Source organism: Podarcis gaigeae (genome assembly GCF_964106915.1).
Source record: "Podarcis gaigeae genome assembly, chromosome: 3".
NCBI classification, from domain to species: Eukaryota; Metazoa; Chordata; class Lepidosauria; order Squamata; family Lacertidae; genus Podarcis; species Podarcis gaigeae.
This window is the reverse complement of record NC_139680.1, coordinates 101,757,871-101,879,766: the sequence shown is the minus strand read 5'-3', so window position 1 is coordinate 101,879,766 and position 121,896 is coordinate 101,757,871. Positions and strand designations below refer to the sequence as shown.

General features: G+C 43.1%; 2 long non-coding RNA genes and 1 pseudogene across 5 annotated transcripts; 2 read left to right on the top strand and 1 right to left on the bottom strand.

The window, feature by feature from the left end:
* Positions 1-3,294: 3,294 nt before the first annotated feature.
* LOC310842260 (cytochrome c oxidase subunit 5B, mitochondrial pseudogene) lies at positions 3,295-3,830 on the bottom strand (annotated as a pseudogene). Its single transcript has one exon. The product of its transcript is annotated as a cytochrome c oxidase subunit 5B, mitochondrial pseudogene (transcript).
* An 18,344-nt stretch (positions 3,831-22,174) lies between these two features.
* On the top strand, positions 22,175-39,123 carry LOC310842147. Its single transcript, XR_014562929.1, has 3 exons — positions 22,175-22,516; positions 37,667-37,788; positions 38,757-39,123. It is a non-coding gene; the product is annotated as an uncharacterized lncRNA (long non-coding RNA).
* Positions 39,124-40,633: 1,510 nt separating this feature from the next.
* Positions 40,634-97,013, top strand: LOC310842249. 3 transcript variants are annotated; one of them, XR_014563038.1, is made up of 2 exons: positions 40,634-40,710; positions 96,949-97,013. It is a non-coding gene; the product is annotated as an uncharacterized lncRNA (long non-coding RNA). The 3 variants fall into 3 exon arrangements; XR_014563039.1 differs by lacking the exon at positions 40,634-40,710 and adding an exon at positions 89,769-89,811; XR_014563040.1 differs by lacking the exon at positions 40,634-40,710 and adding an exon at positions 90,770-91,678.
* The last annotated feature ends 24,883 nt before the right edge of the window (positions 97,014-121,896 follow it).

Genomic DNA, 121,896 nt, shown 5'->3' with positions numbered 1-121,896 from the left:
GCCACCTCATGAGAAGAGAAGACTCCCTGGAAAAGACCCAGATGCTAGGAAAGATTGAGAGCACAAGGAGAAGGGGATGACAGAGGACAAGATGCGGGATGCAGTGGAAGACAGGAGTGCCTGGCGTGCTCTGGTCCATGGGGTCACAAAGAGCCGGACATGACTAAACGACTAAACAACAACAACACCAGGAGGACCTTGGGCTCCCCACACCTGTCTTAATAGATGTGAAAATTCATATTGGAGAAGACAGTCCTTTAGATAGCCTGGTCCTAAGCCACTGCAGACCTTAAAGTTCCTAAAGAAGTTTGGGCTGGTCTTGGAAATGAAACAGTGAGCCAATGTAACTGCATACTTTCAATGGGAGAGCATATGTTCATCCTTCATCCTGAAATGAATGGGGTAACATACCAACATGCCACCATCTCATTTTCAGCTATTTATTTATTTACTGCATTTATATATCACCTTTTTCTTCAAGGAGCTCAAGGTGGCATACATGGTTGGCCAAGTCTATGGCACGTTAACCATCCACAGAAAGCTATATTTTTCAGTTAATTAAGCAAACATTGGCATGGCATAGGATCACCATATATTTTTATGTTCAGATATTTAAAATTGGGCAAAAACCTTCTGGTCAGCTCAATGAAGTCCAGTGAATGTTTTCGCTCTGTATATTTTTAGGTGCACATTTTAAAAAAGAAAGACAATAGGTTGCAATACGACAGCTGGCGAAATGGGGAGTTATTCCTTTTAATTCCCTGCTTCCTTTAAAAAAAAAAAACAACATTTGGGGCTTTAAGCTGTGTAGGAAACTGGCAAACCTGCCAATAAGATCAGTCTTAAAAAAATAAAAGATTGCAAGCCAGTATAGTAGAGGCATTTCAGAGCAACTTGCTTGTTTAGGCATTAAGGCAAAAGACTTTGAAGTCACAGAGTGCCAATAAAAATGCAGCTGGCATTCAGAAATTTAACAACTCCAGCATTTAGCTTTTACATGTCTGTTCCTAAATCCGAAGCTGGCAAATCTTAGAATGCCCCCCCTCCCCGCCCTGCATTCCTGCAGCAGGAGGCGTGTGTACTTATATGGTGGAAGGCCTCTCCTGGCACATTTTCTTCTGGAATCTTAGGATAGATACCAGAGTCCTTTTAACCTGATGACTATAGGAAACTGCCTTATGCCAAGACTTGGTCTATCCAAGGTTGTCCCATGACATTTGAATGAAAAGCAAGGACTCCCCACCCCACCCTTCCATGTACAGAAGTTGACCAGTTGGGCTGTTGAATCTTAAGAACGTAAGAAGATCCTGCTGGATCAAGTCAATGGCCTATCTAGTCCAGCATCCTATTGTCACAGTGGCCAACCAGATACAGTGGTACCTCGGGTTAAGAACTTAATTCGTTCTGGAGGTCCGTTCTTAACCTGAAACTGTTCTTAACCTGAGGTACCACTTTAGCTGATAGGGCCTCCCGCTGCTGCCGCGCAATTTCTGTTCTCATCCTGAGGTAAAGTTCTTAACCCGAGGTACTGTTTCTGGGTTAGCAGAGTCTGTAACATGAAGCATCTGTAACCTGAAGCGTCTGTAACCCGAGGTACCACTGTACCTGTGGAAAACCCAAAAGCAGGACCTAAGAAAGGGTTGCCATATTTCAAAACGTAAAAACCAGGACACCCCGAGAGTTATTGAGCTTCTTTTTAGGAAGACCCCAAAAACGCCCCCCCCCAAAACCCTTGATTTTTCAATTGACTTGGCTAAGATCCAGAACAAAGCTCCACCTTTTGGCAATTCCCCCCTTTGAAATTCTGGTAATGTCCGGGAAAATCCAGGTGTATGGGAGCCCTATATAAGAGAGAACTCTCCCTTCCTGTTTCCCGCAACTGGCATTAAGAAATATTGCTGTCTCTGATTTCCCTCTTTTCTGCTTTGTTTGTGGCTTTCAAACATTCTTTGAGGGCAGCCTAACAAAAGTGAGATAGTGGTAGCCAAGGCATAAGTAAGAGTGGATTTGGCTTGGATTGCTGCCTAAGGCAGAGAATAAGAATAATAAATTATACTGATATACTGAATTTCTTCCACCTTGGAACTTAAAACCACATACATGATATTTTCAGGAGGTTACATATCTGATCACAGATCAGATCCAGGCCTATATGCCCACTCATAAATCCATTCCATCCCAATTCTGCACCAATCTACATGTTGTTGTTTTAAATCTGCATGACACTTCATATATATACATATATGATTGCATATGCATTTTCTCTAGACATTTTATGCAGTCCCTCCATATTTATTTCTCTCTCCTCACCCCCTGCTGCAATGTTCCAGTTTCTGTGGCTTATTTTATTGATTGTTTTATACTTTTTTATATTTTTCTGTAAGGTTGGACAAGCAGCTGCATATTTATCCTGCATTGTATAATATACCAGTAGAGGGGGGCCATCTATCTGGGAAGGTAACCCATCTAGGAAAAGGAAAACTCTGATCCTAAACCTCCACTGGACCATAAAGAAGGCTGATCGCTGAAGAATTGATGCTTTTGAATTATGGTGCTGGAGGAGACTCTTGGAGAGTTCCATGGACTGCAAGAAGATCAAACCTATCCATTCTCAAGGAAATCAGCCCTGAGTGCTCACTTGAAGGACAGATCCTGAAGCTGAGGCTCCAATACTTTGGCCACCTCATGAGAAGAGAAAACTCCCTGGAAAAGACCCTGATGTTGGGAAAAATTGAGGGCACAAGGAGACAGGGACGGGAGAGGATGAGATGGTTGGACAGTGTTCTCGAAGCTACCAGCATGGGTCTGACCAAACTGCAGGAGTCAGTGGAAGACAGAAGTGCCTGGCATGCTCTGATCCATGGGGTCACGAAGAGTCGGACACGACTAAACGACTAAACAACAACAACAAACCTCTACTGTGTTGTGGAATATCTCTGGGGGCAGGGGAGGAGAAAAAGTCAAAGAGTAAACCCTACACAAATCCAGAGTGGAGTCCCTAAGATGTTTGGATGGTTCCTTGTACGCAATTCCTTCAAGCAATTACTGCAATCAAGCTTGTGCCAAATGTATTGCTCTACTTTCCTTTGGACCACATCAGAAAGGTTGAGAGGGAGATTCTTGCCATCTTGGCAGCCCAGGACCTCCAAACACACTGTCCAGGCCTTTGCCCTGGGGATGTCACTTCAGTTTGACTTCTCCCCTGGAAGCGCACTACATTGTCTCCTGAGACAGACAGATGCCGCCGCCAACAAGAACAACTGGTAGTGAAAAGTAGTTTTGTTTTGCTTTTTTTTATGAGTTAAAGACTTTATTAGGTTTCAAGGAATGTGATACATCATGACATAAACAGCTACGTAGCTCAGCCCTGTATCCAGAAATCATAAATGGAAAGCTCAGCAAAGCTTTGAAGCCAAATCAGGGCAATTGGTAGCCAACCAACTTGTAATGGGCTCCACAGGAGGGGCTGCGCTGGGGATTTCCCTTGTGTAGCCAGAACCAGATCACAGTGCTGTTGTCCTCTTCACAGATGCAGCCCACAAGCCTCTTGTCTGTAATTGAAGGGACTATGTTGGGGCCTTCCTTTGTTCCAGCATATCGTTTGGGTGATAGCATGTTGTAAGGATCCAGCCCCTTCTCTAAAGTTTTCATGGTTTTCCTCTCCATTCCTATAGCCTGTTCTTCATCACTGGGAATACCTCCGGTGCCCATGGAGCGGGCAGCCCCCGGCAGGTGCAGCGGCCCCCGGCCCAGGGGACTCCGGCCCGCGCTGAGGCCTCGCAGGGCCCCGCACACCTGCAGTAACCTTGACGCCATGGCAACCCTCAGAGCAGAGCAGAGGAAGAGATCCTGTGGGGAGGCCGCCTCTCTGCACCCCTCTCTCGCTCTGTGAAAAGTAGTTTTGAAATGAAAGCATGTCTATTGGCCAGATGCATCAAAGGACCGTCTTTCCCCACGTGAGCCTGCCTGGCCCCTAAGATCATAATCTGAGGCCTCCCATGACGAAGATCTGGAGAGCAGCAGCAAGATAACAGGGCCTTTTCTGTAGCAGTTCCCTATGCTCTCCCCAGGGCGGTGCAGCTGACAGAAACTTTGTCATCATTTTGGTGCTATGCAAAGATGTCCGCTTCCCTCCCTCCAGCATTTGGACACCACCAATGATTGAATATTTGTACCTTTTAATATATGTATTTTTATTGCTATACAGTGGTACCTCTGGATGCGAACGGGATCTGTTCTGGAGCCCCCTTCGCATCCTGAGTAGAGCGTAACCCGCGACTGCATGTCTGTGCGTGGGATGCGATTCGCCGCTTCAACGCATGCATGTGACACCATTTTGAACATCTGTGTGAGTGGCGAAACCCGGAAGTAACGCGTTCTGTTACTTCCGGGTCGCCATGGAGTGCAACCTGAAAATACTTAACCTGAAGCTACTTCAACCCAAGGTATGACTGTATTTTATTCTTCTTGTGAGGCATTTTGGGATTTTTTTGGGGGGGAGGTGGGAATTCCTAAATTCAGCAAACTGACCTAGCTAACTAAACCTGTCAGGAACTGGCCGCACAGTGCTGGTCAAAATAAATGCATCAACCATTCATTGGATTAAGAGTGTAGAAAAGGCAATGTGTTCAAATCTTAAGCACGTCATAATTTTAAGCATCCCAAAGTGTTTAAAAAGTGTTACTAGGAATGAGCACATACATCCATTTGCTAGTTAAACAACATAACCTGTTTCATTTTTAAATGCACAGGCCGGGGACCAGAGCACATTAAAAATGTTAAACACACTGACATGTTTACAACGTGTTGCAAGAAAGTGTTTAACTTCTTGTGCTCCAAAGCTAAACACTTTCGAATTAGAGGGTTTGCTACCTCTCTATTTATTCAGCGCAGCTATCACTTACGCATGCTTATTGGTTTAAGTTTAAATTGATTTGGAGCAGGCAGTAAGTCATACAAACAAGGAGATAATTTTGATTTCAGAACCATATGGGCAAAATTGTGTTCGCGGCTTCCAGTGAAATACGTCTCGCCGCGCGTATTTAATAAAGAGAATGGCCCAAAATTTATGAACTGCGCTGATCCTAATTCATGTTACGTATTAACAAAGGTTATTGTATCAAATTAGAGTTCAGGTTCATATTCATTTCGAGGGGAGATTAAAAACACATAAAACCAATTCTCCGTGTATTTGCAAAACATTTATAAGCAACGCAGCCCAATCCTGCAGGTTGGTTTAAGAAGCAGGAATCAAAGCAAGAAACTGCAGTGAGAATGTGAGAAGGGTTGTGCTGGATTAGACCAAGGTTTTCTCTTGGAGAAAAGTGTAGCAAGCGTTTCTCGTCACATTAAATCTTGTGGACACCCAATGAGGCTGAATGTTGGAAGATTCTGGACCAGGGTGGATGGCCATCTCACACGGATGCTTTGGTCAAGTTTCCTGCATTGCAAGTGGTAGGACTAGATGACCCTACAATAATAATAATAATAATAATAATAATAATAATAATAATAATAATATTTTTATTTATACCCCGCCCTCCCCAGCCAAGACTGGGCTCAGGGCGGCTAACAACCAATAATAAAAACAAGCTGATTGAAATACAACTTAAAAAACAAGATTGAAATACAACATTAGAACATTAAAATGCAGCCTCTTCTCAGGAGGAGAAAGGAAAAAAGAAAGAAGGGGAGGGAATCAAATTGATTCCAAGCCAAAGGCCAGGCAGAACAACTCTGTCTTACAGGCCCTGCGGAAAGAAATCAGATCCTGCAGGGCCCTGGTCTCATGAGACCAGGCTGGAGCCAGTGTTGAGAAGGCCCTGGCTCTGGTTGAGGCTAATCTAAATTCCTTAGGGCCCGGAAGCTCTAGGGTGTTGCTATTTATGGACCTTAAGGTATGCTGTGGGGCATACCGGGAGAGGCGGTCCCGTAGGTACGAGGGTCCTAGGCCATGAAGGGCCTTAAAGGTCAAAACCAGCACCTTAAATCTGACCCTGTACTCCATATGATTCTATGAGATCACGGAAAGTACTTCTTCATGCAGCACACAGTGGCACTTGCTCCCACAAGAAGCAGTGGTGGCCACCAACTCTGATAGCTTTAAAAGAGTATTATAGACAAATTCATGGTGGATAAGGCTATCAAAGACCACAAGGCATGATGGCTCTGTTCTGCCTCAGTACAAATGGCAGTTGCTAGAAATCACCAGTGGGCGATGCATTGTTGCCGTCAAGATTCTCATAGGCATATGGCTGGCCAATGTAAGAACAGGATGCTGAAATAGATGGGCATTTGGCCTGATCCAACCTAAGGCGTTCCATAGGTTATCAAGTTCTTATTTTTGCTTTCTGCTGCCTAGCCTTTTTTAAAAATAAAAGACGTTTTACTTGTCAGGTTGACATTTTTAGTGGCTGCTGAACCCCCTTAAAGGTAAAGGGACCCCTGACCATTAGGTCCAGTCATGACCGACTCTGGGGTTGCGCGCTCATCTCACTTTATTGGCCAAGGTAGCCGGCGTACAGCTTCCGGGTCATGTGGCCAGCATGACTAAGCCGCTTCTGGCGAACCAGAGCAACGCATGGAAACGCCGTTTACCTTCCCACCGGAGTGGTACCTATTTATCTACTTGCACTTTGATGTGCTTTCGAACAGCTAGGTTGGCAGGAGCAGGAACCGAGCAACGGGAGCTCACCCTGTCGTAGGGATTCAAACCGCCAACCTTCTGATCGGCAAATCCTAGGCTCTGTGGTTTAACCAACAGCGCCACCCGCATCCTTTAACCCCCTTAAGGTTATTTTATTTGTTGCATCTGTGTCTCTGTCTCTTGTTATTCATGCATACATTCACCTCTTCCATCATTGTAAACCATCCTGACGACTGTGTTTTTGGTGTAAATCCAGGTCATACATTTCCCGAAATAAAAATAAAATAAACGCTGCACGTCTGATCTTCTCCAACTCCGTATGTGCTAAATGGTGTTCCAACCACGCATTCTGCTTCCAAGGAGCCTCAAGTGAATTTGCCTCCTTAATGACCATTTTTACAGTTGCAATATGATACACGACTGATTGTGCATTCATTTTTCTAATGAATACAAATGTATTTCTAATGGATTTCCCCAGGGGGAGTTGCATAAGGGAGGGTATGCTGGATAAGAATTCATCACCTTTGATTATCCTATTACACTTCTTTTAAGTCTTTGATTTCAGCCCCTCATTTTTTTTTAAAAAACCCCCCAGAATGTTAACATTCTACTTCTCTTAAATTTTAAATACACACCAAACTCCCTGCAAAATACTGTATTGCATGTTATGTGTGTATTTAATTAAAGCAGTTCTAGACAGCACTGTTCACCTGACTGATGAGACAATGTGTTGTTTTTGTTATTATCATCTACTGTTTAATTGCCAATGTGACTTCTAAGCAGTTTACCTGTATGAGGAGCCACCTGCACTATATATTTAAAGCATTATCATATCACTTTAAACAGTCTTGGCTTCCCCCAAAGAATTCTGGGAACTGTCATTCTGCTCATAGAGTCACAATTTACAGAGTTCCCCAGGAAGTGAGATTGGCTGCTAAACCATTCTTGGAATTGTAGCTCTGTGCGGGAGGGGAAAATAACAAAAACACCTCCTGGTAAGTAAAGGTAAAGGTACCCCTGCCCGTACGGGCCAGTCTTGCCAGACTCTGGGGTTGTGCACCCATCTCACTCAAGAGGCCAGGGGCCAGCGCTGTCCGAAGACACTTCCGGGTCACATGGCCAGCGTGACATCGCTGCTCTGGCGAGCCAGAGCTGCACATGGAAACGCCGTTTACCTTCCTGCTAGAAAGCGGTCCCTATTTATCTACTTGCACCCGAGGGTGCTTTCGAACTGCTAGGTTGGCAGGCGCTGGGACCGAGCAACGGGAGCGCACCCCGCCGCAGGGATTCGAACCGCCGACCTTTCGATCGGCAAGCCCTAGGCGCTGAGGCTTTTACCCACAGCGCCACCCGCGTCCCAAAAACACCTCCTGGTATAATAATAATAATAATAATAATAATAATAATAATAATAATAATAAATAATATACCAGAACTACGTAGTCAAGTATGAAAGTGTGTACATTAGTGAGAACAACACTTAAATAATGTATCAAATGAAGGGACCCTGTTTTGCAAATGTTTGTAGATGAGGCAAAATTGCACATCAGGAGAAATTTCCACTAAAATGCTGAGGAGTTTTCATGAGGAATTTTAGAAGAAGATGGAGAAGAAGACTATCCCGGGGTGGTGCATGCTCTAGTTATCTCCCGCTTGGACTACTGCAATGCGCTCTATGTGGGGCTACCTTTGAAGGTGACCCGGAAACTACAGCTAATCCAGAATGCGGCAGCTAGACTGGTGACTGGGAGCGGCTGCCAAGACCATATAACACCAGTCTTGAAACACATACATTGGCTCCCAGTACGTTTCCAAGCACAATTCAAAGTGTTGGTGCTGACCTTGAAAGCCCTAAACGGCCTCGATCCAGTATACCTGAAGGAGTGTCTCCACCTCCATCGTTCTGCCTGGACACTGAGATCCAGCGCCGAGGGCATTCTGGCGGTCCCCTCGCTGCGAAATGCCAAGTTACAGGGAACCAGGCAGAGAGCCTTCTCAGTAGTGGCACCCACCCTGTGGAACGCCCTCCCACCAGATGCCAAAGAGAAAAACAACTACCAAACTTTTAGAGGACATCTGTAGGCAGCCCTCTTTAAGGAAGCTTTTAATGTTTAATAGGTTATTGTATGGACTGAAAGAAGATCCAACCTATCCATTCTCAAGGAAATCAGCCCTGAGTGCTCACTGGAAGGCCAGATCCTGAAGCTGAGGCTCCAATACTTTGGCCACCTCATGAGAAGAGAAGACTCCCTGGAAAAGACCCTGATGTTGGGAAAGATGGAGGGCACAAGGAGAAGGGGATGACAGAGGACGAGATGGTTGGACAGTGTTCTTGAAGCTTCCAGCATGAGTTTTAACAAACTGCGGGAGGCAGTGGAAGACAGGAGTGCCTGGCATGCTCTGGTCCACGGGGTCACAAAGAGTAGGACATGACTAAACGACTAAACAACAACAACAAGAACAAGGTTATTGTATTTTAGTGTTCTGTTGGAAGCTACCCAGAGTGGGCAGGGTATAAATAAATTGTTATTGTTATTGTTATTGTTATTGTTATTGTTATTGTTATTGTTATTGTTATTGTTATTGTTATTGTTATCTGCTGCGGAAATGTGGAGAACTGAACTTAAGGCTGGGGGAAAAGGAGAATGTGAGAGGAAATGAAATGGACCGACTTGCCCATCACAGTGCAGAGGGCTCTTTCCATGGGTGCAACCGGGGTTTCACATCCCTGTGTAGGTGCCCCCTACACACATCAGTTGTGTGTGGAGGGGGAGGCAGGGTTGGCACACATGGGGGCATCTCAGGGCAAAGCTAGCTGGGGACATTGCACAGAGCCCCTTCCCACATTCGATACCCATGGATGTACCAAATGACCAAACAGGTTTCCCACGGCTCTGTGTGTGTGTGCGCGCTTTCTTTTTCTGTTTCTTTTCTCCGATTCAAAGCCATCATCTCCTAAAGGGAAAGCAATGAATTTGCTGATAAGCAGAGGCATAAGAAGCCTGGGAAGGGGAAAATGAGTGGGCACTTTTCCCTGCTTGTTTTCCAAACCTGGATATTTCCAAAACAGTTCTTGGCCGGTTGCCTATTCCAAGGGAAGAATGTGGGCCAGTGTTCATGCTTCAGGTCAGATTGAAAAGATATAGTATGTAAAGGAGGAAGCATGCCTGCAATTGAAGGATTTTCCATAGCTGAGTCAGGCATGCAGAGCAAAGCTATTCCCCCTACAGCGCTACAAATTCAGCTGTTGGAGACAACTTGAAACCAAGGGCTCTGGTCATGCAAATTGGCTAAATCATGTTTTTTTGTTTTTCAACAATGCAGAGTATGTGGTCACATAGGAAAGATTGTCAGATTTGTGTAATGTAAATTCATTATATTAGCAGTTTTTCTTCTCCTCTCCCACACCCTCAGGCTGGTGAATGGGTCTTTTTCAAGATGGCAGTGTACAAAGCACCCCTTCTAAGTATTGCTCTCTGGAACTCCCTGCTTATTGATTCTAGGCGGTTGCTTTTGTTGTAGTGATTGTTACGGTAATTTCTTTGGCTGCTACGTACAGTTACATTTCTTTGTTCAGGCTTTGTTCATTTACTATGTCTAATAGTTTTTATGTTTGATTTTATTGGTATTTTCTTATCAACCTGTTATATTCATAATACAAAAAAGATTTTTTAAAATTAAGTGCTATATAAACCTTGCTAATAAAAATAAATACTAAATAATATTTAGCACCAAGTAATAGCACCACTCCATTCTGCCTTGGTCAGATCACATCTGGAATACTGTGTTCACGTCTCAGTGGCACAATTTAAGAATGATATTGACAAGCTGGAACATGTGCAGAGGAGGGCAACCAAGATGTTCAAGGGTCTGGAAACCAAGCTGCATGGGGAACGGTGGAAGGAGCTGCGTATGTTTAGCAAGGAAAAGAGGAGACTGAGAGGAGATTTGTTGTTGTTTAGTTGTTTAGTCGTGTCCGACTCTTCGTGACTCCATGGACCAGAGCACGCCAGGCACTCCTGTCTTCCACTGCCTCCCGCAGTTCGGTCAAACTCATGCTGGTAGCTTCGAGAACACTGTCCAACCATCTCGTCCTCTGTCGTCCCCTTCTCCTTGTGCCCTCCATCTTTCCCAACATCAGGGTCTTTTCCAGGGTGTCTTCTCTTCTCATGAGCTGGCCAAAGTATTGAAGCCTCAGCTTCAGGATCTGTTCTTCCAGTGAGCACTCAGGGCTGATTTCCTTAAGAATGGATACGTTTGATCTTCTTGCAGTCCATGGGACTCTCAAGAGTCTCCTCCAACACCATAATTCAAAAGCATCAATTCTTTGGTGATCAGCCTTCTTTATGGTCCAGCTCTCACTTCCATACATCACTACTGGGAAAACCATAGCTTTAACTATATGGGCCTTTGTTGGCAAGGTGATGTCTCTGCTTTTTAAGATTGTCTAGGTTTGTCATTGATAAAGTAGCCATTTTCAAATACATGAAGGGCTGTCACATGGAAGATGGAGCAAGCTTGTTTCTTCTGCTCAAGAGGGTAGGACATGAACCAATGGCTTCATGTTACAAGAAAGGAGATTCCAACTAAACATCAGGAAGATCTTTCTGAGAGTAAGAGCTGTTTGGCAGTGGAACAGTCTCCCTCAAGAGGTTGTGGACTCTCCTTCCTTGCAAGTTTTTTTAGGCTGCAGTTGGATGGCCATCTGTCATGGATGCTTTAGTTGGGATTCCTGCCTTGCAGAGGGCTGGACCAATGACCTTTTGGGTCCCTTCCAGCTCTACAATTCTATGATTTTATGCAAATATAGGTCCTCTGTTAGTGATGCTGGTGAAGGATGTGGCCCAGGGGAATTTTCAAGAGGTGGACAGATAGGCCTGGAGGGCCGTATTAATCCCCCAGATCTGAGGCTCCCCACTCCTGATATTGATAAAACAGAGGGCTGACATGCCAATGGGCCAGCATGCTGTAGTGGTTAAGAGTGGTGGACTCGTAATCTGGTGAACTGGGTTCGATTCCCTGCTCCTCCACATGCAGCTGCTGGGTAACCTTGGGCTACTCACACTTCTCTGAAGTCTCTCAGCCTCACTCACCTCACAGAGTGTTTGTTGTGGGGGAGGAAGGGAAAAGGAGATTGTTAGCCGCTCTGAGACTCCTTAGGGTAGTGATAAAGGAGGATATCAAATCCAAACTCCTCCTCCTCCTCCTCCTCCTCCTCCTCCTCCTCCTCCTCCTCTTCTTCTTCTGGTCTTTTCAGAAATTTTGATAAGCGGCTAAAATGTCTGGGAAACCCAGGTGTATCAACTCAACTTTTGTGTCCGGATTTTCACTTTTTGAAATATGGCAACCCTATTCTAACCACACTGCTACCATTCCCAGGGTGAAGAAAGGAAAGGAAAATCGACTCTTATTTGGGGTGTTTCCAGGGCAAGTCAGGAGATGAGAACCAGCCCATAGTCTGGACCAAAGAGCAAATGACGACTCAAAGACAAGCCAACAGATGAAGCTGTGGAGCAAGCCGGAAGCCGGAACCAAAGATAGAGTCAAGACCAAGGGGTAAACCAGGACGAAGGGTTGGATCAACATGGGAATGAAGAATAACCACGGATGCGGCAAACATGTTGCTCAAAGTGGAATATGAAGATCTTCAAGTTCTTCTTCAAGTTCCAGGAGCATTCAGTAGCCAAGCTACCTGTGTGGACAGAGTCAGTCCTTGGCTGAAGATACTGAGAAGTTGCAGTTCAGTGGGTCACCACAGGGAGCAGTTCATTGACAGCTGGGCCATTGTCCTGCAACACCACAGCCTGTGCCATGGACGAGCCTATTCTCTGTGGCAGCTGAGACTTTGCGGCTCAACATCGCACCAGATCCATCATTTCCAGCTTTGCTTAGAACTTGTGCACGGGTATGCAGAAAGGAGATCCTGTGCAATTTACTAGGAATCTGGACCCCAAAACACAAATGTTTGGAATGTATTCCAGCAATAAAATTAGTAGCGTTCTTAGCTCCTCAGCAACCAGGGAGCACATAAATCAATAGCTCAGCTCATTTTGTTCAAAGCCGCTCAGAGATTTAAGAGAAGCTATGTTGCATATCAGCACAGTTGGCTGCAGATCCAGTTTTCCCCCCTACCCATTTTATACCTGCGGGTCTTTCTTTGCTTTAGTCTTCTGTTGTTTCATATGTTTCTGGTCTACAGACAACCTTTCATAGGTTCGTTAAGTGTAGCATGCCATTTAATAGGAAGCCATGGGAAACACCTGCCTTCTCAGTGTTGCCAGATTTTTAATGTACTCTTCATTGCTTTGTGCTTATCTCATTTGTAATTATATAAAAAAAGATTTTTTTGGCAGCTGTCATCAAATAATAACAGAGCCACAGCTAATACCTTTTAAGTCTGCATTCTCGGTGTCTTGGTAATTTCATACTGTGCTTTTATATACATGTGATGCTTTTGATTACTTTCCCCCCTCCCCCAAAAAACTTTGATTTTGAAAAGAAGAGAAAAAGAATTTTAACTGGATGATAAACACAATCTACAACTCCAATGAACCCAAGCTCTTTGGTTTAAGCTCATCTACGTCTCAGCACAAACCATGTGAGCTTAATAATAAATTATATAGAAATAATTTGGGATGCTTTGGGATTTTCACATTATGGACTTTGTTCGGTTTCTGTTAAATGCTGCAGTCCTATACCTGGTAAAAACACACATGCATTAAGTCTCTGCCGCTGCCAATGGAACTTAAGTGCATACAAGTGGCCTCAAAGTCACAGTAACATATGCACTGATTTGAGTGGAATGGTCCTATCAAAAGGTTGTATTCAAAGTAGCACTCTGTGTACATTCCGTCAGCGCAAGGATTTCTGCTTGAACAGCAGAATGCTCTCTCACTCTCCTCCCCCAAACATGTCCTAAATCTATTCTAGGGGTTCTCCAAATCTCTGGAGTAGATTTGATGAGGGTGCTGGGTGCATGCAGAAAGACAAGAGCAGGGAAGTGGTTTGACTTCCAAAGTGGTTTAATGATCAATTCTGCTTCTCAGGGAATTCTGGGAATCTTAGCAGAAATAGAGGTCTCCTAAAACCACTCATCCCTTCATGGATCACTGCCTTGTTGTGGCGAAGGGGCTTGAAGAACTCCAAGAGGCTATGAACTATGTCGTGCAGGGCCACTCAAGACAGATTGGCCATAGCCAAGAGTTTAGACTAAATGTGATCCACCTGGAGAAGGAACTGGCAACCCATTCCAGTATTTTGCCATGAAAACTCCGTGGACATCAAAAAGGAGAAGCTTTGAGAAGAAAGTGAGAGTTTTCAAGGCATGCTCTGGTTCATGGGGTCACGGAGAGTCAAATACGACTAAAACGACTAAATTACAAAACCACTCAAGACCCTGAACAAACTACAGCTCTCAAAATTATTTAGGGGGACTCTTGACATACCCTCCAACATTTCCCTGATAAAAATAAGGACGTCCTAGTCAATAACAACAACAACAACAATAATTTTATTATTTATACCCCGCTCATCTGACTGGGTTGCCCCAGCCACTCTGGATGACTTCCAACATATATAAAAAGATTAAACATTAAAAAACTTCCCTATACAGGGCTGCCTTCAGACGTCTTCTAAAGGTTGTACAATTACTTATCTCCTTGGTTCGGGGGTTGCATTACTCCATAGCTGCCAACATTTCTTCAGTGAAATTAGGCACTTCCTGAGGAAAATCGGAACATTCTGGGATCAAATCAGAAACCGGGATGGCTTCTGTAAATCTGGGACTGTCCTTAGAAAATAAGGACACTTGGAGGGTCTGCCATGAGTGTTTAAAGTGCCACCATAAATTGCTTTAAATGTATCATGTGACTATGGCCCTAATCTAGTATAAAGCCAGCTGAACGAGCTTCAGATATGGGTATCTTGCCTCATGACAGAGGAGGAGAGTAGTTAGGCCTTTCTGTTCAAGAAGCATTTTCCCCTCCAAAGTTTCTTCCGAAGGACTAAATATGTCACACACAGATATGGTGTTACTGAGATAAAGATGAGTGAGACTGTGAAAATGTAGGTGTCAACGGCTGATGGAGAATAAAACACCAAGTTGTCAACCCTGGTGCTGTAATTTGCGAGGAAGCTGATGTTTAATAGTGAAGCGTGAAAAGAATGTTACACCACCCTTAAGGCTAAAGACTAGGAGGTAGGCTTGGAAGCTAGGAACTGTCAACAGCAACAGTTAATGTTAAAAAAAAAAAAGTCTACCCAAATGTGTGGTTTTTCCATAGCAGGTTGAGGGGCTGCATTTTAGAGGAGCTGTAATCTCGACACTTTTACAAAAAATATTTGCAGTTGTTAGCATTCCCCAAAGGGGAAAACAAGACAGATATCAGATCAGTTACATTGCTGAACATCACTTTCCTTCATGTAAAACACAGGAGTGATTGCAACAAGCCTGAAGCCTATTGGTGTCCGACAAAATGTTTGTGTTAAAAAGGGTTGTGGGTGCAAAAAGGATCTTGTGTGAGGCCTTCAAAAGGGTTGCAGCCCACCTCAGTCAGCAACTTGGACCAACTTTGCAAGAGTTCTCCTATTTGGGGACTTCCCTGGCTTTTTTCTGGCCCACGTAGGACCAGTCTGGATAGTTGGCCTTGGTGAAGATTTGACATTTTCATCCCCAAAAGTTTTTGATTTGAGTTTCTACTGAAATGAGGCTGCATTTTAATGTTGTATTTTAATTTTGTTTTTAAGTTGTATTTTAATCAATTGTTTTTATACCTGGTGTTAGCCGCACTGAGCCCAGTCTTGGCTGGGGAGGGCGGGATATAAATAAATTTATTATTATTATTATTATTATTATTATTATTATTAGGCAGGTTAGGCAGATGAATGAAGGACTGGCCTTATCTGTGGCTATTAGTCATCATCATCATCATCATCATCAATTAAATTTGTATACCACCCTTCATCCGTAAATCTCAGGGCGGTTCACAACATAAAAATGTAAGATAAAAACACAAAAAACATAATAAAAACAAGAACAACACCCCCCCACAAACCCCCTTCCTACTCCTAGCCCCTCCACCAACAAATTGATCCAAACTGATTGATTATTTGTTTTAAATGCTTTAATTTTTTTGTTGTAAATATTTAAACAATCCCAAAGTTTGAGAGTCAGCAGCACAGGTGTTGTAAAGGTTGTTGTTGCAAACAGCCCAATAGTAGAAGGGAACAGTGCTTGCCCAGACCTCATTGCTGGTTGTGAAGGGGCCCCCATGATAATTCCAAGCTTCAGGACCCCCAAACTGTAGGTCCACCACTGCTACTGAAAATCATAACCTGGCTTAGTAATGATACACTTTAGCACCACTGCTGCCACATTGAATTTGAGGGCAAGATTAATATTATGGTGATGTTTACAACTCAAAATATGAGTTCTCTTTCCTCTACCTTAAGTCTTCTGCTCTAGGGCAGTTGTCCTATTTGTAAAATGGTAGAACCAGTCCTGCTGTCCTTAATACGCACCCTTTCCCTTTAACGGCTGACATTTTCTTTTAATGAGCAATAAATGTGATTAGTTGATGAACAGACTGCCAAATTTGGGCTGAGGGCAGGTTCAGATCTGTAGCAAGACCCAAACGTAGGTGGCCTTGGGCCAGTCACCATCTCACATTTTACTTCACAGGTTTGTTGTAAGGATAAAACAAGGTGAAGGAAACCACATATGCCAGAAGAATGGGCTGGGGGAGAGAGAGAGAAGCAATGAATTAAAGAGATTTCCTTTCGTAAAACAATTTCAACATTGTCCATTGATTGAAATTGAATTAGGATTAATTAAATAATTTGTTCTGGCTGCGGAGGCATTTCTCTGTTCCTGTCCAAGAGCTGGTTATTTACAGAAGTAATAGAGCCATTAACTATTTCCAGCGACAAGAATGGAAGTAGCAGCAGACCCTCCAAGTATCCTTATTTTCCAGGGACAGTCCCAGATTTACAGAAATCTGATCCCGCTTTTCCTCAGGACGTCCCCAATTTCATCAGAGAAATGTTGGAGGGTATGGAGTTATATGACCTCCGAGCCAAGGAAATAAGGAACCATACAACCTATAGAAGACATCTGAAGGCAGCCTTGTATCAGGAAGTTTTTTTAAAAAATGTTTAATGTTTTATTATGTTTTTATATATGTCGGAAGCCTCCCATAGTAGCTGGGGCAACCCTGTCAGATGAGTGGGGTATAAATTAAATTTTCATTATTATCATTATTAATGTGTGACTGGAAAGTTAATGTGTGACCGGAAAGTTCGGTGAATGGTCACATAAATTGGACAGTGAGAAATAAACAATCGGCATCAGAAACCCACAAAATGCTCATAATTGTGTACAGAGATGAAGCTGTAACTCGAAAGACAGTGTATGAGTCGTTTAAGCATTTTCATGAAGGGGAGCAAATGTCGACAGAGTTCAAGAGTTATTGATGCGGGATCGACGTTTGTCTGTCCGAATGATGGTGGAAGAATTGCATATTCTGTGTGAAATCGTTACTGAGGTTACTGAGTTGTCCCACCCTCCACATTCATCCGATCTGGCCCCAACAGATTTCTTTCTTTTTCCAAAACTGAAATCTGAACTGAAAGGGCACAGATTTCCCAACATTTCACATGTCCAAGCTGCTGTGACGAAGGCACTGAAAGCAGTATGCAAAGAGGACTTCTCCAGAAATTTCCAACAGTTCTATGAATGTTGTCAACGGTGCGTTGTATCAGAGGGGGCCTACTTTGAAGGCCTGCAAGGTATGTATGTTCAAATATTTCTCACTGTCCGGTTTCTGTGACAGTCACCAAGCTTTCTGGTCACACCTTGTATTATTATGGAATAAGACATCCCTATTTTCATAGTGGGACGCGGGTGGTGCTGTGGGTTAAGCCACAGAGCCTAGGACTTGCTGATCAGAAGGTCGGAAATTTGAATCCCCGCGACGGGGTGAGCTCCCGTTGCTCGGTCCCTGCTCCTGCCAACCTAGCAGTTCGAAAGCACGTCAAAGTGCAAGTAGATAAATAGGTACCGCTCCAGCGGGAAGGTAAACGGCGTTTCTGTGTGCTGCTCTGGTTCGCCAGAAGCGGCTTAGTCATGCTGGCCACATGACCTGGAAGCTGTACGCCGGCTCCCTTGGCCAATAAAACGAGATGAGCGCCGCAACCCCAGAGTCGGCCATGACTGGACCTAATGGTCAGGGGTCCCTTTACCTTTATTTTCATTGGAGAAGTGTTAGAGGGTATGTAGCAGCAGCATCTTCTTCAGAGAAGGAAAATAGTTGGTGGTGTGGATATTGTTACCCTCCAGGCTTAAAAACACAATTACTGCCCTGTTCCCACAGGAAGGACAGTAGGTCAGGAGTGGATCACATGCTTGACATGCAAAAGACATGCATCTCCAGGTAGCACTGGGAAAGAGTCTTGCCTATGACCCTGGAGAGCTACTGCCAGTCCGTGTAGGCAACACTGTATTAGATGGACCAGTGGCCTGACTTGCTCTAAAGCAGCTTGCCGTCCTCCTCTTAATATACAAAGAAAACAATTCTTTGCAAATGTTATATAACCAGCAAGGGGCAACATCCCCAGCTGAAGAGGCCTGACTCTTTTCGCAAAAGCATTTCTTTGAAGAGATGTTTTATGTGGAGATTGATGAGGTCAGAGGAGCTTGAGCAGGGAGAGATTTGGAGCAATAAAACAGGGAGAGATCTCAAACAGAAAAACCAACTCTTTCTCCAGTTAAGAGTTCCACCCCCCCAACCCCCATTCTGATTAATTGCTTGGCACCAGAAGTCGGACATTAATGGGGCAAAGTCCGTTGCGGAAATGAACTCACTGGGAATCATTGAGGCAAAGCAAAAAGATTTAAGGTGTGAGCCAGAGGAGGCAGCCTTGCTTTAGTGCTTGTGAGGCGGGGGAAGGAAGGGTGAATTAACCATAATGAGAGCCATGGAACTGACACCTTACCGGGATGGAGCATTCGACTCCAAGCACAATGCACGGAGTAATAAGGAAAGGGTTAAGTACTGTGCCAATTTTTCCCCTTTAATGAAAAAATATGAGATCTGGATTCTAGTCATTGGGAGAATCTTGGAGGTGGGGTGGGGGCACAACAAACTTTTTGGCAACATGACATCACAGAAGGGGGCCCAGAGGAGTAGCCAACTTTAATATTATTTTTAAAACCTTGTTCAAAAAAAGTAAAATGGGGGAAATATTGGGGCCACAAAAATTCTTGCAGCCTGTGGATTCGCCACCTCTGGTCTTTTCTGAAGGCTGTTAGGTGTGAACAGGGGCAGACTTTGGTATTTCAGTTTTCAGAGGTGCCCAGTGTGAGGTCAAAATATGGTGCCCCTTCCTTTGGCTTCCCATTTTGTGTATGCACTACTACATCACACTTGCGACACCCTGCAATGCTCCCCTTGGCTCAGCACACAGTGCCCTAAATCCATCTCTGGTTTGAACCCTGTAAGAATGTGGATCTACCCTTGATCTGCACAAGGGGTGGGTGAACATGTCAGTGTCAGTTTCTCCTCTTTCTCATTTCCCCAGTGTTTACTTCTCTAGATTCCCATGCAATTTAAAAGTCCTCGTAAGAATTCACCAGCATTTTAGTGCAAATTTCCCCAAATATACACATTTCTGTATGCAATTTTTCCTCTTACACATATTTGGGTGTTTTTGTTGTTGTTGTTTTTTTGCAAAACCTCTCATGCATTATTTTCAGTAATATGTGCATTTCTGCACAATTTGCCACAAGGGATGCATTTTTGTACATATTATTAGGGTGTGTTACATGGTGACAGGTTCTATGAACCACAGGTGAGAGGTGGGGACCAAAAGTGGGGAAAGTGGGGAAACTACCCCACCAGAGGTCCTACCCACCCCCTACCACTCCATACATCAACATGCTGGGAGTGACTTCAACTTGCCAGCTAAACCAGGTGGGGTTAGCTGATGGGTCTGAAAGCCTTGGTGAGTTAGTGACTTCCCTTGCATGTGAAGACAGGCTCCAGTACACTGAGTGGGTGAGACCAATCATGGGTTCAGTGATCAAGATGGAGGTTTCATCACATTCTGTAGAGGGAAATGAGAGGCAGATGGGACTCATCAACCTGGGAAAGCAGCACATCTGGGAGATGGAAAACTCTTATCCTAACTTCCAGTGCCTTGTGGAATATCTCCAGGAGAGAGAAAAAGGCTAAGGAGTAAACCCTACATGAATCCAAACCTAATATGGTTGGACGGCACCTTGTATACCTCTTTCTGGCCACTCCTGCAGCCAAGCTGGTGCCAAATATATTATGCTTTCCTTTGGATCACATCAGCGAGGCTGAGATGGGGGCCTTGTCAACTGGGCAGCCCAGGACTTCCATATACACTGCCCGGGCTTGCACCCCAGGGAGGTCCCTTTGATGCTGTTTACACACTATAAATAAGTCAGATTGTTTTAACAAAGGAAAAAAATCTATATGGAAAACCAGGTTTTAAAATTTCCTGCTCTCTGGTACCATCTGGTGTTGCATGTTTATAGGACATTCAAATCACCGTTTCTTTACTAATGTAGTTGAGTTCTGTTTCAGTTTCCATGTTCTTTTGGAAAGGGTGTATCTTGTAAATTCACCCCCCCCCCCAATCATCCCAAATCTATATAAATCAAATTGGAAGTGATTTGCATTTTTGTAGGTATCAAAATTTGGTAGGATGGGCAGGGTATAAATTCAATAAATAATAAATATTGTAGATCCATTTTTTAAAAGCATCTAATTAATACTTAGAGGCTAGACCTCTTCATTAAAACCTATAAGCAACATGGTCTTGAAAGAGCCACTCTACACACGTTCCGTGAAAAGCAGAAATGCTACCAAACTTGCTAACTTCCCCGCAATAAAGCTGGTTCAAGCTCTACTAATCTAAGTGAAACCATTTCCTAGTTCCATAGTTAGGATTGCAGCCAAAGAAAGATGCAATCTTCTTATTTAATGCATATTTTTAGGAGTGTGTATGCATGTGCATAAATATATTAAAAACCACTTCAACAATTAATCTCCCGTGAGACAACTGACAGCCACATATTGATAAAAAATGAGCAAGTTCCAGTTGAATTAACCTGCCATATATTTCATCCCAACCTTGTTAAGTGCTTAATTCTAAGCTTAGGAAAGGCAATTTAAAATGTTTGTAAAGTCAACGGCAGTTAAGATCCTTCATGCCAAAATGCCTCCACTAATTAGGTTGATAACTGTGGACTGCGGTCTTGGAAAAACGTGAAGACTTGGAGCCTTAGAGCTTACTCATGTGATAACCATTTTTCAATCTGAAGATTACTTTTGTGTAGTCACCTGGTTGTAGTGATCCATTTGAAATATCCATGCAAGGTAGAATTCGTAAGTAAAACTAGATTAATATACAAAGTGGGAAGTGAGTGGGAAGCAAACAATAAAATACCATCCACTAAAACAGGCTAGGGTGATATCTCCCCACCTCTGTGGGGCCAGCCGTAATTTGTTTTAAACAGTTTTTAATGTTGGGTTCCAAATTATTGCGATCTGCTCTGAGACCTTCTGGTGAAGAGCAGATGATGATAACAACAACAACAGCTATAATAAGTCTCTGAGAAGGCTTTAATGATACTGGCATGTCAGAGACAGAGCAGAGAGCTGAAACAATTCCTTCTTTCCGCCTTCAAGCCTGTTGCATCAGAAGCAAGGCATCCAGGCAAGGAATTCTCTTGAAAGGGGTCCCCTATGACAGAGGTTCCCATATCCCCCACCACCACCACTTGAAAATTGCTGAGGATCTTGTGTTTTTATTGCTTCTTTTAGTCCTTATATTGTATTTTATTGCATTACAATGTGAACTCCCCAGTATACAAAATAAAATACAATAATAACAGACCCATCAACTGCCCCTGGGGAAAAAAAGGGACATCCTGTTTTTTCTCAGAAGAGGACAGCAGCCAAAATGGCAGCCACAATCTCACACAATTTCGGGCTGCATTTTATTTGGGCATGGAGCCCAAATAAATGCATGTTTTGGGGCCACACAAGAGAACTTCCCTCTCCAAAAGTGTGTTCCTGAAGAATATTGTGTGATGCCCCAAAATGCATGCTTTGGGGCGCTATGCTTGGGAAAGTGCTTTTTTTTGGGGGGGGGTGCAATCTCACATAGATCATGTGGGAGTGCAGACCCAGAAGGTGGCATCCCGGATTTGTGCCACACCATGTTGCAAGGTGTGTAATAAATAAACATATTGAAATAAACATATAAGCAATAGCAGAAGCAATAGAATTGCGACTTAAATCCACAGCCATTCTTCACAGAGACACCGTGGACCACCTTGAGTGAAGCTTGCGGACCCCAGCTTGGAAGCCCCTTCCCCACGATATTCTGTTTGGGCAACTGGGCATATGGAAGATGAAAGGGTACCAAGTCTTTCATCAAATAGGAGGCAGTAGGTAAGGGAGAGGAAGAGGGTGGGGAAGAGAGAGGTTAGAATATGCCCTTTGGCTGCTCTTTACTGTGTGGTGAAATTTCACAATATCTCACCTCATATACTATATGGGCCCTGAAAGCAGCTGGAAAGATTTAGAGACGAATGCCTCTTTTTGGTATGAGATTGCCTCTCTGCATGTTGCGAGGGCTGAGAAATTGGCTCAAATGAAAAGCCCAGAATAAGGAAAGGAGCTCGAGGCGATACGGCAGCCTAATCGGTGCCCTCTGTTAAAAGAATCAGCCACTTGACTGCTCATTAAGTAACAGCGAAACACAGGCCGGAGCCCAGGAGTGCAGATGTCTCCAAGTGATTACTTTGTGCTTTAATGAGATCATCGGCAGTGTCATGAGGTAAAATACACTCCAGCCCTCTTCTCTGGGAAGTATCAAAGCTCACAGGCTTTTAAGGAATGTCATACGTTTGAGTCATCTTTTCCGAGAGGATAAAAAAGGTGTGGTTGTATGAGGAACATGACAGTGGCTGCGCATGTATTCCATTTACTCACATTTGGCACTCCTGAGATTTTTATTTATTCGTTCAAATGCTTATGTCTTCGCCCTTCAGGGGTGTAGTGGGGAAGCTCCACCCAGCAACGTTTACAATTACAATTTCATGAAACGCAACAATATGAAAGAATGCAACCAAACAACGGCAATTAAAGCATGGGTAGGCAAACTAAGGCCCGGGGGCCGGATCCGGCCCAATAGCCTTCTAAATCCGGCCCACGGACGGTCCAGGAATCAGCGTGTTTTTACATGAGTAGGATGTGTCCTTTTATTTAAAATGCATCTCTGGGTTATTTGTGGGGCATAGGAATTCATTCATATTTTTTTTAAAAAATATAGTCCGGCCCCCCACAAGGTCTGAGGGACAGTGGACCGGCCCCTTGCTGAAAAAGTTTGCTGACCCCTGAATTAAAGCATCAAAACATCATTTGCCATAGGCAACAAAAAACCTGCTGGAATAAAACAATAGCTAATAATTAAAGAAAAATTGTGAGGTTAGGGGCAAGGTGTTCCCCAACTTAAGTTGGGGTAGGGAACATTTTTACCTGGAGGGCCCTGGTTCCTGGGCCTGGGGTTCGCTGCTCCTGATCTAGGTGCAACGACTGAGGAGATCTGCCCTCTTTTGTCCCACTCAAATGTGTTTCCATCCTAGGTAGAGCAAACGAAAGGGCTTCTTCTCATTTTGCAGAGCAAGTGGGGTGATATTAGCTAGTTACTGGTTAGTAATTGCTTTGATTGTCCTAATCATCTTAGTATTTATTTATTTTCTAAATGTTTGGTGCATGTAACAGAATATAATGTGGCTCTTTTCATTTGACTGGCATGTGGGGAATACAAACCACTACTGTAAGAACAGCTGATAAACCTGCAAGCAATTTTTGATGGATTAAAATCTCTGTCATGGAACTAATGTCCCCTATTTGACTCCAAATTGCTCCAGACCTATCCCATCTGATCAGTTCCATTCCAATTATTGTTCAGAGCTTTCCCTCCAGAGCAACCTTTTCCATAGCATTCAACCCATGATCTATCAAATCCAGATTTAATTCACTAACAGAATTTCCAGCAAAGCCAGGTTTACTTTTGCTTACTAATAAGCATAATACTCTGTAGCACACTGATTTATGTGCATGATTTACCCTAAGAGTTGCGTTTCTGCAAACATTATTTAGCCAAGGAACTGCATCTCAAAATCTGGAGAAGTGTGAATTTTGAAAGATGTCATCTCACTGGCCGAGGTGCCCTTTCAAGTGATGTGCAGGACCCCTATTATTCCTAGGCAGGCATCAGAAACAGGAAACATGTTGATCATCTGAAAGCCTAGTGGCTGTATACAGGACTGCAATAAGTTTGGTAGGGCCAGCTCTAGAGATAAATATCCTGATTCCTGAATTAGAAACAAATTCAGCTCTACATTTTGGAGTTGCCCCATAGGTGGGTTGTAAAAGTACAGAGGTACTTTGGGTTAAGTACTTAATTCGTTCTGGAAGTCCATTCTTAACCTGAAATTGTTCTTAACCTGAAGCACCACTTTAGCTAAAGGGGGCTCCCATTGCCACTGCACCACCGGAGCACAATTTCTGTTCTCATCCTGAAGCAAAGTTCTTAACCCAAGGTACTAGTTCTGGGTTAGCGGAGTCTGTAACCTGAAGTGTATGTAACCCGAGGTACCACTGTATCACATTTTTCATGGTGTAGAAATGAGCCCATCTTTGATGAAAGTGTTGACTTGTGTTTTCCTTATGGAAATTGCCAGTGAGTTATACTGGGGGGGGGGGGCGTTAATGTTGGACCCATATAATTCAAATAAAGGTGGCCGTAAAGCCCGACTATGTTTGCCAGGTGTCAGGATCTGATCCTTTTTGTTTAAGCTCATACCATTTTCCTCAATATGAAAACAATCAATGAGAAACTGTTGGCAGAGTTTAGCTTTAATGACATCTGGAAAAAAACTTGTGCCACAATAAATATGTTAGTCTTTAAGGTGCCAGGAGAGCTTGTTTTTTCAGCCACTAATGTTAATCCCATGAATGCAGTAACAGCAAGAAGGAAAAGTTTTTAGAGTTTACAGGTAATCTTTTTAGGAATCATCAAAGAGCAAAACAAATTATGAATTAGAAGGAAATTATATGGCAGATGATTCACACAGATAATTTCAGCCAAGCAAAGCACAAGTCTACATCCAGGAACAAAAGCAAAAGGCATCTCTCTGGAGCAGAAAAGATGCTTATTGTGGAAAGGCTTTAGGAGAAGCAAAAGAGGAAAGCCCAAAGGCAGTGATTACAGTCATGAATGGCTTTGAACAAAATAAATAAAATGACCGTGGTATGAGAGACCAGCTATTATACCCCTCCTTTTCCGAGGAGACACCTGTATATGTGCTTTTGTTGAGGGATGTCTGGTATGAGACTAAGCCATTGACATCAAAGTAACCTAAACAGTATAATAAGTGATGTAAAGTGATGAGCAAAGATGACATAAATCATCTGATATCCAGGGGAGAGAATGGAAACATACCTCCATAATAGGTAGTTGGCTGGGCCGTTGGCTTACAGCACCGGTAAAGTTCAAGGTGAAAGTGACAATGTCATGCCCCTTTAGGGGTTTGTGTCAAATGAAACAGGGAAATTTTACTTTTCCTGCAAGAAACTAATTGGGCATTCAAACCGGGAACATTTAAAGACGCATTTTGTAATAAGCTGCTTTAAGCATCACAAAGAAGGGGAAGTGTGGGGAACTTGTGCTTCTGCTTCACATGCTTCCGGGTTTTTCTTCTTGCTATCAGAACCACAGAACTTTAGAGTGGGAAGAGATTTCCTAGGGTGCCTAGCCTGAAATTTGCTCGATGCAGGATCTGCGGTGCAGGATGCAAGTACAACACCCCCAACATATAGCTATCCAACCCTTGGCTTAAATACCCCCAGCGGAGGATAGAACCCCACATCCTAGAGATCTGTTGATTGAATCTTGTCATTAGGAAGGTTCTCCTAACGTCTAGGAACAAAGTGCTGCCTTGACATTTTCTCCCGATTGGTTCTAGTGCTGCCCCTTGGAGCAAAATGCCCTATCTTCTGTGACTGGTGTGGAAAACCTTTGGCTCTCCAGATGAAGCTGAACTACAACTCCCATCAGCCCTAGCAAGCATGTCAATGGTTAGGGGTTATTGGAACTGTAGTTCAGCAACATCTGGAGGGCCATAGGTTCCCCACACTTACGTCTATGTAACAGCCCTGTCTGAAGATGGATGTCCTGTCTCCTTTATTCCAGTGGTGGCTCCATGTTTTGTGTGTCCTTTGGTAAGAAGCCCTCAGTTGAGCCCTCTCTGAGTGGCTCCACTTCCTCATTGCCACTGTGTGCATGGGGCAGCACCACCCACATAAGTGAATAGTGTACCTGAGTGAGTGAAAAGTGAACAGCTTTTCTGTTGCTTCTGATGTCTGTCACAGTGCAGGGAAGAAGACCATTCTCCCTTGTCTGGGGGGAATGCACAATTTGTGGGAATGTTCAGGGTGACAGGAGAGGATATATTGTCTATTAATATCCTTCCTAACTTGTGCTAGCAAGTTCCTTTACTTAGCAGAGTTACATTCCCCTTTTTACATGCACAGCAGATAGCTGGTTGCAGGCTCGTGTAAGCCTCTCACTATTATACAATTCAGTGTGTCTAAGACTGAATTGTACGTTCCTGGTAGGTTCCCTTGAGTCTCTCTTAAAAGAATAAAGACACCACAATCTTATTCAAAGTCAGTAAAAGAAGTTTACTCACATCAGTTCACAGTTGGATTCCTGAAGGCAGACTTAGTTAAAAATATGTACATGTGGATCTACCCCACATGGGGGAATAATCCCAGTGCTTCTGCTAGCTGAGAGCTAGCAGAGCAGTCCTAGCTAAAACGAAGAAGGAAGTCAAAAAGAGGAAGGGTGCTGTGTCACTCATCCTTTTGATACCTGGACAGGTTAGGTCATGGCCACCTTCTATCACATGCAAAAGGAAAGATGCTCCAGCCAGGAAGAATAGGAAGTTTCGACTGGCTGGACCAAACATTCCCTCGCATGTCTTCTCTGGCATTACAAGGAATGTTGTACTTGACTGCCTCTCATGGATCACATCCCACACAATCCCCATACAAGGGCTGCATATATAGAGGGAGGAGTAGTGCATATATGCAGCCCACAATAGACCATGTAATGCAAAATGGGCTGACGTCCACAGATGTTCTTCCTTAAGGGAAAGGGAGCCTTCATAGCTGCCAAAGGGTGCAAGTATAGAACTGTCTCTCCACTGCAGCCATTGGAAAAGCACACTTGGCGTAGGATGTCCTGGCCCACATTGGAGCCCCTTCTCTGGGTCTCTGACTATGAGGGTAATTGTGCGATTGAAATCAATATGGGGAGAAATAAATATACACAGAGGATAATAAAAAACCTCTCTCTGTGGGCTTTCGGCTGAGTGCCTCGGATCATCAGCATCTCCTGCATGGCATGGAAATGGTTTGTCATCAGGAGTTCAGCGTGTGGCATGTGCCGAAGAGATAAGATCTCTATTTCCCCCCTTACCTCCCAAATTAACATGCTAATACATTGTCCCCAAAGAAACGAGGAACATAATCAAGCCCTAAGTACATAATTATTCCTATTTCCAATTTAACATTATCTAGCTGGGGCGGCTTGAACTCAGGCGGGAAGCCAGTTTCGTCTTCCTTTTATATGTTCTCCGTGCCAGTTGCCTCGGGTGCCTCCCTGCCTGCATTATATGAGCATAAACTAGGCACATGGTCTCCACCGGTATCATATATTTGGAATTTATTTTCTCAGATGCTGTGCGACCGAATATAATCCTTTGGCAGGGAAGTTGGTGGGCGGGGGCAGTGGGTGGAGGGAGAGTAGGCGCTCGTTGATGGCATGAAGTCTCCTGTTTGGAGCCATTTACTTTAACACAAAGCACACATGATGCCGTAGCTCAGAGCTGCACTCCTGAGCTGTCATCTCTAAATTGTGGAGGTCACCGCAGGGATTGCCGGCATGTTAATTATGTCAAACAAAGGAGACAGTGACTGATTTCATATTGTCAAAGGAGATAAAGTTGTATGCTCGTGAGGCTGTGGCAAATATGAAGGGTAACTCTGCAGAAAATGCCTTTGACCGATTCCCACTAAATGCCCGGAATTGTGTAAAAATAGGATCACACGAAACAAGTTGGTGTTTGTGTGTGTCTCATGCTCTGTAGCAATCTCATCATATTTAGTTTATATGCAAATAGTTGTTAAAAACGAGGGGTTTGTACGTGCCTCAAGGTTTTCCTTTCATCTGTATCTGTGCTTAGGAAAACAACACTGATTTGCTTCTGAGTCACTCCATCCACTTTGATTTGCAATTTGGCTCCTAAGATGATGTTTAGAAAATGAAGTTCTGTGATCCTCATTCTCTCTTACGGAGAATCTAAATACAGCTATGATCTTCCTGCCACTTTTAGCCAAACCAAGTTAAATTTGTAGGTCCAGGGAGGCTCTCCAGAATGGATTAAGCTGGCCACACCGTAGATAAACAAGTCTATGGGCTCTTATTTATTTCATACCTATTGCCTATTGGGATCAAGCAGGAACCTTCACTTTACTCTTTTCAGTGCCTGCTAAAAACATTCCTGTTTAGGCAAACCGACCCAGATGCTTAGAAACCTGAGGTAATTTTAATCTGTTTTGGTATTTTAACTGTTGTATTTTTCAAAGTAGAGTTGTAATGTTTCTTGATTTTACTGTTTAATCTTTTTGCAAACCGCTTTGTTGGTTGCACCCATCAGTTCCTCACAGGTGCATGCAGCCAAAGCAGAAGGATTTAACCTCTCACTCATCAGCCAGTGAGTGATGGTTAAATCCTGCTCAAAACGCTGCAGGAGTGAACTCACCATTCATCTGCTGAAGAGCAGAGTCCAGTCCTTCTTGGAGTTGCTGCGCCAATGCGTTCTTTGCAGACAGTAGGATAGGACTCTCTCTCACCCCACTGGTCAACTCTGAGGGATAGGCAGGCCTGCCCACCTATCAGTGCTTGATGTTATTATGATGTCAGATGATTGACATGTAGGTGTCTCCATCTGGCTGTCAAAGTTTGCCCACAGGGTGAAGGTGTGGGGAGAAAAAAATACACTTGGAAAGAGGGCACAGAGGAGTGTGACTGTGGGTAGAAATCTCCTATTTTAGCAGAGCTGGGATATATTCTCTGTACTAAAGTTAAGAGCGCTATATTTTGCTCTGCTTATTTCTGCCCATGGTTTCTCTCTGGCCACACCCACTTTTCACCTCTGACCACTGGGATACAGCCAGTGTTGCCTATTATGGGATGGAACCCTCAGGCTGAAAATGATGTCTCACCCCGATATAGAGTATACTGAGAACCCATTGCTATTGTTAAATGCAGTAACTTACAAATCTCAGACAGATTTCAATCACCTGGAAGCCTGAAGCAGACCATGTTGTCTTATGTCAATAACATTTTGCACAAGCCCCTCAGGTGAAGATAGACTGGAGGGGTGTCCTGTAGCTGCCTGAAACCCAATACTTCCTTCCTTGCAGGATTAGAGTCATATTGTCAATATCATGTCAATGTGAAATGGAAACAGCAGTGTTTACAAAATTAACAAATGGACTTCAAGTTAAACACTGGGCAATTTGTGAGACAGCCTTGACCAGTCTCAAGGGATTGCTTGCAGGTGAACGTTCTGTTTTTCTTTCTGGATTGACTTACATTAACATCATGTCATTTTAAATTGCTTTTCTTGGGAAAATAGGCTGGCGGCATCATTTTAATACCCCGAGTGCTCTTTCTATTAACTTTCCTTTCTACTTTGCTTTTACTATGAAAAATCTAGGGACTGGGAGAAATTTGATGTTTGTTTGCTTTTTAATGAGCAAATACATAAGTTTCACTTCTTGAACTGACACACGAACCGAAGCACAGCTATCCTTTGAAATTTGCAGTTCTCTGAATTTTGTGATGCAGTTTGCCAGCAAAACACTGTGCAGAAAAATGCACGTATTAGGCAAAAGTGTCCATACATTAATGAAAACAGCATACAAAAAATGCATCACAGTAGGGAACGTTGTTTGCAAAAAAATATGTCTAGAGTCAAAACAGCTTGCAAATATGTGCATATTGGGAGAAATTTATTCTAAAATGCTGGTGAATTTTCATGAGGATTTAGAGAGAAAATTGGAAAGGTGGAGAACTGAATTTAAGACAGGGAAAATGAGAAACTGAGGAAAAATTGAATTGACAGATCCATGCAACACATTGGGTGTATTTTCACCCACACCTAGTTAATACAGAAAGAGAAGAAAACTATCGTGTTGCAGGCAGTATATACCACATTGCATAGTTACAGTTTTTTGGGGCAAGTACAAGTTCTGAATTGCTATGTGGGGAGGAATCTGTACACTGGTCAGTAGCCAGTTTTGTTGTGTGGGGCTGCTTTGAGAAAGGGGGAATGCAGCAGCAGGTCAGACGGATGGGAGTGGACTGCCTACTTGGCTTCCCAACATCACTGCTGGCTTCTGAGAGGGAGAGGGGAAGGGTAGGCACCAGGCAGCTGAGTGCGGTGTGAGCACAGTAACTGGTAGTTACTGGCAAGCCGGTAAGCAATGCAGCAAGCTCAGTCCACATGGCCTAGCCATCTTCTGCTGCCTAACTGCTTTCTCAAAACAGCTCACACAACAAAACTAGGATGGCTTCCCATCAAATTGTTCAATAAGTAGGTACAGTGTATCTCGGGTTAAGAACATGATTCATTCTGGAGATCCGTTCTTAACCTGAAACTGTTCTTAACCTGAGATACCACTTTAGCTAATGGGGCTTCCCGCTGCCGCAGCACAATTTCTGTTCTCATCCTGAAGCAAAGTTCTTAAGATGAGGTACTATTTCTGCGTTAGCGGGGTCTGTAACCTGAAGTGTCTGTAACCTGAAGTGTCTGTAACCTGAAGTGTCTGTAACCCAAGGTACTACTGTACTGATAATAGAAAACAGCTTATATATAAACAGTAGCCTGCTGCTGTACCTGGTGAGCAAACACCCATTTAATGCTGTAATCTGCCCTGGGGCCTTAGAGTGGGCAGTAAATCAATCAATCAATCAATCAATCAATCAATCAATCAATTATAGATTTGCCAACTTTTTTGAAGCCCCTGCGCATGTCCATTTAATAGCAACTTGATATCCAGATAAATGTAAAGGTAACCCTGACCATTGGGTCCAGTGGTGACCGACTCTGGGGTTGCAGCGCTCATCTCGCTTTATTGGCCGAGGGAGCCGGCGTACAGCTTCCAGGTCATGTGGCCAGCATGACTAAGCCACTTTTGGCGAACTAGAGCAGCACACGGAAATGCCATTTACCTTCCCACCAGAGTGGTACCTATTTATCTACTTGCACTTTGACATGCTTTCGAACTGCTAGGTTGGCAGGAGCAGGGACCGAGCAACGGGAGCTCACCCCGTTGTGGGGATTCGAACCGCCGACCTTCTGATTGGCAAGTCCTAGACTCTGTGGTTTAACCCACAGCGCCACCATATTCGATGGTGATTGTGCTTTTCTCAAAGCTGTGTTTGCTGACTTCTGCATATCACGCCATTGTCAAAGGCAGAGGAACATCCTGTACTATTTTTTCCTGGCCAGTTGGCAACCCTGCATTGTGCTGATTTAAACATGCTACTAAAACGAGGCGCAGCTAATGACCAGACCTGTGCCTACTATCCCTTCCCTGCTCCCCAGATTTCACCCAAATTATGCTGGAGGGATTAAAGTGACATCCTGAAACCGTATTAAAATGTACATGTCTTGTTTGTTTACTTTTGAGGTCTCCCTATGATCATAGCTTGCTTGGATCTAATCATGCGATTTGCTAGCTCTTGTCACTCGCCTCCCACCCTTTTATGTATATCCCGCAAGTTTTCAAAAGCCCATCTATCAGCATCTTGAGAGTTTCTTCAAAAGATCATGTAGTGTCTAGAAAACAGATCTGCCAGACAGGCTTGTCGTATACACACATATTTTGTTATTAAATGTGTTCAGGCATGAATTTTGGCAGGGTTTCTTCACAGCTCTCTTGAACTTTACTTGACACCTTTTGTGGCACGTAATATATCTGCGAAGCAGTACTAAGGAAGGGGGTTTAACTCTTTTCATTATGAGCCCACAGTTCCCTTCTGTAAATATTGTCTGGAGGACATCACTGACTAATCATTATACCAAATGGAGAGATCTGGGCTGCAGGAGTTCTGGACCAAATTGACTGCTTCTGCGGTTTTATTTAACTGCACGGTGTCGGGAGAAAGTTAGGAATGTGGGGCTCTGTCACCGCAACACTGTGACAAGAGAGAGAGAGAGAGGCGATGTTTCTGAAACAGGAAATACCTTGAGGTCCAGAATTGTTGGTAGGCTTGGCCAACAAGCCAGAAAAACAGTGGGGAAGCCAGTCATCCAAAACGACAAAGAGTGATATACTATTTTTCTCACACCCATATATAAAATAGACATAGATAAAGATATGGATTTATATCACTAGTGGGTAGCTCCCCCAAAAGGTAGTCAGCTGAATATTGTGGTCTGGACATACTCCGAGACATTGTGATAGCTATACATGTGTGAACACGAGACATATAAGAGTAAACATCACAGCACAAAGGGCAGCCTACACTCCAATGCTCAGCAAGCCAAGCCACATTCAAAAATTTGGGCTGGGTAAATTTGGGTTTGGCCTGAAATTAAGGAGCGGGGGAGGGATTTTTGCAGTGAGAGCCAGGAACATGATGCTCAGTTCAGACAGTCTTCTGAATGGAATTGTTTAGCCCATGGTTTAGAGACTCGTCCTCTTTCTTCTCCTTTCACACAGGCCTTTCCATCCGATGTTCCTACTTAGTGCCCCTTTGTTGTTGTTTAGTCGTTTAGTTGTGTCCGACTCTTCATGACCCCCTGGACCAGAGCACGCCAAGCACTCCTGTCTTCCACTGCCTCCTGCAGTTTGGTCAAACTCATGCTGGTAGCTTCAAGAACACCATCCAACCATCTCGTCCTCTGTCGTCCCCTTCTCCTTGCGCCCTCCATCTTTCCCAACATCAGGGTCTTTTCCAAGGAGTCTTCTCTTCTCATGAGGTGGCCAAAGTATTGGAGCCTCAGCTTCATGATCTGTCCTTCCAGTGAGCACTCAGGGCTGATTTAGTGCCCCTATCTATAGCTAATTTGGCAAGCTATGTTTCGTGCTCATCCCCAGCAAACCAGGATCAGAAAATGTGTGCATTGCAAAACAGGGGAATGAGTATACCGAGAGACTTGGGTTTTCTAGCACCTTAGACAGCAAATCAACCCCCTTTGCACCCTGCCCTGCCAGCCTCTGCTGCCTGCCTGCTACCTGTGGAGTCACAGTAGCATCGTTCCACAAGCATGGCACTCCCCTTCCTGCAGCAGCCAATGGGAAGCCATGAAACAGGAAGTCCAAGGGTAGGGAGGATCTGGGATCCCGAGTCAGCCCTGCTGCCATCACATGACAGCATCCAAGACCAATCACTGTGCCATCTCCAAACTGGCACAGCAATCCACCAATCCCTAACTTCCACTTCAGCCAAGTAGGAAAGGAACTTAGCGCCGCAGCCTTTCTATTCTAAAGAAGATCTCATTTAATTCTGCGTAGGTCTGATCCTGTAAAAATAAAAATAAAAATTGCCTTCTTGAGCATAAGTGAAAAAATTCAAGGTGCGCCTAGCATTTCTGAGTCATCTACTGTATGTAATATTAAAAAAAAGTGTTCAGGCAACTTGTAATTTAAAACAAATATACAACTCGCTGTAACAAATCAAAACTATGCAAACTTCACGATAGCTCATAGAATTCAACAACTAGCAGAATCCCCCCAGTGAACGCAGAGACACATGGAAACTCAGATCAATCAAGCAAACCACACTAAACAATATTAAAATGCTGGCTGGCAAGGCATGTAAAATTGCTATAAATGCTGAAAACTCTGTAAAAGCCTGGGAAAGCTTTTACAGAGAAGGAAAGCCTTCACCTAATTAATTCTGATGTACATGTGTGAGAGGGTTTCAGTGAGTTCCGGTGACTCCACTAGATCTTACATGAGAGTTCACCCTAAATGGTCTTGCCCCAAAACAGCACTGTGATTGGCCACCACTGGCAGAGTTGGGGGGACAGGGAGGAACGCCTGGGGTTCTTCTGCAACCCGAGGCAGCTGTGACAGCTCCAAGTCCAGAGTATATGTTTGGTATTAATTATGGTTCTTATTTTCAACCTGCAAATGATATGTACCATATTGGCCCGAATATACCATAAGCTGCACTTTTTTCCCAAATTCCGACCGTGAAATGTTAAAGTGCGGCTTAAATTCACGAACTTACAAAAATTGGCTTTTACGATATCGCTGCTGACATATGGTAAAACAGAACAAAAAAATGTTTTATTGCCAATTTGCGAGCTTGAGTGCCTGCAGAATTGTAGCAACTAAATAGCAATTTGCGATTTTAGTGATTGTACGGTATCTTTTGCGGACTTGCAAGATCAAAGGCTGAAGCTGGCTTGGAGTTACAATTCTACCAACTGCAACTTCATCTGAGTGGATGAAGTCCGGAAAATTACAGCAGCTTGCCTCTGTTTTGTTATTTATTTTATGTGCGTGCACACACCTAATGCTGCATTATTTATGAATCATTTCCCATGAGGCATCCCAAAGAGATTTACAAAATAATAATATATATAAAACAATTACAAATAAAAACATATTATCAATTAAAACAACTGCATATATAAAAACAAAAATGAATATAAAAACAGATCAAAGCAGCCACACATATATAAATTCAATTAATTTTTTTTTCAAATAAATTTTCTGAAATTTTCAATTATACACCTCAAAATCAACATTTTACATACTGTTAGATATCCAGCAACTTCCCTCCTTCTCCTTCCATGCTTCATTCTGTTTATCTTTCATTCCTGGATATTTGACTATAATCATAGAATCATAGAGTTGGAAGAGACCACAAGGGCCATCGAGTCCAACCCCCTGCCAAGCAGGAAACACCATCAGAGCACTCCTGACATATGGTTGTCAAGCCTCTGCTTAAAGACCTTCAAAGAAGGAGACTCCACCACACTCCTTGGCAGCAAATTCCACTGTCGAACAGCTCTTACTGTCAGGAAGTTCTTCCTAATGTTTAGGTGGAATCTTCTTTCTTGTAGTTTGGAACCATTGCTCCCTGTCCGTTTCTCAGGAGCAGCAGAAAACAACCTTTCTCCCTCTTCTATGTGACATCCTTTTATATATTTGAACATGGCTGTCATATCACCCCTTAACCTCCTCTTCTCCAGGCTAAACATGCCCAGCTCCCTTAGCCGTTCCTCATAAGGCATCGTTTCCAGGCCTTTGACCATTTTGGTTGCCCTCCTCTGGACACGTTCCAGTTTGTCAGTGTCCTTCTTGAACTGTGGTGCCCAGAACTGGACACAGTACTCCAGGTGAGGTCTGACCAGAGCAGAATACAGTGGCACTATTACTTCCCTTGATCTAGATGCTATACTCCTATTGATTCAGCCCAGAATTGCATTGGCTTTTTTAGCTGCCGCGTCACACTGTTGGCTCATGTCAAGTTTGTGGTCAACCAAGACTCCTAGATCCTTTTCACATGTACTGCTCTCAAGCCAGGTGTCACCCATCTTGTATTTGTGCCTCTCATTTTTTTTGCCCAAGTGCAATACTTTACATTTCACCCTGTTAAAATTCATCTTGTTTGTTTTGGCCCAGTTCTCTAATCTGTCAAGGTCGTTTTGAAGTGTGATCCTTGATGATTCTTTGCATCAAAATGAGTGAGGTGGAAAAACACATAATAACAGCCTAACTTGGGTAATTTATGTGATTTACGTAAGTTGCACAATCTTATAAAGTGATATAATCAGGTGAATTACATATGTTCACTATGGTGGACAGTGAATAACACACTTTGGGTGGAATAATAATAATAATAATAATAATAATAATTTTTATTTATATCCCGCCCTCCCCAGCCGAAGCCGGGCTCAGGGCGGCTAACAACAATCAAATAATCAAACAGTCAAATAATCCAACATTCTAAAAACATTTCATTATAAAAATTAATTAAAATCAAATTGATGGCAACCGTTAAGCAAAATTCTGTGCAGGTTGCCAGAGGAGGGAGTCAGGCTGCGCCCTGACCAAAGGCCTGGTGGAACAGCTCTGCCTTGCAGGCCCTGCGGAAAGATGTCAGGTCCTGCAGGGCCCTTGTCTCTTGTGACAGAGCGTTCCACCAGATTGGAGCCGCAGCCGAGAAGGCCCTGGCTCTAGTTGAGGCCAGCCTAACCTCTCTGAGGCCTGGGACCTTCAGGATGTTAATAATAATAATAATAATAATAATAATAATAATAATAATAATAATATCTTTATTGTCATTGCCCCCTCTCAGGGACAACGAAATTACTTGTTTTTATGTTTTTATTTGCAGACCGTAGGTTCCTCTGTGGGGCATACCAGGAGAGGCAGTCCCGTAGGTACGAGGGTCCTAGGCCGTGAAGGGCCTTAAAGAAGTAGAACTGCAGTGGAATGGAGTGGAATGGAGGACAGGGCTTCATGCAAAGAATTCATTGCAGAACACAAAATGATTCCATCCTTGGTCTGATCCAATAGGCCTCTTCTTTTTTTTCTTTCTTCTTTTATATTTGACTGAATCTCTCTCTCTCTCCCCCCCCCCCCATGGTAAATCTTTATTGGTTTAAAATACAGACGTAAATGATCATTTACAATGAAGGTAAGTATAGAAAAATTCAATACAGAAGAAAAAACATCACGGCGTAAGAATAAGAAAAAAGTTAAAAAGACAAAAAAGAAAAGAAAGAAAAGACGAAGGAAAAAGAAAAAACAAACCAAAAATTTATACAAAATCATGTCCAAGCAGAACTTGAATGATACTTCTGAACAAAAATGAATGAAACAAATAGTGGAATACATTAAAAAAGGTTATAACGCAAAGCTGTGCGACAAAACCATGATAATAGAAATAGTATAATGAGAAGGATTAGAAGTTTTAAGCAGAAATTTTTATACAATAGGCCTCTTCTTATGCTGGGAAAGAGGATAAGTGGCTGTCGGTGGGTGGGTGGGTGTTTTGGGCTTTTTCAGCAACAAGTCAGCTTTTTTTTTTTTAAAAAAAAGTTTATTTCTGCCTTCAGCCTGTCCTAGCAAAGTTATCAGGGAGAAGAGCAAGAGGGCTGTCAGCTAACTACCCAAATACGGAGGTGGGTTGGATGTTTATCTTCTGGGTTTTCTTGTTATTTGGACATGCATTGCTGTTATGGTCACTGGCTGAAGCAGAAAAACGCTGCCTTACATACACACACACACACACACACACACACACACACATATATATATATATATATATATATATATATATATATATATATATATATGGCAACCAGAAGCATTTTTGTTAGGGATTGTAGGACAAGACCTGCCAAGGAAAATAAAGAACTTATTTATGTATGCTACAACAGCGGCAAGAGTCTTGTTAGCACAAGGATGGAAGAATGAGGAAATCCCAACGAAAGATCAGTGGCAGGAAAAATCGATGAGCTCTGCGGAATTGGCCAAATTGACATACAAACTGCGTGATAAGGACAATTGTGATTTCAAGGAAGAATGGGGACATTTTTTTACAAATCACCTAAAAAGACAACAAAATGATCTGGACTCCTTGGCACGTTTTGAAGAAACACCCACAAATTTATTAGTTGAACACATGATAGATAAGGCAAGGATATGTACAATTTTATATCATGGAGAACAATATGTGCAAAGAAACCAGAGAGGGGAGCTGAAGGAAGTCCTGGGTGAGTGAGAGAGGGAGGGATGGGGCTGGAGGGGGGGAAATGTAATTGATTATTTGGAGTGATAATTTGTTATGCTGAAATTGTTTAATATTTTTTTTAAGGCAACCCTGTCCAACCACGAACAGCTGGAGGGTATGTTGCCATCTTAGACACAGCTTCAGTATGTGCAGCACTATATAGGAAGATTGGCACAAAGGTCTATCAAAATGGATATAGCGGGAAGGTAGGCAAGTCTCCTTTGGTAATTCTTCACAGAACTCTAGCCGAATGTTGCCATCAGTTTGGTTTGAACTGATTGTAGAATGAATTGATTTTAGAAAGCTGTATTATTTTACTGTTGTTAGCCACTCTGAGCCCGGCTTCGGCTGGGGAGGGCGGGATATAAATAAAATAAATTATTATTATTATTATTATTATTATTATTATTATTATTATTATATTTGTTTCCTTAACCGGGAGAAGTGTGATTGCCCTCAGCGATGCAGTTACAATGGCCGTGTACATTCCTGTTAGTCTTCTGCCAAGCTGGACAAAGTTCACGCAAATGTTGTTTATAAAGCTAAAGCCATTTCTTCAAGAAAAGGAAAGTTCCCTCCCTCCCGTTCTTCCTTTCCTTTCCTTGTTTGCCTCCACACCCCTGCTCTGTCTGTCCGTCCCACCCCCCACCCCCCGAGTGTGGACAAATGGCAAGAGGTGATAAGAGACATGGTTCCCCTTCAGGCTGTGAAGCTGAGAAGCTTATTGATAGATTTATTATGCAGGACTTGGTGCACTCTTGGAAACTATATTTAAACTAAACTTCAGCTTTCTTTGTGAAACTGAAACGGAGAGGTCAGGGATTAATGACGGGACCTCCTCTCTCTGCAAGGCTAGAGATGGGCTAGCTCAAACTGACGGCTGGGTGCATGTCTCCTACAAAACAAGGGAAGGAAAGAAAAAGAGGAGGATACTGTCAGATGTTCATTTGTGATTGATTTGGCTTTGGAGCGGAAACAAATTTGCTTGCGGTTTATATAGATGGCACCATCCATGTGCATGGCGCTTTGTAGCAACTTTTGCCAGCTGTGGACCAAAACATCTGGTTATAAAGTACCAGCAGAAAGTACCCAGCGCTGCTCAGGAATTCTAAGAAGTCCAAAGAAATACTGTACTGAGATTTATAAACAGATAATGTAATTTGTTATTTTCTAGGATAAAGTGATGGGGAAGGAGACTCTGAGTCTTTGTCTGCTGAAGCACCCCGCAACCAAACTGCAGAGAACAGGAGGGTTCAGTCCTGCTGGGTGCTGCTTCACCAATGCATTCCCCGTGGGAAATATAGGATTGCACCCTCTCACTCCATGACCTCAGGCATCCACTGGTTGGTGGATATGCAAGCGAGGTCTTTAGATGCAGAGCTGAAGCCACTTCACTGTAGTGGGTTCAAGTGTTCTTATGTCTTCCTTTTGTAGCTTGCTATGTTTATTTGCTGGCTGCCTTATATGCATAAAAATGATTTTGTTGCTGTTGTTTTAAGCTGCGTCAGTTTTAAGCTGCCATGGAAAGGTGGCTATAAATATTTTAAACAGATAATAATGCACAGTTAATAATAGATAAGTAATATTCCCCAGGTTGGAATATTAATTAAATATTTGCTATTCAGCACTTAAACATCCAAACATCTCACAGCAACAGCCAGGGCTAGACAGAAGCACACCTCTGACATTGTCGGACAAAGGGCATGCAATAACAACCAGAACAATATCTGAAAGATGATGACCTGCGATTATAATTTAGTCTGTTTTTAAAATGCAGACACCATTCATTCATCTGATCAAAGCGGGTAAACTCTGAGGTCAACACTTAGAGGGTGGGTGGTCAAATTGCCAGGTCCTGAATCTTTGCAGAAATTCATGCGCTTGAACTTTTTTTGATATGAAACAGTTTTCAACTGCCTGCTGTAGGTGCATGAACTGTGCAATAGTAGCTAGAGGAAATGGTGTGTAAACATTTTCCCACAAACACCAGCACAAAGGGATTATGCAGGGGGAAAGCGGCCGACATGAGGAAACCTGATCCTGTTGCAAATCTTTCTCCCCACCCCCAAATGTCTCGTGCTGCTGTTTGGTGGGGGTGGAAGAAGAGCAATAAGAGATGTCCAAACTGTACCTCACCTGACTACCTCCCACAGCTGTTTGCAATAGTAAATGCATAATTATAATTATAATTATAAAGGACCCCTTCAGTTGCAGGGGTGTCAAGCAACATCTGCACAGAGCCGAGAGTTTCTCTGTAGAGAAGGCAAGACGCACACCCCTCGCAGCTGCCAGCCCTCCCCCTTTGCAAAGGAGGCAGAGCTGGCCTTACAGAGCCCCGAGTGAAACACACACTCCTTCGCAAACGGAAACGAATGGGTGAAATGACTAGAAACACTCTCAGCCCAACTAACCTTGCAGGGTTGTTGTAAAGAGAAAATACATATGGTAATCTCATGTATGACCTCTTGGGCTTGTTGGAAAAAGGGATGTTGCTGTTTAGTCGTTTAGTCGTGTCCGACTCTTCGTGACCCCATGGACCAGAGCATGCCAGGCACTTCTGTCTTCCACAAGAAGGGATAGAAATGCAATAAATTGATAAGCCACTCTTTCCCTGCCTCAGCACTTTCCCTATCTGGAATACAGGGACAATATAGGGAAGGATCGTAGTTCAGTGGGTAGGGCGTCTGCTGCGCATGCATAAAGTCCCAAATTCAATCCCAGGAATCTTTGGGTAGGGCTGAAACCCTGCAGAGGTGCTGGCAGTCAGTGTAGACAATATTGAGTTGGATGGACCAGTGATCTGACTTGATATAAGTAAGCTCCCTATGCAATATCAAGGTTGGATTAAGGGCATCTGGTGTGCTCCGACAATTCCCAAAGTGCTGTTCCAGTGTCACTGCTTGTTCATCTTCTACATTCTGTAGAGGATATAAATGATGCTAGCAAACAGAGTGCATATTGAAAAGCACAGCTGGCTGTTGTCCTAGGCACTCCATTGCTAAAACATGGCCATGCAACAAAAACACTCCCCATGTTTTTCTTTTATCCAGGTGTTTTGTAGGCTACATGGGACCTGCAACTGATTTGGAAGTGCTTCAGACGTGGAGAGATGCACAGGAGCTACGAAGGTAGGAGGCATACCAGGTAAAGGCCAGGAATATTGAGGCTGTCTACTAGAGAGCATCAGTCAATTTCTAAACATATCAGCCTAGCAGACAACCCACTGTGAACAGGGAAACAAACAAACAAGGGATTTAGTGCACTGAGTAACGAATGCTCAAATTCATGGCTCGTATTCTGTCTGTTCACAAACCATCGCTGAACTATTACAAACCCAACTTTTACTGGGTGGCTTGATCTATGTGTGTCAAAGACATTCAGCAGCTGATAGTAGAAAACACACCATGGAGGGTTGTGGCTGAAAATCCTTTTGGAAATAAAGAGAACAATGCACTGCTCAGTCCTGATTTGTCGGTTGATGAAGCCTGATGACAAAGGCAAGCTGCTTGCAGCAGAGTATCTGACCACCTGTTTGCTTGACCCTTGACCCTCCTGGCTCAAAGCAGTTGACTGAGTGGTAGACTGGCTGGGACTAGGATGTGATAAATGCCTCTTCAAAGAAGAGGTTGTGAGAAAGCTCTACCTGAAGAAAGTTTCCCTGGATCCTGAAAATTAATCCAATTATTGGCTAGCAGCAATAATTGGGCAGGATGCACAACCCAGTACATTTTTGGATGGCATCATTTTCCTGAATCCATTTCAGTTCCATTTCCATTGAGGTTTGGATACAGAAAGACCTTTTATTCTACCAGTGGAAGACGTATGCAGGAAGACATATAGGAGGAATGTGAACCTTTTGATTCTCTTTGACTGCCTTGCAATTTTTGATACATTCAGCTTTTTGGTAGACATTTTGGACTGGCTATCTGAGATGGGGATTGAGGGCACAATGCCTTAGTGGTTCTGTACCTATCAGGACACCAAGAGGCTTTCCTCTGCTCTTATCCTGACTCAGGATGCTTCAGAAAACACAAAAATTTAAGATACACATGGGCTGACAAGCTACCTGTCAAACATTAAGTCTTAGATATTGGCTGAGCTGCCGTTAATGGTCAGAGTGTCTGTGGAGAGCTCAGAGCTTTGATTTCAGTTTATTGAAATAAGGGCACCCAGTCATACACTAAGCTGCCCTGATATCATGGAAGGTTCACAAATATTCCAACTTCTCATGGGGAAACTCAGCAGAAAAGAAATTACAGAAACAAGGAGCCATGATGAAAAGAAGAAACGTGAGAAGTGCAGAGGTTTGAATTCAGATTAAACCAACTGGAATGAATCCACTTTCCCTCCCTGGGCTTCCTCTTTTTTCTTAAGGGTAACTCATGCACCTAAAATGTATTTAAGCTTACCTAAAAAATACTTTGTATCTGATTCAGAGCCCAAAATTTTGTAACCAGATTTTCACTTAGTTAATGCTGAAGATTTGACAAGTGAGGTTTTTTGAATACTTCTTTCAAAGGCTTTGAAGATCTGGTTTCTGTTTACAGTGTGTATCCTTAAATATAATTTTTATTCCTAAATTGCGCTTGTATCTCTGCGATTACCATTCCATTTTTGGTAAAGTTCTGCTCCGATGCAAGGGACCCTTTTCTATTTGTGTAAGCACAAATACAGCAATAAATTACCTTTTGCCATTATTTAAAATGACAAATGATCTGTTAGCCTTTTAGGATGTAATTTAAAAATCATTTGTCTTTGCGTGAATAACCAAGAGTCTACTTCCTCTTTAAAGCAAAGAAAGCCACTAACTGTAGATGTCTTATAGTATTTCACTGAGCCTGAGACGGGTGTAATCTAACTCCCACGTATTTGGGAAATTCACAGTTGAGGCTAAATGGCTGTTGGAGTTTTACAAATGATCGGGTCATTTAAATGGCGTAACTGTGTAGGTTACAGTGGCTGAGGATCTGGTCTGCAAGGTTTCTGAGGCCTGGAAATGGGAGAATGGGGGCAGAAAAGGGCAAGGGGTGGGCTTATGCATGCTCCACCGAGTGGAACCCCTGTGCAAAATGGTGGCCACCTGTACTCTGCTTCAGACACAAAGCACTCACCAGGAAACCTCAACTCCACTGCTGTTATGTGGACGAAGAGTTCTACACAGGTAAGGCCTCATTAGAGAAGGGGACCTCATGACTCATACGGTGACTCTTGACTATCCTCCGTTCAAGATGACTGAAATGACGGGTTCCCATGAGGCAAGACACAGTGATAACAAACAGCAAGAACCTTATTTAAAGAAGCAACAAAGTGAACTGGACTCCTTGGCAGGCTTTGAATAAACACTCACAAACTTTTTATTGATAATAACTAGTCAGATAAATTAAGGATTTATACAATTTTGTAACATGCAGAGAATAGCATCTATAAAGAAAACAGAGATTGGAACTGAGGGAAGTTGGGGGGGAGGGTAGGGTAGGGTGGGTTGTTTTATGGGGGGAGGGGAAAATGAGGGGGGATTAAGGATGATATATTTTAAGATAATAAGTTTTGTTTAAATTCCTAATAATTTTTTTAAAAAAAACAAACAGCAAGAATCTTTATTGAACTAACAGAACTGGACAAAAGGGACAAAGCAGCTGCTTATATACATTTCTGGGCCACTCCCACTCTCAACGTGATTAGCTGTCTAAACCTCCAAGCTGCAAATCATGACTCAGAGTTTAAAGGCCAATGACAGAGGCCCCAATCCTGAAATGTTCTGTGATTGGATACCATGTATCGAATCAGAACACAGGGGCTCAGAATCCTTAGTCCAGGCCAGGCTCCCTCAACCTTGGCCCTCCAGATGTTTTGAGACTACAATTCCCATCATCCCTGACCACTGGTCCCGCTAGCTAGGGATCATGGGAGTTGTAGGCCAAAAACATCTGGAGGGCCGAAGTTGAGGAAGCTTGGTCCAGACTCACGTTCAGGCAAACACAGACCACTGATTACATAACAATGGCTATGACATGCTATGACATTTAAAGTGATGGCCATATTCTCCCTCAGCTGTCCAAGGCAGATGCCTCTGAATACCAGTTGCACCTGGCTCCTGCTTGTGGATTCCCTTAGGTATTTGTCTGGCTACTGTGAGAACAGGATGGACCTTTGGCCTGATCTACCTGGACTCTTTTTTTGTTATTGCATGTTGAGCCAATTGGTAGGAGAAGCAGCAGGATGGCAGCTGCTTACCTGTCAGGGACTGGACAGAGGAGGAATGGTGGGGATTGCCTTCCCTTCTCCTGAAACTTCCTGAGAACAGGAGGACAGTATAGATTTAGAACAGTGGTTTGCAGAAGGGCATAGTTCAGCAGCTGCAGAGGGGAGAAGCTGGGAAATATTGGAAGAAGAACAGCAGGAAGAAGAAGCACCAGGGAAGAGACAGCTGACAGACTCAGTCTCTTTGGAAAGCATTCCTGACCCCCCCTCCCAGGACCAGGCACGCATTGAGAGTAGTGGAACAGAAGGCTCAGAGGCAGAAAGCTCAGATTAGCTGACACAGGGGTGATGTAGAATAGGAGAGACAGAGTAGGTGGGACTTTACTCAGAGCAACGCCATTATCTAGGGAAGACTGCATTCCTTTGTCTCTCTCTGTGAATTTTGAATAAATTACTCGGTAAGAAATTCTTCTTGTTTATCTCCTTCTTGGCTGCCACCATTGGAGGGAGCAGGTTCCCTGAAGCCTGACATTATCCCAACCTCGATGTCCATGCATTGAGTAGAACATGGGCAGTGCAGGGTATGCAATGTCCAGCTCAATGCATGGAGCTCAGGCAGGGGAAGAAAGTTAGCAGAAATGGAAGGGTGGAGCCAGAAGGTGCAGCCCCCCTGCACATGTTTCCTATATGCACAGAGCATTGTGCCTGGGACAAGACGTGGACTGGATTCCATCACATGATCGTAATGTGCTCGCTGCACATTGATTGGTGTTTTCACTACATGGGTATTCCAGGGGCATCACTAGGGGAGCCAGAGCAACATTGCGATCTGTGGGCGGTGGCAGAATTACCAAGGACACCTTGTGGGTGTTGTTTTCGGTGTTGGTTTGTCACCTCTTATTATTGCTTTGTTATTTTGCTGTGTGGATCGTACAGGATTGTGAGGCCTCATAACTCAGGCATAGCAGCAACCATTGGACCCACCTGTGGTGGATCTCTCATCTTTCAGGGGGGGTATTTTTTGAATTAGAACCGAATTCATTTCAAATGAGGAAACTGTGAATAAATGCATGGCCTTTTTATTTATGCCAGAAAAACAGTCCGTCTGCCAGACGTGGCTGTACAGTGGAGATTTGACTGTGATAAGCAATGGGTTGGGATTTAGAGCAGTGTATCGCTGCCAAAACCAAGATGTCATCCATTTGAGAGACAGATAACGTCAGCCTGAGGCCCGGGACTTTTTGGAAGCTGTGGCTGTGCAGATTGTTTCTTCAAGAATGCTTGTGTTTAGCTTTGCGATTTGAAAACTAAAAACTGTGGAGAAAGACAGAGAGAGACTGAAAAGGAGAGAGGACATTTTTGCCTGAGATGGCTCCTTCCGGAATCCTCGTAAGGCTGGTTCCGTGACAATATAATTAAGGAATAAGACATGACAGCCATTCATTTCTGGGTTATTACCGCATGCCTAAGGTGGCATTATAGGCACAAGACTGAGGGGAGAGTGGCTTTAATCACCCAGTAAGTGGAATAATAATCCCTTTGAAATGTGCTGTCTGGAGTGCCTTGTTGAGATGGAATTTAGAAGCAATATTAAGGGAAACAGACAGACTGGTAAATTTAGTGCGCATTAAATACTGACAAGGCTGGGCATCCCTGACAGACATTGAGAGTGGCCCATTTGGGTCAAGTTTCCATAATTAAAAATGCCCCCCAAGGTTGATTTAAAGAAAATGAAGCAAAATCCCGTTCCCCCCCTTTTTTAGCCTTTAATTGAATTCCTTTGAATGCTTAGAGATCTTATCTACTGCTGACATTTAAAAGGGTTAATATCAACCAGTATTACAGTATTACACTATACTGCTGGATGCAGGAATGCTTCTGAATACTCAGATCTTGCTTGTGGGCTTCCCATAAACATCTGGTTGGCCGCTCTGAGAACAGGATACTGGGCTGGTCGATCCAGCAGGCTCTCCTTATATTTTAAAGAATGAAAGTTACAGTCAGGGATCAAAGCTCCTGCAGCCAATCAGAAGCTGCGGAAGACCCGTCGGACGTGCAGCTTCCAAAAATAGTTTGCAAACTGGAACAGTCACTTCTGGGTTTACAGTGTTCAGGAACCAAAACATTCAAGAACTAAGCTGTTCGAAAACCAAGGCGCAACTAAAATCCTTTGCTTATTGGGGCTGTCCCACATTTTCTTCAAAAAATTGCTTTGCACGGGTAACTACCACAGAGTTATCAAAATTTCAAAAGCAGGGGGTCGGTGGCTTGGCTTTTGAAAAATAGAGGGTCCTCATTAGTTAGCTAATTGGGAGCCACTGCTCTAGACTATTTGTGTCAACCTCCATCAGTGCCTCTTAAAATGAAGAAGTGTGCAGGCAGATGCTTTTGTGGTCTTCATCCCTCTCTCTTAACCACCAGAACTGGGAATTCAAAAAAACAATCTTTAGGACCAAGAGGACTTAGATACTGCCAGAATGCCGAATCGCTTCAGTAAAATATTCGGTAACTGCTAGTAAAATATTTTTGTTGGTATTCTAAGGAGGGCATAAAATTAAATTGTTTTTCTTATGAAATGATTTATGAGGAGGAATAACTCCAAACACAATGATTCTCTGGATTTTCTTTTACTGCTTCATATAGTTTTGTGCTGTAGGCTGCATCCGGAATCAGATTTTTGGCAAGGTTTTGCCTATGTACTAGAAACAGTCCTTTGTGTGGTTCTTTATATGGTTTTTCTCTTGTTTTATCCCATTTTATAACCACTGTGGCCCACATCTCTATGACTTTTTGAACCTCATGTTTTCCTGGTTTTGGTGCCAACTTGAGGGTCGCCGCTTTGCACCACAACCTCCCCTTTCAAATGGAATATTTTCTGTTTGGGGTTTCAGTCTTGCTCACTCTTTAAGAAGCACAGTGGCGTAGCATGGGTTGTCAGCACCTGGGGCAAGGCAAGTAATTTGCACCCCATAACCCGTGGATTTGCGCCCCCTAACCCTAACCCCCAGATGCTGGGCCCAGTGTGGCCGGCCCCCCCTGCACCCCCCACGCTACACCACTGAAGAAGCACCCCAATAATAGGTCTGCATTTGTAAGTGAGCAGGCCTACTGTACGTAAATGGCTCCACGCAGATTAGTGCGCAGATTGGAATGCAATTATCTTTCAGATTTCTCGCTTCTCTGAATTTTGCTATTGCACACATCACATCCTGTTTGTGGACTTCCAATAGGCATCTGGGTGGCAACTGTGAGAATGGGATTCAGAACTAGATTAGCCTTTGGCCTGATCCTGCATGGCTTTTCTTATAGGCTTCTGTTAACAAGGTCATGTTCTCTGGTCTCAGTCTTTGGCCTCCACCCACACCTCTGGCATAATAAAGAACAACAATTATAAAAGACATCGGATTTTAGCAAGACTATGGGACATGCACCAGTTGGAAAAAGGTGGACAGTGGTACCTCAGGTTAAGAACTTAATTCGTTCTGGAGGTCCGTTCTTAACCTGCAACTGTTCTTAACCTGAGGTACCACTTTAGCTAATGGGGCCTCCCGCTGCCATCGCCGCGTGATTTCTGTTCTCATCCTGAAGCAAAGTCCTTAACCTGAGGTACTATTTCTGGGTTAGCAGAGTCTGTAACCTGAAGCGTCTGTAACCTGAAGCATCTGAGGTACCACTGTATGTCCACTTTGAAATTTTTGCAGGCATGAACAGCACTGAAACTAGAATCACACATAATGTCCCAGATAACATAACAAGTACAAATCATGATTTATGTTAAATAAAAAGAGCACCTGAAGGGGCCCTCACACTGTGTCTGTTGAACACAGAAGACCAATGCAAGGTCGTATGAGGAAATTTCTGTTGTCTCATCCATCTCCCCCCTTTCTTCATTGTTGTCTCCCCCTCCCAAAAAGCAACAACAGAGGAGATACATGTTGCCTACACAAATAAAATAAAAACTTTACCTCTACTCCGTGACAGAAGGGTTTAAGAAACAAAATCCCACTAGAATCCCCCAAAGGAGAAGATAGTTCATTTTTAGGGAGGAAGTCATTGTTGTGGTAGTAAGAGGATCTGTCTTATACTACCACAACAATACCTTTCACTCCTTAAATGGAATGAATCTGTTGTTGTCTCCTAGTATTATTTGTCCTCATACTGGAGGCTGGAGAAGGGGTTTTTCTTCTTTTCTCTTTTCTCTGTAAAGTTGTTGGGACTGCTATACCCGTACAGGTGACATTTGCCAAAGCAAATAGGCTCTGCAGCAAATATATGGCACAGGAGAATTCTGTGTGAATATTAGGCAAGTTGCAGATTATATATTCTTATTAGGAATGGGCAAATCTGTCGCCCGTGTTATTTTTATGTATTTTTATCCATAATTCTGTTCTGCTTTGTTATTAATCCGCAAATTAAAAAGCAAACAACTTCCTCTCTACAAACATATTTAAATGCATATTTTCTCTCAAAATATTATTCAAATGCCTGTTTTGTGATGTTTTAATCTTCAAAGAGCCACGCTCACACATTTGGAGGAGTGTGAAATAGAGTGGCTAGCTAATTTCCAATCTGCACGCTAGGCTGAGAGTTGCAGATTATATTGCGTTTTGCAAAAACTGAATTCCTCAAGCGCTCTTGGTTCTTATAGGAGTCCGTTTAACTGTAGGTGTTGCAGACAGCCTGTAAGTCACCAACAAAATACTTATTGTGTGTGAGAGAGAAAGAGAGGGAGGGAGGGAGAAATTAGCATGTCACCGTGGCAAGAGTTCCATTTATTAATGAAGATAAAGTTCCTGAGAGAAAAGCGAAGTGAGTTGTGCTGGGTCTGCGCTTATGAAAATTCTGCAGCCTGGAGATTAAAAGGTTTTAGGAGGAAATAATACTTTTCTTGTCACTGGTCTTCAGTGGCAGAATGAGCGCAACAGCTGGAAGGCATATGCACAGTGTTTACTAGAGCGATTCTTACACTTTCAGACAGAAGGAAATCCTGTGCGGGATTCGAAAGTGCAGAGAGCTGTCACCAGGGAATAGGCTGTCTGTGTGTCTCTATGAAATGAAAGCTGTGCGGACCACAGACTCTGCAGTGGGCACTTCCTGCCCCACTTTCTGTAGCAGATCAAGATTCCTTTCTCTCTCCCTCTCTGCTCCCCCCCCAACCTTTTGGGAAGGGAGGGGTTTGAATTTCAAATCTAGTGATAATATCTGCAAAGATGCTGAGGAGGTTCAGGATTTACTTTGTATCAGACTTCAAAAAAAGAAGCCAACAACCCATATTAATCTTGCGCTTTTTGGCAGAGGGCAATTCTGGAACGTTTGCCATCTCTTGGGTCACATAGATTGATCTTTACAGGCTAATAAGACATTTGATATCACTTGGGGCTGAGGGGCTGGGGAGACAGCGTCAATGTCTAACTACCACATACTTTGATCAAGGAGAAGCCCAGCATAGAAAACGGCAAATTGCGGCAATGTCATGGATTGACCTCTTTACGGGAATGTTTGCCATTCATATCTGATCATTAATAAAGAACACGCTCGTTGTTGTTGTTGTTGCTTTAGAAAGATACATGCGAGAGATTTCAAATTTAATCACTGTCAGTCTGGTTGTAGCCAAAATAGATTCCAAGGGAAGCAAAAGTGTGGGCTTCGGGGGGGGAGGGGCTCCTGAAAATATCTCTGCTTTCTGATTTTTTTTTTTTTTTTTGCCAATTATATTTCTGATCTTTTCAAGAATGGAGAGCAGATCTTCATATTTACAATGCGGCCCTTGAAATGGGGATGTGGTGGATTGTTACCAGTGCCAGGAAAAAGGGAGTGGGGAGGAGAGCTTATTTGAATAACTTAAAATTCAAACAAATAAATTGTGTCCCTGACTGCATTGGTGAATATAAGCTATTAAGTTTTATATTGGTTTCATATTTCCTAATGGCACAATCATGTCTTTTTCAAAGGCAGAAGGTGAAACAATTTAGCTACCTGTTAACTAGAAATAGGCGAGTTCCCTTTTGTTCCCCTCGGAATTGGATCAGTACTATTTGAGAGTTGTCTTGCTGAGCATTTTGAGGGAAAGTGCACAATTTCTCTCTCGGCTTGCAATGTTGATGCATGCGCACCGAGGGTTCGTCTTGCAGTGAATGCAGATCCTGGCCTTTAGTGACTGACTGCTGGCAACGGCCTAGGATGAGTCACAGGGACCTCTTGATAGCAGCCAGTTTGTGTGTGTGCCTGGTGTGTTTGTGTGTGTGAATTTGCTGACCTCTGAATGCACAGAATCCCATTCAACATTCTGAGTCGGAGAAGAATTTCCAGTGGAAATGGTGCACCCAATATACCCATGCACTATGAGCTGGACAGATCTGTGTGCCAAAGGAGGACAGCACATAATTTGGAATCGTTGCTATGTGTACGAATAAGGCAACTTTAGTGGTTAGTGGTCCGTATAGTTAAAGCTATGGTTTACCTAGTAGTGATGTATGGAAGTGAGAACTGGACCATAAAAAAGGATGATCGCCGAAGAATTGATGCTTTTGAATTATGGTGCTGGAGGAGACTCTTGGGAGTCCCATGGACTGCAAGAAGATCAGACCTATCCCTTCTGAAGGAAATCAGCCCTGAGTGCTCACTGGAAGGACAGATCCTGAAACTGAGGCTCCAATACTTTGGCCACCTCATGAGAAGAGAAGACTCCCTGGAAAAGACTCTGATGCTGGGAAAGATGGAGGGCACAAGGAGAAGGGGACGACAGAGGACGAGATGATTGGACAGTGTTCTCGAAGCTACCACCATGAGTTTGACCAAACTGTGGGAGGCAGTGGAAGACAGAAGTGCCTGGCGTGCTCTGGTCCATGGGGTCACGAAGAGTTGGACATGACTAAATGACTAAACAACAACAGTGGTTAGAATGTTAGCCTTCTCTAATTCACAGCATTGTTGTGAGGATGAAATGGGGAGGAGGAGAACTATGAACATCACTTTGAGCTCCTTGCAAGATAACGGTGGTATATAGAGGTAATAAAAAATAAATGGAACTTTGCATTAATGGTAAACACATTTGGCCAAGAGCAGAGATTGCGAACCTGTGACACACCTGACATTGTTGGACTACAACAACCATCAGCACCAGTCAGCGTGTCCAATGGTTGGGGAAGCTACAATTCCCAGAGTGGCTTAGCAATCGATCGCTCTTCCCAGGGAACTCTGGGAACTGTAACTCTGGAAGGAGAACTGGAGTTTCCTAACTACTTTCAGTGCTCTTAACAAACTACAACTCCCAGAATCTTTTGGAGCAAGCAATGGCAGTTTAAAATGGTATCACGGTGCTTTAAATGCATGGTGTAAATGTTGCTGAACTTAGCAGCAAGTTCAGACTTAGCTCTATCTACTTCCTGGCCTAGCCTGGCCCAGCAGGGCAACATTTTTTTTAATCCAGTATTGGTAGTAACCCTACCCACCCATTTCTTGGAACAAAACTCCCAGTGGCTTCCATGGGCAAAACAGGGAAATGTTTCGGGTGAATTTCCTCTGCTGCCAAATGTTCAGTTCTTCCAGGGCTGCCCTTCTGTTCAGTTGTTTTTGTTTGTGTACCAAGCCTGTCATTCAGAGGGGAACATTTTCCATTGAAAATATATTCTGGCCTGTCTGTGTTTGTCCTCCCTCCCCCCCAAAAAAACCCCTTCTCTAAAGAGACATGCCTGTTCTTACTATTTCATGGTTTCATAATCAGATAAGGCCCGTTTTGTGTTAGGCTTTAAGTTAAATATGCTAGACTCCAGCCCAACAAAAACATAATCCAACCTGTGGGTTGCCAAGTATCCTAGGCTTTTAAAATATATTCAGGCGGCATGATGATATTAATAGGGAAGTAAGTATCTCGTTTCAGGCTACAAAGCAAATCATGAAGCGGAAGAGGAGAAGTGCCAACCTCTGAATAAATGTAAGACAAGTGGCATTTGTATATACAAGAAAGATAAATATTACCTGGATTAGTGCGACGTGCCTTGAGCAAAGTATGATGGTCTGTATCTGGGACTATTAAACAATGCTCCTGTACTTGTCCTGTTGGGATTACTGAGAGCTGGAGAGAAGCCTTGCCGTCTATCTACCTACAGCCATTTGTGGACCAGGAAAGCCTGGCCACTGTTGTCCATGCTTAGGACCACAATACCTCAAGGACCACCTCTCCCCAAATAAACCATCCCAGACTCTACGTTCATCATCTGAGGCCCTTCTTTGTTTGCCTCCTCCGTGAGAGGTCTGGAGGGTGGCAACAGGAGAGTAGGCCTTTTCTGTAGTGGCTCCCTGTTTGTGGAATGCTCTCCCCAGGGAGGTTGGCCTGGCACCTTCATTAGACAGCTTTAGGTGCCAGTCAAAAATGCTTCTCTTCAACCAGAGCTTGGGCTGATTAATATTCTACAGCTTTTTAAATGCATCTGTGGGAAGGGGGTACTGTTTAGTTGTTCTGGTTTAAGTATTTACTGTGTTTTATCTTGTATTTTATTCTGTGAACCACCCTGAGGTCTTTTGATGAAGGGCGGTATATAAATTTAATCAGTCATCATCATCCCTGGCATCTCCAGGCAGGGCTTCCTGAAACCCTGGAAAGCTGTTAGATGGACCAAAGGTCTGACTCATAGGTGGCTTCCAAAACATACATAAATAAATAAATAAATAAATAAATAAATAAATAAATAAATAATAAGCAAACCCTACTGCCATGTTATTTTGGGGCTTGTTTGTTTTTAATGACCATCCTAACTGATTGTATTATGAAACCAGACTTCCCCAACCTTGTCCCCTCCAGATGCTGTTGGACTCGCCTCCCATCAGCAACAGCTGACACAGTCAGTGGTTGGGAACAATGGGGAGCTGTCATCTAACAACATCTGGAGGGTGGCAGATTGAGGGTGGCTGTATTCAATGTTAAACTCTCCACAGACACATTCTGCCACTATGTTCTGCCTTGGTCAGACCACAACTGGAATACTGTGTCCAGTTCTAGGCACCACAGAAGGATGTTGACAAGCTGGAACGTGTGCAGAGGAGGGCGACCAAAATGATCAAGGGTCTGGAAACCAGGCCTTCTGAGGAACGGTTGAAGGAGTTGGGTATGTTTAGCCTGCAAAAGAGGAGACTGAGAGGAGAAATGATAGCCAACTTCAAATATCTAAATGGGTGTCATGGGGAAGATGGAGCAAGCTTGTTTCCTCCTGCTCCAGAGGGTAGGACCCAAACCAATGCCTTCAAGTTTCAAGAAAGGAGATTCCGACTAAACATCGGGAATAACTTTCTGACAGTAAGAGCTGTTTGACAGTGGAACGGTCTCCCTCTGGAGGTTGTGGACTCTCCTTTCTTGGAGGTTTTTAAGCAGAGGTTGGATTACTATCTGCCATGGATGCTTTAGCTGAGACCCCTGCATTGCAGTGGGGTTGCATTAGAGGATCCTCAAGCCCCTTCCAACTCTACAATTCTATGAATCTATATAGTGACTGCCATAATGACAAGTATTAACTGCTGAGTGGTACTGATGACTCTGTGACTTATAAGGTGGCTCTTTAAGCCCTGGCAGTTAGGAAGGAAGATTAGGAAGAAAGAAGTGGATGTTCTAGTGGTCAATTGCAAAGAGGACTCTGAGATCTAATTTGCACATTTTATTTGAGAATTACTTTTTTATTCTGTGCAGTAAGAAATTTTGGTGGATTTGACCATGTTTTACTGCATATGTAGCGACTGCTGTTTTTTCCCCTCCTCCTCCTCCTCCTCCTCCTCTTCTTCTTCTTTCCTTTGGCTAGTGCAATGAAATTATTATAAAAATACTGCCATAATGATGGGTATTAACTGTAGGAAAGCCTCTCCACTGACTCACAAATATGGGCATCATTATCCTAACTTTAGACCAAGGAGGGAGGCTCATTTTACCTGGGGTGCGTTGTCTGTGGTGCCTTTTCCATTGATCTGTTGGGCCCGGTGCCTGGGAAAAGAGTGAGCTTTTGCCAGCCAATTCATCTTCCTTCGGTCTTAGCTGTCTTTGGACAGCTTCCAGCTATTTATTTCTTGACTTTGGGAGAGGGTTGCTGCTGCAAGCCTTGAGAAACTCTTGCTTGAAATGAAATCACATCCCTATCATCCCTGCCGTGTGTCCCCGTGTGACGGCAATGGCCGTAGCAAACAGCCAGCGAAGGGACTTACTTTAATGCACTCCACTTCTGGAGGTTTGTGCAAACATTGCTTTCGACGTCCTGCCATCCATGTAATAGTTTCTTTGCATCAGCAAATGCTACAAATCCCAGTGCTCTTTCTGCGGCATCACTATTCATGAGTGAAGGAAATTCACATACCTTGGCAGTTTTAATAATATCATAGTACATTGTGAATCAAACAGTTTTTGATTTAATGTGTAATTGTGCTAAGGACAGAACAGCCCTGGGGGAAGCAGGCAGATTGGGAAGTTTCCACTGAACAGAATTCAGCACTGCCCTAGTACTTTTTAATGTAATGTATATAATAATAATAATAATAATAATAATAATACAACTAAAATTAAATTTTAAGAAAACAATAATAATGGTATACAAATAGCATAAAGGGGAACCCAAAAGCTGGTGAGGGCTATGATGGGAGAGAAAAATAAACATTTATTACGATTTAATAGTGTGTCAACATTACTTTCAGACAGGCAACAAGCATGTCTGTGGCACTGAAACGGCCATGGTCTTCCTGATTGACATTTGTCGGGTGAGAGAGATGGAGAAGAGCCTTGCTCATTCCGCTGATCTCTCAGCTGCTTTCTATAGCTTTGACCACAGTATTCTTCTGAAAATGTTCTGGGAATTGGGAGTTGCGGGGGAGTGTTACTTCAGTAGTTCCACCTCCAGAGCCATTTCTAGAAAACACTGTATTTACTTGAATGTAATGCACACCTTTTTTGGCCAAATTACCTCACGAAAATTAGGGTGTGCATTAGATTTGATGGCCCGTTTACATTCACCAGCAAATCCTTCTTTGGTTTCAAGGTTTTGAAAAATTAGATTCACAAATCACGCATCAGATTTGCGTAAATACGGTAGTTATGGGATGCTGCTATTTGGAACAGCTCCCAAGTCAGATTCGCTTTCATAATCTGATTAATAAATCAGAATTATTTAATTCAAATGAAATAGCAAGCCTTATATATTTATAGTGTAATCCTTAGAGCATGTGCTTAGGACTGCAACCTTAACAATACAATCCCATGCATGTCTACTCAGAAGTAAGTCCCATTGATTTCAATGAAACTTACTCCCATGTAAGTGAGAATAGGACTGAAGCATAATGAAATTTCCACAAGGTTATGTAGGAATGATTAAGTGGTTTAAAGAAGGCTTCCTTCAAATTCCCACATACAGTAGGAATCTAGATATGCGTATATTAAGACAAGCGATTCTCCACATTCATTTTGAGATGGCATAACCCCTTCTATTAGAAACAGAATATTCTGATCAGCTCTTTCATTTTCTCTTTCTTTCTTTTGTAACAAATTGACACAGTATTTCATATATATATTTCACATTGCAGTAATCAAAAGCATAGAGCCTCACATAGTTTCTTATTAAACTATGTCTAGTAAAAACAAATACATTTTGAGATAAGGCTCTTACTCAGTTTCATAGTCGTTTATGCTGACTTTCTGCAAGTAGCAAGAAAATAAAGGCTCAAGTCAAAACAAAAATTCACCACCCTGTTAATAAAATAAAGAGAGATTTAAACATCCTGGGAAAACAGTTCTCCATCCGTATCTGGTGAGGATGCAAAAGTCTTGCAATGCAGAAAAGAAATGATTCTATAAACGTAGGAAGTTTAATAAATGGCATTGTGTTCAACCTGTAATTGTCATTATAATTTATAGTTGTTGCTGTTCACTTCAAAAGTCTGTCTTCTGGCATGAAAAGCAGAGAATTTTATTAAAAAGCAAGTCACACAGATACAAAACTGAAAAGGAAATATTTTATAACACTTGCCATTCCAACCATTTTTTAACGATAGAAGCAGGAGGGTAGCTTCTATTTGGAACGGGCTCTCTGAAGCTCTGTTTTTTGTCTTAAACACTAAAGAATTAAAATTATCAGGTCACTTAAACTATTCTAGATACCTTAGTCATGAGAATAAATCTAGTTTTATTTTATTTTTTGTTCACTCTCTCAGTTTTCCACGGACCTACTAACACTCTTTCCATTAATGCGTGGTTTTTTAAAAATGCAGTTCATTTGTACTCGGGAATAATTTGTGATCTATAGCACCAGATGTGAGTTTTAAAAAAACAAAAACACCAAAAAAGCTGTTTCATATGTTCTGAGGTTTTCCTGTAAAGAATTTCTTAAACCTCAGATATGGAACATCAAATCAGACTAAAAGGCCCAGTATCGGGTGTATGAGAGATGTTTTTGACACAATAGGGTCAGAAAAGTTAAAGACACATTGTTTGATAGCAATTTTGGCAGAAATGCTGAAACGCAAGGTGGGGACTTCAAATCTTATGACATTCAAGGGAAACTGGAAGACGTTGCCTTTGTGAAATATGACTTGATGTCAGGTATGTGAGTTAGTACCTTTTACATGACTGATAATGAATCTCAGCGTTTAACTGAAAATTGGAGAGAGTTCCCCAGTCCAAATAGAAGCTATATTTTGAACTGTAGCATGTTATATATGTACGTATCCCTTGAGTGGGCTATTTATTAATTTATTTTTAAAAGTGTTCCATTTCCTGACAGGTCACATAACCTCTCTGTAATTTTAGTGATCCTTTATAGTATGTTCTACCAATACGTCATGGAATAAAGGTAAAGGTACTGCTGACCGTTAGGTCCAGTCGCAGACGACTCTGGGGTTGCGGCATTCATCTCGCTCTATAGGCCGAGAGAGCCGGTGTTTGTCCACAGACAGTTTTTCTGGGTCATGTGGCCAGCATGACTAAGCCGCTTCTGGCAAAACCAGAGCAGAGCGGTACCTATTTATCTACTTGCACTTTGACATGCTTTCGAACTGCTAGGTGGGCAGGAGCTGGGACCGAACAATGGGAGTTCACCCCTTCGCAGGGATTCGAACCGCTGACTTTCGGATCGGCAAGCCCTAGGCTCTGTGGTTTAGACCACAGAGCCACCCGTGTCCCTATGCCCAGATAAAATGGGGGGGGGGGAGTGCAGAGATGTTAGGATCAAAAGTTAGAACTGAGCCAGATGATGCAAGGGATTACGGAGGACAACCTTCACCAGATGCTTTGAGACTACAATTCCCATCATTCCTGACCATTTGTCCTGCTAGCTAGGGATCATGGGAACTGTAGGCCAAAAACATCTGGAAGGCCAAGTTTGAGGAAGCCTGAGCTAACAGGATGTGCTCTTGGCCTGGCCTTCTTCTCTTCTGCTGTTCCCTCAAGAGTTACACCTTACTAAGTAGTCCCTGAGAACGTAGAGATTACGCCATTGGTGGTCTCTTATAGGGACACATGTTGAACTCATTCAGGGATGCAAGTGGGGATGTAGATAAATGGCAGGGGCATTCCAGTATATAACATGACCTTTTTAGGGATCGTTACCTGAGCTTCTGTAGGGAGAAGAAGAGCCGTGCATGCCAGCCCTGGCACCAGTGTCCCCATGCGCACTGCCTCCACCAAAACCTTCCTACGTTGACTTCTAAATGCATGTGGACAAACATGCTTAGAATTTGCAGCATGATTGTAAATCCTGAAAGTCAATGGTTCCTAAGAAGTGCATTCACCCAAACAAGTATCTAATAAAAGCTGTGTGAACCTAGTTCAGCTGGGTGATAGGGATTCGTCTAATGCAGCCTTTCTCAAATTTGGGTCCCAGATGTTCTTGAACTACAACGCCCATAACTCTGGCTACTGGCCATGCTGGCTAGGAATGATGGAAGTTGTAGTCCAACAAAATCCAGGGGCTCAAGGTTGAGAAAGGCTGGTCCAGTGAATAAGAGCATAAGAAGAGCCTGTTGGTCAGGCCAATGTCCCATCTAGTCCAGCATCCTGTTCTCACAGTGGCCACCCAAATGTTTGTGGGAAACCCACAAGTAGGACCTGGGCACAAGAGCACCCTCTCCTTCTGTGGTTTCCAGCAACTATTCAGAAGCATTGCTGCATCTGATTGTGGAAGTAGAGCACACCCATCATCCATGGCTACCAACTGTTGATAGACCTCTCCTCCATGAATTTGTTTAAAGCCATCTAAGTTGGTGCCCATCACTGTCTATTGTGGAGGCAAGACTCATAGTTTAACTAGGTACCATGTGAAGAAGTATTTATATTTTTATCTGTCCTGAATCTTCCAACATTCAGCTTCATTGAATGTCCACTATTACAAGTGAGGGAGGAAAACTTTCCTCTATCCACTTTCTCTATGCCATGCATAATTTTATATGCTTCTGTCATATTGCCTCTTCCTCATCTTTTCTCTAAACTAAATATCTTCACAGGGGACATGCAGCAAACTTTCCAACCGAGTGACTTGAAGCTGGATTTCAGTATCCCACACAGGCTGTCAACCCACCTTCAGCTTTCAGCATTTGAATTCTTGCTCGACCAAGTTTCCAAGAACTCTAGAAAGTCCTCAGCAGGGGGAGAAAGAGACTTAGTTCTTGGCACCATGCTCAGAAAAAGCACGCAGAGACAGAACGGAGAAGTTCTCTGGAGCAGAGTTAGCAGTTACCAGCCCTCCAGTTAGCTGAGAGTGAAGCGAATGTGAACTGCAGGACAATTTAAGCGAAAGGAATTAGTGTCATTTCTTCCCATGTGGAATAATTGCTTATGTAATACTTCCTTCCTGGGGTGGTGTCACCCACTCGTCCCTAAGCAAGGGTGCCATCTTCTGAGTAGCAGTTTTCATAACAGAAGGAGTTGTGGGTTTGCTAGCTTTCTGAGGGGACCTTCAAAAAGGATAAAGCTGTTTCTGAGGTGGGAAAAGGTGGGAGGAAATCCCCACCTAGTCAAGTCAGGGCCTTACAGACCTTTGCATATAAAGCTGGATTTAGCTACTCTGGGAAAGTCACATGGCATCTTCTCCCAGGTGTCTTCAAAGTCCGTGTCAAAAGGAAATGACTCGTCCCAGTCTCAGGGAGCAGCATCAGCAAGAAGCAGGGCCCACACAACTTGTCGACCAGACAAGTTGAATACAGCTTGCCAGTCGAATGCTAGGGCCTGCTTTTCTTTATTATGTTGTTGTTGTTTAGTCATTTAGTCGTGTCCGACTCTTCGTGACCTCATGGACCAGAGCACGCCAGGCACTTCTGTCTTCCACTGCCTCCCGCAGTTTAGTCAAACTCATGCTGGTAGCTTCGAGAACACTGTCCAACCATCTCATCCTCTGTCGTCCCCTTCTTGTGCCCTCAATCTTTCCCAACATCAGGGTCTTTTCCAGGGAGTCTTCTCTTCTCATGAGGTGGCCAAAGTATTGGAGCCTCAGCTTCAGGATCTGTCCTTCCAGTGAGCACTCAGGACTGATTTCCTTCAGAATGGAGAGGTTTGATCTTCTTGCAGTCTATGGGACTCTCAATAGTCTCCTCCAGCACCAGAATTCAAAAGCATCAATTCTTTGGCGATCAGCCTTCTTTATGGTCCAGCTCTCACTTCCATACATCACTACTGGGGAAACCATAGCTTTAACTATACGGACCTTTGTTGGCAAGATGATGTCTCTGCTTTTTAAGATGCTGTCTAGGTTTGTCATTGCTTTTCTGCCTAGAAGCAATCGTCTTTTAATTTCGTGGCTGCTATCACCATCTGCAGTGATCATGGAGACCAAGAAAGTAAAATCTATCACTGCCTCCATTTCTTCCCCTTCTATTTGCCAGGACGCGATGGGACCAGTTTCTTTATTATAGGCAAGTGTAAACAAATGGGAGGTTTATCAAGTTGCCAGTGGGCCATCCATCCATCACTGGTGAACCCTCAATGTGGTGATCCACAAGTTGTGCTGGTTTACTGTGGCCAAACCAAGACATTTTGCTGCCTGGGGTGAAACAGCAGAGGATGGTCCATTAGGGCAAATGGAGCACTGCAGCGCCAACCTCAGCCAACCGTCAGCCAGCCCCCACCTTTTTACTTAACAACCAGTCCAGGAAGTGTAGCTCTGTGAGGGGAACAAGGGTCTTCTTACAAATCTCAACACCCTTAACAAACCACACTTCCCAGGTTGCTTTGAGTGACATCATGGCTCTTCAAAATGGCATCATAGTGCTGGGATTATATACAAGTTTTGTTGGAGAGAAAGGTTTGGAAGAGAGATTCCTACTCTCCAGTAGCAGAGTTAAACACACTGGCAATTGCTCCAAGCATATTAAAACTTGGTTAGATTTGCATCTGCCCTCATCGAACTTTAAACAAATGTTGCCCCTCCCCAAATACTTAGGCTAGAATAAATCACAAGCACTTAGCTTTTCAAATAAGTGAATGCTTTACTCACAGCATTTCCAGAACTTACAGCAAACAAGTCTCCATCCACTGGCCGTAAACCAAAGATGAAAAAAGGTTCCAAACAACTTTAAAAGAAAAGTACTTGGTCTTCTTACAAAAAGGATCTTGCAATCTTTGGGTTAGCAAAGATGCAGGCTATAAAAATCTCCATTTTGGAGAGATTCGGTTAACTTGCAGCAATTGCTGATTTATGAGCCAGTGTGTTTCCTTCTTCCAGGAAGGAGAGAGAGAGAGAGAGAGAATGGGAGAGATGAAACAAAAGGCTGCAGGGAGCCTGATAAGCTCCACCCCCACTGGCAACCTGAGCTCAGCTTAACCCTTTCATGCCCATCAGTGTGACTCAATAACAGTTACAACAAGTTTGTTGCTTATCCCGTGTGACTGCAAACTGATGTCAGAAACTAATGGAGAACTGAATTGAAGACTGGAGAAATGAAAAACTAGGAGAGACTGAAATGGACTGATTGGCCTGTCCCTACCCAGAGGACTTGATTTCTGAACCCCTCACCATCCTCCTCTGGGCACAGGGTTTCCAGGTCAGGAGCACCCAAGATCCTAAGATCTCAAAGCCCGCTCCTGAGACCTAGGGGTGTCCCCTGGTAATGTCACAGGAGCAGACCCTGGAGATGGAGGTTAATTGGGAGAGGGGAGCAGAGGAGGGCAGATCCCCCCGAGTGTTTACACTATAATGTGCAACCAGCTGCTACAAGTCTGAACCTTGCAAGCTGCATGTACAGTCTTCTTAATATTATTCGTTTTTAATTAAAGGCACCTGGAGAAACTACAGCCCCCAGAATTCGGGGTGGGGGAGCCATGACTATTTAAAGTGGTATCAGAGTGCTTAAAATATATAGTGTGAATCTGACCTAGCACAGGATAGAGTGAAAGTATAACTTTTCAGGTGTTGTGGTTGGCCATAGATAGACACAGAAAGTGACATTACCGTGGGGTGGAAATGGTCATGTAATCCACTGTGAAGAATCGGTCTAAGTGCCTTTAGCACTCTTAGGGGCTACCATATAGGCATGTAGAGTTTATTTTTCTTTGTTTTAATTTGTTTAAAGTCTTCTCTGCTCCGCTGGTTCTTTCTGCCCTTCAGCAACTTTGCATTCTTACACAACTCTTTCCTTTCCTTTCCTTTTAGACACTTTATATTGTCTGTCCTAATCTAGATCATCTTGTGCCTGGTTTTATGCCTTCTTAATCCCTGTTAGCACAAATTCTGCCTTTCCCCTTCAACGTTTAACTTGTGCATGGATGTAAATTGGCCTTGGAAAAAAGGGAGGGGAATCCAAACCCTTTTAAATATAATTGTAAACGTGCTCCAGGACCTGAAAGCGGCTTACAGTGTCAGACCCTCATGTCTGGAATCCCTTTACATGTGCAGGATCTTGCAAAGTTCTTCCAGGAAGTGGGTCTTTCATTGGGGTTGGGGCCACTGCCCAATCAGCACACAGTTGCCCTATGTGTGAGGAACTCATGAACAAAGCTATAGGTATACTGTTGCTGCCCGGGAGGACTGCCTGCTGAGGGCCTGAAAGACCCTGCCCTTGCCTCTTTCCACCTGGCTTGGGGTGGGGCTTCACAGGCTTCACAAGGACTGCAGCTGTTTTTAAATGGTTTTAGTTTTTATCTGTGTTGTTTTAAATGAGACCACAGAGCCTAGGACTTGCCGATCAGAAGGTCAGCGGTTCAAATCCCCGAGACGGGGTGAGCTCCTGTTGCTCGGTCCCTGTTCCTGCCAACCTAGCAGTTCAAAAGCACATCAAAGTGCAAGTAGATAAATAGGTACCACTCCAGCGGGAAGGTAAACGCCATTTCCATGCACTGCTCTGGTTTGCCAGAAGCAGCTTAGTCATGCTGACCACATGACCCAGAAGCTGTACACCGGCTCCCTCGGCCAATAAAGCGAGATGAGCACCACAACTCCAGAGTCGGCCATGACTGGACCTAATGGTCAGGGGTCCCTTTACCTTTACCTTTATCTTCGCTGTGAACCTTGGAAGACCTGCCCCCTGCCTTGCCGGCCCTTTCCCATCTGACCTGAGAGAGTGGAGTGCTGACTGACTCCAGCTACAAAAGCTGAAGCTGTTGAACAGATTCTTGGGCTGGAGTATTGTTGAGAGAGCTGTTGCTGTTATTGATGTTATTGTTGTATCTTTAGTTTTAGATCTTATGATTTGTGTGGAAATTGTTTCCATTGGTTGTGTATTTTTTGATGTGTTATATTTATGGTTTTCTGACTTCTGTTGTGTTTGTAATTATGTAAATCTTGTCATGTTGTAAGCCGACTTGAGTGTAACTTCAACGATGGGAAGGCGGCATACAAATAAAATGATGATGATGATGATGAATGATAGGTATTAGCAGATGGCCGACATGCATTTCTGATCAATGATTGTGATAGTTCTTAGGAATCTGGTGGTAGTACTTAATGCAAATAAACTTAGGTGAAGCACAGTGTACACCAGGGGTTCCCAAACTTATTTGGCCTACACCCCCTTTTGAGGGGGGGGGAATACTCAGTGCCCCCCTCAAATCTACCTTCTTTAAGTGAGAAAACAGAAATATGTTGTTGTAAATAAGAAACATTGAAGCTTGAAATTATAAAATTATTTATTAAGATCAACCATAGCAACATTTAACTCTATGTTACATCAATAAATGGTTTTCTTCTCATCTTTCTTTATGCTTCCACTGCCCCCTTATTAATCTTATTATTGTTATTTATTTATTTATTTATTTTAAATTGTATTTATGCTTTTCAGGTTTATACATTTCACTAATTTTACAATCATTTTAACACTTCAAAACTTGACGTCTTTCCCCCTCTTTCTGGGGTTCCTTTTTTTTTTTAATATCTTCTGCATATTCAAATTAATTTGCTCATTTATTCATCTACTTTAAATATATACTCTTATAAAACTGCAGGTTATTACAATAATCCTGCCAATCTGTTTACAATTTAACCATAAATATTCAATAAACCATTTCTGTTCCTTTATAAAAAGTTTTTTATCTTGATGTTTTATTCTTTCGGTAAGTTTTGCCACTTCTGCATATTCCATAAGTTTTTATATCCATTCTTCCTTTGCTGGGACTTCTGCTTTCTTTCCATTTTGGGGTGAGTAACATTCTTGCCACTGTAGTAGCATACATGAATCAGTTTCCATACAGTTTAGGTCAGGCATCCTCAAACTCAGCCCTCCAGATGTTTCTCATCATCCCTGACCACTGGTCCTGTCAGCTAGGGATGATGGGAGTTGTAGTCCCAAAACATCTGGAGAGCTGAGTTTGGGGATGCCTTTGTTTAGTCAGTTCTGTCCCCTATAATTCCCAAAAGAAAAGCTTCTGGGGTTTTTTAAACAAACATTATTTTAAACATACTTTTCAATTCATTATATATCATTTTCCTGTAAGCTTTAACCTTACTACAAGACCACCACATATAATAACAAGAACCTTCTTTCTCCTTACATTTCTAACACTTATTTGATTTAAATTTTTAAATTTTTGCCAATTACTCGGTGTTAGATACCATCGATATATCATTTTCATATACAGTGGTACCTCTGGTTGCGAACGGGATCCGTTCCCGAGACCAGTTCACAACATGAAAAGAGTGCAACCTGCAGCGGCGCGCGGGTTGCGATTCACCGCTTCTACACATGCGCGTGACATCATTTTGCTCTTCTGCGAATGCGCGAGCAGCGAAACCCAGAAGTAACCCTTTCCAGTACTTCCGGGTCGCTGCGGGACATAACCCGAAAGAGCATAACATGAAGCGGACGTAACATGAGGTATGACTGTAGTTTTCTCGACTTAGACCATAACATGCTATAAATTTTATATCCATATTCCACAATTGTCCCCATGCTTCCATGTCTATACTATGACCAATATCTGTTGCCCAATGTATCGTTGAGGATTTTACTTGTAAAATCCACTGCCCCCTTTTTTATTCAAGACCCCCTATTTGCACCCGAGGCTACTATTTGCGCCCCCAATAGTTCCAGCACCCCCCAAGTGGCAGTATCGCTTACTTTGGGAAACAATGGTATGCAGCGTACATTGAAATATATGGCTTTCCTCAAAGAATCCTGTGAAATTTAGTTTACCCCTACAGTGCTACAATTCCCATCACCCTTAACAGCCCCTGGGATTCTTTGGAGAGAAGCGATTTAGAGTGTGGATTTGACCAATATCTGCTTTTGTGTTGCGTCCCCAGCCTCAACAACAGCTGCTCATGAGGAGATGTGACAACCCTGATTCCTAAAAAATCGTAGCTATGAAGCAACCTACCTTTCAGCCAAACCTACCTCAAACAGTTACTGTAAACATCCATGAGGAAATCAGAGAAACTGCCACATTCTGCACCCAATGAAATGATTTGTGTACATATCCCATGAGAGATGAGGACAAGATTTAAGGAGGACACATTTTTTTAAAAGAAAAAACATGCATGGTACAAGTTTGTTTGTGCTCCGCTATTTGTTTCCCTCACTGTCTATGTGCTAGACTTAAGCCTACACGAATCACTGTAATAAGTAGTGACGTGCCACACTTTTTATTTTCAATGGTACTTTAAATGTTTCCGGAGCCGTTTCTATATAAGAAAAGCATAGTCAGAATTTCTGCTTGGTTCTTATAATTTACTAGGGTAAACAAACGAGCTCAAACCACAAAAAGCCTGCCCTGTCAGAAGGAGCAATTTTGGAACATATAAAGTACCAAAGCATTTCACTTAGTGGGTGACTCAGTGCATGAAGTTGGACAGCTATTTTAAAATCACTGTCGTGGACGTGGTGTGCTTCTGAGTGCATTGTCACAGATGGGTCCTATTGATGCTGCAAAGCCTAAAAACCTGGGGAAGAGTGTGTTCTCTGATGCTCCATTTCTGATTTCCTTACTGCTTGGAAACCAAAAACAAGTTTTTTGTTTTTGTTTGTTTGTTTCAAATATTTTTCCTCCTGCTTTTCTAGTGCAATGAAGCACTAAAACATGAAGGAGTAAACACATTTTAGAGCAGGGGTGGGAAACCTATATCACTCTGGCTATTGTTGGACTCCAACTCCCATCAGCCCCAGCCAGCATGGCCAATGGTGAGGGATGGTGGGAGTTGGAGTCTAACCACATCTAACAGGCCAAAGGTTCCTTATCCCTTTGTAGAGTCTCTGTCAGAGACCAGGCTGAGGGGTACTGCTCTGATGAGGAACGGCGGGAGCTTCCCCACCCTCCTGCTCCTTGTTAGGATTCTTTCCCCCTGTTTGCGGTCATGAGATTGTTGTCTATCACATAACGGTGTATGTTTTCATTCCACAGTGTGGGAAGTGACAGAGACAGGATGTTTTGATGTTACTGTGTTCCGTGATGTGGGACTATTGTCCTTTGTTCTTTTTGTCTTTGCTGTCTGATGAGAAAGAGGAAGGAGCTAAGTCAGAATGCTCTGAGTGTATTATATGTAAATAAAGTAGATTAGCCAAAATGCTGTGCTGCTGAGTTCTGTTACGCAAACTGCAAACTGCAAATAGTCTGCAGGATCCTAAGTGTGCTGATACTTCTTGGTATCAGTTGCTGTGATGTTCGGGCTGAAGAAAGCTTCTGAAGCTCCCGAATGACAGACCAGGAGGGAGAGAACTTGCCAGTCGGGCATGTGTCTCTACCAGGATCCTACACGAGAGTAGGACAATTCTAACACTCCTGACCCTAACACTCTTGAAGCTGCCCAGGAGCAGTGGAGCAGTATAGATTTGGAACAGTGGTTTGCAGAGGGGCATAGTTCTGAAGACAAAAGTTGGGAAGAACTGGGGGGGGGGGGCAAACAGCAAAGTGAAGAAGAACTGGAAGAGAGAGAGCCAGCAGACTCTCTCGCTGGAAAGTGTCCAGCCTATTAATCCAAGGTCACGTAGAGTAGATAAGGTGGTGGCACATAAAGCAAAGTGGTTGCGAGATCAGGTTGCAAGGCAAGGAAGTGATGAGGGTAACTCGGGGAGAAGTGGGTGTAGACATTAACTGGGAGCACCATTACTCATCAGAGGAATGTTGAAGGGTATGTAAAATACGTTAATTTATGTGGACAGAATGCATTTCAACAAAGATTAAACAAAAGCACCGAAATTTTTAAAAGCCTGGGAGGATTTATTTATTTATTTACATCTCTGTCTATCATCAAAAAATGCAAATTAGATGCTAGAGAAGCCTCAGGACAGGGGTGCTGTCCTACAGCTTAGGTGCAATCATAGAGAAGGCCCACTCATAGCTACCCACTGGATCCCACTTGGAAAAAGAACTCCAATGATAGCCGCCAGGTCCAGGTAGGAATATCTGGAAGGAGAACAATGTTCCATGTAATTTGCTCCAAGTTATTTAGGATTTCATAGGTTAAAATTGGCTCCAGAAATAAACTGGGAAGACTGGACACAGGTTGCTAGATGGGTGGGTCTCATATGGCAGGGAATTCCTTATGTTCTTCTTGTGAAAGTGGAGAGTGACCTCAGATTCCCTGACTGTAGTCATATATTGGCTCATTGGGTAGTTGTTTTCCCCCTCTTGTTTTTATTGACCCAATAAAGAACAAAAATTATGCAGTGAATATATATATATATATATACGCATATGCTCATTCTGATTTGAATCTTGTTGGCATATGAATAACCCAGAGCTTGTAATAGTGGGTGATATTTCGATAGCAATTTCTTGCAGGTGAACATTGTTACCCCCTCACCAACTGATAAGAAAAAATGTTAAGCTGAATAACAGAGGTTATGTTTTCCTTCATCTGTTCCCCTTTGCCGTCTACCAATTTGATCACAAATGTACATTGGACTGGCGTGAGAGGGGGAGGAGAATTGGACGTACTTTCTCACTTCATCAAACATTTCTGAACTGATATCCCTGGCAATGGTGAACGTTAATAGCTTCCAGATCGTCAGTAGTTGCTTTCTCTCTTATTCATTGGTGGGGTGGGGGGGGGGAAACACTCTAAAAAGATGTTCTGAAATGTACAAAAAAGAATAAAATCTTCATTCATTGTCCCAGACATCAGATAAGTACTGTATGTCGCAAATACTGATATAATGAAGACAGGGCAAATTCAAAAAGCAAATGGTGGTAGGATTTTTGGGGGGCATGATTTTGTTGCTTCAAGATTAAAAGAAACATTTTTGACAACTGAGGGGCCCTAGTCTCTTGTGGGACCTTACTGTGTCAATGGGTGCCGGTAGGTTAATATGGGTGTGGTGGAATCCTGGGAACTATAGTTTACCGCTCAAAGAGCTGCAGTTCCCAGCACCCTTAACAAGTTACAGTTCTCGAGATTCTTTGGGGGGAAGCAAGGTGTTCTAAATGTGCTTTACATGTATTTATATATTTCATAAGACGTATATACTGCTTGATTCTAGAAAAATATCAAAGGATGGAGGATGTGACTCAAATCATGCTGGGTGGTTGTGTCTACCCATCTAGCTCAATATTGTCTGCTCGAAAAGATGATTGGAAGAACTCATGGAGGATAAGAGTATACCCTCCAATATTTTTCTGATGAAAATAGGGATGTCTTACATTATTATTATTATTATTATTATTATTATTATTATTATTATTATTACCCCTCCCATCTGACTGGGTTGCCCCGGCCACTTTGCATGGCTTCCAACATATATAAAAACATAATAAAGCATTATACATTTTTTTAAAACTTCCCTATACAGGGCTGACTTCACATATCTTCTAAAGGTTGTATAGTTACTTATCTCCTGCATAATACCATACCCTCCACCATTTCTCTGATGAAGAGCTGGACCATAAAGAAGGCTGATCGCCAAAGAATTGAAGCTTTTGAATTATGGTGCTGGAGGAGACTCTGGAGAGTCCCATGGACTGCAAGAAGAACAAACCTCTCCATTCTGAAGGAAATCAGCCCTGAGTGCTCACTGGAAGGATAGATCCTGAAGCTGAGGCTCCAATACTTTGGCCACCTCATGAGAAGAGAAGACTCCCTGGAAAAGACCCTGATGTTGGGAAAGATTCAGGGCACAAGGAGAAGAGCACGACAGAGGACAAGATGGTTGGATAGTGTTCTCGAAGCTACAAACATAAGTCTGACCAAACTGCAGGAGGCGGTAGAAGACAGGAGTGCCTGGCATGCTCTGGTCCATGGGGTCACGAAGAGTCGGACGCGACTAAATGACTAAACAACAACAACAAGGAAAAGCAATACATTCCAGGGTTGAATCAGAAACCGGAACGGCTTCTGTAAATCCGGGACTGTCCCTGGAAAATGGGAGCATTTGGAGGGTCTGTAAGAGTATCCCTGACTACTTGCCATGATGCTTAGTTCCTCCCTTCAGTGCTGGAGGCACTAGGTCTCTGAATGCCAGTCGCTAGGAATCAGAAGTGGGAAGAATGCTGCTTCACTCATGTCCTTCTTGCAGGCTTCCCATAGGCACCTGGTTGGCCCTTGGAGAACAGGATGCTGGACTAGATGGGCCATTGACTTGATCCATTAGGCTATTCTTCTCTTCTCAGGTCCTTGCAGGTGGATTGGACTATGTGTTGTACTGGAGCCACATTCACCCCATCTAATCCTAAAACTGAGGTCAGCAATTTTATTTTGCTTGTCTACACATAAGTCTGAAAGGAAACGGTGGTCCCCAAAGTAAAGACCACCACTTTCTTTAGTAAGCCTTGTAATCCTCTAGTGTAACATGAGTAATAATATCATGTTACATACACTATAACCAGCAAATTACCAAGACTGATCGCGGAAGTCCTTGGAGAGAATAACAATTTACTACCCGGTTGAGAACATTTGTCTAATCCAAGATGCAGATCCTAGGGAAGAAGCAGAGAAAGGCATCATTAGCTAATTATATTGTGAATACATCTATTCATTACGGCAAAGAGTTGTTCTTTATCAACATAGTTATTTGATATTATAGTAATTTAACAAGGAGAACTAATGAATATAGACAGCCACTCAGAAGAGTTAAAATAAAAATGAAAGTGTCAACTTGCCAGGCAGCTGTTCAGGAGAAATAAACTGTTATTTCCAATGCACATATTAATCACTTCTCATTTTAACTTCAGCATATTTTATAACTTGACAACAATGCCTCCCAGACCAAAAATGAAAACTCTCAAACAAAGCTCACTTTATTCTGGCTTCTATTTTTAAAGGCAGGATTTATTTCTGACTCATGTGGTGGGAAGATGATTTAGGTTTTATATGTTTCCTTTTTCCAGGGGTAGAAACCAATATTAGCTCAGCCATGATTTTAAATATATGGCCTTTTAACACGTTGCATTTCTAAGCTGATCCCACAAATGAAAGAAAATCAAAATATTCTGAACTTGGATATATTTTACCCCTTAGTTACTGCACTGAGAGGATAACCTCTAAGTGGTTCAGAGCAAAGGCAGATGTAATGTTTGTAATATAATGGGGCTGGTTTGGAAATGCCTTCACTGTGTTCACTGCCAATCCTATATAGCAGGGGCAGCCAATCTTGTACCATCCATATGTTGTTGAACTACAGCCATCATAAATCCCTGCTGGCAATATAGGGACGGTAGACGTTGTAGACCAAAAACACTGGGAGGGCACTGCATTAGCTGTCCCTACTAATTGTCAATCATTCCTTATATTGATGGTGAATTGAGTTATCTCAGGGTAGATCTTTATTTAGCCAAAATGGCACCCTTCATTTTCAGGAGACATGTATCAGTGGTAATCCAAAGGTTCACAGTAAAATGACAGCATATTTAGGATAAAACCTTGAGGCTGGATTCAAGCTAAGAGCAAAATCCTAATGTATGTTGTTGTTGATGATGATGATGAAGAAGAAGAGTTGGATTTGATATCCCGCTTTATCACTACCCGGAGTCTCAAAGCGGCTAACATTCTCCTTTTCCCTTCCTCCCCCACAACAAACACTCTGTGAGGTGAGTGAGGCTGAGAGACTTCAGAGAAGTGTGACTAGCCCAAGGTCACCCAGCAGCTGCATGTGGAGGAGCAGGGAAGCAAACCCGGTTCACCAGATTACAAGTCAACTCTCTTAACCACTACACCACACTGGCTCTTGGTGTGTAGGTTGCTCTCTGTTGGCCCCTGCTGGTGGAGAGATGGCTGTTCCATGATGGATGTCCTAAATTTCACCCAGGCAGGTGGTAAGCGTCCACCGACAGTTATCTCACCAGTGGTAGAGCACAACCTCAAAACAGGGGATTCCAGAGGAGAGCCCCGGCAGCCTTTGAAACACTGGATCCTAAGCCCCATGGATTCCCCCCCACAACAACCCCCACAACACCCCAACTTTGGTTCTGGCCCACTAATAGGCTTCAGATGCAATGGTGGTTCCACTGCTCCATTCTGCCCTGCCCTGCTGATCTCTGTCCCAGTTTGGATTGTTGTGTTAGTTGTGTACTCCTATACCTGTACATGCCCGCTCTGATGTAAGGGCCATTAAGCTATAAGAACCAGGTGAGCAGGTATGGGATTACGGGCCTTAGTCTCCCTGAAGCCAATTGAAGATCTATTTTCATTCACCCTTGTGGTTTTAGAGATAAATAGTGCAAACACAGATTAGGCAGAAGTAAGTCCTATTGAGTTCAGTGGGCTTTACTCCAAGGTAAGGATTAGACCTGATGGTGTTGTCACTTTTCAATGTATCAAGTCCCAAACTTTCTCTGCAACTTTTAAGGTCTGCTTGATAGTCAATGGCTTTGCGATCTTGTTAAGCCCTTCAAAAGTATCTGGCAGTAAATTTTGCAACAACAACAACCTTTTGGGATGACAAACAGCTGAGCTTTAAAGCTCTTGTCAGTAAGGATTTTCTCCACTTGTCCCTAGCTCATGTGTTATGGGAATGTGTTTGCACTTAATACTGTATATGTGTGTGTCTGTGTGTATACTGTCTGAAGTATTTTCCAGATGCAGCTAAGCTCATATTGCAAAATGTTTCTTGAGGTTTTATGTTAAACTCTGGTGCCACGGTGGCCAAGAGGGTGTGAATTTGTCAGAACTTGCAGAGTCCAGCCAAAGGTTTCAAACTCAAAGTGCCTTGCAAGCTGTAGGGTTGGGATGCATGATCTACTAGGTCTTTAATAGAGCTGTGTACAAATAGTCTCACAAAATTCTCCACCATGTCTAAAGATCAGGGATGATGGGAGTCCAACAACGTCTGAAGAGCATCCATGCTGTTAAGGAAAGTGATCAATAGAGCCCGTGGTCAGAAGCACTTTGGACAAATAAAATAATACTATTTAGATGGCCTTTTTTGCTTTATCTGAGCACTCCCCAAGTTTTCAGTTTGGCCTGGCACCAATATTACATTGTGGTTTGTACCCAGCAAAACACATTTTTATTTATCTAGGCATTTTAATCTGTGCAGCTCTTGGTCTGCTGTTTAGGTATTTATCTAGCTGTCTCAGGAGACAATGGAGGAGTAAGCCATTGGGGGCGAAGTCAAACTGTCGGAGAGTTATAGTGCCTGCTGTGGTTGTTGAGACCGATATGGGAGAGACATGTTTGTTGCAGCTGGGGCCGATGAAGGCTTCTGGTTGTGCTGACGCAGGTGTTCCATGGCATTTATTCTTTCTGTGCTCCTTCCACTGGTCACTGCTGTAGATGCGCCACCTGACTGGCTGTCTTTTGGCACTGTGGTTGTCTGCAAGGGATTCCCACATGGCGGGGTTGATGTTGCCAGTCTTCATGTCACGTTTGCAGACATCTTTGTAACCCAGAGTTGGTCTGCCAATGGGCCTAGTGCCTGAAACCAGCTTCTCATAGAGCATGTCCCTGCGGATCTTGCCATCTTCCATTCCATTCATGACCAAGTCAGTGTAGACATTGCTGACACAGAAGTGCAAACATGTTGGGAATGTAGGCTTGGGAGAGCACATCTTTGATTCTGTCCTGGTATGTGATGCTCAAAATCTTCTTGATGCAACACTTGTGGAAGGCGTTGAGATGTTGCTCCTAGCAAGTGTAAGTTGCCCACATCTCATTACCATAAAGCAGCTTGCTCTGTTGTTTCATTACTGCAGCAGACCTTCCTGTGTTAATAACTTTCACTCACAATGAAAACTGTCTTGCCCCTCTGGCCTGAAGTCCCAAATGCAGTATTTTTGGTTTGTCATTCAGTTCTCATGCTGTGGAACAAACCTGGCTATTATCTACATGTGGCATTAGCTACATGCGTGCCCTGGAGAATTTTCAGTCTGTCCAGCTTTCTCAACAGACAACCATGATACTTCAGAGGCTTATGCTGCCTTGCCAAAGTCAGCTGAAGACCTTGAACAGGCTGGGGAGCTGACATCTTCCACAAGTGACAGCTGTCAGGCTGCCATGTTCTAACATGCAGGCACTTGCTTGGTTGTGCTACAGAGCCTGTAAGAGAATTCATGGGACTGACAGCTGCCAGGTTGCTATGCCATGTTAGTGCTCTGCTCAAAGCTAAGTCTTCAAAATTAGATAATGATGGATAGCTGTTGCACCACAAGCACTTTGAATGTGTAGGTGAGGGGTAGAGCATCTGCTTTGCATGCAGAAAGTCCTTGGTCTAATCCTGAGCATCTCCAGAAAGGATTAGGAGAATCCCCTGTCTCAAATCCTGAATGTTGTTTAGTCGTTTAGTCGTGTCCGACTCTTCGTGACCCCATGGACCAGAGCATGCCAGGCACTCCTGTCTTCCACTGCCTCCCGCAGTTTGGTCAAACTCATGCTGGTAGCTTCGAGAACACTGTCCAAACATCTTGTCCTCTGTCGTCCCCTTCTCCTTGATCTTTCCCAACATCAGGGTCTTTTCCAGGGAGTTTTCTCTTCTCATGAGGTGGCCAAAGTATTGGAGCCTCAGCTTCACGATCTGTCCTTCCAGTGAGCACTCAGGGCTGATTTCCTTCAGAATGGATAGGTTGGGTCTTCTTGCAGTCCATGGGACTCTCAAGAGTCTCCTCCAGCACCATAATTCAAAAGCATCAATTCTTCTAGCTAATCAGCCTTCTTTATGGTCCAGCTTTCACTTCCATACATCACTACTGGGAAAACCATAGCTTTTACTATACGGACCTTTGTTGGCAAGGTGATGTCTCTACTGTTGCCAATCAGTGTTGGCAATGTTGTTGTAGATGGGCCTGTGATCTGACTAGCTCAGTATGAGGTCACTTCCAGGGTTTTTTTCAGCCAGAACTCACTGGAACCCAGTTCCAGCACCTCTCAAGTGGGCGCCATTGCCATTACAAGAGAACAAGGGAGGCATTCATGGTGAATTCCGGCACCTCTTTTTCTAGAAAAATAGCACTGGTTGCTTCCTATGTTGTTGTGCTCAAAGGTATTTGGCTTTTTGGTGAAGGAATGTGGCGAGAACATAAACATCTTCCCCCAGGAGTGGCAGCAGGAATACCTACTGCATCAGGAAGAACACTCAAACACCTGCTACTTTCCTCTGCTGCCACCACCTTCAAGGAGGGCAGAAGAAGGAGACATTTAATTCCTAAGGTTGGGGAAGAAAATTGCTTTGGTTTACATTTAAAGGCAACCGTGGCTAATCCTAACCTTCTGAAACAATATGCAAACCGAAACAGAGCCCTCTTTTGAAATTTGGGTTTTTCCATTTTTTTCAGTGCAGTTCTCCAACCAGTTAATGTGTACAAAAATACATATACCATAGTGAAGTGTCTATTTAAATGCATATATTAGTGAATACAATGATGTGCATTGTATTAGTGGAAGTTGCTTCCTCACCCATCAATAGGCCCCTATGTAAATATTTATCAAACCCACTATTACACATTGTTCAGAGAGTTGCTTTGCATTGTTTGTAACACTCAGTTTAGTTTCCAGCAGATACCCCATTTTATTTTGTCAATGAACACTTTACATGACTTACAGCACAATAATTACCGTACGTAACAATATTACGTAAAGCCAATACCCACATACAACCATGTTTCATACGTAGCATACATCTGGAGCATACATGCATGAACCATGTGTAACAACGTTACATCAAAACACATATATCTTGATATGCTTGATATGATATAGGAAAATCTTATGAAGCTTGAAATCCAGGAGTTTGATGGAGAGCAAAACAGTATGACTCCCAGCTGAGCATCCACTTACCTCTTCCACCGAAGCCATGATAACTTAAAAGTGCTTATCATTGGTTGGATGGAGTTCTGTCCTTGTAATTGGCAAATGCCTGCAAAACCCTTAAAAGGAGACAGACAATTCTGCCGGTGTAGAGGCTGGGATAAGAGGGGAACACACGATGCTGGCATGCCATTTTATTAAGTGAGACGTGATCTTCTAGAGTGTCTCCAACAAGCAGTATATTGCCCGAGCTTTCATGAAAATCCCTCCTGGCTCACAGTGCATTAGTTCTCCTTGGGGCTCGTCTTGCTTGCATTTATACAAGCTTTCCCCCCTTTCTCCATTGGATCTCAATCTCACCTCGGTGACCCAATTCAGGAATGTTTGTACTTTATTTTACTTTTTTTGGGTCGTGTCTCCACCATGTGTGCTTGGATTATCGGCACAAATTGCTTAACGGCAACTCTTGGTTTGTTCCTCTTCTAGTAACATAAAAAGCAGCAACAGACACTTACAAATATGACCGTGCTTTAAAGGTATGGTGCAGATGCGGCCACATTCTACTGCTGGTCTAGCCAACCTCCGTACATGGAATGGAGGTGGGCGCCATCTTGTCATTTGCCTCAGGCAGCAAAATTGCTTGAGCCAGCCCCGCCTCCAAGAGGCAGGTGGGTGAGGTCTCCTCTGTCAACTCAGCAAGGGCTGCCATTTTGCTCTTCCTCTCCCAGGACAGCCACTCCTCATAGCTGCTTGAGTGGGAGATATAAGACAAAGAAGCACTCTCCTTTGGTCTGCATGAGCAGGCCCGGTCCCAGTACATGGGAGACTTGGGTTGCTACTGCTGCCACTGCATGCTTGTGGCCTTCAGTCACTTGCCAGTCTGTGATAGAAGCTTGTAGGGTCTTGGGAGGCGGCCCAGAAGCATCACTGAGCAGAGATGGTTCAATTGTCTTAATTATGCTGGGCGCATCCCTGTTGTGTTTGTTGTACATAAGGAGTAGTACTTGCATAGTTAAGACAATAGAACCAGAAAGTTCTGGCATGCTGGCTGGAGCCCTGTGTGCTCACCTGCAAACTAATATGTATGGAGTCCCACTGAGCACCTATAGGGGGCTCACCTTGTGCACATTGCCCAGGACCCCCCAAAATACCTGGAGTTTGGCTTATGACTGAGACAAGCTGTCATTTGGCTTCTCTCCTTATTTACCCCAGGGGCATTCCACCTGAACATTATAACAGTGGTAGTGTAGCATTATGTAAGAATTGCTAACCTTCCTCCCTCTTTCCTTTTGTGCCACGCCTTACTAGATGGCATGTCACTGCTTCATTTTAGAAATCACTTGAGTGAAGTGGCAGAAAGATGGGTATCATGCCAATAAGCAAGCAGGTAAGCAAATAAGTAAGTAAGTAAGCAGGTAAGTAAGTAGGGACATGGGTGGCGCTGTGGGTTAAACCACAGAGCCTAGGACTTCCCGATCAGAAGGTCGGTGGTTAAAATCCCCGCGATGGGGTGACCTCCTGTTGCTCGGGACCCCTAACCATTAGGTCCTGTCGTGGCCGGCTCATCTCGCTTTATTGGCCAAGGGAGCCGGTGTACAGCTTCTGGGTCATGTGGCCAGCATGACTAAGCTGCTTCTGGCAAAACAGAGCAGCGCATGGAAATGCCGTTTACCTTCCCGCCAGAGCGGTACCTATTTATCTACTTGCACTTTGACGTACTTTCGAACTGCTAGGTTGGCAGGAGCAGGGACCGAGCAACGGGAGCTCACCCCGTCACGAGGATTCGAAATGCTGACCTTCTGATTGGCAAGTCCTAGGCTCTGTGGTTTAACCCACAGCGCCATCCGTGTCCCTTTCTCTGCCTCCTTACTTACAACCAATCAGGTGGTGGCTCTGCATGTCATTGGCCTGGCTCTGCCTACACTTTGTCTTCGGCTCTACCAGCCCAAATCAGCCATTATGCTTGAACCAATTGCATGGTTCCTCCCCAGCCAAATGGGAAAGTGGCTCCCTTGCTGCTGTGGTCATTGTCCTGCATGCGCTTTAATAAAGTATTTCCTCCTGGAGATGGAACTGATGTCATAGAAGAGTAAACTTAATTGCACTATTCCTTCTTTGTGGCTTTCTTCGGCCAGACAAAAGTGAACAAATCATTATTTCCATTCAGACTGCGCTGTGGGATTATTATAGGCTGGAGGCTACTGGTGCAGGAAAGGGTGCCATTTTTGTTGTTGTAACAGGAACTTGTGGGCTTAAGGCTTTACTTCTGAAAACATATAATGGAAAGCCTTCCAATCTAATTCCTTCCAGGTGTTGTTGGACTACAACTCCCATCAGCCCCAGGCACAGATGAAGGAAGTCTTCCTCCAGGGCAAGTTAGCAAGATTAAGTAAATGGTGATATCCTCTCAGAGAGGCCCAAGTCACTTCTAGGTTTTGAGGTCCCTAGTCACAAGAAAAAACGGCAAGTGGTTTGTTTATACATGTAGCGATCAGCTGATCTTGTGCCATCAGAGCTGGTATATTTTTTTATGAATATTTATGAATATTTTGAAATGCAAACAAGACAATGAAGGCTGACAACATCAACCCTGCTGTGTGGGAATCTTCAGTGGTGTCTGGAGACAGGCAGTCAAGTCGTGCATCCACAGCAGTGGCCAGAGGAGAGGGTATCTACAGCACTCTACAGGCACTGTAACTCTCCAATGGTTTGACTGCACTCCCAAAGCCGCACTCCTCCATTGTGTTCCGTGGGAGTGAATCCCATAGTTTAACTATGCCCTGAGTGAAAAAGTACTTTCCTTTATCAGCCCTGAATATTCCAACCTTCAACTCCATTGGATGCCCACGGCTTCTAGTGTTATGAAAGAGGCAGGATTTGTAGTTAAAAAGTACTGTGATGGTCACCAGATACTGGAAATCCAGCCACTCTTTTCACATACAGTAATACCTCCGTGAACATCTGCCTCATCTAGCGTCCATTCCGGCGAACGTCTGCGGCAAACCCAGAAGTACCAGAACAGGTTACTTCCAGGTTTGCTGCTTGCACATGTACAGAAGTGCTAAATTGCGCTTTGCACATGCGCAGAATCACACACTGCTCCGCGCATGTGCACAGACGCAGCGCTTTGCCCTGCGTTCTTTTCGGCTAGCGGCCAAGGCTCCGGAACGGATCCCAGTTGCAAAACAAGGTACGACTGTATTATCTTGTTCGCCTCTTAACTACTATGTTGCACCAACTTGTGGGAAGATTAGCAGACTGTAGAAGAGCTTTTAAAAAATAATAATCCACAAAGATGCTGCCGACTCCAAAACTGACACATCATCATGGTTCTTTAGAATTTGCTCAACTGATCTAACTCAGTATTGTCTACACTGACTGACAGCAGTTCTTCAGGGTTTCAGGAAGAGAATCTTTTCCACCCCTCCCCAGAGATGCCAAGAATTGAAACTGGGACTTTCTGCATGCAAGGCAGATGATATACCCCTGAGCTACGCCCCTTCCTCCCAAGCAGAGAGCTCAGACCATGGTGTTGGGGGTTGTATTTTAAATTGACAAATCAGTCCAAATCTCTATGTTGCCTTCTTCAATGGGAACAGTCAAACAAACATGTTATTGGCAGCTCATTAATAGCAAGACAAGGCAGTTTGTACTGTGACAACAGTGTTGCTTGATCCAAATCTATCATATAGTCAGAGATCTTTCAGCGTTACCAATCACCTATAATGCATGGTAGACAGAAATAAGAGTCAGCTTTCTTCTTCTTCTTCTTCTTCTTCTTCTTCTTCTTCTTCTTCTTCGTCTTCGTCTTCGTCTTCGTCTTCGTCTTCGTCTTCCTTTTTGATATGTTTAGCAAATTATTATTACTTCCTTCCTTACCAGAGATTTTATATTCTTCAAGTATCAAGGGAACGGAGGTAAAGAATGGACCTAAAATGGCCGGGATGCTTAGAGGTACAGATGGCTGATTCCGTCCATTTTGGCTTCTAATTTTTTCAGTCTTCAGTTTAGGTCTCTGCATTTCTGCCTCAGTTTCTGATTTTAATTTTTTTAAGCCCTCCTGAAAATGCATCAGCATTTTAGTGCTAATTTCTCCAAACCCACATTTTTGCATGCAGTATATGTATTATTATTTTTTACACATTAACTAACTGGAGAACCACACTGCAAAATTCGGACAAGTGCAAAGTTTGAAGGACAGCTGCGCTCTGGTTTGCGTATTGTTTCGGAAACGCGAATTAGGTAGGGTTGCCTTTAAATGTAATCTGAACTGAATTTCTCCCCCATTGCGAGTTGGAGGCTATCCCCAAGCAGAAAAGTATTCTGTTTGCTTACTTGGCATTTAAAATCCGAATCTCCTTTTTTATCCCCAAAGAAACACACACACGGAATGAATATCGCAGCTGAGTAACTTCAGCTATAGAAAGTTCCTTCATTAACTCAGTTGTTCTTTAATTCATAATAGAACTTAAATAAAGAGTGACTTATAGACAGCTGTTTCTAATATCGAGTCCCTACCCTACATGAAAGGCGCATTATTTCTGCTGCAGCCTCTCTACCCTTGGGTGTTATCAGCCGAACAAGTTTTGAACCCACCTAATGCATTTTGAGGTAGCTGAGGTTTATTTTTCTTTCAATAAAATAAATGGTTTTGTAATTAAATTTCTGCACTGACTGAGCTTAATGGCCACATTGACAAGTGCTAATGTATGGGAGCGGAATGAGTTTGAAATGAAACATGCTGTTTTCCAATCTGCAAGCAATTTTGCACCAAGGCAATCAAAAAAAATATATATAAAAAAAACCTTGTGCCAGTGAAACATTTTCATTAATCTGTGAGCTTAATGCACACTGCCCACTCAGCAAAGCAAGGACACTTTAAAGAGAGAGAGAGAGAGAGAGAGAGAGAGAGAGAGAGAGAGAGAGAGAACGAAAGCAAAAAAAATATCTTTAAAAAAATCATGAAGTGAGCCGTTGTTTGAAACCATTTTGTGGTCTCTGGCAGCAAGGACTGTGGAAATTTGCTGACTTTACACCCTGAAAAGTTGCAGCTGTCTCTATGGAAGCTGCCTGTTCTGGTCTTGGCAATAATTCAGCTTTCAGAAATCTGTCGCTCTCTCTTCTTCCCTCTCCCCACCCTCCCCTCCTTAGCCAAATTTATTTTTGAATAAATCTTCTTGTCGAAAACCGAGAGCAGCTATTACATATTTGGACTTCATTTACGAAACCACTTCAAGTCATCAAGAGGCACGTTGCCCCGCCTGTTCTGTTTATGTTACTTTCATGATTGGGAAGCTCGACAGGACGGCATTCTGCCGTCGCCACCCTGAGTGTGTGCTCACGCTCACACACACAATTCTATAGGTAGCACTACATTTCGACACAAGCGCTTTTTTATTGCTAGACAGATAAGAACTTGCCGAAATACATTGGCTTTCATCGGGCTCTGTAAACTTTATTTAATCTTCTGGCCACTAGAGGGTTGACTTACAAACAGCTGCATCGTACAGAGTTCTTCAGCGGCGTTCTTTCCAAAAGCCATAAAAAAGGGGGAAGGAAACACATCCCCACAGCTTACCAAAATCAAGACATTTCATAGAAAAATGGTCAAGTAACACTTTTTGTCCAACAGAGCAACCATTGCCTCTGCCACCACCTCTGTCAAGCGACAAAGTTGAAAATGTAATAACTAACTGCTGAGACTTCAACGCAATTTATTTGTTCAGCAGTGGTGCATTAAATAGGATATTATAGTTTTTGTTGCCTGACAGTGTTTTCGCACCAAGGGTACGACTAGATGCAACATGGGTGGTGATGGTGGGGCAATCTGATAGGGTCCACAGTATTGGGGAAAGGAGAGAAATTAGCTCAGTTTGTATTTTAATATGAAATTGCTAGATTTGCACTTTCTCAAACCAAAATTCATTTTATCTTCAAAATTTGCACTTCTCTGAATTTTGCAACCTGCTTTTCTAAAAGGAATGTGTGCAAAAACATGTATCTGCTTGTGAGAAAGGCACAGGGGAAAATGCATGTCTTAGTGAAAATAATGGACAAAATAAAATTACCGGTAATTTAGTTCGGAGGAAATTGCATTTACTAGGGGAACATGTGTATGTTAAGAGAAATGTGTGCGAAAATGCATACAACTTTTCATGCAGACTTTTTAAAAAAGAATTGCAAATGTATCTTCATATATTGCAGTGAGCCTCATCTAAGGCTGAAAAAAAGGAGAAACAGAAAACCTACAAATGACAAATTCACCTATTACTAAGAAGAGGGCCTTTACCCTGCCCACTTCTGCCATTTCTCCATTGACTTCTCTGAATTCCCTATTTGTCCTGGAGGGAAAAACTTAAATATACTATTGTCATTGAATTCTACAGTACAACCTCGGCTTACCACCGCCCCTACTAGCAAACAATCCGACTTGCGACTGTGGCAAACCTGGAAGTAAATACCGGGTTTGCCACAATTCGCGCATGCACAGAAGCGGCTTCTGCCGACTGCACATGTGCAGAAGCAGCTGCTGCCATCTTCACATGCGCAGAATGGCGCTGCCACCGAATGTGCATGCACAGAACAGCACTTCTCCCAGCGACCCGGATCGACTCACAAATGGACCTCTGAAACGGATTCTGTACGAAAGTAGAGGTTCCACTGTCCTCAGAATTGATCCAGAGCAGATTCCAATGTAAAGTTAGCACAGTAAAAATTTATACGTGTTGCAGGATTCACATAAAAAAGACCAGAGGCAATTAATATTTCATCCAGCAGAGCTTTACTGCTACTGAAGGCAAATGAGCATAATGGTCACAAATCCAATACATTCAGGATTGGCAGTGTCCATAAGAAATTCAGTTGCAGCAGACTTAACTTAAACTTACAATAACTTATAATAAGTCTAAACCTTCACACGAAGCGTACTATGTACAGAACACCACACCAGAAGGAAGAGAGATAGAAAGAGAAAGTGAAACCGAGGCTCCTTCTGGCCTTACTATTATAGTCAGCATGACCTTGACAGAAGAGATAACAGAACCAGCTGTTCTCAGCTTCTCTGAAGGAATAACCCAAACATCATGAACCTTCTGCTTGTTTCTTTCACACAGAGAAGCTTCCAGAACCCTCTTGGATTAATTAGAATAGGAAAGATCTCTACACATCAGATCAATACTTTCTGCACCAAGAAATGCAAATTGACAGGTATCTCTATGTTCCCCTCATTCCTACTTCACAGGTAGGCTTAGGTGAGGATGAAAAACAGCAAATGTGAGAACAGGATGCTTGACAAGGTAGGCCATTGGCCTGATCTAGCTGGCTCTTATGATGTTTTTACCTGTACTGGAAAATTCCTGTGCTTATAGAAGCTGGTTTAAAAAACTTTGGGCACACACTTCAGTGCGCAGCCGTAAGCAGTTCAGGCAGAAGCTGGGTCTGAATGCACCTGTTGATCTGGGTTAATGGCTCAGACAGTTTGACAGCAGCAGGAACTGCGAATTGAGGGTTGGGCTGCAACCACCTATGGGAATTCAGCTGCATGCTTGAGTCCTTAACCCACACATGCATGGTTTGGTTGCTCTCCAAGTTTCTTGTCACCGTGCTTCTCTAATAGAAGGATTCTGTTTACAATCTTCAGCTACAGAAAGCAGCACAGCAGAGGTAAAAGTATGGCTGATTATAATTATGCAAACATTCCTGCAGCCCATGGCAATTGATGGGGTTAATGAAGCCTCTGAAGAAAAGTTCAGTCCAGTATCCTGTTTATGAATTGGGTTGATCCCAAGTGGATTTCTGTTTGTTGTAGGTCACTGGTTTTTTATTTTTAAAAAACGCAGCGAGATTGTATTATATTATGTATCAGGTATCACCGTTTGTATTGTGGTTTAAAGTTTGTTTTACTTGTGTGTTTGTATTGTTAGCCGCCCTGGGCTCTCGTGAGAGAAAGGGTGGGATATAAGAAATAAAAATAAATGGACAAACGATAAATAATAAATAAGGAAATGGCAGCTCAGCGGAAAAGAAAACTCTGCCAAGTGTTGGCTTCTTTTAAAAGTGTGGTGCTACGCTGGGAACTGCTACTCTTAGGCCAGATCCACACCAGCCATTTAAAGCATATGCGGTGCAAATTTAAATCACATCACTTCCTCCAAAGAATCCTGGGAACTGTAGTTTAGCCCTTGCCAGCAGCCTTAACAAACTACAGTTCCTGGTTTTCTTGGGGGGATGTTGTGTGCTTTAAATGTCTGGTGTGGGTGTGACTTTTGATTAAAATACAGTGGTACCTCAGGTTACATACACTTCAGGTTACATACGCTTCAGGTTACACACTCCACTAAGCCAGAAATAGTGCTTCAGGTTAAGAACTTTGCTTCAGGATGAGAACACAAATCGTGCTCCGGTGGCACAGCAGCAGCGGGAGGCCCCATTAGCTAAAGTGGTGCTTCAGGTTAAGAGCAGTTTCAGGTTAAGTACGGACCTCCAGAACTAATTAAGTACTTAACCCAAGGTACCACTGTAATAATGATGATGATGATGATGTATGGGGACAAATTCCACCCCTCTATTCAACTAAGTCATGCTTCAGAATATACCCACTGAAATAACTGAACTTGAGTTAGTCATGTCATGCTCAGAGTAGACCAGCTAAGGAGCTGGTTGTTAGCATAAATGGTCTCCATGTGAAGTGTCACTATACTGTGCAGAGGTGGGGCAGCATGGCAGTGAGGTTGGGGTGGTGTCAAACGGGCTGTTCCTCAAGAAGCCCACCCTAGAATGTGTTAAGATAAATTATAGGACAGAAAATTGAGGAAGATGGAAAGGATTTGCTGAAACAACCAATTGAAGTGGAATACAAAAAAGGGAGGTGTGAGGAGGTCGCTGAAACAAGTAAATGAAAGATAATAATATTGAAAGTATTGGATGTGTTTTAAATTGTTTTTGTCTTGTTTTGTTATGTATATGAAGTATTTTTGTTTTTGTATTGTATTGTATTGTTTTGTTATCTTTAATTCTTTTTCTTTTCTTTTCTTTTCTTTATTTTTGTAATTCTTAAATTCTTAATAAATATTATTTATTTAAAAAAAAGAAGCCCACCCTACCTTGCCCCCGTACTGTCCTGGTTTCAGCAATAACAGTGCTGGGAGATCTCATCTATGGCCCTGACCATCCCTCCCACAGAGACGGAGGAGGAGGAGGAGGAGGAGGAGGAGGAGGAGGAGGAGGAGGAGGAGGAGGAGAAGAAGAAGAAGAAGAAGAAGAAGAAGAAGAAGAAGAAGAAGAAGAAGAAGATTGTACCCCGACCGTCTGACTAGGTTCCCCCAGAAACTCTGAGTGGCTTCCAGCAGATATAAGAACACAATAAAAACATCAAACGTTTAAAACTTCCCTATACAGGGCTGCCTTCAGATGTCTTCTAAAAATTTATACAGTGGTGCCTCGCAAGACGAAATTAATTCGTTCCGCAAGTCTTTTCGTCTAGCGAGTTTTTCGTCTTGCGAAGCACGGTTTCCCATAGGAATGCATTGAAAATCAATCAATGTGTTCCTTTGGAAACCGCCTTCAGACCAGGTCTGGGGACAGTCTGTCCCCCGACCTCTTCTGAAGGCCGACGGGGGGGGGGCGAAAGTCTTTGCTTCCCCCCCCTTCCCGGGACAGCGGAGACTTCTCCGCTGTCCTGGGGCGATTTTAAAATGCTGGCGGGCGGCAGCGCTGCCGCCCGCCAGCATTTTAAAATCCCCCGGGAAGGCAGGCAGGGGGGACAAAGACTTTTGCCCCCCGCCCGCCTTCAGAAGAGGTCCAGAGGGCTCTCCAAGCTGCGGATAGCAGCCTGCTGCCCCGCGCGAGGGGCAGACATTCGCAGCTTGGGGAGCCCTGCAAGACTTCCCCTGCAGGGCTCCCCAAGCGGCGAATGTCTGCTCCGCGCGAGGGGCGCTCTGCTTAAGAGCGCCCCTCGCGCGGGGCAGCAGGCTGCTATCTGCAGCCTAGGCGGGAACTCTTCTGAAGGCTGGGGGGAGAAGGGCTTTTCTTCCCACCGCCAGCCTTCAGAACAGCCTTCTGAATGTTGGCGGTGGGGAGGAAAACCTTCCTCCCACCGCAAGTCTTCAAGACAGGTCTGGGAACAGAGGAGAAGCGCTGCGCACCTTCCCCTCTGTTCCCGGACCTGTCCTGAAGGCTTGCGGTGGGAGGAGGGCTTTCCTCCCCACCGCCAACATTCAGAATGCTGTTCTGAATGTTGGCGGTGGGGAGGAAAAACCCTCCTCCCACCGCAAGCCCCGGGAACAGAGGAGAAGCGCTGCGCACCTTCCCCTCTGTTCCCGGACCTGTCCTGAAGGCTTGCGGTGGGAGGAGGGCTTTCCTCCCCACCACCAACATTCAGAATGCTGTTCTGAATTTTGGCGGTGGGGAGGAAAAACCCTCCTCCCACCGCAAGCCCCGGGAACAGAGGAGAAGCCCTTCGCGCCTTGTCCTCTGTTCCCGGACCTCCCACCGCAAGCCTTAGGACAGGTCCAGGAACAGAGGAGAAGGCGCGCTGCGCTTCCCCGCTGTCCCCAGAGATTTCCCTATGGGCTTTCGTCTTGCGAAGCAAGCCCATGGGGAAATTCGTCTTGCGAAGCCGCTAAAAAATCGGAAAACCCTTTCGTCTTGCGGGTTTTTCGTTTAGCGAGGCATTCGTCTTGCGGGGCACCACTGTGGTTACTTATCTCCTTAACTTGTGATGGGAGGGCATTCCACAGGGAGGGTGCCACTACTGAGAAGACCTGGTTCCCTGTATCTTCACTTCTTGCAGTGAGGGAAGTGCCAGAAGGCCCTAGGAGCTGGACCACAGTGTCCGGGCTGGACAATGTGGGTGGAGACGCTCCACCAGGTATACAGGGCTGAGTGAACTTAAGGTTGTCATGTCCATTGATTTCAGTTGGTCTGCTGTGAGTACATAACCCGTTTGCAGAGCAAAAATGTGTGCCTTCCCATATAACCTAGCTAGGAGACACATTAAATAAGCAGTGGAAGTGGTTAGGTCGGGCATTTCATGCACACAGTCTGTTAGAGTCCAGTTTATGTTGCTCTACCAACATCAAGGGGCGCAGGTGACGCTGTGGGTTAAACCACAGAGCCTAGGACATGCCAGTCAGAAGGTCGGCAGTTCGAATCCCCGCGAGGGGGTGAGCTCCTGATGTTTGGTCCCTCTCCTGCCAACCTAGCAGTTCGAAAGCACGTCAAAGTGCAAGTAGATAAATAGGTACCGCTCCAGCAGGGAGGTAAACAGTGTTTCCGTGCGCTGCTCTGGTTCGCCAGAAGCGGCTTAGTCATGCTGGCCACATGACCCGGAAGCTGTACGCCGGCTCCCTTGGCCAATAAAGCGAGATGAGCTACGCAACCCCAGAATCGGTCATGACTAGACCTAATAGTCAGGGTTCCCTTTACCTTTACTTTACCAACATCAAGGGATGAAAAATACACTCCAGGAATATCACTGATAGGTCATCCAAAGTGTTTTGGACTACCAGTGGGTGTTTTCCACTGGAACAACAACACCAACACCCAGAAAATTCAGAATCCAGGGTTATTTTATATTGGCATAGCTCAGTTGGTACAGCATGAGACTCTTAATCTCAAGGTCGTGGGTTCGAGCCCCCCATTGGGTGAAAGATTCCTGCATCACAGAAACTTTTTTTTTGAAAATGCCTGCTCCAAAGGTCTTATCTTACTACACCAGGGATTATATAGCTATATATGAAATTTCATGCATATCAGTTAATATCTTTACCGTCCTCCATGAAAATAGCTGTTTACTTGGCCGTTTTGCTATATCATGAAGGCTGAAATTTCAATTCAGTGGAGCAGGGTCAAGATATTAACTGATGTGACCTTTGGAACAGGCATTTTTTAAAAAAATGTTTTTTATGAATTACCCTACTGCCCTACCCTCCGCAGGGCTTCCCGGGTCCTGGAAAGTCGGCTTAGGTGAAGAAAATGAGACTAGGCCGAGTAGATTAGGCCTTGCCTTGCCTTTGCCCTGCCCCCTGCACGCAGCCGATTTTTCTTGATTTTACTGCTGTGGTGTTTTTTTGTTTTTTGTTTTGGTAAAGTACTTTTCAGTGCACTTTATTAAACAAACAAACAAACAAACAAACAAACAAACAAACAATAAATAAATAAAAATATAATAACACAAGCCAAAACACAATCCATCCTGTAGATTTAAGTATCTGTCCATAGTCGCCTACTTGTTATCAGAGGCCCAGAATCCACATTCCTTTGGAAGAAAATATGAAATAACGTAAAACCATTTTTGCAGGCAAAATAAAAATAAAAAATTAATGTGTGTGTGGGGGGGGGTTACAAGAAATTTTCCGCACCAGGTACCACCTGACCTTCCTACACCTCTGATGACATTATGGACCGAAAAGAAAGTGTGTCTGAAGTTCTAGCCAGCTTTGAACAAATGTGTTGAAAAAGAGCTGCCATACAAAGCCGGAGAGCTTCAAACAGATGAATTTTCTTTCCTGGGATCCAAGTTACTGCCTTGCAATTCATAGTTTGGAGCACTTTTGAGCCAGTCCGCAGGATGATGGCAGAAGGAACAGCATGAGGCATTTAAAACCAAATTTAACATGCTGAAGTCAAAAGGATATGGTTGTGTGTATCTAAGTCTTCCTCAGAGTAGACCCACTGAAATAAAAGAACCTAAATTATTTGTGTACACTAACTTCAGTTAGCTTCTGCTCATTGGCATAGCATTAGATATGGCTAGTATTTGTGGATCCCCTTGCAATGACATTTGTCCTGAAAGACAAGACACAAATATTTTAACAAAAATATAAAGTGTATATCTGAGATTATTATAAAAATAGCAAACAGGCATACACCTGATTGAAAAACCACTCCAACTGGATTTACGCTGACAGCAACCCACATTTTTAAAATCTTTGGGAAGCCACAAACAATGTAGTCTTTGTGTTCATCATGGGTAGCCTGTTGGATTATTTAATTACAAACAGCCATATACTCCAAAGACCGCCTTTTAATCTCAGGAAATTAGAAGGGACATGAAAAAAAGGAAAGGAAAGAAAAGAGATTTGTAAGCAAAACGTAAAATTTTGACTAATCATAAATAATAACACATATGGCCAGTTTCAAATGACGTGCTTAATCTTTTCATTCATATTGGGACACTTTTTTGTAACTTTAGAAGCTTGTTGGGTTTGTTTAGAGTAAAAAAAGGGAGGGGAAGCAACCTGAGATTTTGGATTTCTTATGTTGCTGTCCTTTTTCCTCCCAAGGTATATTTAATTTATTCCATGTGAAATTCTGTGTGTTGGGCTGTTGTTGTTTTTAAATGCAGGCTGATGAGAAAACTGCTTCATTGATTAATTATCTGCTTTTAACTGGGTCATCAGAAAATTAACTTTAAATATATTTGTATAATACCCAAACCTCCATTTAGATCCTTATTTGGAGTATGAAAGGATGCATAACTATTAATTACCATTTAATGAACAAAATCTATTGTACACAGTGTTAGAAAGGCCATCTTAAATGCTTTATTTTACAATAATGAACCAGAATCAAAGCAGCCTTGTCAGGGGGAGGTGGACAACTGTGTCCTCTACCACACTAATTAATCATCTGAAATTTAAATTGACAAGTTTACTGGGGGAGAACCAGGCCCATTATTTTGTGTTAAAATGTTCGCATCGGTGCTATATTCCCTGCATTTTCTCCATGTTTATATTGGGTGAGTCTTCTGTCTGTCATGCACATGCGTCAATACAGTGGTGCCCCGCAAGACGAATGCCTCGCAAGACGAAAAACCCGCTAGACGAAAGGGTTTTCTGTTTTGGAGGCGCTTCGCAAAACGAATTCCCCTATGGGGTTGCTTCACAAGACGAAAAAAATCTTGCATCCCCCCGCGGGTTTCCCCCCGCTTTTTTCGCCCTTTTCTTAAGCCGCTAAGCCGCTTATCAGCTGTTCCGCTGATAAGCCGCTTAACAGCTGATCGCTGGAAGCCGCTTGACAGCTGTAGCGCTAATCCGCTAAGCTGTCAATGGGCTTGCTTTGCAAGACGAAAAAACCGCTATACGAAGAGCCTCACGGAACGGATTAATTTCGTCTTGCGAGGCACCACTGTACATCTATCAAACATATCTCATTCATTGTCTGCAGATTTCACGCATGCTTAAATATGGTTTTCTGCAGTGCTTATATATATATATAAAAGCGCTGCTATTCACCATGACATTGTTACAGTGAGTTGTTGTTGTTGTTGTTTAGTCGTGTCCGGCTCTTCGTGACCCCATGGACCAGAGCACACCAGGCACTCCTGTCTTCCACTACTTCCCGCAGTTTGGTCAAACTCATGCTGGTAGTTTTGAGAACACTGTCCAACCATCTCGTCCTCTGTCGTCCCCTTCTCCTTGTGCCCTCCATCTTTCCCAACATCAGGGTCTTTTCCAGGGAGTCTTCTCTTCTCATGAGGTGGCCAAAGTATTGGAGACTCAGCTTCAGGATCTGTCTTTCCAGTGAGCACTCAGGGCTGATTTCCTTCAGAATGGAGAGGTTGGATCTTCTTGCAGTTCATGGGACTCTCAGGAATCTCCTCCAGACCATAATTCAAAAGCATCAATTCTTCGGCAATCAGCCTTCTTTATGGTCCAGCTCTCACTTCCATACATCACTACTAGAAAACCATAGCTTTAACCATACGGACCTTTGTCGGCAAGGTGATGTCTCTGCTTTTTAAGATGCTGTCTAGGTTTGCCATCGGCTTTCTCCCAAGAAGCAGGCGTCTTTTAATTTTGTGGCTGCTGTCACCATCTGCAGTGATCATGGAGCCCAAGAAAGTAAAATCTCTCACTGCCTCCATTTCTTCCCCTACTATCTGCCAGGAGGTGATGGGACCAGTGGCCATGATCTTCGTTTTTTTGATGTTGAGCTTCAGACCATATTTTGCGCTCTCCTCTTTCACCCTCATTAAAAGGTTCTTTAATTCCTCCTCACTTTCTGCCATCAAGGTTGTGTCATCTGCATATCTGAGGTTGTTGATATTTCTTCCGGCAATCCGGAAGAAATCCGGCCTTTCACTGGATGGGTTACAGTGAGTGCCACACTTTAAACATTGGTGGGGCGGGTGATACCAGCACTACGTACTGTATATTTGTATATTGTGGTTTTTTTTAAATGACAGGTGTAACCAATTAAGTATCATTGTGTCCCTGTCCTCCCTGCTGAGTTCTACAGGGGAAACACTGAAACACAGGTGGAGGAAGATGGCAGCTGGAGCCACACACTGGATTGGCTGTAAGGAGGCAGGCAGGTGGGTCCCGGCTGAGGGGCAACTGGGGTTGGTGTGACAGTGCCCCATTCATCCTAATGGACCAGCCTCTACTTCTCCTCCTCCCACTGTTATGTGTGGAACATGAAAAGGCTGAAATCTCCCCTTAGCTTGGTAACCATATAACTGGACTATTAGCTAAAGTCAGCATTAGTCAACGGTTTTGAAGATGAAAACCTCCTCCTGAGTGTGAAGCAGTAACTTATTACTGTTTTATTTTATTAATGTCTTTTGGCTTTGGGTGTTTTATCACAAGCTCCATAACCTTTCGGTCCCTCAGGCAGTATTTCACCATTGCTGCTTTCAAAACGAGTCACTATTTATAATATACATACAGTATATTACAATCATTAATTTTTTTCAACGTTTTATGAGGTGTGCTTATTACATGAAATGGTGTGTCTGGCACTGGCAAATCTCTCGTGCATTCTCTCCCCACCCCCACCCCATGTTTCCTTTCTCTTGGCAGGTCCGGCCAGAAGGAATAATTTTCTGTGGGCCACGCATGCTTTTCCATACCTTTCCCCCCCCCCCCTTCAGAGGAGGGGCGGGATTTGTCACTTCTTCGGGAAGGCCTTATAATTCACAGAAACACAGATTTATGCCTCGGCCTTTCTTTTTGCCAAGCCTTGTCAAACCCTAACATTTTTGTTGGCAACCTTTTTTGCCTTGCCCAGCTGAAAAGAGAGGCTCATCTAGTCACAGAGCTTTCCCTTCGCCTTCTTTTCTCTCTTCCGGAGTGTCTGTTCTGGCGCACGCTGCTTCGTCTTCGTTATCAGGACTACCTGCCACATTTCACGTCTTCCATCACCGAAACATTTTATTAAAAGTATGCATTCATCCCCATCAGCTAATGTTCTGTATTTTGAAGGCTTCAGGGGCCCTCCCCAGCCTGAGAGGCCCCCTCCAGGCAAGCAGAGAGAAGGGTCATGGTCATAGCTGTCAACGTTTCCCGTTTTTAAAGGGAAATTCCCTTATTCCGAATAGGATTCCTTGCAAGAAAAGGGAAGACTTGACAGCTATGATCATGGTGTGAGGGAATAAATGGTTACTTCAGTCTCAGAGCTTCTCTTCCCCCACCCATTTTTATTATTATTTGACATATTCGAATTTACAATCATACCACAACACATCAAAAAGTACAAAATTCCCACGAATCTTTGGACTTCCCCCTCCCCCTCTGTGGGTCCCATTGTTGAGCCTTATCTACTGCATCTTTTATAATAATCCAATATTTTACATCTCCATTACCTCCATAGTTCTCGTTGCATTACAAGTGTTATTGCAATCCCGCTAACGACTTTAACTGTTTACATTGGTCTCCAAGGTAAACCATAAATTCCCCCCATTCCTTATTAATGTTTTGGTCTTCCTGGTTTCTGATCCTTCCGGTCATCTTTGCCGTTTCGGCATAGTCCCTCAACTTAATCTGCCATTCTTCTCTGGTAGGGACTTTGTCGTTTTTCCAGCTCTGGGCTAACAACATCCGCAAGGCTGTCGTCGCATACGTGAACAGTCTTTTATGCTCCCTTGGGATTTCAGCACCAGAGCTTCTGGTCTCATCCCTGAAGGCCTTCACTGAGGTTCTTCCCAGCCCTTATATGTAAAGCAAGAGCCTGCCCCAGCTTAAAATCAAGCTCCTTTGAGTCCTAGTTTCCTCCACTCCCAGCAATCTCTTGCAGAGTGGACACAGGCTCCAGGCCTGTGAGCTAGTTCTTTACTGTCCTATGCACAGGTTTGTCATCAGACTCAGCATTGTGAGGTACCTCCTGTGGCCTGCACACCAAAACATCTCATTATCAGTCCCCGGAGTGTTGTAGCACCTCTTGACGAAGACCAACATCCCAGGGTCAGGATGTTACCAGCATCAGCATTGGTGAACACACTCTTGAGGTGGTAGGTGATTTTGTTTACCTAGGTTCCACCATAACCAGCAACCTCTCCATCAAGGCTGAGCTGGACAAGTGTATTGGCAAGGCAGCTGTGGTAATGGCTTGCCTCTCCAAAAAGGTATGGGAGAATATTACACTAATGTCCAATACCAAGATGAAGGTCTACCAGTTGAGCATGCTACTTTATGGAAGTGAGTTGTGGGCAGGAGCGATGCCTCAATGCCTTCCACATGCTTTGTGTCAGGAAGATTTTGGGCATCATATAATGGGTCAAAGTCTCAAACAAAGGTTTGCTCTCACAAGCCCACATTCCTAGTATGTTCACAGTCCTATGTTCCAGTATTGTGATTTTCATTTTTTCCTTATTATCAGTACACTATTTCCTCTCTTAATTGAATCTATGTGAAATCATCATCTGTTGAGCAGTTATTTCAAGGAATTAATTGCTATTTAGTGCAGAGAGACTTGTGAGAGGCTGAGCAGATGAGAGCGAGAGAAATCAGCCAGTAACCTGTTTGACCCTTTGGTCAGTGCCAGCCCAGAAGGGCATGGTATTTTTAGAGGACCATGTGGCTCCAGTTGTTTTCTGCATTCTCAAGATTCTGACATTCTTTGTCATTAAGAACGAAAGTCTTGTGTGGCTAGAGAGGAAGTGGGAAGTGATTCACTTTAAAGGATTTCATGGTTTTCTCCAGGAGAATGGCCAAGATACTGACCTGCTTTGGAAAGCAAACTCCAATGCGAGAGGTAAAGATATTTTAATAGTTTTAACTGTCCTTCTCTCAGCTCTCGGGCTCCAGTGGAAATTGTCAGTGTCAAATATTTGCTGTGGGAAATAAATGTCATCACTGTTCCTGGCAGATCTGGCATGCGCAAGAGGGGCCTTATGTCACATGCTGCATGAGTACCATCATTTTGCAAATGCCTCCATGGTTTCAATTGTCTCTACACAAATGCACAGAGTATGGGAAACAAACAAGATGAACTGGAGCTTTTAATACAGGGTTGCAAATATGATCTGGTAAGCATTACTGAAACCTGGTGGGATGAAACTCATGACTGTAATGTAGGAATTGAGGGGTATAACCTGTTCAAAAGGAACATACCAAACAAGAAGGGAGGAGGAGTAGCATTGTATATGAATCATATGTACACTTGTGAAGAAATCCATGACTTGGAGCATGAAAAGCAGATTGAGAGTATATGGGTAAAAATTGCAGAAGAGAGAAACAACAGTGACCTTACTGTGGGTGTCTGCTATAGACCGCCAAGCCAGACTGAAGACTTGAATGATGCCTTACTAGAGCAGTGTAGTTTTTGACCTGTTGTTGTTCAACGTCTTTATAAATGACTTGGATGAAGGAATTGAGGGGATGTTCATTAAATTTGCAGATGACACCGAACTGGTGTGTGTGTGTGTGTAGCTAATGCTGCAGAAGACAGAATCAGAATTCATAATGACCTTAACAGATTGTAGAACTGGGCACAAGCTAACAAAATGAATTTCAATAGGGACAAATGTAAGGTTCTGCACTTAAGCAGGAAGAACCAGATGCACAAAAATAGGATGGGGGACACCTGGCTTACTAGCAGTACATATGAAAAGGGTCTAGGGGTCCTGGTGGACCCTTAACAGGAGTGCAGTTCAAAACATGACAAGTATCTTGTCTGCTTATTGTACTTTTTCATTATGCCTATCCAACATTGAAGTACTTTTCCCATGGTGCACTTACTTGACTAAGTGCTGACAAGTATTTGGATTCTGAGTCATACGATCATAAGAAGAGTCCTGTTGGTTCATGCCAACAGTTCATCTAATCACTTTCCAACAACGACCAGCTAGATGTCTCCAGGACATTCACGAGCAGACTATTGGTGCTAAGCCATCTAGGGCTTAGGCTTTCTACTCTGACTGGCAGTAGCCCTCCAGGACATCAGGCAGAGGACCTGGTCTTCCTTATCCTACCTACTACCAAGGCAAGCTGTTTTAACAGTTGTTTTCACTCTACCCTTCAAGGCAAAGATTGTCTTTATCCTTTAGTCCAACACAAGCAACAAGTGGAGATGGATAGACAGTTTTAGTGGTGTTGTAAATTTGCTATCAGAGCTCATTTTATTGTTTCCAATGGTGGAAGCCAAAGTGCTGAGGCTGACCATGTTTTATTACCCCTCCTCCCACCCCTGCTATTCCACCTTATTCTTGGTATGGAATAAATGTATCTATAATCTCTAAATACCGTTGAGTGGTTTCTTTCCATTTCTGTTGAGAGTGCTCCAAGCCATTCTATATCAAGCCCATGGCCATCATCCAAAGCTTCATGGGGATCCAGAATGTGCATAGAACTCAATATATATGGAGAGAAAACTCAATATATTATTGTATTATGTTTCTATTATTATTTAGTTTTAATAATAATAATACCTTCTCAGTAGTGGTGCCCACCCTGTGGAACGCCCTTCCACCAGATGTTAAGGAGATGAGTAATTATATAACATTTAAGAAACATCTGAAGGCAGCCCTGTATTGGGAAGTTTTTAAATGTTTAATGTTTTACTATGTTTTTATATATACTGGAAGCCGCCCAGAGTGGCTGGCAAAACCCAGTCAGATGGGTGGGGTACAAATAATAATAATAAGTTTTATTAAAGAAAACAAATAATAATAGTAATTTTATAATTTCTAAATTTGTAATTTATTATTACAAATATTGTTTATTTAATTCATTTTTATTGTGTTATATTGTTGTTGTTAAATGCTGGGATCTTTTGATAAAAGGTAAAGCAAGCAAGCAAGCAAGCAAGAAAGCACCTGGCCTGTTATCTTCATTGCATGCATTTACAGGATTTGACAGATTCATGAATGAGAGACGTCTCATTGACTCTCTGGAGGATCAGTGTCCATAGGAAACTGCCTAATATCAGTCAGCCCATCTGTCTACCTATCCCGGAACTGTCTAACTGGCAGTTACTCTCTTGCATCTCAGACAGAAGTGTTTCACCTGCTGCTTCCATCTCCTTTAAACTGGAGGTGCCAAGGATTGAAACTGGGATGATTTGTCTGCAACACGTGTGCTCTGAACTCAGCTATGAATCCCTCCCCATGTTTGGAGACAAAATGGATGCAAAGATATCTAAAAACAGACTTAAAGAATCAATTCCAGTACAGACCGGGAAAGATCTTTACTGAAAAGGCTTGTTGGAAGAGAATTTTTTTCAGTAGGTGCTGGGAAGGCAGCAGAGACAGCGCCTGTCAAATATTTAATGAGAGAGAATTGCAAAGGGTAGGTGCCATGACAGAAGCCTGGTTCATGTTTTGTCTGGAATGGCATCTAGTAAGATGTATCCACTTGGGAGGAAGCCATTTAACTCAGTGAGATTTAAACATGCATTTAAACAAGCAAGATTTTGATTTCACTTCTATTTCAGGAATCAGATTGGTTTGACTTGGCCCACTTTCAGGAATACTCACTTCACTTTGGATTGAAATCAGAACACAGCTTCTAAAACTCCAGTGATTTATGTCTCCCCCAATGATTGTAATGTAAAAATCAGCCAAGAGCTATAGTTGTTTTCTGTTCTTTGGCATGACTGGATGAAATTTGCAGGCATAGTTGCCCCTTCTGAGTGGATGAAGTCTGGAAAATTACAGCAGCTTCCCTCTGTTTTGTTATTTATTTGATGTGCATGCACACACTTAGTGCTGCGTTATGTATGAATCCTTTCTCATGAGGCATCCCAAAGAGATTTACAAAATAATAATATATATAGAACAGTTACAGATAGGTAGCCGTGTTGGTCTGCCATAGTCAAAACTATGTTCTTTTATATAGTTCTTTTATATATAGAACAGTTACAAATAAAAAAGTATAAACAGTTAAAACAACTGCATATATAAAAACAATAATGACTATAAAAACAGCTCAAAACAACAACACATATATAAATTCAATTAATTTTTTACAACAAATTTTATGAAGTTATACATCTCAAAATAAACATTTTACATACTGTTAGATATCCAGCGACTTCCCTCCTTCTCCTTCCATGGTTCATTCTGTTTATCTTTCATTCCTGCATATTTGACTATAACCATATAAATTCAATTCAAATCCAAGACAGATACTGACTGGGAAAATATTTATTTGTTGAAAGAGGAATATATCTGTGCCACTGAATAACAGTTGCTGTGGAACAACGGGGGGGGGGGGGGGCTTTTATGATTTATTTGTGAGTTTCCTGAAGGCATCTGACCAAAGACCTGGGCTGGACAGATCTTTGGTCTGGTCCAGCAAAGTACTTTATCTCCACAACCAATCTTTATCTTTATCTCTAAACCATTGAGCCTCTTGGGCTTGCCGATCGGAAGGTCGTGGTTCGAATCCTTTCAATGGGGTGAGCTCCCATTGCTCTGTCCCAGCTCCTGCCAACCTAGCAGTTTGAAAGCACGCCAGTGCAAGTAGATAAATAGGTACCGCTGCGGCGGAAGGTAAATGGTGTTTCCGTGTGCTCTGGTTTCTGTCACGGTGTTCCGTTGTGCCAGAAGCGGTTAAGTCATGCTGGCCACATGACACGGAAAGCTGTCTGTGGACAAACGCTGGCTCTCTCAGTGTGAAAACGAGATGCTGCAACCCCATAGTCGCCTTTGACTGGATTTAACTGTCCAGGGGTCCTGGTATACACAGAAGTTTGCCTGACAGTGCAAAGAACAGAACACCCCCTGTCAGGCCAAGCTCCCTGTTTACACCTGAACCAGCAACTGCACACAGACCCCACTGAATCATGGTGGAATCTACAAGCAAGTTTATGATGGCTAATCTATCCCTGCCCAGAGAATTGCCATCATCGCAATACAATTATGGCAAGCAGGGGGTGAAAAACAAGAAATGGACTACATTTCTCTGTGTGCCTTAAAAAGAAAAAAGAAAAAAAAGTAAGGTGTGAGAAGAGAAAATTTCTGGGAAATTGATTTTCAAGTTCGTATTTGAGCCAGAAACATGAAGTGCTAACATAACCCATATGTCACAAAATAAGATCCTCAAAAAAGACTAGACATTTTGAAGAGAGTTCATTTCCCCTGCTCTGTTGTATTACTTGAAATATTTCATTGCTAACTCCAATCCATAGTTCTTCATGCCTGAGCACACACATTGGCTGTGATTAAGGTGAAACTTAAGTCAATTAGTGGAATGATTTCTTCCACAGAAAAGCTGAGTTTTAGATGGTTTTTGCCAATTTTTCTACTCGGTAACATTTGTCACTTTTTTTCTTCCTTTCGTTTGAAAGTATACAATAGTTTCCTTCTCCTTCCATTTCTTTTTTACACGCTTCCCTTCCTCTTTTTCGGTTAAAATACACTCTGTAATTCAAGTCTTCTGCTTCCTTTATTAGGAAAACAGTAATACCCAAATGCTGGTAGAAAGAAAGAAAGAAAAAATATGAGAGATCCAACAGGAAACAAAACCCACAAGCAGAAAGGGGTTAGTACAGGTTACTGAAATAGTTGAGTCCTCTCTTGGGCTCCACAGAAAGTAACAGAACTTTACAATATCTTGAAAATCTGTTTCACAACCATTCTTATTTTTCACTAGATATTCATATCGTAGCAAAGGGGCGGCAGGGGGGAACTTGGTTATAGTTTTCTGGTGTGTTTTTTTTACACTTAGTATTTGTTATTTTTAAAAAACTGTACGTGCTGCTAACAAGTCTTCTAAGAATACCAAACTCCAGGTGTTTATTTTGGGCATTCCAAAGCTTAACAAGAACTGCATTTGAATGCTAGGCTTCCCCCTGTGTTACAAGCCTCTCGGTGACTTAAAACACATTTTCATCACATGATGACTTGGCTTAGAATAAGCATCAATCTAAACATGACTGACGAATGACTTGGTGATTTAATTGAAAGATTAACCCCCCCACACAAAAATTGCTGCTTTAAAGTTATCTGAAACCATGCATCAGGTCCTCTGCAGAATCCAGAAATTGAAATGAAAGCAGGACCTGCAACGAGATACCGTAATGTGGAATGTTTCTGGTTAGGATTCCATCAACTCCATTTTATTCCCTGTCTACAGTTTTCAGTATCTCTCCAAAATAATCAGTCACCATGGGCACTGAGCATGCTCAAAACTCACTTTTTGCTTTTCTCAATTTTTTGTACTTCTGCAAACTTCAGGCATCCCTCAGTCCTGCTCATATCTCCCAGGAGTGATGCCTCAGTGCCTCGCTCCAGTATACGTGAAGGAGCGTCTCCACCTCCATCGTTCAGCCTGGACACTGAGGTACAGCACTGAGGGCCTTCTGGCAGTTCCCTCACTGTGAGAAGCCAAGTTACAGGGAACCAGGCAGAGGGCCTTCTTGGTAGCGGCACCCACCCTGTGGAACGCCCTCCCACCAGATGTGAGAGAACAACAACTACCAGACTTTTAGAAGACATCTGAAGGCAGCCCTGTTTAGGGAAGCTTTTAATGTTTAATAGGTTATTGTATTTTAGTGTTCTGTTGGAAGCTGCCCAGAGTGGCTGGGGAAACCCAGCCAGATGGGCGGGGTATAAATAATAAATTATTATTGTTGTTGTTGTTGTTGTTGTTGTTGTTGTTGTTGTTGTTGTTGTTGTTATTCCACATGCGCTGTGTTAGGAAGATTTTGAGCACCACCTGGCAGGACAGCATGTCAAACAAAGATGTGCTCTCCCAAGACCACATTCTCAGCATGTTTGCTGTCCTTTCTTGGTGATGTCTACACTGCTCAACACTGGACTTGCTCTGCTGTGAGCTAGCTTCAGGCACTAGGCCAATTGGCAGATCAACTCTGTGCTATAAACATGCCTGCAACCCCACCATGTGGCAATCCCTTGCAGACGACCACAGTGCTTGACTGCTGGGGGGAGAGCAGAGAGAAGAAACGCCATGGTGCATCTGCAGCAGCACAGCCAGACACTCTCATCTGCCCCAGCTGTAACAAAACATGTCTCTCCTGTATTGGTCTCTACAGCCACAGCAGGCACTGTAACCTTCCATCAATTTGACTCCAACCCCAAAGGCACATTCCTCCACTGTCTCCCGAGACAGACGGATCCCAACCAATCAACCAACTTATGCTTGGGTGCTGCCATTTTGACTATAAATGCAATGGCACTCACAGCCTGAACATCAGAAATAGAAGGACAATTTCCCTTATGTGGTTCTGTTTCAAGCATTTCCTTTACTGGGCTCTCTCCTTCTATTCAGGCAACATAAATAGCTTTTCTATTGATATTGATATTGATATTGATGATGATGATGATGATGATGATGATGATGATTTATTATTTGTACCCCGCCCATCTGGCTGGATTTCCCCAGCCACTCTGGGCAGCTTCCAACAGAGATTAAAAATACATTAAAACATCAATCATTAAAAACTTCCCTAAACAGGGCTGCCTTCAGATGTCTTCTAAATGTCAGGAAGTTGTTTATCTCTTTGACATCTGGTGGGAGGGTGTTCCACAGGGAGGGCGCCACTACCAAAAAGGCCCTCTGCCTGGTTCCCTGTAACCTCATGCTTGCAGTGAGGGAACCACCAGAAGGCCCTTGGCGTGGACCTCAGTGTCTGGGCTGAACGATGGGGGTGGAGACGCTCCTTCAGATATACTGGACCGAGGCTGCTTAGGGCTTTAAAGGTCACACCAACACTTTGAATTGTGCTCGGAAACGTACTGGGAGCCAATGTAGGTCTTTCAAGACCGGTGTTATGTGGTCTCGGCAGCCACTCCCAGTCACCAGTCTAGCTGCCACATTCTGGATTGGTTGCAGTTTCCTGGTCACCTTCAAAGGTAGCCCAATGTAGAGTGTGTTGCAGTAGTCCAAGCAGGAGATAACTAGAGCATGCACCATGTTCAAGCAAATCAGCTGTATTATTGGCTTCTTGTTGTTCTTGTTTTTATCATGTATTTTGTGCTTTTTATCTTGAATTTTTATGTTGTGAGCCACCCTGAGATCTACAATTGAAGTGCGGTATACATGTTTAATTAATTTAATAATAATAATAATAATAATAATAATAATAATAATAATAATAATAGCAATATTAAATTATCCAAACAATGAAGGGAACAATTGCTCCTCAGCTCAGTTAGCAGAGCAAGTGTTTTGCATCTCTAGCTAAAGTATCGTAGGACTGGCCAGGATCTTGAATAGCCACTGGCAGTAAAATTACACAATGTTGGAAGCAGAATTTGAGGCGTACATTCACAACAACCCTGTGAGGAAGGCAAGCATTTTACATGCGTTGAATTGATGCCCAAATCAACACATGTTCGTGGCTGAGCGATGATTTCAAACCAGTTTACCCTCAGAAAATGAAAAACAACACCACTGATTCTTGCTGTATGCTAGTTTAGTACTCAACTTATTCAATCATCTCTCGAAAACTCTGGAAACTCAAGTATATGAGCAAAACTCCCTACCTGCGTAGGCTTCCTTATTCATGTCAATTGAAGGGGACGCTACATGCATTCAAACAAATTGTTCCTGGGGCTGCTCTATGGTTGCCAATTCCAGAACTATCCCCTTCAGGTGTGCATCCAGAGAATGGTCCACATTATCTGTACTGCATCCATGGGGTTCACAGCACACCTGCCCAAAACAGATTCCTTGGGTGGGGTGATGGTCTAGTTCAGGCATCTTCAACCTTTTCAGACCCTGGGCTCACTTTTCACCCAAATATGCACCTGGAGATCCATTTATTAATCTTTTGCCACATATTTGCATGATGGCAGTGCTCCTGTTGTGACCCACCTTGAACCAGGCTATATGACGCACTAGGGAGTCTTAACTCCAGGGAGTCTAGCAGGGCTACAAACAGAACTTCGGGACATTTTAAATTGTTTCTCATTTTTGTGGTTCTTCATACATCAGGTTGATCCATTCTGGTAAAAAGAGGATGTGTTTCTCATGTTCAGTTACGTGAGACTTGTTAAACGAATTACTCAATTTTTGGCTAAGTGAAGTGGGTGAAGAAGCCACAAACGCAACCTTGATTCTGGATCCCACCCCACCCCCCTCCCCTTCATTATTATTTCTAGCATGTTTTCCAGTATTAAACTTGTCGTTTTCGGTCTTCGTGCTGATTCAGCACCAGCTCCCGTTCCTGAATTACTAAAACAACTTTCCTCTCCAACTAACAGGGGACCCATGATTCACTAGGTAAAGAAAATGGAGAAACAGAAAGGGACTTTTTTTCCATCTCCTAATATTAAAAAATAAACTGGTAAGAATTCATAAAACACTCCTGTTAAATGTCTGGGATATTGGGGGGGGGGTGTCTGTGAGGGAGAAGCTGCAGTAAAATCTCACGTTTCACAGATGGATTACTCAGGACGATGCTAATTCGGCTTGTGCCTTGAATATGCATCTTTGCCTTGGCCCAGAAAGGGCGATTTCTATGGGAAAAGAGAGTTCTCTGTGAGAAAGACCCTTCTCGGTGTTGTCTTTTGTGCCATCACCTGTCCTGTCTCTGTTCCCTTGCTGCCACTCACCCCTATTACTACTCAGGGATCTTTTTCTTGAAAAAGAGGTGCCATAACTCACCTTAAACCTTGGTCTCTTATAATGAGAGGTGCCGGAACTGAGTTGCGACTGTAAAAAAAAAGCCCAGAATACATTTACCATATTTTTCCGTGTATAACACGCCCCCATGTATTTTGGGGGACTCCAAATTAAGAAAATGGGGGGTTGCCCAAATTTGCTGAACTTTTGGGGGGGAGGATTGCCCATAGTTGTTGAGCTTTCTGGGGTGGGGTGGGGTGGCCCAGACTTGTTGAGGGGGGGTTGGCGAAAATTACATGCATCGCAAAAGCTGCCAATCGCCCACCCAATTTCCTGAACGGCAGCCAATCAACACCAGCCCTTGGCGCAGCCACCAATAACACACACAATAACCGCTGACAAACTCTGGCTTGCAGCAGCAACCAGTCCCACATCCCACAAATGTACTCTCCATGTATATGACGCCCCAAATTTTAAACATATTTTTTTAAATAAAAAAAACCTAGGTTAGGATGAGACGTGGTGACTGACTCAAGGTCACCACAGTGAGCTTCATGTCCGAGTGGGGATTTGAACCCTGGTTTCCCAGGTCCTAGTCTGGCAGTCTAACCATTACACTACACTACACGACACAGAATCAGCCATCCAAGAGCAGGATCTTTGAAGTGGAGGAAAATTATCTTCAACTGTTTTATGACCATCCCCAAAAGCAATGATAACCTTAGGTAATACAATCCATTTTGGCTTTTGGGGTACCACTTAAAAATACTCCCTAGCTTTGCTTAAGTAATGACTGAAGGCTGGATCTCGCTAAATAACTTCATGAACATGAGAACTTCCATCCACACAACAGACATCATTCTTTCCTCCCCCTCATGCCCTCACCCATGAAATATGCTCAGAAAGGGGGGGTTCCCCCAGTCCTTTGGAGAAGATTTTGCCAACAAAGGTCCATATAGTTAAAGCTATGGTTTTCCCAGTAGTAATGTATGGAAGTGAGAGCTGGACCATCAAGAAGGCTGATCGCCGGAGAATTGATGCTTTTGAGTTACGGTGCTGGAGGAGACTCTTGAGAGTCCCATGGACTGCAAGAAGATCAAACCTATCCATTCTGAAGGAAATCAGCCCTGAGTGCTCACTGGAAGGACAGATCCTGAAGCTGAGGCCCCAATACTTTGGGCACCTCATGAGAAGAGAACTCCCTGGAAAAGACCCTGATGTTGGGAAAGATGGAGGGCACAAGGAGAAGGGGACGACAGAGGATGAGATGGCTGGACAGTGTTCTCGAAGCTACCAGCATGAGTTTGACCAAACTGCGGGAGGCAGTGGAAGACAGGAGTGCCTGGTGTGCTCTGGTCCATGGGGTCACAAAGAGTCGGACACAACTAAACAACTAAACAACAACAACAAGTTTTCCCATCACAGGACTGGAATAGTACAAACTATGGTCCCCAGGAAATCCTGAGGGGAAGTCATGTGTTTTTAATGTGCATTTTAAAAAGTGGGATATATATTTTTAAAAAGCCACCAATTTAAATAAATAATTCCACAGCTCTCTTGGTGCAACATTAGGCATTGAACTAAAGCTATGTATTGTAGTTTGTTATTGTCGTCATGCTTCACGATCCATCCCCCCCCCCCCCCCGAATCATCACTACTGGGGAGCCTTTGTTTCCAAATATAAATGCTTTCTTGCGAATTTGGATTTGGTTTATAGTGAAATCAAGCTCTCATGTTCGTTTCTAAAGAGCTTCTTGCACTTTGGTGTCCCCAATCAGTGTAAATATTGTTTAAGATGAACATAGCGGTTGGCATACCATTGAACAGAGACCACCAGCAGAGCATTAAACAAGTACAGATGTGGGTGCCCGGCTGAAAATGAAGACATTCCTGGAGCCTAAGCATGCTATTCCTAAGGTATCTGAGGCTAGGAAGTTGTCATGGGGGTGGGGGAGATCCTCTGACAATTGGCCACGCTAAATAAATAAGTTACATTGAGAAAATGCAGATGCTAAGTTAACTGGCATTTTGCTCGGTGTTGTGAAAAATTGCATTGTTCTTGTTTAATTCGAAATTGAAATTGAAATGTATTTATGGCCTGTTTTTGGCAAGGGGGTTTCCAAGCAATGGTACTATATAATATGTGTAAGGCAAAGCAAGTTTTAGAAAAAGTTGATGAATAGTTTGATCTGGGATTTTTTTTAAAAAAGGCATTTTGCCAAAAACAACGAGAAAGAAAACCACTCAGATGCGAGAGTGTGCAATGCAATAGAAAGTTCTTTCTGCGGTTTTTGATCTGCGATGGTGCATTTGCAGCTGACGCTACAGCCACCAAGTAAAAAAATGCAAGTGTGACTTCAGTCTTCAGTTCTGAAACACACTAAAACTCTGTCGTGTTTACTCTCTTTTTTCCTGTGTCCATGCAATTGCACATTTTGACGACTGGCAAAGAACAATCCATGTACTTTGACATTGCTTTTGGATTTGCAGTATTTCAAAATAATTGACAAAAGAAAACTAAGGTTTCAACAATTTCTTCCCGGTGCTGGAATTCAAAGATCTCTGGCACTGGTTAATTCTTGATCTAAGAAATGTGTTTAGATTCAGGTAGGTAGCCGTGTTGGCCTGACGCAGTTGAAATATATAAAAAAATAAAAAAATTGTCCAGTAGCACCTTAGAGACCAACTACGTTTGTTCTTGGTATAAGCTTTCGTGTGCTTGAAGAAGTGCATGAAGGTATCTGAAGTGTGGATGCACACGAAAGCTTATACCAAGAACAAGCTTAGTTGGTCTCTAAGGTGGGTGTGGGTGGGTATGGGTGGGTATCTCCCTTGTTTCTACCAATTTTGTCCCCAAGCTAGCTTACAAACTCAATTCGAGCTGTATTAAAGGGAGCCTGCAACAAAATGTTGCAGTATGCGTTACCTCTTAATGGGGATTCTCCTGAACAAAGCTCCAGCCAGGCTTTTCTTCAAAGCAAAATGTTCCATCATCAGCACCACAGTTTTCACATACTTTTTTTCCAACTGGCAAGTCAATCTTCTGTGGCTACTTTACATGCTCAATCCTCATGGAACTCTTTTTAGTGGAGAGGGTATTTTTTTTTGTCCTGTTTGGTTATTTTTAACAATTGTTTTTGTCGTTCTGAAAACTTGAGGGTTTCTGCAAGCATACCCGTAGCTCCCAGTGCCTTCTTTATGGCTCCAGTCCTGTTGTCACTCACCACCAAAGTTCACTGTTAAAGGGAATGAGATAGGAAATGAGATTTATTTATTTTTTAAATGCCTATAAAAGCAAACCAGATCAAACAATCTAAAAACAGGAAAGCAGAAAGAAAACAGAGAGCAGCTAAAACCACATTAATTGGCTTTGGAAATGTTGGGCTAATAGAACAGACATAGCCTAACATTTAAATATAAGGATGATTATAAACAAATCACTTGCCAACCAAGTGAACACGCCTGAAGGGAGAGAGCAGGATTGGGATGCAGTGACACGAAAGGTGACTTATTTAACATTTGAAGAAGGGAACATCTAAAGAAAAGCTTCAATTGGTGACCTCATCTGACAGACAGGTTCATATTTTTAAAGATGAAAGTTTAACACTGTTCAGCTAAATACTCTGAGACCACATAACACCGGTCCTGAAAGACCTACATTGGCTCCCAGTACGTTTCTGGGCACAATTCAAAGTGTTGGTGCTGACCTTTAAAGCCCTAAATGGTCTTGGCCCAGTATACCTGAAGGAGCATCTCCACCCCCATCGCTCAGCCCAGACACTGAGGTCCAGCTCTGAGGGCCTTCTGGTGGTTCTCTCACTGCGAGAAGTAAGGTTACAGGGAACCAGACAGAGGGCCTTCTTGGTTGTGGCGCCCGCTCTGTGGAACGCCTCCAATCAGATGTCAAATAAACTACCTGACCTTTAGAAGACATCTGAAGGCAGCCCTGTTTAGGGAGGCTTTTAATATTTGATGAATTATTGTATTTTAATATTTTGCTGGAAACTGCCCAGAGTGGCTGGGGAAACCCAGCCAGATGGGCGGGGTATAAATAATAAATTATTATTATTATTATTATTATTACTCCACAGAATAGAACAAAGAAATCCCACAAACGAAACTGAGTGGGAAAGATTTCATGCAGAATTGTAGATCTGGAAGGGACCACGAGGGTCATCTATTCCAACCCCCTGCAATACAGGCTCAAACTCACAATTATTATATTATCATACATGCGGATGGAGGGTCCTTAGAATCAGAGATCAGTGGTAATAACATATGGTGTTTAGTCCATTTATAAATCCCAAACGATAGACGGGTTCACTTTTGTTGTGCCACATGTAAAGAGTCTCTCTTGCTGAGGTGACTTTTATCTTCTCCTTATAGTCACGAGATGAGTTTCTATTGCTGTATCTTTCAGCCTGCAAGACTCAGGTGTTAAATTGTGTTTGTTTGTTTTTTGTTGTTGAGCATTTATGCCATTATTTTTAAATTATTCGGTGCACTGCCTTGAGCATTGGGAAAGGCGGGTTAGAAATATTTTAAACGGGATCATTAAAGGCATTCATTTTCAAGAGCCTCAAGAGGGAGTGGGGATCATTTTCAGTCAAATTACCTGAACTACTTAGATCATGGTATTTTTTAATATTATCTGGCCAAGGGAACAAGGCTGTCTCAGGTGTTTCTTGTGCATTTGACAAATGCAGGTTGGATAATCTATTAGGTAAATAAACCTCAATTTTTAAACAGGTATTTTATTACTCCTACAGTTTGCAAGCACACTGCACGTTTATTTGGGAGTAAGCCCTACTGAACTCATTGGAACTTACTTCTGGGTAGACTAGGATTGCCATACATTCAGAATTTCCCGGACATAGCCGGTATTCAGCCCTCATAAACAGTGTCTGGGCAGAAAGCGTAGATTTCATAAAAAAGAGTTGGAAGTGTAGATTTCATATCAAGATGACAAGAAATTTAAAAGAAGAATGGGAAATGTTTATTATGTATTTGCAAAAATACTGTAAACAGATAAATAGATTGGCAGGATTTTAAGCACACTTGTAATTTTAGAAATAATATAGGAAATCTGAGGTTAGAAAAAAAAATTGGAGTAGAAATGATATGCAGTTGAAAAGAATTTTAGGGAACCAGGGGAGTAATGGGATTAGAAGAATCCCATTTTACGGATTTGACATCATTTTTATGTTTAATTTTCTTTTTTGTGGTTGTTATTGCATTTGTTATTGTTGTTTTTTGTTATTGTTTTTGTTACTTTTGTTGAAAACTTAATAAAAATATTATTTTAAAAAAGGAAGTGTAGATTTCATGAAGAAGAGTTCAAAAACATTTTTGTCCAGATTCTCACTTCTTGAAATACGCCTACCCTAGGGTAGACAGGAATAGAATTGCACTGTTGAATTAGGCCACCAGCCCATTTAGTCCAGCATCCTTTTTTCACAGTGGCCAACTAGATACCTGTGGGAAATCCAAAAGCAGTACCTGGGCACAAGAACAAATCACACTGAACACACGGGGGCTTATTTCCAAGTAAACCCTACCTGAGATAGATAACATTCCAGCTTCTGAAAGAAGCAAGCTACCAGCTGGACCAATTGCAGCTTAAAGATGAAGAACCATAAGCAGGAACAGGGGCCTTGAAGTTGCTCATCAACAGAAAACATCTGGACAGCAGACTGAACAACCACAGTCTTCCTCACTATGGTGAGATATACTGCATTTCTACTTAAATTATGGTAACTGGTACATGTAAATTTGGTACATATAAATTTCCCCTTTCCCCCTCTTTTTTTGGGTGATGCATTACATCATATTTGGTGATCTGTAAGTGGCTGCCATGGGACATGGGTGGCGCTGTGGGTTAAACCACAGAGCCTAGGACTTGCCGATCAGAAGGTTGGTGGTTCGAATCCCTGCGACGGGGTGAGCTCCCGTTGATCAGTCCCTGTTCCTGTCAACCTAGCAGTTCGAAAGCACGTCAAAGTGCAAGTAGATAAATAGGTACCACTCTGGCGGGAAGGTAAACGGCGTTTCCGTGTGCTGCTCTGGTTCGCCAGAAGCGGCTTAGTCTTGCTGGCCACATGACCCAGAAGCTGTACGCCGGCTCCCTTGGCCAATAAAGCGAGATGAGCGCCGCAACCCCAGAGTTGGCCACAACTGGACCTAATGGTCAGGGGTCCCTTGACCTTTACTAAGTGGCCACCATACTAGAAAGGAAGCACCATATGTATGGGGCAATCACTAAAAGGGCGTCATCTGTATTGCCTATCAACCTAATACTTCAGATAGTGGGCTTGTGAGTGGGGTCTTGGGGGCTGATTTTAAGGCAGAAGAAGATTGCTGCAGATATGGAATTGGTGGAAATGACTGGCAGAATCCGAGACCTGGGAGAAGAGTTGGTGGAAGAGGACTGGAAGAAATTTAAAGACTATTTGCAGAAACACTATAAAATTAATGAATGTTAAAATGATGTTGGATTGAAAATAAGTGGTATTAGCAACAAAGCTATTAAGAATATGAGAAAATGAACTGATAAACGGATGGAAATATAGAGTTGTAATAGGTTAAGATATAGAGTTAAGATAAGTGAAAGAGGGCAAGGATTTGCTGATTTGATTATGTAAATGGGAATCCAAGAAGGGGAGGTGTGAGGAGGTCAAAGAAACAAGCCAATGAGTTTAAAGTTATGAAAAACGGATTTGTTTTTAAATTTTTTCCTATTTTCTTTTTGTCTTTTGTATGTTGTATTTTTCTTTTTCATGTATTTTTGTACTCTTGTTTTTGGTAAAAACTTAATAAATATCTTATAAAAAAAAGAAGAAGATTGCTGCAGAGTCGGGCAAGCATCCAGATGATTTATCTCAGTGGTTTCACGTAGGAACAGGAGACAAGATAGCACTGAGGAACCCCAAAAGTAAATGGCTGTGGAGCATAGTACTTTGTGGGACTTTTCCTCCAGGAAGACCACTGTGACCTTTTACACCATGCCATTCACTCCTAAACCAGATAGCCCAGAAGGAAACCATGGGTGATGGTATTAAAAGCTGCTGAGAAGTCCCACCGAACCAATAGGGTTGTACTTCTTCTTTCCATTCCCTGGTGTCAGTCATCCATCAGAGCAACCAAAGCTGTTTCAATCCCATAAACAGGCTGAAAATTAGTTTCTCCAGTTTGCAGATTCCACCCACCATCCACTCACAGTTCTTTTGTGGACATGAAGTGTTTATTGTTCTGCCAAAGGAGCTAGATGTCTGCTGGTACTGGAAGAACAACAAAGCCTGTGTGAAGCATACAGATTTTACAAGGGCCTCTGGATCGTGGCTGTTGTGTGGAAGCACAGAGAACCAGGCTCCCATAAATAGTTTGCAAGCTTTTGAATAAAGTTTGCTTGCTTCAGTTAAAGGGGAGAAAAATCCACTTCAAGCACATGGAAGGGAGGATGAAAAATTAAACTAGAACACATTGGATGGCACAGGCCTATTAATTGGAGAATTGAACCTATCCCGCCTCTCTGTTCATCTGAAATTAATAAAACATGGACAATTACAAGATGGTACCGCTCAGACGGCAGCCCAGGGCTCAAGTTAATCAAAAGAGCACATGTTGAATGCACACAAGTTAGTTAGGGTTAATCCACTGAAGATGATCCTTCCCTGGTTCTAATTAATGTAGGTGATAGATTGCAGAATGAGAAAATAGGAAGGAAGGATAATGCCGTCCTGATGGCCTGATGAAGATTCATATGTTTAATTGAATTTAGGAGGCTGTTCTTGGGGGCAAACCGTTTCTATTTAAAGTTAAGACTGCACTCTTAGGGTGTTTCTCCCAGGTGGGCATAAGAAACTTGAAACCAAAAATGTTTTAGACAGGATACGAGTAAAATGAACCAATGAGCCAATATATTCTTCCTTCTTAGAGAGAAAGATTTTGAAATAAGGACATTGTGTCAATCTTCTTGAGGGCTGTTGGCCGTTTCATAAATTAGGATTTGAAATATTTAATGCAAATATATTCAGAAACACCCGTTTTTCGTTGTTTATGGATCTCTTCTTTTTGTTTTAGAAATTCCAAAATCTCCACTCAGATTTTTATTCTCAAATCCAGAATATATCTTTTAAAAAAAATAATAAATCTGGAGTTTTGGAGCTTCCTGTTACCACTTACAAACAAGCTCTTTGGGTTCCAGGTTTCGTGTTCCTGAATTGGTTTGGAATGCAGACATATCATAATGTCTATATGTGTATATTATAGTGGAGAAAAGAAGAGTGTGGTCCTGATCCTACTGTTACAGAGCATAGGAGCCAACTCCTAGGGGCTGAGGTCCTTTCACACACACCAATAAAATATTTGAGGGGAGCACTCCCCAAAAATGTTGATGGGCATTCCATTCAAATGGTGTGCTTGCGCTGCATATCGTGATGCAAGACAAGGCTTACCTGCCCCCCCCCCATATTTCATTCAAGTTGGCACCCCTGATGCAAAGCCCCTTTCAAAAAGAACCAACCACCCTGATTAGCTGTTCGGCCCCTCCAGTGTAGCTGGAACTCACCATGAAGACCTCCCTCATTCTCTTAGAATGGCAATTGAGCCCGTTTAAGATGCACCAGAACTGAGTTATGTTAAGTTCAAGCTGGGGGGGGGGGGAGAGCCTTGGTTTAGGGGCAGTGATTGGTCCACAGTCAACCAGTGAGCTTCATTGTCAAGTTCAGACTTAAATCCTGGTTTCCCAGATATTTGCCCTACAGTCTAACCCCTGTAACACACTGAAAAGTTAGTGGGGGTCATTACAGTGGTACCTCGGGTTAAGAACTTAATTCATTCTGGAGGTCCGTTCTTAACTTGAAACTGTTCTTAACCTGAGGTACCACTTTAGCTAATGGGGCCTCCCGCTGCTGTGGCATGATTTCTGTTCTCATCCTGAAGCAAAGTTCTAAACCCAAGGTACTTTCTGGGTTAGCGGAGTCTGTAACCTGAAGCGTCTGTAACCCGAGGTACCACTGTATTCAGAGAGAGCTCTAATTGTGGCCCAGTCCTGGCAGCAGCACCCAGTGCTGGCCCCCAGGACATTTTATTGCCTGAAGTGGAACCCAAATGGCAACCTCTCTGCTAGAGCCAATACTTTAAAAGGTTGGGCTGCACCTTCTGACACCAGTTCATGTTTTCGCACACATCCCAGTTGGTGCTGTCTGAAGCAGGTGGCTTCCCTCTACTGCATAACAGGGCCAGCCTTGACAGCACCCATTTGCATGGTTGATTTATGGCTACACACAGAAGCTATCCTTGTATGCGTGCACGCACATACACACAGCCCATACTATGCTTGGGGTGCATGAATTTCCAAGATGGGTGTGTTGTTTTGTGCTAAACTATAATATTGGTGGGATCAGGGGACCCCAGACATGTCACCCCATCAGATCCAAATCAGATGGAAGTCCCATCAGCAGTTGTAAGTCCAATACAATCCAAGCAATGGTGGATTTGCTTCATTGTTGAAAGCTTTTTTTGTTTCTTTTCTGTTTGTCAATTTCAGTGGGTTCTTTTGTTGCTGAATTCAATCATATCTCTCTCTCCCTCTCTCTCTGATGGTTCCCCTCCCCTTTTTCCTTTTCTTCAGGTCCTTTGTTCCAACTTTTTGAGTGTCTTGTGAAAAGCTTTCAGTTCCCTCATGCACGTATGTTAGAGAGAGAGGAGCTGTCAAATAATTTGCCCTGTTTTTCAGGTTAGTGATATATCCTTGCTCAAGTGTATGTATCTGTTTCTGATTTATTAACATTTGATCCTCTGGTTTCCTGCCATTGATCAAGCCAAATACTCAGCTCAACTGATGAGTTTTATATGAAACTGGATATTCCAGGAAGAGAGAAGAGGGAGTCCCATTTTTTAATATTTTCCGATATCCCAACCCATGGCACACACACAAAAAGCACTGAATAATTTCAAGCACCATCTATTTTTATTGCCTCCCCCTGGTTTCGAAATGGGTGGGTGGGTGGGAAGAGAAGTGTATTTATCAATAGAGCAGATGTGCGCTTGAGTCATACACATCCTGTAAATTGTATATACATTTACACCCCGGCACCAAAACATGGTTTCACCCTACTACTGAGTGCCTGTCTGCCATTCAATCTTGAGTTAAGTCACGGTCAAGAAGGTCAGCTCCACTGGCAACATCTGCATTTGATCAGTTCGCACAAAATGGGGGGGGGGGACCTTCCTTAAGCCTCCCTACCCTGAAGTACTTTAAGAGGCCAGGCATTACAATACTCAATTCACCGCAACTGCAGGCTCTCTGCTTTCAGAAACCTTCTCTCTCCCCCCCCCCACACCACCCCACTTTTTCCAGGAAAGGCTGGGATGGAAACCACTCAGGAAAAAACTTTATTTTTTTATTTTTGCTTTATTTTACTTGTTTATTTCTATCATCAAGCACCGAGACTGGTGTACATAGTTAAAACATAATACATTACTTTCATATATATATTTTACAGATGATTATTAAGGCTAATCAAAGATTATGCAAGCTCAAAGGCCTGTCAGCAGTTGCAAGGCACCTCCCTCCCTCAAAAGCTGAAAACCCCATCAATAGCTTCTCTCCTTTCATCTGTGCTCCATAAATGGGTCTCGTAAAGGTTTCCATTTCTGACTCCCTAGAATTATGATTAGGGCTGCTCACATTAATATTCCACTCTTTTTCCAAAGTGCTTTAGCGTGCAGCAGTAGTGGAAAGGAGACTCCCCATTTTGTCCATTCTGTGAGGAAGGTTAGGCTGACAGGGTGTCCCAAACTCATCCACTGGGCCTTGTGGATCGGAAGAGACTTGGACACAGGACTTCCTAGTTTAAAGTCAAATCATTCCTTCTATTTCCGAAGTTCAGAGCAGAGTGTTGGTCCTCCGGCAGCCAAAATGGTACCACCCACCCACATGGGGGCAGTATCAGCATGCTTGCGTTAACTCAAAGTTTGAAGACGTGCAAAGGGTGGGGGGTACAAAAAGGAAGCCCAGTGTGGACTATCTGTGCTCAGTGGCCAGAAAATGCTGACATTGTTCGGGGAAGAGATAGAAAATCAGGTGGGGGGGAATGTAATGGAATGCAGTCAAAAGGGGTGTGGCTGGCTCACTGTAATGGAGCATAATGGAGAGGGCATGGCTGGCTCACTGGAATGTTGAATGAGATAATTACACACTGTAATATTTTGCTGCATCCATACTTATAATCTATAGCACTTCTTTGCATTCATTCTTTATGGATGAGACGATCTCCCTTCTCTGTATGCATCGTTCCTTCCATTTGCCCTGGCCTGCATTCCAGCCCTGGGGTAGGGTAAATTGCTAAAATGAAATTAATGGATTGCTCTTTTAGTGATTGTCATTTGTTTTTGTTCCAGTCCTCCATTTTGTAATTATAACATTGATAAAGGTTTTCATTGATTTTTATTATCATTTTTTTGTACGTTACATTGGGCAAATTGATTTAAAACAAACAACAAATAAATGCTTAAAATTAATAAACACTGTAATAAATGAGGCTGCCCTGGGTGGCAGGCTTGAAGCTACCATTAAAGGTAAAGGGACCCCTGACTGTTAAGTCCAGTCGCAGAAAACTCTGGGGTTGTGGTGCTCATCTTGCTTTACTGGCCAAGAGAGCTGGCGTTTGTCTGCAGACAGCTTCTGGGTCCTGTGGCCAGCATGACTAAACCACTTCTGGTGAACCAGAGCAGTGCATGGAAATGCCGTTTACCTTCCCACCAGAGTGGTACCTATTTATCTACTTGCACTTTGATGTGCTTTCGAACTGCTGGGTTGGCAGGAACAGGGACTGAGCAACGGGAGCTCACCCCGTCGCCGGGATTCAAACCACCGAGCTTCTGATCAGCAAGCCCTAGGCTCTGTGGTTTAGACCACAGTGCCACCTGCATTGGAGCTACCATTAGGGGGCAGCAAACTGACAGAAATTTATTTATTTAAATTCGTAAACCACCTAATTGTAAAAAAAACCCCACTACACCTCAAAGCAGTTTACAAAAAGATAAAACAAGAAATCCAAGAAAAATTTACAACAATGCTTTAAAACATACAAAAAGTTAAAATACTAAAACAATTAAAGCTAAGATTTAACTTTAAAAACTATATTTTTACTGCCTTAGGGTACCATATGGATGCTCTGTCTTGTGTCACGATGGGCAAATCTATCAATTTTGGTTTCTCTCATTTTTCTAATCTTAAATTCACCTCAACCCATTTCTGCATCAGTTTTTAAAACTTATTTAAAAAAAATGATGAAAATTATTGTGCATATTTATGCCCATTTCCCCCAATATATGCAGTTTTGTATGCTATTTACTCTAATATACATTTTGACAAGCACATTCTTGTATGTTATTTTCACCGATACATGCAGTTTGCGCGAATATATGCCATTTTAAATGTTTCTTTTGGGTTGGAGAACTGTACAGCAAGTTTCATAAAAGTGTGAAATGCAGATAGCTGCATTTCATTTGGGGGGCTGTGAATTAGGTTTATGTCTTCCCCATCTTTCACCTCTCAGATATCAAACAGTCCTATGCCATCTGAAATTAAGTTATGAAGAATTTAATTGCATATAGAATATGCTGAAAATTCACTCTAAATTGATGGAAGACAGAATGTGGTGAACAATCAGTAGACTCAAAACTCTTCTACATTTTTCAGCTGCTCCTGGTCACTGCCATCTTCCAAAACCTAAGATCTTACACTACAGAAAGCCAGAAGAAAGGGGTGGTCTTTGCACAACTGCAGAGGGGGTGCCAATGTTCCTGTAACAGAGTTTGCTGGAACCCAGCTAATTAAGAGCACACAAAAAAAAGCAGCAGCCTGGGGCCCTTAATCTCTTCCACAAGAGATCACATTTCAGGCTGTGAAGCTGTTGCATGTAATACAATGAAACGAAACCCCGTTCCATCACTGCCACACTTGGAGAAACCTTAGCCCTGTTCACTTGGCACTTTTGCAAATGGAGTGTCCAAATGCTGCCAGGTGTTGGCTATTCTAGAGAACAGCTGAAGAGAAGCTTCAGCAAGAGATTCAAAGGATGATCTGCAATGCTGGAGAAGGGGAACTAAAGTACAAGCAGACTGGAGAAAATAGTAAGTTGCATACAAGGTTTCCCAAACTTGGATCTTCAGCTGTTTCGGAACTACAATTCCCATCATCCCTGACCACTGGTTCTGCTAGCTAGGGATGGTGGGAGTTGTGTGGGATGTGATACGTAAGTAGCAGTCAAGTACAACATTCCTTGTTTTCCTAGAGTGGACATGCAGGGGAATGTTTGGTCCAGCCAGTTGAAAACTTCCTGTTTCCTCCTGGCTGGGACATACTTCCTTTGCATGTGACTAGAGGTGGGTGTGACCTTACCTCTCCAGGTAACGAAAAGGACAAGGCACGCAGCACTCTCTCTCCTCTTTTTGACTTCCTCCCTCGTTGGAGCAGCTTTTAGCTAGAGATGCTCTGTTGGCTTCCAGCCAACAGAGGACACTGGTATTATCCCATATGGGATAGCTCCACATGTATATACTTTGTAACTAAGTCTGCCTTCAGGAATCCAACTGTGAACAGAATGTGAGTAAACTACTTTTATATACTTTACACAAGATTGTGGCTTGTTTATTCTTTTAAGAGGGATATAAGGGAACTTAAAAGGTAAAGGGACCCCTGACCATTAGGTCCAGTCGTGGCCGACTCTGGGGTTGCGGCGCTCATCTCACTTTATTGCAGAGGGAGCCGGCTTACAGCTTCCGGATCATGTGGCCAGCATGACTAAGCCACTTCTGGCGAACCAGAGCAGTGCATGGAAACACCATTTACCTTCCCGCCGGAGTGGTACCTATTTATCTACTTGCACTTTGACGTGCTTTTGAACTGTTAGGTTGGCAGGAGCAGGGACTGAGCAATGGGAGCTGACCCCGTCATGGGGATTTGAACCGCGACCTTCTGATCGGCAAGTCCTAGGCTCTGTGGTTTAACCCACAGCACCACCCGTGTCCCATATTTGAGGTTAGCAATGTTCAAATACCTCCTGTGAGATATTCTCCTAGTTTGAATTAGTAACTTTTCAGCTTTAAGTGATGAAATTCAAACCTTTGTCTATCATTCCCTGTATTTCTGTTGCCCAGCACTGTCTAATCTGACTGGCAGCGATGCTCCAAGGTGTCAGGCAGAGAATGTATTTCTCATCTGTTTGTTTCCTGCTAATGTTTAAGTGGAGCCACCAAGAATCAGCACGGGATCTCCTAGCTCTACAAAGTGTGAGCTCTGCCACTGCGCTATGGTCCTTCCATCAGGAATCCAACATGCAGGGGGTTAAAGAATAGAAGAAATAATACTTAACATGATTTATGCCCCACTTCATAAAAACATTTTGGGGGATGGGGGGTAACTTACAAATATATTTAAAAGCCAAAACAGCATGAACCACTGTTGCCAAGTCCTTGTTTATTTAGAAATGATTCTTATCAGTTGCTTGGAGAGTTTGAGATTGTGGCTTTCCTCTGCCTGCCACTTTATTCTGGTTCCTGTGTAATTCTGAGCACCTTACACTATAATCCTCTGTATCCTTACCCTGGGAAGAAGCCCCATTGGACATAGTGTGACCTACTTCCAAGTAAACCTACACAGAGTTGTGCAGTTAAGAAGCTATTTTCAGACCAAGAAAGTTGGAAGTTTTAGGGGTTGATCATGTATTTCATGGAACACAAGTCGAAGCTGTCTGTATACATATACAAGTGTTTGTGCAAAATAATGTACCGTGCTTCATTTGTGAAGCTTAGCTGTTGTGTACACAGGCTATAAACTCATTGAACATTACATGTGCCTTACCATATGAGTGTGCAAGTCAAGTGTGTGCATACTCAGGTACACAGATTGCACACTTGTTGAATGAAGTGTCCAGCTGTTGACTTCTAATGAAGCAGGACCCCTTTCTACAGCAGCTCAGTGTTAAATACACACACATGAACAAACACACAAAGCTCAGTACATACATCAATGGTGTGTGTGTGTGTGTGTTCTATATTTTTCTGGGGGAAAAGTACTTCTGGACAGTCCTAAAGGCATTAAGAGAGAGACATCAAAGAGCGCATTACATATGCTTGGTAGATTAATGTCTGCTTTATCTTATTAACCAATTAATCCATTCTATAATTTAGCATGCTATTAGTATGCTTTCAATGAGTGCACTATTTGCAGATAAAACAAAGGTTCTAATGCATCCGGAAGTTTCCTCTTCTGATCTTATTAATAAAAAACATGCTTGCATGTCGTTTCTGTAAAGTGAGCTATTGCAATGGCTCAGCTCAGAGGCTGGGAGATTTTATGTTTCTAAACTTTAAGAGGACATTGCAAGAGTCACACTGACCACGCTAATGGCTCCAAAGTGAAGGCATGTGGGTGGGGGAACGTGGAGACACTCACCACAGGACAGGACCCTTGTGAGGTCCTGCACAGCAGATCTTGCAAGGGGACAGACGGCTGAGGGCTTAAAAGCCGCACACACACAGAAATTGGGGCCAAGATTCTTCGACGGAGGCCCTGTTATATATTACTGCTTTCAATGTATAGTGCAAATGATGGCCTTGCAGCATTCTTTTAAAAATATGTGTCTTGAGATGTTTCTGGAAATGTAGAGAGGTGCATTTCAATTTTCTGGCTCTTTCCCATCCCCCTGCTTCATGTTGTTGTTGCTTTGCTGAATTTCAAAATATTAACAAATACATCAAGGCAAAAGCAACTTTCTCAAGCATACAAAAACGAAAGTAAATAAAAAGTCATTAGAACCTAAGAGCTCATCCCAAAACAGATCTCTTTTCACTATTAGGAACAAACGGTGTACTTGTGCCAGAAAAGGTATAATACACTTTACCATTAATATTGCAGTGTTTTGCTTGTTACATTGATTTGTTTGCTTTCGACGCTAAAGGATAAAGATGGCAGAAAATATACAACAAAATCTCTCCAGTCTATACATGCCAAACTTTGCTATAACTGGGGGTTTTTCCCTGCTATGTGCTTCATTATTTGTATATACAATGAAGTTGCGCCAGATTTGAGCCTACTTAAAATAATAATAATAATAATAATAATAATAATAATAATAATAATAATAATAGTTTAATACCCCGCCCCCATCTGGCTAGGTTTCCCCAGCCACTCTGGGCAGCTCCCAACAGAATTAATGATAATGATAATTAATGGGGGGGGTGTGTGATAAAACATCAGACATTAAAAAGAAGGCTGCCTGCAGATGTCTGCTAAAAGTCAGATAGTTGTTTATTTCCTTGACATCTGATGGGAGGGTGTTCCATAGAGTGGGTGCCACTACTGAGAAGGCCCTCTGCCTGGTTCCATGTAACCTCACTTCTCGCAGTGAGGGAACCGCCAGAAGTCCCTTGGAGCTAGACCTCAGTGTCCGAGCTGAACAATGGGGGTGGAGATGCTCTTTCAGGTATACTGGGCTATATACTTCAGGTATATTGTGTAATGTGAGTTGAGGAAGGATCATAGATCAGTGATAGAGAGCTTTCTTTACATGCAGAAGGTCCCGGGTTCAGCCACTGACAGCGCAAATTTAAAAGGCTGAACCAGGCAGCAGGTGATAGGGAAGGAGCTCTCTCTCTGAGACCATGGAGACCCACTGCCAATCAAATTAGACAACACTGGGCTAGATAGGCTAGTAGCCTTACCCAATATTAGCCAGCTTCTCACACTTTTTTTGGCTATTGTAGGGCTGTATCTAAGCTGCAGAACTGCAGGAAAAGTGGAGAATTCAGATTACTGTGAATTTTGGCTTTCCTTATAAAATTCTACACTGGCAACCTACAGAAATTCAACTATCAGCCCTTTTTGCACATGGCGTCACTCCAGCACTCAAAAACAGAGTTTGGATAGGTTTCCATGGTCAGCTAGAATAACTACAGTGCAGATGAATATCTTGCCTAGAGTCATCTTCTTACTCCAAACAATTCTGCTTCCTCTGCCTTCTGGCCAGATGCAACAAGTTATTGTCAGATTTTTATCTGGCCAGGACAGAAGCAGAGGTCAAAGGGAGAGACTCATAGCAGACTCATAAGGAGGTCTTGCCATGCCAAATCTGGAATCACATCATGCTACTGCTTGATACAGATTTCTTCTGGGATGGATACCTCCCTTCTCAGAATCTCAATGGACAAACAAAAGCCAGTGGGTGATTTCCCTTAGATTAACAAAGGAGCATGTGCCTGCTGTATCAGGCCAATGGCCTGTCTCGTCCAGTATCCTGATCTCACAATGGGCAGCCAGGTGCCTGTGACAAACCCCCAAGCCAAATTTGTCCCCCTGTGGTTTCCAGCAACAGGTTTTCAGAACACTGGTTTCAGGCCAACTGTGGAGGCAGAGCAGAGCCACCATGTCTCATCGCCATCTGCCATGAATTTGCCTAATCCTCTTTTAAAGCCATCTAAGTTGGTGGCCATGACTGTCTCCTGTGTGTGTGAGTTCCCTAATTTATCAGTGCAATGCTTGAAGAAGTACCTTCTTTTACCTGTCCTGAATCTTCCAACGTTCAGCTCCATTGGATATCCAAGAGTTCTAGCGAAATGAGAAAGGCAGAAAAGCTTGACTATGTTGTTGTTGTTTAGTCATTTAGTCGTGTCCGCCTCTTCGTGACCCCATGGACCAGAGCACGCCAGGCACTTCTATCTTCCACTGCCTCCCGTAGTTTGGTCAAACTCATGCTGGTAGCTTCGAGAACACTATCCACCCATCTCGTCCTCTGTTGTCCCCTTCTCCTTGTGCCCTCCATCTTTCCCAACATCGGGGTCTTTTCCAGGGAGTCTTCTCTTCTCATGAGGTGGCCAAAGTATTGGAGCCTCAGCTTCAGGATCTGTCCTTCCAGTGAGCACTCAGGGCTTATTTCCTTAAGAATGGAGAGGTTTTATCTTCTTGCAGTCCATGGGACTCTCAAGAGTCTCCTCCAGCATCATAATTCAAAAGCATCAATTATTCAGCGATCAGCCTTCTTTATGGTCCAGCTCTCACTTCCATACATCACTACTGGGAAAACCATAATCTTTTCATCGAATTGAATTTCATTGTTATGGTCACAGACCAATTCTGGCTCACTTATAATATCAGAAAAATCATAAAACACAACAGGAATACATTGGATTGCAACTGGGTATAACAGACACAATTCAGATATAGCGGCAGTTAAAAATATATATTAAATCTTGATCACTAAAATATGACCTAAAATTGTCAAGTTATCCAAAGTTATAGTATTCTCTAAAAAAAAAGAATGAGACACAAATGGAGAATTGACAATCCTATTGAACAGGTAGCAACCTTTAAATACCTGGGTATAACCTTCCAGGAAAAGGGCTCTTGGTATTATCAGGTTAAAAATACTATTGCAAATGCCCAAAGATCTCCCAAAGCTATTATGAGGTTTTTCTATGGAAAAGGGGGCCAATATATTCCAGCAGCCTCCCAGGTCTTTGCTGCAAAAATATTAACACAACTGACATAATCTTATAAACTTATGTCGTGTTGCCACTTACTTGCCCTCTGATCCTTTGTCTCTTGTGCAGCCTGAATATAGAAAGCCTGTTCTTTCAAGAACAGCCCAAGGTGTTGCTAGTGAAGTCCCAGTATCAGTGCTGGAAAACAAATACTGGCCAATGCACCTGGAGGGTTTTGCCTACTGTTTCGGAGGAGATGTTGATCTAGGGATCCCCCACGCTTCTGCTGGCCCTGCTGTTTTCTCCTGGGAAAACCCACTGTTTACTGCTGAATCTGAGCAAACATCCATCAGGTTTGATGTTTGCTCTGATTTAGCGCTGGTTTTCCAGGGGAAAGCTGGGGGGGGGGGCAAAGGCGAAACCGCTCAGACAGAATGCTTCCTGTTGAGGATACTAGACAGTGAAATCTCACCCCCCAAAAAAAAACCCTCAACAGTATTTATGTATATGACAACAGCAGCATATATAATGAAGGGAGGGGAGAAGGAAGTGTTTCATCAACACTTCAAAGGAAGAAGTGTTGATGAAAATCTTGGAATATGCAGAGATGGCAAAACTGATGGCACTGATAAGAGACACAAATTTAGAATCCTTTAAAGAAGACTGGGAACTCTTTCTAGTCTATTAAAAAAGTTATTTCCCATATGCAAAGACCACAGCAGGGTTTCAGTGTAAGAAATAGGAGCGTAGCCTTCGGCCCCAGGTTATGGGTGCCCAGCCCACGTGACGTGATGTCATGACATCACGTAGCAATGTGACGTCATGATGTCACGCACCCTGCGGCCTCAGAACCTGACTTCCGGTTCCACCAGAAGTCAGGTTCCAATACCTCACAAGGCCTCGGACAGCATCTCCAAGGTCTCGCAAGGCCTTGGATGTGACTTCCAGTGCTTCACAAGGCACTGAAAGTTGCATCGGAGGCCCTGCTGAGCACCCGCAACATTTTTTGTGTGGGTGCTCAGGCCCCCAGGGCCCCCTGTGGTTGGCGCCCCTGGTAAGAAAATAGCAGAACACATTAAGAAACATGTTAAAGAGGATGAAGTTAGATAAGACGGAAACTTTAAAGCCAATTGTATGTAATTTGGGTTATAGACACCAATGTTGGGTGAGCGAGAGAAGTCACTAGTGTTGTTGAATTGGAATATAACTGTTGAGTAACAAATGTAACTTTCAATATGGAAAAAGAAGAAAATATTATTATTTTTAAAAATAGGACAAATGGAAAACTGCTTGGACCTGTGATTTCTAGGCACAGAAAATGCAGATGACTCCACATTCTACAAGCAACATACATTTTTATGGAGATGGTACAACAGTTAAAGACTGATTCCTCTCAATACAGTTTTCGGCTAAATGCGCATCATCCTATTTCCTTCTGCAATCTATCAGAGCCATCTTTGTTCAACTCCCAACAAGAGCAAAAGACTAGATGGATATTGGCCTCAACCCAAACACTGGTTGATTAATCACAACCTCTTGACCCAGTGACTAATAGCTATGTTAAAAAATGTTCCCGTTATCTGAATGGAGGACTGTGATGCCCAGCAACTCCTCAGCCAATCAGCCACCTCCTGTTTATAAACAGCGCAAAAAGACGAACTCCACAGTTTACACTGAGAAGGGTCATCATTCATTTTTATCCATCATACCTGCTTTTAGCGATGATACCCACACAAGCAGGCTTTAGGGAGGCTTAACTATTCAAGTGCTTTATATGCTTTTAAGACTTATTCTAAGGTATACATCACAACCGGTGTGGCAATGCACAATACCTGCCTAAAATGTGAGTGTCTACTCAACCCCTAGTTTATCACTTCTTCTGTTCATCTCTGTTGTTACCATTGTTGACAAAAGAAACATGCATCTTGCCATTACACTGCAATAGCCCTCAACGTGGCTCACCTGTCAATAAAAACAATCAATAATATCACAGCCAATGATGACGAACAAATGAAATCAGCACCACCACAAAACAACAGTAAAAAAAAGAGGAACAAATTTTATTAGGAGAAACCGATAGTAAAGGTAAAGGTACCCCTGCCCGTATGGGCCAGTCGTGACCGACTCTGGGGTTGTGCGCCCATCTCACTTAAGAGGCTGGGGGCCAGCGCTGTCCGGAGACACTTCCGGGTCACGTGGCCAGCATGACGAAGCTGCAGCTGGCGAGCCAGCACCAGTGCAGCACACGGAAACGCCGTTTACCTTCCCGCTATAAAGCGGTACCTATTTATCTACTTGCACTTAATTGTGCTTTCGAACTGCTAGG